Source organism: Manihot esculenta, chromosome 12 (assembly GCF_001659605.2).
Source record: "Manihot esculenta cultivar AM560-2 chromosome 12, M.esculenta_v8, whole genome shotgun sequence".
Taxonomy (NCBI): Eukaryota; Viridiplantae; Streptophyta; class Magnoliopsida; order Malpighiales; family Euphorbiaceae; genus Manihot; species Manihot esculenta.
Genome location: NC_035172.2, coordinates 4878019 through 5000136, shown reverse-complemented (window position 1 = coordinate 5000136; position 122118 = coordinate 4878019). Strand labels below are relative to the sequence as shown.

Below are 122118 nucleotides of genomic sequence, written 5' to 3'. Positions count from 1 at the left end.
ATAATTGTTCATTTTAACAAAATAATAATAATAGTAGTAGTAGTAGTAAAAGTTAACTTCATTTGAATATCCAATGTTTGCTAATTGAAATATTACTCTAACAAAAATATATTTTTTCACTTTCTCAAAATCTTGAGATATTTTCCGTTATTATTGATATTCTGAAATTTAAATAATAAAATTTTATTGGGTATATAAATTTATTTTTAAAGAAATATATTTTTTTATTCTTTTTTATTTATTTATTAATGATCTCTAATGGCATTTTTACTACAGTATCACTTATTTCTATTATTTAAGTCCGTACATATGAATATGTCAAAACTTATTTTCATGTCTAATCATTTAATTTTTCTCAACGTATATGCGGACAGGACCATAAAGTGACGATATTTATTATCCTTTTTCATGTTATATCACCGAACTAAACTTTCTTTTATTGAATCTAAGTTACGGACAATTTAGCGACCGTCAGTTTCTAAAATTTTGGATCTGCTTCACTTTTTCTTGTCTATTTTTTCAAGTTGAATGAGATTTAAATATCAGTTATTTTTATATAAATTAATAAAATATAGTTAATATAATTAAAATAATAAATTTTATATTATTTATATATTCTCAAAACAAATAAAATTAATAAATTTTTTTATAATAGATGTTAAATAGCAATAAATTAAAAAATCCATAGAAAATTATCATATTAAAAAAAAGCAATTTATAATTTAACAAGTTATAATTTAACGGCATTAATTTATAAAAGATATTTTTTATATTTTATTTTTTAAAATAAAGAAATCAAACTTTAAGACTTAAATTTTAATGAATTTTTATTTAAAGATTCATTTGATCTTGCGAGATTGACAATACAAAATCTATCAAAGACAAAAGATAAAAATAACTACTCAACTTAGAAAAATTAAAATTCATCTACTAGAATAGTTAGCCCAATAAATAAAATTCTAATTTTATAAAATAAACTCTAATCCAAAAGGAGAAAGAATTGAGTGTCGCCATCCACAATTCCACCGCTAACATCACTATAGCCAAATATATAATACTAGATAACGTTCTGGTTTATGCAAAAATAAAAAACTAAAACATCAAAAAGAAAACATAGAAGCACAAAAAGAGAAACTTCCCAAAGTGTAGAGATTTCACATCGACAACAAAAGAAGAGTAGAGGAAAAGCACAATAGTCTCAATCTCTTTGTAACCATGGAGGGGGTTGTCAAATTGCCGTTTAGGCGGTGGTTCCAACACTTCCTATGATGAAAGTGCTTCCTAGCAAACGGATAGAGACAAGCCAAGTAGTTGAAGGTAACCCAACTCCTAGTAGGGCAAATCAGTAGAGACCTTTTACCATGCAAAGCATATTTCCAAAACCAAAACTAAAGTCAACATAAACCTATCGATACTTATCCAAGCGAGAGATGGGACGATTATCGCGGAAGTGGGATCAAAACCAAACACTTCCCCTTTCTTAAAGACAGGGAAAATATGACAACTACATGCCACCCTACCAAGAATAAAACAATAAAAAATTCTATTCCTTTGTCAAAAAGAAAAAAAAAAAAAAAAACACGCTAGTCCTCTCCTTTCTTCGTTGATCACCAATTTTCTCTTTTCTTACTCTTGTAATTTATTTTATAAGAAAAAAATTAAATAAATTTTTATAAAATTATATATAATTTTTTGATAATTTAAAAAATTAGAAAATTAAAAGTTACATTCTTTTTATTTTAAATAAAAAATTGAATTAATTAAATTTTTTTTTTTTTAATTTCAAACAATTAATTACACGTTTTCCTTTATTATTTGAATTGAGTGCCCTTTAGATGTGAAATCAATGATATTGGGCACGTAAAACTTCGGGGAGAAAAAGAGAAAGCCACGTAACACAATGAAACAAGAGAGAAGAAAAAGATATTAGTTGAACCACCCAACCCAACCTCCATTCAAGAAAATGAAAGCAGATAACGACGATGTAAGAAGACCTTAGCCACATACTGTCAAAATCTTCCCCAAAATCCTTACCGGTTACTACACCTGTCCTATCTATTACCCTCATGCTCTTTCTCACGCCCCTTGACTTCCATATTTCCATTCCTGCCCTCCTCTTTCTAGATATTCTTTTCTTTAATCAGATGAATATTCCATTAATATTGCAAAACAATGCAGTCCCTCTGTTCCCCTGCCTTGTTTATTACGTTGACCAGGATTAATTTAGATAATTATATTTTTTATCACTTTTAATACAATTATTTATTACATTTATAACTTATAAAGTAATATTTAAAAAAACTTTTTAATTAGAATGAAGAATTTAAAACATAACAAGTTCATATCTCGGGAAGGAAAATAATATTTTATTAAGATTGTTTTCTTATTTTAAAAATACTTTTTTAAAATTATAAATAAAAAGGTGTATGGAGAAACTCCGCCACACAATGAAATGCCCTAAAAAAAATTATAAAAAAACTCCAACCGACTATGGATACAATTATTAAATTTAAATAGAGCATTTTTATTAAAAGATATTTTATTTAGGATAATATTATTCTTTATCATGAAATTATGCATTATCTCAATACTAAAACTAATAGGAAGCTTTGAAATTAAATATTAGTAAAACATTTGGGTGTGTGGAATGGCCTATCTCAGACGTATGCTATACTGTTTTGATTTTTATAATATGTGGATTAATTGGATTATGGAATATATTACCATAGTCTCCTACTCTCTCAATATTAATGGAATTGAGTCATGAATTGGGGCAAGGTGACTCATTATCACCCTATATTTTCCTTATTTGTGTTGAGGGACTATCTCATTGCATTAATCAGTCATCCATTAAAAGTATATCTATTTCACGATGAGAACTAGCAGTCTCTCATTTGCTTTTTGCTGATAACTCAATTATTTTCTCTAAGGCCTTCTTTGAAGATACATAATTGATAAGTAAATTTTCTATCAGTACACTAAAGCTAGTGGACAAACAATTAACCTTAATAAATTTTCTCTGATTTTCAATAAAAATATGCCAACGGATATTCGTATGGGCATCTCTACTATTATTCAAATACTAAATACGAATAGGCAAGATAAATTTATGAAGTTACCTTCAGTTATCTCCCATTAAAAAATGTAGACTTTTGCCTAAATTCGAGATCGCATACAATAAAAATTAGCAAGTTGGAAAGAACAACATTTTTCGAAAAAGGGGAGAGAGGTTTTGCTAAAAGCAGTGGTTATAGTCTTACCAATTTATACAATGAATTGTTTTAACCTACCAAAATTCTTATGCACCGATATTAAATCTATGATGTCTCGATTTTGGAGGGGACAAAATAAAGATGAAAGGAAGCTCCATTGGATCTCATTGGATAAACTATGCCTTCCTAAATATAAAGGAAGTTTGGGTTTTAGATATTTCGAAACTTTTAATATGTCTCTCCTAGCTAAGCAGGGTTAGAGGATTTTAACAAGACCAGACTCTCTTTTATCAAGAGTTATGAAAGGCAAATACTTCCCTACTATATCCTTCTTCAATGCAAATCTTTGAAGTAACCCATCTCGGGGTTGGAGAAGCATCATTTAGGGGAGGGAAGTTATCGAGAAGGGCTTAAGGTGGCATATCAACAATGGGAAATTAGTTCTTTTTAAAGAGAATGCTTGGGTTCCAAAATATTTTTCCAACCGCCCTAGAGTTAAACAATCATATGATAGGACAATTATATGGGTATTACAGCTTCTGAATGAGAATCGAAAATATGGGTATTACATCTGAATGAGAACCGAAAATATTGGGACATCAATGCTTTTCAATGGAACTTTACTAAAGAAGATGTGCAATACGCACGAGCCATTTTAGTCTTATTAGTTGAGCGTGAAAATAAACTCATATGGCATTTTACTCGTTATGGTAATTATGCTGTTAATTCGGAGTACTCTGTAGCAAGGGAATTGCTCACCGACTACCACAATACTCAGATTTTCAAACCTAAAACCTTATTTTAATACAAATATAGATAACTTTTGGAAAAGTGTTTGTAGACTTATACTCCCGAAAAAACTTGCTACTTTTATTTGAAAATTGTTGTATGAGAGACTCTCCATGAAAGAGTTGTTGAATAGAAGATCGGACAACGTCTCCATCAATTACGCTTTTTGTGGTGAGATAGAGATTCATAGTCATTTTTTATTCCATTGTCTAAGAGTGGCTAACATCTGGTTCTTATCCCTCTCGACCTTGGCACCATAATGCTTCAAGGTCGTTCAATAATGAATTTATGGACAAAAATTTCTCATTTTCTTTAAACTCAATAAGATGATTTAATATACTGAATCGGTTTCTTTTTTTTCTTTGAAAAATTTGAAAGTCTCAAAATAAAATGATTTTTGACCATCAGTAAACTAATTTGACTGTTATTCTGGTTTTAGCATCTCAAGACTATGATCAGTTTATTTATGTCCAAGGATACAAAAAAAAAGTAAGCTAATATAATTCAAAGGAAAACTGGGGCAGAAATTCATATGGACACCCTTGCCGATGGTCATGTTGAGCTTACAATCAATCTCCAATTCTCTCGTCTTGGAAAGTTTAGAATGCAGAGAAGTAATTTTTAACAAAAGCCAAGGAATTTAAGAAGTTTGTAATTGAGGGAGATCAAGACTTTACAAAAAGCTGTTAAAAATAGTTAGATTCAAAAAATTATTCAAGACATATCTTAACTCCTTAATACTGATTTTGTTTATCATTTAACTTTTATCAGAAAATTAGAAAATATGGCTGCTTGTAGTTTAACTTCCATAACTTTTGGGAATTCATCATTTATAAATGATTTTATGCAACAACTGTCTTTTATTGTTCTCTTTGAGGCAATTAAAAAAAAAAAAAAAGCTGAGAACCGATATGTTAGCTTTTGAGCATGAGACAAACCAAGGGCACTTTGGTCACCGAAAGCGTAAAAAAAGCGAAGCCGTTTCGCCTTTTGATGTAAAGGGCATCATTTGTAAATTAATCTAAATTCTAGTGGCAATTTAAAACCAGCGGTTTGATCCTCGCAAATCGCATTACACCCAACGGTTCCCCTTCCCCTCTTCTATAAGAACCCACATTCGCAACTCGCACCAACCTCATTTATCCATTTCTGCAATCTCTCTCTCTCTCTCTCTCCCCTAGGGCTAGGGCTTCTCTGCTCTGTCTTAATCTCTCTTGATTTTGCTCCTAAACTCTCTCTCAGAGGCATCAATGGCTCAGCAGGAAGTCCAGAACGGCGGTTCCGCCAAGGCTGACGTGGAGGTAACTTTTACGGCTGTGAAGCCTCAGCTGTTGATTGAAGCACCTAAGGCAAATGATGCCGTTCAGTTCTACAAGGCAGCGTTTGGAGCCGTGGAAGCTGGTCGTATAACTCAGCCTAAGCGCAAGGCTGAACAGGAGCTCCCTCACATTATCTCAGCTCAGCTCCAACTTGCTGGCACAACCATTATTGTCTCTGACCTTGTTGATGACTCTGCACCGTACGGACTCTTTCTTTCTCACGCGTGTGTGTTCACACACTCGCATTATAAGCTTGTTTTTCTAGATCTTGAAGTGTGGTTGGGTTATTGCACTTTAACTTGACATTTTTGCGCTTTGACTTAGAGTTTTTGGTTCGTTATTCACTCGTAACGTTACTTGAATAATGGAGAGGGGTTGCTTTTTTTCTTTCTTTTGAAGTCGTCTTCTTTTTTACTGTGTTTTTTATTTAAACAAGCCTTTTCCTCAATATTGACGGTTCATGACCTAGCTTCGATCATGTTTTCCTCTGTTTTCCTTCGCATGCATGTCACGTTTCTGCCATTTCTTACCAATATTGGAGATTAGAAGCCGAGGCTGATTCTTAGCTTGTAGTTTGCTCGTCGCTATGTTTCACCAAACTATCTTAATCTTGGCCTACTCGTTACTTTGGCGTATTTGATTGAATCCGACTGTTTTGAGTTTCTTTTTTTTGAAATGGACTGTTTTGAGTTTCTTTATAGTTCACAATACCTAGGTTTTTTCTCGTTTTTTTTTCTCCTTTCGCATCTTCTCTTTTTGTTCTTTGGCTTCATTTTCTCTCCCTTATGGGCCATATTCTTTTCCCTTTATTTTGACTACATGTGATCTTGTTAACTAGGCTGGATTTAGTGATCCTTGTGCGATGTCCATTTTATGCTTGTGCTTTTGCTTCAAGATTTTATTTAGCGAGTTTTTGATGCTGTAGCTGCTTGACCGTGGTTTGAGCAGGGTGAAGACTGTGGGGACCGGAATCTCTCTCTGCTTGGAAACTGAGGACATTGAAACTGCTATATCCAAGGCCGTGTCTGCGGGAGCTGTGGCCGAGGGAGAGATTGTCGAGGGAGATGGAGCTTACTATGGTGGTGGTCGCGTGGGCAAGGTGAAGGATCCTTACGGTTTAGTGTGGGTCATTTCCTCCCCGGCCAAGAAGTCGATTACTGATGCGGAAGTTTAGTAGCCGTTCGATCCGATCGCGATCCTGACTTTCTATTAGTTGTAGTTCTTCTTACTGGTCTGTTATATTTAGGTTTAGTCTTGAATGCGACGATGGAGGTCGCGCCTTGCTATTGAATACTCGAGTTCAGGGTGGATGTTTTGGTAATTTTGATAAAAAGCAAGACTTCGTGGAATTAACTGACAGATGGCAGTTATTGACTTTAAAATTAGTATTATTGTTGTTTCTTAAGTGGAAGTATCGTTATGTCAAAAAAAAAAATTGAGAAGTATCGTTTTGTTGTTATTTATTACCTCCTGCCACTAATATTTCTGCAGCTTTCCGATTTCTATTTTGTCGTTTACTCTAATTTAATTTAATACTGTTTATCAACATACCACTAGGTAGCAATATAGACATGGCTGGGGCAGGTGTCAGATTGTGGGAAATGGGATATATAAGGATAGTAATGTCTTTTAAGATGAGTGGATATGGATAATCCTGAGCAGTGGGTTGTTTGTTGTACCTCGTTCCACGACATCATCTGGCTTTATTTTATTTTTCTGGTTAACAATTGTTTATACTTGATGGTTGAATATTTAATTACTATAATCACAACATGGATATTATTTGGAGGCTTCGTAGTATGGGAAGGGTGTTGGGGAGTGTTGCGAGGATGGGATAATAAAGATATTGATAATTTTCAGAGACGCTTGTTTGTACGGGAGCAAGTAGTTTGTGGACGCGCGTACTGTTATATCTTGAAGCGTGGCAATTCGCGTGGTCCCAAGGGCCTGTATGCTGCCAGGATTGGTCTGGCGAAGTGGCTTTTCTTCTGCTGGGGGGGTGGGTTTCTCGTGAGGTTATCGAGGAAAGTTTACTGTTTCTAATTTATGAGATTGAGATGGCATCGACATCAAGTTCGTATTTTTAATTGGAGTCAATATTCATACTAAGATTCATGATTACTTTCCCAAATACGTTTCAAACAACTGAAAACGGTTTCAATTTCCAGCAAACACGAACATACAAATTATGTAAATGCCACTTCAACGAACACTTCCACAGCTGAAGAAGAAGGGCGCTCCATAGAGATCCTATCTTTTCAAGCCCACGTTCTACCAATATACTTTGTACCTGAAGAAAAACATAAAAGGCCCACGATATCAGAGCAGTAGTTATCGAATTCAAACTATTTTACGGGCAGAAAAGTTAATGATAAAAAGGTATTGGTATTAAAAATTTAAATATTTTTGGTGTTTTTGGATTTTAATTTAATTTTTTTTAGAATTTTAAAAATATTTTATAATTTTATTCAAATTTTAATTTGAGATAGGTGAGTGTATCATTTACTTACGTGGTACTACCACGTTTTATATTTTTTTAATATTTTTTAATGGAACTCACAAGACGTAAAATTATTTCGGTGTTCTTTTTTCTCATCTATCTTCTCTTTTTATTCTTTGGTTTTTTTAAAAAAATTAACTTACAAGTCTTCATAGTTAAATAAAAATTTTTCTCAATTTTTGACTTTCAGTTCTTTCAACGGCAATAATCACAGAAGAAACAAGCTAAAAAAGAACCAACTTTGCCACCCAAAAATTTAAAACCCAAACGGAAACTCCACAAGGAGACACGAAACAGTCTATTCATTTTCTGGTTCTATTTTACTCTTTCTGTCTCTCTAATCACTGTCGTAACTGTTATTCTCTCTTCTACCTCTTCCTGACTCTAGATTTTTTTTCTTTTTTTTTTTCCGAATCCTCTAGGCCAGCACTTGAGATTTTTGCAGTGGAAAGCAAAAGTAAAGGTTATGTGACTGAGAATGCACTGATTATTCATGGGTCTCAGTTTTTTTTTTCATTTAGGAAAGTAATTGACTTTTTTGATTCCAAAGAGATTCATGGGATTGTATTTGATTTGCCTGGGAATGAATTCTTTGATAAGTTAGAGGTGTATGAGGAGAGAAGAAATGGGATTTTGGAGAGATTATTAGATGCGAATGGTTCGATTAAAGAGAAGGATTTGTTTTGAGTTTTTAATAACATTGTTGAAACAGGTGAGGTTCTTAGGCTGGCGACTGATGTTAAGATGGCTACAGCCATGAAATTTTTCAAGCAAGTAAATTTTTAAGAGAAAATAGATAGACGAGTAAAAAAGAAAAATACCATGGTAATCTTATATGTCTTGTAGATTTCATGAGAAAGTAATAAAGAAAAATACAAAACATGTCACTTTACCCAACTACACGTTATCACCCATTTCAAATTTAAATTTGAATAAAATTAAAAAATATTTTTAAAATTTGAAAAAGTGTGAAAAAATTTAAATTTTTAATGCTAATATTCCTAATGAAAATGACCACTTGTCCTTTTCATAAAAAATGATAATACTATTTTCTTGTGCACGCATAAACGTATAATTTCTTTTATCTTCCAAAATATATTGAATATGATTGTACGTACAACTATTTAATATTGATCACTGGGGAAAAATTGTTTCTCTTGGATGTTGGACCCAAAATGGCTGGTTACTTGCAGGCTTTAGAAACACTGCAATTGTGGGTAGCCTCTCTATCGTTCAACAAGAGTAAAACCTATTAGCCATTGGGCTTCATTAATCTTAGGCCTAGTGGCCCAATGACGAGTTCATTCTAACCTTGAGTCTTAGATCAACCACATGCTAATCAATATGAAAACCAAATCTTAAACATCACTTCACTATAATTTGCCATTTATATCAATAATATTACTTTACTTTAAAAATGACATGTGATATATTTCATTTTTATATTTTTGTAATTTATTTAAAGTGCATTTTAAATATCAAAATATTATTTTATGCAAAATATAATAATAATACTAGAAATAGATATATAATGATATAAACTACCGTTAAAAAGTTTTTCACTAACGATTGAAAAAAAATTAATTAATAAATTTATCATTTAATAAAATTTAATATTATAAAGTTAAAATATAAAGTATAAAAATATCAAATTATATAATTGAAATATTATAATAAATAATTCATATGACACATGAAATTATGAGTGGAAAATGAATTGTGGGTGTGCGACAAAACAAACCTTAGCAATTAGCAATCGGCTGGAGTGGTGAGATTGCATTTGGCAGGCAAGGCCAATGCAAGATCAGGATCAATTCCAAGAGCAGGCAACACCAGCGAATTTCTATATGAACATAGACAAGTCAAATTGGCCCCAGTAAGCGCCTTACAACATTCTTCCGACGGTGGATCTACCGGATTTGGCTTTGTCACCGACGGCTTGCATGCCAATAAACCATCGTCACTCATGTCACACAAACTCAACGACCTCGTGCCTTCAAAAATGGCAGCAGCCATCACCACCATCGTCACCACCACCCACCTCCCGGCACCTTTCTCCATCATCTCTATATCTGCACTTGTTGATTGTATTTAGTGTTAATAGGTAGTAGTGGTGGCGATGTAGCTGTGTCATATGTTATTATAAATAGAGAGAGGGTGAAGATAAGAACCACATGTTAGGGACCCGTGAAGAGGAATTGGGAGAAGGATTCAGGTTCACGGGGTGCCACTGCCATTGGCCCAGTGCTTTCCAATGGGAATAAATGTTTTTGTCTTGTAGCTCGCCGGGGAAATTAAAATGGCAAAGTTTTCAAATATGCTTTTAAGCTTTTTCATGAAAGTAAATCTTAATAAATCTTATCTTAATAGTTTCGAAAAAAAAAATCTTATCTTAATATTTTTTTAAATAAATGTTTATTATTTTCAATTAAAACAAAAATTAAAATACAAAAAGTTATAATCTTATGTGGCATTCTTTGCTTCTCTAGCTGAGTCTAAGGTTTGCAGATTTTTTAATATAGATGTTAGATCCGTTAGTCTATCAAGAGATTGGTAAATTCGTGTAGATAGTTGATGGTGATAACTCGTACAGACTTATGAACATTGGCCTAAGTGAATTGCGAAAGAGTTTACTATTTCTACACTTTGTTGTTGCTGGTGTGATCTATTACTCTCCAATCCACTGTACTACTGTTCTTTTGTTCTTATTAAACGTCAGCTTTATTTGATTTAAATGAAAATAATTAATTGAATTAAATTAATTTAAAATTTTAATTTAATTTAATTTTTTTAATTTGATTTAATTATAAAAAAATTAATTATTTTGATCTAATTTATTTTTATAAAAATTTTAATAAAATTAAACTGATTAATTACCGATATTACATTGTTATTTTGGTAATATAGAGGTAAGAACCTAACTCATGTTAAAATATTTTGATTAAATCTCATGTTGAAATATTTTAAATTTTAAAACACTAAAATTAAGGTATAAAAAGTAAAAAAATAAATTGATCTAATCGAATTAAATCACATGAAATCAGATCAGTTTGATTAATTTTTTAATTCAATTATATTTAATTTTTTTAAGATTTAAATTTAAATTTTAATTTAATTTAGTTTAATTTTAAATTAAATTCCTTATTAAATCGTATATTATTTGAAATAAAAAGTATGTTCCCTTATAAAATTTATGAATATTTATTTTTTAAATTAATTTTTAAAGTAAATTAAAAGTGATTCAAATTTATTTATGCTCACCCCTAATCCTTATGTCTTTATATTGCTATAGTCGAGCTTTATTGTTCGTTGTTGAGCTTGCTGATCTTCTCTACTTCCTTGCTGATCTTCTCTACTTCCTTGATTTGATTGGATGATGATGCGGCAACAGGCCAGTGGTGTGACCCTAGTTGTGTATAATGGGTGGGCGGCTGGTGCTTAGCTGATTGATCTCCACGCTAAGGTTCTTGTGAGCCTTGGACTTTTCCTTGTTAGATTGGGTAGAGCTGTTAGTGAGGTCCCTTGGCTTTAGACTATAGCTTGCATTTGTATTTTAGATCTCTGAATCCTCCAACTTGTATAAAGCTTTTAATTGTAATGACCACTTGTAAAAAATTAATAATTTTTTTACAGAAAAAAAATAAAATTTATTAATTAATTTTAAAAAATAAGTGTTTTACTATTTAATACTAAAATTTATTAATTTATTTTTTAATTTTATAAAAATATTTATTAATTATTTTTTATATTAATTTTTTTAAAAAATTTTAATAATATTTAATAGTTAGAATTAATAAAAAAATTAATTAATAAATTTTTTAAAATATAAAAAATATTTTAATATATTTTTTAAATTAAAAAATATTTAATAGGCTATCCATACATCTGTATTTACAGAATTTTTTATAGACAAAATTTCTGCATTTACAGAATTTTTTATAGACAAAATTTTTTATTAATGAACCGATCCATTATTATCAAATTTTAAGAAAATATTATTTAATTTCTAATATCTTATAATATAAATATTAACAATCACATAAATAAAAATAAACTATTTTCTCATACAATTAATTTTTAATTTTAAATATAATATTCACTCTTCTCATTATTTTATTAAAATCAATTTAAATATTAAAATGATCAATTTAAATATTAAAATGACGGTTATAAATGTCAACCGCTTCAACCGCTTCACATCACATTAAAAATTTATTTTTAACTACGTAATTAATTTAATTCAGCAACATTAATATTAAAATTATAATATAATAAATACACAAACATTCATTTGCATGTATACAATGATTTTTTTATTGTAAAATTTTTCGAATATGAAAATCTCCTAATAAAAGTAAAGCTATTGAAGAGAGGAATCCAAAATTACGAAGATGATCATGTGGTGAAAAAAAGCTTGGTCGTATCTTTCCACAACACAGGGAACCCTAAGCCCTTATTCTATCTATATATAAAAATAATACTTTTAAAAGATTAAAAAGCAGCACAAGAAATTCATCACTGAACCTTAATAATTGATTAGATATCTGCCATTAAAATACCACCACTATCTCTTCCTTTGCATATTTCCAATTCATCATGACCCCACTTCATTCCCCTCCACCTTTGCCACTTGACCTTCTCTCTCCAATACTTTTTTGACAACTGGACTAGAATTGGTTCCTCAACTCACTAAAGTCTGCTCAATCAGCATGAAATTTCCCTTCCTTTATTCCCTTTCTTCCTTTCCATTTTATTATAAAGTTTTCATCAAAGCTTTTTCAATTTATTTTCAGTAATTTCAGTGTAATTAATTATTCTCATTTAAATTATAGTATATGTTATTTTTTGAAATTAATAGATACCCTATTAGTAAGATTTAAAAAAAAAACAATAACATTCTTGGTACATTTATATAATTTAAAAAAAAATTAATTTTACTCTTAATTTAAATTATAGAATTAAACTATTATTCATATAATTAATACTCTTAAACTATTATTAAAAAGCTAAATAAAATTAAATTTAATGATAATTTAGAGATAAATTTAGATTGAAAAATAAAATTTCATATATTTCGTTCTTGCTCACAGTTAAATTGACCTTTAGGGTATGAATGAATTCCCTTTTGTAAAAATTATTCATATATGAATTCTCTTCCACTTTTGTAAGTAGCAAGTTTTGTGTATGCAATGCAGGGAGCAGACCAGATTCAAATGAAGGATGATCAAGCTGAGCCCTTTCCATTATAAATAGGCCTCAACACTCCTCCAAATTAACCTCACTTCATCACTTTGTCTGCTTAGCTAAGCTCTTCCTTGCCCATCCCCTAATCCCCTGCCTTTCCCTTCCCCTAATCACCTCTCTCCATGGCATCCCTCCAGGTCCTTTCTTTCTCCTGTAACTTATATATCACAACAAGATATTAGACTTTTAGCAGAATAAAATTCGCTACTAAAATATTTATTGGCAAAATTAAATAACGCTAGTTGTTAAAATTTTCATCACAACAGGTTCAATTTGTTGTAGTATACCTATCGCTTTTAAACTCTGATATGTAACTTTGGTGATTGATATTTCAGGCTGATGCACCCGACGTCCAAGAGGTGAGCGAGAAGCAAACAGAAAAATCAACACAGGAGACTCCTGTTCTGGAAGAAAAGCCAGCCACCAGCGAAGAAGCCGAAGTAGTAGTGCATGACGAGGAAGAGGATGAAGAGGAAGAGCAAGCAAAAGCTGCCCGTGAAGAAGAATGGCAGAATGATGTGAAAGATGAAGTAGGATCCCCCTTTGTTGATGTGGCTGAGCCAGCTGCTTCTTTTGATGATGAAGCCGAAGCTGAGGTTGAAGAAGATGACATGATTTGAAGAGATCAGTAGTACTGAAACTTTTCTTCTTAATTAATTATCAGATTAATTAGCTATGGTTGTTATGGTTTTTACTTGTGTGGTTTTTAATTTCTTGCAAAAATAATATGGAATATTAATTATTATAAATTAATTATAGAAGGTTGGCTTTGGCTCTTTGAGGCTAGCTTTATAATATGCCTTATCTTAATTATTTGCTTTTGAATTTGTATGGTTGGCTTATGAAAAGAAAGTCTGGTGCCTTTTGTTACCAGTGGATTTCCTTAATATTTCTTGTTTTATTTCATTTGATTTTTAAATTAGACTAATTTAAATTTAAATATCTATTCTCATAATTCTAAAACATTGTATGTTACACTCATGAACTTGTCTTATTGTGCTCCAATTTTTTTTAAGTTTTTAGGTTTTTTCTAATTATAGTTAATTCTTTTATTTTGATTAATTTTAATCTAATTTTAAAGTTTCGTATTAATTATAGCTGATAATCAAAATTAATAATTGAGACTCATGATATTTTATGTTTTATTGTTGCTGACAAAACATGTAATATTATAATAAAAATTTTAAATCAATTATAATTAAATTTTTAATGTTTATTTTAGTTATAGCGAACTAATTAATTTTTATTTAATTTAATTAAAATAAATATTTATTTTTTATACTTTAATATTTAATGTTTATTTTACTTAATATGATAATAATAAATTTACTCTTTTTCTCCACATATAATTCCTTTTAAATATATTTGTGAAAATTATTGCTAAAATAGATAAAATTTTATTTATTTTTTAAATTAATAACAATAATAATTATTATTTTATTATGGTAGTGGGTGGAGCGGATGAGAGAGAATGAACAATGTGTAGAAATATGTGAGGCGGGGTTTTTAAATGAACCGAGTGGCAATAAAATTTTATTTATTTTTTAAATTAATGACAATAATAATAATTATTTTATTATGATAGTGGGTGGAGCGGATGAGAGAGAATGAACAATGTGTAGAAATATGTGAGGCTGGGTTTTTTAACTGAATCGAGTCGCGTTGAGTTTGAAAAAGTTTAAATTTAATTTTTTTAAATTTGAATTCAATTCAAGTTTTATTTATTTTAAATTTGAATTAAATATTAATAAATTTAAATTTAATTTCATTTAATAAATAAATTCAGACAGATTAAATTTTTATTAAATTTAATTTCGAATACTTAATAAATAGTTTAATTTATTTATATATATAATAAATTTGTAATTTAAAATTAAATAATTTTAATTAAATAAATATATATATAAAATAAATCATAAACCTAGAGATAAGTTTTTAAATTTCAACCATCTAACTATATGTAAATTTTAAAAATATAATTAAATTATATAGATGTAATTAAATTATATAGAGTTCAATTTTAAAAATTTATGTTTGAATTATAAAAATATATATAAGGTTTAAATTATGAAAATATACGCAAGGTTTGAATTTATTTTTCTTCTAACATTAATCTCAGCCTGTTGTTCACGAGATTATTCGCGAATCTGTTTATGAATTCGAAAACGAGCCGATCTCATAAGTCTTAATGAGCTGAATACTATAGAGTTCAATTTTAACTTCACTAAATGAACTTAAAAAATAAGTTCAAATTTGACTCGTTTAGAAATCAAATCGAACTTAATTAAATTTTTATTAAATCGAATCTCCAATAATTCACAAATAATTTGATTTATTTATATATTTTATGATAAAAAACATAAAGGAGAGATAGAAAATTCTCGTTATCTCTTCCCTCTTTTTTAACTCTATCTTTCAGCTCTAATCGTTTTTTCTCTTTTTCCATTTCTACTTTCACTATCATCCGATAATTGAACATATCTATTCAGATCTTGATTATTAATTATATATAAGATCTAAAATAATGATTAATATTATTGTTGTTAATATTTTTATATGATTTTTTAAAGTATTTTTACATAAATATCTTATCTTTAAAAATTAAAGTTTTTATCTATTTTCACACAATTTTTATAAATTGCATAAAAAAATATATAGAGAGAAATATGAAAAATTTTATATTTATCATATTAAGTATATATTAAAATTTTATTAATATTCAGAGTAAAATATTTATTTAACAAATTTATATTATAGCAATTTAGTTGGTTATGATTGAAAAATAAATGCTATAATTAATACACCAAAAAGTTTTGAATGCTATTATTAAATAATAATTTTATATGACATGATCAATAATAATAAATAAAATAATATTATTAATGTCATGCTAAATGATAAGTCAATAATTTTAATTATTAATTTTGACTATAATTTATAATAAATATAAAATTTTAAAATTGAAATAAATCAATAAAAATGAAAAATTAATTATAATTAAAAAAAGTTAAAATATTATTATTTTTTTTTACTATTAGGTCAGGTTTTTTTTTACTATTAGTTAATAAAATATTATTTTATTAACTAAGCCTTCTCATGTAATAAATGTTATTGATTAAAAATACAAAATTTTTACTGATTTGCAATTTAATTTAAACTTTTAAATATTAATATAATTCAACTCAAAATTTTTAGATTTATCTTTAATATTATAAAATTTTTTAAATTATTATTATTATTTTTCATTCCATTGGTTTCAATACAGTACCCAAACGCTAGCTTATATTATTAAAAAGCACTAAAAAAACTGAAATTCATAAAATCAATAGAATAAGTACAGACAATGAGACTTGTTTTTGAAAGTAAAATTATTTATTATATTAATAAAATTTTATCAAATAAAAAAAAATATTATTCTAAATAAAGGGACGATTATACCTGATAAATTAATAGAATAAATATAGATAATGAAATTAAAATTTTTATTTTTGATAGTATTAAAATAATTTTTTATAATAAATATAATTAATTTTATTAAAATTGATATCCGATAATATATTTAAAAGAAACCGATAAATATAAAATTTATTATAATATCTGTTGAAATTAATGATAAATAAGAAAAAGTTAAAATTGTGTTCTTTTATAAATAGGGAAGAAAAGTAAATTTAGTTGAATTGTTAAATTAAATTGTAGAATATTAAAAAGTTTTTAATTTTTTATATCAATAATTTTTATTTATGTATTATATGAATATAATAAAATAAATTACATAAAATACATTTTTTTAATTCAAATTTTAAAATTGAATATAATTGTTATAAAATTTAATATTTTAAATAATTTTATCAATTTTTAAAGTTTAAAGTTAAAAATTTAAATTTGATTTTTATATAAATATGTCATAAATTTAAGGGTATTAAATGAAAAAAATTAAACGTTTACATAATTTTCATTTATATTTAATATTTTAAATTTTAGATAATAAAATTAATTTTTTTCAATTTAACAAGAGAATTAAATTGAATTTAAAAAAGTTATTGATAAATTACAATATACTATTTAAAATTTTATATTATTAATAAAATATATAATTTTTAAATTTAAATTTTATATTAAAATTAAATATATCTTATATTTATTATATGTAATATATAAATATATTACATTTAAGAAATATTTATTACAAAATAATTGATATTATATAAAAATAATATATATTAAATATTTTTTACACTCAATATTATAAAGTATTTGTATATTTTTTATATTTAAAAATTTTATTTTTTATTAATAATATTTTAAATACAATAAAATATATAAAAATTTTATTTTTTTATATTTTAAATTTTTATTGATAATTTATAATGTTATATAAAAGTGGATATATGAAGTAAATAATAGTATTAATAAAAAATGATATTACTGTTATAAAAATATATATTTAACTTTAGAGGCTATATCATATTTTAATATTATTTTTAAAAAATTTAATTTCATACTTTTAGTTATAATTATAATTAAATTAAAAAAATTAATTTTATTATTTAAAATTTAAAATATTAAATATAATTATAAATTATTGTAAATATTTAAAATTTATTTTAATAGCACTTTATAGGTGTTTGTTTCTTTAGCAAGGGCCCAACTGGGATATAAATTCGGAACTTTGGGTCACATCAGAGTCCCATAATAGCATCCAGTTGGACCAGTTCTGCAAAAGGGTTCTGGTAAGCAGGCCTAAAAGCTGGAGAACTGAACTGGGCATATGGGACTCTTTCTGTGGGCTGGTTAAGCCCACCATTCGAATTTAATTGGGCCGAGGTGGCTCGTTTATCGATGAAAAGTGAAAAATAGTGAAATTACTATTTCTGATTTTTATTTGAAAATACAAGGCAATGAAAAAAGTTATATAAGATTTATGGAAACGACAAAATAACAAGAATAAAGAAGAAGCTAACGTTTGGTCATGGCATTATAACAGAAGCTGGGAGTGGGAGAGGGCCCTTCTTCATCTGCCTCTTCTCTTGCTTTTTCTTTCTTTCCCTTCAATTTTTTTAATTACCTCGGCTCTGGTTTTGAGGCTTTTTAGTAACCTGTGACTGTGAGTAAGAGTAACAGAATGGGCTAGAATCTCCATAAAAGAAAAGACAAAAAAAATTCCCTAAAATTAAAAATTTCTTAATACCCATTTAAATAAATTAATTAAACATTTGTTTACTTTCACTGAACATTCATTCAGAAGGACCATCACTACCATAATCATGAATTCAAGGTCCAGGAAAATTATATTTAAATGGCTAAAAAATTAATTTAAAAATGGGAATTTGAGAGCTGGAGAGAACAAAGCCCATGCCTTCATTGCACATGTCATGGCCTTTACCCCCTGCCAAGAAGTACAGAGCTATTAAATTAAGCAATTCTTTTTTAACAGCCTGCTGCCTAGTAGAGGGGCTTGGCCTTGAAGCTGGAGCCAGAGGCTGAGGTGTTGGGGCGTTGACCTGATCTGAATTCACCAGTCATTAGACAATTAATTTTAGTTTTACCTTTTTATTAAAAAAAGAAAACTGTGTAGCCTAAGCCAATGCCTATTGGGTTTAGGTATTGCACAAGCACAAAGCACCAGGCTCCCTCTGGGTACGCGTGTGGGGTTAAAAAGAAAAAAAAAAGAAAAGAAAAGCTAGCTAACCCAATTTCCCTGACGTGTGATTTTAATTTATATAAAATTTATTTAATCTCTGTAATATCAATAAAAACTTAATTTTTTTTGCAATAATAAAGTTAACGAATAGAATACAAATCAGTAATCAGTAGGTTTTTTAAAATTTTAAAAATATATATATTTTTTCTAAATTGAAAAATTATTTAGTGAGATTTTTTCATAAATAGTAATTTTTTTTTAAAAAAATTGTTGCTTGGAGAGAAGAGAACATCATGAAAGAAAAAAGAAACTCAACTACCCATAGATATTAATCATGCATTGGAATATACATCTGATCAGCGACAAACTGGGTAAAGCAAAAACCCTGATACAAGTTAAAGAATAAAAAGGATAGAATATAAAAAGAACCCATAAAATTTAAAAAAGTTTTAATATTTCCTTATGATCCAATACCCTTTGCTTTCTCTTTTATAGGGCCCTTCCCTCTTTGTCTATCTGTCTGTTACTGTGAAACTTCGTTATCTGAGTAGTTTTCTTTTTACCCTTACAAGTTTATTTGCTTTGGATCCATCCCTCCACAAGACCATACCTTTGTTTTCTTTTATATATATTTGGTTTTTGTGCCCACGCTTAGCAGCTCCAACAAAGAAAGACATTGCATTTTAAAAACTCTTTCTTTCTTTCTTTCTTTCAAGTAGTCCACCTGCAAGATTTCTGCCAACTTGACTTCTCTACTCATCATCTTCTGTTTTCAATCTTATGGAAGTGAGCCTCTTTCTTCTTTGTATTCGTTCTTATAGAGAAGCGTGTATGCCATGCCAAAGTTTTGATTTTAAAGCTTGTTAATTTCTGGGTTTTATGTTGTGTAGGATTATTATTATTCTAGGAATCATGTACCAGCCTTTGGAAGCTGGGATTGGAACAATGATCTTCCTTTTACTCAGTGCTTTGAATCTGCTAGACAAGCTGGGTTGCTTCGTTACAGTTACTCTGAGGATCGGGATTTATATGTTGCTGGTGATTTGTATGAAAATGATGTCGTCACTCCGGCCATGATTGTTGTTCCTCGCCGAAGGGTACGTAATTAAGCTTGTCTGAAAATTTTCTTCCTCTTTTGTGTTCTTGAACACTTCTGAATTTCATAGGATATATTGTAATTAGTTCATGTCCATGCACACGATAATTCATGAAAAGTTGCAGCCACCAGGCAGCAGCGTAAAACACAAAACGAAAAAGAAGACAAGAAAAGAAAAAGAAAAAGAAAAAAAAGATTCATGAAAAGAAGTTTTCACAAGTAAAGGAAATGCTTAAAAATTCTTGTAAGTATGGGAAATTGAAAAACAAACAAGAAAAGAGTCTTCTAGGAATACTTTCTGAGTAGCTCATAGCTAGGAGGGGACCAAGGCAAAATTTCCACTTTCACATAGATGGCTCGTGATGATGGATTCATAGAGGGAAAATTTTCCCGAAAAATCCACACTGCTTTCTCTTCAATATAATGAATTATCATCTTGTCTGTTGTTGGCGTTAATGGTGGCGGTGATGATGGAAGCATATGATATATGTTAAATGCATTTATGGATTTGAAAATGGGATGATGATTAAGATTGGAAATCCATAATTGACTATCATTGCAGGGAAAAGTACGTCACCCCCGTGTCAAAGAAGAGAAAAAGCAGCAAAGTTGGGTGGTTGGTGACGTGAAAGAACCACCGAGCCCCACTGCTGCAGCTCCTCCTCCGCCTAATCCTACGGTGACTAGACCAAGAACAACACCTAAGCCTGTTGATGAAGACCTATACAAAATCCCACCAGAGCTCCTTTATGCAAAACCCAAAAAGGCATGCAGCTAAGCTAGTCCCCATTTTTTCATCTCTTTTCTATCTTCCTTTAATTTAATTTAATTATTTATCTAGCTTTATTTTCTTTCATGCTCAATCATATTAATATAGTTAAGGTATCTTTTTGACTTTCCACTAAAGTTTGCTTCTTTATTTGGTGTTCACTGTGCAGAAGAGAGGTCTAGGCTTCTTTTCAAGCTGCTTGCTGCCAAATTGTGTGTTGTGAAGCTTGTAGGAGAAGTAAATACACTTGCGGATGAGAAGAACATACATAATTAAAACTAATTATGTGTTTTTATGCACTTATTGGATTTCCATGATATTATCATTGTAGAGCAATATATAACGGTAACTACTACTGGTGTCTATTTGAAGAATTTTATTTTTAATTGCCCTTTCTTTCGGCTGGACCCATAAGTATATCGAGCAATTCTTGCCTAAATCCAATTCATAATAAATTTAAGACACAAAATTCATCTATTTGTGGTCTATGTGAACTGGGTTTAGACGAGTTTTTCTCAGTGTGACGTGGAGAAATGTATAATCCCTTTTGTAAGAGAAATGAAGAGAAGGGAGAGTAATGAATGAGTAGTATTTGAGCATCTCTTTATGTTCTTGTCTAGAGGTAGTTTCCTTAGTCAAAAGACATCATTGAAAACCACATTTCATATATTTTGGTAGGATTTAATTAATGGACTGACTGATTGAGACACATTGACATTGTAATGTAAGATCACGTGATTCCCTTTATTTTTGTATGCCACTTTTTCTTATTTCAAATTTTGAATTCTTTTTTTATTTTTTTATTTTTTAAAAAAAGAAAAGAAAAGTAATATGTACATTTAAGAAGAAGGTAACCATCTTGGATCCATCTACTTTGATATTCAAATTAATTTAATAACAGTCAGTGTTTCTTTGACATTTTTAAATGGCTTGAATCACTTATTTTTTGATGGTTTCAGAAATTCTATTCTACCCATTTGGATCTGTAAATCTTGTGTCTCACCTCTCATTAAGTCTCGTATATTCTGTTTGGATGAGAGTTAAAAAGTAATTAAATATAACGATAATAAAAAATTTATATTATCATAATTAAAAAGTGATAAACCACTTATACAAAAAAAAAAAAAAATCATCCAAACATATCCTTAGTGATCTCTATCATTACATTCACGCTTATTTTGAAGTGGCTTATAAATCTAGTTTCAATTTCTTATTCAAGCTTTATAGATATTTAGTCTATGTTTATTTATGAAAAATAACTTATATTTTAAAAAAATTATCTTTTATAAGAAATATAATTTTTTAAAAATGATTATTTTTATTTATTTTATTTTTCATAATATATTAAAATATTTTTTTATTAATTTTTTAATTACACTCATTTTAAATATATTAAAATTTATTAAATATTAAAAAATATTTTAAAATATTTTTTGAAAATAAAATAAAATAAAATTATAATAATTAATTTATATGTTACTGTAATTTAAAAAATGAATAATAATTTTAAAGTAATAAAAAATTAAATAAAAATTATGAAAATAAGTATTTATTACTGCAGTAATATATTCAGACAATAAATAGTATTTATTATTGCAGTAATATATTCAGACAATATACTTTTATCAAATATAAAGTTTTTTTTTTTTTAAAAAAAAAAAAGAAAAAGAAAAAGTGCCCGGCTTAAATAAACTTTAATTGGACACCCACTTGTCTGGCACACGAGCAAATCGTGATTCTGTTTCTTTTACTTACGGTCGGATACTCTAATTATTTTTAAATTTAATTTTTTATATAATTCTGAAATTAATTCTTGCATATTTTCCAAAAAGAAAGATTCATTCATATAAATTTATATATTTAAGATAAATAAATTTAAAATATTTATTTTATTTTAATTAAATTAATAAAAAACTCTATCTTTATTCTGCTGAGTCAATCCAATTAAATATATAGTGGAGCTAAAAATGTAAAATTTTATTTTTTAATTTAAATTTATTGTTGAATTATTATTAAAAAATTAATAAATTTAAATAAAACTAAATAAATTAAGAAAAATATAATTTGCATTAATTTTACTTATTTTTTTAATAATAGTTCTATGTTATAAAAAAATTAATATTTTTATAATTAAGGACAAAAGTAAGCTTTTGTGGCACCTTTCTGTTCATATACAAAAAACAGCAGACAAATAAATTTCGGTTTGCTTATTTATAAATTAAAACATAATATGGAAATTTATACATTAATATAAAGCAAAACGACATGTATATTGGAGAATATTCAAACATAATAATAATAATAAAATATTATTATTTAATTTTTATATTATAAAAAAATTTATTAATTTTAAAAAATATATTAAAATATTTCTAATATTTTAAAAAAATTTACTAATTAATTTCTCTAAATATAAATTTTATATTAATATTGAGAATTTTTATGATATAACACAGAATTGAGGGAGATTACTGATTTAAAAAAAAAATTAAATTTAAAAGACGACAAGTGAATTGAAGTAAAACCTTAAAAAGTTTTATACTAATTTAGATAAAAAAATGAAAATTGGAAATAAATAGAAAGATAAAATAAGAGATGTCGGCAGAGAAAAACAAAGCTGAGTAGGAGTGTCTATCAGTTCAGAGATACAAAAAAGAAAAGAAAATGTAAGATAAAAGATAAAACTGGCAAATGCTGCTGCTCCTTTTTCTGCTTCCGCATGCAACTTGGAATATTAAATACTTTTCTTCCTCCATTCCCTCTTTGTTTATTTTTCTCAATTTCACTATTAAATTTCCTCATATTTTCATTAAAATAATAATAATATTAATAATAATCAGAATTCTTCTGAATGATTTAGAAAGGTTATGTTGAGGAGTTCTATGATTCATTTAAAAAAAATTATTAATTAATTTATTAAAATATTTTTAAAATATTAAAAATATGTTAATTTAATCACTTTATTAGTTTTACTTATTAATGGTTTTATTTTAATTTTATAATATTTAAAAATTTATTAATTAATCTTTTAATTTTATAAAAAATATTTATTATTTAATTTATTTATATAGAAAGTATTTTAAATTTTTTTATAATATTAAATAATTAAAATTAATAAAATAATTAATTAATAAATTAATAAATTTTTTAATAAAACTTTTAATATATTTTTAAAATTAAAAAAATAATTAATAATACTAAAAGAATAAATAGTAATTTTTTCTTATTTTAATTTTTAATAAGAAAAATTAATTTTTAATAAGAAAACTACTTGATATATATAAAATTATCTGAAAATGGGTTTGATAATTATTAAATTAAATATTTAAAAAAAATTAATTAAAAAATTGCATGTAATAAATGCATAAATTTATATAAAACTAAATAATTTAATATATAATTTTTCCAATTATGCTGACTTTCATTTGATTTTTATTAGTGATGTGATGGGTGCCAAACTCTTACGGACATGTTAAATTTATAAATAGTTTTCAAAAAGTGTAATTTGGCTCGACTTCAAAATTATGGATTTTAAAAATTAAATTCAAGTGATTTTTTTAATTCTCATATTTAAAAATAGGATACATGAAAAAATCTTTAAATTAAAAAAGAATATTTTACACATCTGAAAATTTGGATGGAAAAAAACAAAATCGTCAATCGTTCTATCCAAAAGCAAGAACTTTAACTTTAAACATAGAAGATGAGACGTTGACGTAGATTAGGTTTAGTAATAAAGAGGTGTAAAAGACAAATTAGGACAAGATTATTGTTTCTTTTTGACAAAACGACAGTAGATCATCATAAATTGCTTGTTTTTCACGATTTACATGGGCTAGTGCGTCTTCCATCTTCTACTGGATCAATTTCTCTCCTTTTTTTTTTTTTTAATTTCAAATTTACTATTTAATTTTTTAATTGAAAAATTTATTAATTATCCTTAATTTTTAAAAATATATTAAAATAATTTCTAATTTTTAAAAACCTATTAATTAATTATTCTATTAATTTTAATTATTAAATGTTTTAATATTTAACTTTTGTAGTACAGGAAAATTTATAAATGGATCTATTAATTTTATAAAAATATTTATTAATTAATTAATTTATATTAAATATATTTAAAATTTTTTTATTATATTTAATTAAAATTAATAAAAAAATTAATTAATAAATTTTCTTATAACAAAGTGATGAAATAATAATTTTCTTTTTAATTAAAAAATCCCATTTCTAGACTCAACATTATCCAAAACGACTTTTTGCATTCGATAAAAGATATATAATAACCTTAGCTAGCTTAATTAGATATTTTTGTCCGATTCTTGCGTTAATTTCTACTTAATTATCTGCCATTTTAGAAATTCCCTTCCATTTTGTTTTTCAATTTTCGTTTTCAATGCCTGCTGAATTGTTGAATAAAGAAGTTTCTGACCCTACGCTGTAAGTTACATTTTAATCACTTTGCTCTATGACTATTATTTTTTTGGCTTCATTATGTACAATAATTTTTAGTAAATTCACCGAAGAAATTTTGAAGTGAATTGTCCATGGTACTGGAGAGCTACGTACACTAAGCATCTCGATCCCTTATTTACCCTCAATTGGTATAGCATAAAGAGGCTCTTCGTCTTTAGCTCGTACAAAGAGAGAAGGGTGAGAATTTGAATCATAATCTCCCATAAATTATATTATATTAAAATTATTTAATATAGATTAATTTATTTAAAGTGACAAGTCAACAAATGGATCCCATCAAAATTCAGCTTTATCCATGTATACATTAAAAACAATTACTAATTTTTCTTTCTATAGTAATTACAACTACTATTAAGTGTATACATGTACGAAGCAAGCTGAATCAAATTTTGAAAAATTTAATTTTAATTTAACAAAATCTTTTTGAGCTTAAGCCAAACTTAAGCTTGACTCGTTTTGAACTTGAGAGAAAATCAATAAATTTAAGTTTAGATCGTTTAGAAAATGAATTAAAACTTAATCAAACCAAGTTTCAAATAGCTCTAGTTCATTTATGGCCCCATTCAATTGTTACTCTAAAATTTATATGTCGGTTTCAGCCTTTCAGGTATGACAATGGCCACTTGGTAATATATTCACAACTTATAGTATGATAATAAATGAGCATTCTAGTGTTGTAGGCTTCACAAAATCTACCATCAAGAAGGTCTGATGACACATTGATTGCAGTCAAATGGTGGAATTCTGTGTGCACATATGATATCCAGTGGCCTATCTTTGTGCCTAAAATATTGTGGGTCTTGTTAACAGGCATAGTAAATAGAAGAATGTGACAAATGAAGTAAAGAGAATGGCTAAGGAGAATGTGACCGAAAGGAACCCAATAGTGGCCTTGAAAAGGACCTGCATATGTTCTCCAACCACCCACGCTGGCTCCTTTAGGAGCCATCTCCACCGATCCACTACAAAACAAAAGTCAGCACAGCCTTTAGTGAAAGAAGAAGATAATTATAAAAAGAGTAAGACTAGCCTAAGCTTTAAGTCCATCAAGATTCCTATGCATGGCAGTTCCCTCTGATGGGAAACCTCATCGCTTGTCTAGGTTTAGTAGGGTTTTCTTTGCCGTTTATAATACTGAATTAGGGAAACAAAAATGCATCTTTCTTTTCTATCTCGAGAAAAGTTTAGATTTCCTCCTCTTATTTATGTGGGTTAGTGAAAGAGAAAGAAGCTGATGGGTGCAAGGCAACCAAGAAGGAGAAAATTCTCCACAAGAGCTACTGTGTAGTGTTATTTGTGATTGTGACAAAACTATGGTGGGTGCAGCTGAATTGTCAAGTTTCACTAATCCTTGTTGGTTTGCGAGTTGTTTTTCTGTCGCATTCCACAAGGGGGATCTTTAATAGAAATGTGAGTCCAAATGCTACAGTTGTTGTGTCTTTGGCCTGCAGATAATACGAGATTGACACTACAAGATAAGACAAATTACATGAATATTTTCTGGTATGCTTAGGCTGGCTATTCTTGGGAAGAATGAATCCAACTCTGGAGATGATTTTATCCCCAACTTCGAAAAATTAGAGGTACCATCTCTGTCGTCTTAAAAAACGACCGAATGTTCACAATCAGGTGGTGGTAAAAATGAAAGAAATATTCCCAAGTGAGCGCTCGTTCTCACATGCTTGAAATATGAAAAGGATACTACGTACCAACATTGTCCATTTATTGAGTTTCTGCATGAAAAAGGACTAGTCGTTCAAGCGCAACCTATACATCTAAAATACAGATTTGAACCTCAATCCCTAAGCCAACAGGTTCACAATACTTTCAGCTGAGTTTGACATGTCTTTGCCTCCGCTTCCAGTTGTACCTATTATTGCCTTACACGAGTAGGAAGAGGGAGAGTAGAAAGCATAGTTTTATCCCTGCTGTGTTTTATAATGTCCAGTGGTTGACAGGACTGTTTACAGCTTGCTTAACAGGGAAACAAATATCAGAGAAAAAATAAACAGGGAAACAAATAGATGGTTATATATCACCAAGTATAAATATATATGTATGTATGTATATGTATATATAGCATCAAAGTTGATAGTATGTCCCTTGCCTCATAGATATAGCTTTGACGTTCGTAACCTGGGAATGCAATTAGGATACCTCTCACAACAGCCAGATTGAAAGATTTACATACATGTGATTCAGCAGTCTCTTCGTGCATTTTTCCGCTATTGGGTTACTCCAAGTAGAAGGAAAGAAAGAAGAGAAAGGTCTTACATAAATGAATGAATTGTTTATGAAACTTGCAGAGCTCTAACTCATGCAGTCAATTCTCTAACTTGGCTCCTCAAACGTTCAGGATTGCAAAAGAAGTCAACAAAAACACACTGTTGAAGTCCAATATGGGCGGTTGGTTGGATGGGGCTATAGGGCTGGAAAATGAGAACTACTGCCCTTCGTGAGTACAACTTAGGTCGTTTGGAGTGTTGGTAATATGGTTTTCGTTATGATTAACCATGTGGATCTCAGTGGGTATTATGGGAATGGAAACTCCGGTGATAGAAAGATCTCTTTCGTTTTCCTTCGTTTCCCACAAACGGCGCCAATTGATGATATGAGATCTAGAGAGAAATAGGATTTCTGCGTGTATGGAAAAACTTAGTCTGAAAGGGTCACGCTTCCCTCTTATTCCTTTTTCCCTTATCTTCTAGTGACGCATAACCGCCACCTGTCGCTATCACGCAGAGCCGTACATACAAGAGTACCTGCCTGTCCATCCTCATCAGGCGGCCATTTAATTTCCCTCCAACGCTCGTGCTGATAGGGCTGGACTTGCTCTCCTACTCCCTTTCACGTCAAATGAGCTAGGCTCCTTTCTAGTGAGCCTGGACGCTCGGCCAGCCCGACCTGCTTTAATCGTGGGTTGGATAGTGTATTGATGGTTCAGCTTGCGTAGTGGGCTCCAATGGATTTTGGCCTGTCTCTTCCTCTAGGGCTCGACCTCAACCAGGATGCCAGAGGTCCAGCAGTCATCAAATGCTATCCATGAAATTTTAGAGAGTCGTTGGAATAAAAGTAATACTCCTCTTCATTGTAAGGCACACTCATTAGTGCCTAAGTACTATAGAGAAGATTGGCTTCAAGGTGGAAACAATAGGTCCGTCGACAAGCACCAAAGGAGGATGAGGAGGTACCTTTGAATAAAGACAAATGCTTGAAAAGACTCTTTTCTAGTAAAGATGATTTTGGAAGAGTGCGAAAGGAGTATGGAACATTTTTTAGTTCATCAGATTATTTCAACCAACCACATGTAATGGCTGCAAGAGTAAATGAAGATCCAATTTCTTGGTGGGCTAGTTACGGTGCATCTACTCCTTTACTCCAATCTCTAGCATACGAGTTGCTATCACAACCAGCATCATCCTCTTGCTGTAAAGGAATTGGAGCACCTATTCATTTATTCAAAGTGTCAGAAGGAATAAATTGACAGCTCAAAGGTCTGAAGATTTAGTATATATCCCTTCTAATCTTAGTTTGCTTTCAAGGAAACAGGAGAACTATACTAAAGGAGCTTCAAAATATTGGGATACAGGTAAATATATTTTCCTATGCAACTTTGTTTTTCAACTTAAATTTTAGCATGTAAATTTACATATAACTAATTAAAAAAATCTAATTGTGTTATTTATAGGTGGAGATAACTTTGCTATGGAAGGGAATGACTTGCTTGATGTTGCTGATTTATCTATTGATGATCCAGCTTTAGAAACAATTATCTTTGATGAAGAAGAAGATTTGGAGATAGAATAGTTATTTAAAAAATAGTGTTGATTTAATTATGTTTTATTTGGTTGTATTTTAAATATTGGTTATCTTTAGACAATGGTTATTTTTTATATATGTTTATTGTGTCTCTTATTTTAGTTTATTATACAAGTGTATCAAGTACCCGGGTCTAAATTCGGATCCATATTCCCATACTTTCTATTTAAGAAGTTCATGAATCCGACACACAAATATGTATCCTTACCTTAACCGACACTCGTCAGTCGCACCCGAGTCTAAGTAACATGGTATATAAATTCTAATCATTGTGAATGAAATAAATACAGTTTTCTAATCAATTAACAATTAATATAAGATGTCACATAATCGTTGCTTTTTATTATCTTCATTCTTTATATCCAAATGCTCTTTTAGTAGTCATTACATTGCTGGTGTACACTGCCCAAAGTTAGGGTTTGGCGAGTTATTTTAATTTAGACTTGTCTGATTAGAAGATGCATTTATTTCCAAAATTTTCGAGGTGGATCTACTGGGAGTCTGTGAGTTGCTCTTATACAATGCAACATTCAAATAAGCACATCTAGTCTATTACAGCAAGAATCCAAGCATTGGTTCAATAAAGAAATTAGCCAATTAAAAAATGGTTACAAGCAAATTAAGCTTACCTCATTCTTTTTACAAAGTTCGAGGGTGATCTCTTCAACTGCAGCAGAGAGTTTTGCCTTTACCTTTTATCAAGCTCCTTCATTAATGGCTACAATCGCAGCATACATATCATAGAGAAAATATGTCAAATTAGAACACAGAAGAATCACAAACAGAAGGCGGTAAAATGAGCATGACAGGGAATACAAAATTAAAGAAAGTACTTTCTCAGATGTGACATCCTAGTGGGAAATTGCAAAGCCCATATCTAGCTGAAAAATTAGGGGTGTAATGGTAAAGCTACTCCATTTGTGACCTAAAGTCCTAAAATCACGAGTTCAAGCTACAGAAACAGCCTCCCTGCAAACCAGAAGTAAGGCTGTGTACATCAATCCTCCCCAGACCCAAGTATTGGATACTTTAATGCATGGGATCACAATGCTATATCTAGCTGAAAAATGTTATCACCAACTATTCCAATCATTTCATGTCAATCCCTAACTCCCTTCGAGAAACCAAACACATGAAGGCAATCTCTCTTCAAAGGCAATCCTTCAAAAACTACTGTAGAATCATAACAAGAATTGTCAAGACTCTTGCAAGGGTAGAAACTGAATTTTTCAAATAAGGCCAGGTTATTATGTTGCTAAAAGGTAAAATAAATTTAGGTTACACTCCATTACGTCTATTGCAGCCAATTTCACTATCTCATAGTCAATTTGGTTGAGAAAGCTTCAAGATTTAGCTCAACATTTTGGAAATCACATGCAAAATCATCAAATAAACTGGAAAACATTACTCCACATCCTAGTTAAAAATTATTATTTAATATGAAATACCAATTAAGGTTTCAAATCAAGATACTATATATATATATATGCACAGCACAAAAAGGAGATTTAAGCAAAGTTGGGTTAGCCTTGGTGGTATAATTGTTCCCAGAAAAACATATTTTAGATACCTAAGCTCCATATGAAAGGGTGGTAAAAGTGGGGCAGATGCCAACTACAGAATTAGAGCAGGATAGGTGCATGAAGCAATTTGACAAGAGTCCTACGTAATGACAAAATACTAGAAAAGTTGAAGGGGAAGGTTTGAGACCACAGTTACACTAGCTGTGATGCATGATTTGCTAGGCAGTGAAGAAACATGTACCCAATTAGCATGGCAGAAATAAGACTGTTAAAATTGATAGTTATTGCTCTTCTAAATTCATCACCGAATCATGAAATTTCTGACAGCATATAAAATTGTCTGTGTTGGAAGATTATCTGTACTCATATTGTAAGGAAACAACAACCAGCAAAAAAGAAAAAAATGCCAAAAAAAAAAAAAAAAAACAGTATTCCTCTTATTTTCTGAATAATATTATATCTGCATTGAAAGAGACTACAGAACTAACATCAGCATAAATAAAAAACAATGCTTCTATTTGAAATTGTTTAGTAATGAGAAGCACTCAATAGAAACAATTTATACTCAGTGACTCAGAATATCTTTATCATCCAGATTTTGGTAACTTCAGATTCTACCAGAACCAATATGGAGATAGAAGTGGCTTCAAAGATCTTAGAGAGGAAGGTTCTGCATCTACATACCATGTACAGTTGCTTAGAAAACCGCTGATTCTGTTATAGACGCTTTTATCGGCAAGACTTATCATTGACAGCAACAAGTAAATTGCAGCTCAAACACTTAATCGTCCTTTCTAGAAAAGACTAGTTTCAGATATCGGCAAGACTTATCATCGACAGCAGCAAGTAGATCGCAGATCAAACACTTAATCGTCCTTTCTAGAAAAGACTAGTTTCAGATAAGAATGAGTTTTATTAGATTAAGAATATGCTGTCATAGTGCTATTTTATTCTGATAGGGATTTTGCTATTTTATTTTAAGTAATCTCTATTTATAGGGATGAATTTCATGAATAAATTGTAATCTCTATTTATAGGGATCAATTTCATGAATAAATTGTAATCTCTATTTATAGGGATCAATTTCATGAATAAATTGTAATCTCTATTTATAGGGATGAATTTCATGAATAAAGCAAGCATATTCTGAGATACAAATCGAGATTAGAGGCTCTCTCTTTAACGAGAGTGGTAACGGGGCTCCCTCCAATGAGTTCCATCAAAGCAATAGGGAAAGGCAGCTGAAGATTCGGCGGTTCATCGACCCGTGGCAAGATCCTTAACCAGAGAGCTCAACAGATTCCTTTATACAAGATGAATCTCCAAGCAAGCATGGATGAAAATCAGAGTAAGCTAAGTAAATGCCATCCTTTGCAAGAAAACACAATGCTAGTACCAACAAAATGGTAAAAAAAGAGAAAAATCAAACAATTTTTTCATTTATGTGTGTGTACATGTGTGTGGAATCCCACTTTCTACATCCATTGGAGTTAGACGTCATGAAGCTTTTATGAAAAACACCAGAACTACATACCAAGACTCTGCCTGACAATATTGCCTCAACTGTTGTCTTTGGCCTTACTTTTTGTTTTCCCTTTCTTTTAGATATTGGCACCTGTAGAGCTCTTGTATACATTGTTAACACCCAGTTTATATTTAACACTACACTGTTGCTAAGAGTGAGAGAAAGAGAGTTGCAACATGTCCTACATGTTACCATAAAAAACAATTATGACAGGCCCCACATCTAGCAGAGATAAATTATGTTTAAGAGACTAAATAAAGACCAATCCTCAAATCTGACAGCAAAGACTCTAATCCTGAGTTGACCATGTTTATCCTATATAGAATTGGAACCAAATCCAACTGATTACCTGTGATGGGATGCCTTCCCAGGTAAGCACTACAACAAGCGGTCCAAACAGAATTAGAAGTCCATCGGTGGTAGAAGTTATATCTTTTCAGATCAAGAGATTTATCTCTATATGAATTTATTAAGTAGTTAGATTAAATTTTTATTTTTTATCTTGTCAGCTAGATAAATGACCATATTCAAATTAAACTCTACTTGTATCTGATTAGTTATAAGCAAGGGGTTATTAATGAATAAAACAAGCAGAAACTATTTACCAAATGAACTCTCTTCTAACAAGCTCTGAGGTACCTGAGTTCCCTCCATTGAGCTTTCAGAATCGCAATAAAGGCAAGGTCACAGTTGAAGGCAGCTCTCCTACTTGTAGACCTGTATGAATAGATCAGAAGTCTAAATTAAAAGAATAATTCAAATCCTACGGTTGAAGGCAGCTCTCCTACTTGTAGACCCGTATGAATAGATCAGAAGTCCAAATTAAAAGAACAATTCAAATCCTATTGCAAATAATAGTAACTAATTTTCAAGATAGAACTGAAGATAAAGCTAAGGATAAAAATAAGTGTAAAATCCTATCTCTATCCTGTTAATCTTGAAACATAACTCTACTGCTGTACTGCTGCTAATCCATCTTCTTACGGTGCAAGTATCTTATCTCTGACATTATACACTATACTTTTAAACAAAAGATAAAACAACAATACCATTCATTCTAAAATATCAAATGGTGAACATGAGAAATATAAACATGAACAGGATATTACTAGTTACTAACATTCCCAGAATGATAATGAGCCAACTCTTGTGCTGTAGATGTATCTATATGAGAAGGGGGAGGGGGAATCAAAATATATAAGTAGCATCTTGCCACAAGCAGTTTCCTCCAGTAGAAAATTTTGTGCATAGAAACAATAAATACAGAAACAACCAACTCAGGGAGAATATTCTAACTGCACAGGTAGAAAGTATCTGTGAATTCTCTGACCAGGAGATTAGATGACAGTATGCAAAGGTCCGAAAGTTGAAATACTTTTCTGCTTGGGGTTGCAGCCACCTAAATTGACTTAAGCCAATTTGGCTTGGCTTCTTCTTGCTATATGCCATCTTTTCTTTTCCTTGTTTATTACTGATGTGGAACATCCAACAAACCTTACCCAAAAATCTCATGCTGAAAGACTATCATCTAATGATGGGAGGTGTCTGTTGACCATAGATATTGTGGCAACTCGAGCTCATCTCCCTTGAACCACAGGTGAAACATGGCCGATGAGCATATTCAATTGAGACTGCAGATGCGTAAGCTCTCTCTGCAACTCTATAGCTTCAGCTTTATATGCCAGAGTTGCATCCCTAAAGATGAACAGAAATCTACCAGCCCAAGAAATAAAATACCAGAATGCAAGAATGAACTTGAATGGTAAAACTATACTTTCATACTTGACGGTAATTTGAGAACCTTAATTACATTATATTAAAACAGGGTACAATCCACAACTATGACATGCTTTGCTTCTCTTACTTTGAAAATCTCTCTCCACCGTAAGCATAAACAAAGTGCATAATGTTGGAAGTAAAAAATGTCACAATGCGAGATCATGCTTAACTATATTTCATATATCCAACAACCAGGATACCTTTCTTACAAACTAAAAATGATCCTCTGTAAGAGTTCTAAACACACAGAATATGCCTAGAAGCCATATGCCTGCCTCCACAAAATCTCAGAATCAGTATCATCACCTCCTACCTAATTTAAAATTTCCTTATGTCAAATCAATAAGTTAACTAGAATTTAACATGAAGTCTAAATCCTCCTCCTGTTGAGTCATGATATATTCACTTAATTTAAATTCTGGATTTGATTTAGAGCAAAGCAGCCTTCCAAATGGAGCTTATGTCGAATAAAAGAACAGTAACACTATAAAGAACTGTCATCTTAGCAGATTCACTTATATTATGTGATTTTGCTTTTTGTGATCCTACCATCACTGCCGTCCCAAATCAAGAATTAAGGCACGAAAAGCGATATAAAGAATATGCATGGGAAATTTACCTCCAATAGCTTCCCTTTCTGCAGAAATTGCCCATACCTGGAGAACGCAATCCGAAAATTACTCGACCCAAAAAAATATTCAATTAACCCCATGCTGAGGATTTAATCTAGCAAACTGAAGGCAAATAAGACACTTTTATTCTCTGCGCATATATTCCTGAGTATATAAATGAAATTTTTAAAAATAAAAATTGTGAAAATTAAAGGGAAGAGAGGAAGAGAGAGAACAGGTTAATAACTGGGAGAGTTCGGAGAGATAGAGGACGATTGAAGGGCGGAGGCTACAGCAGATCCAGTCTAGAATGGAGCATGCGTCCTCATATTAGAAGGGCCATCGGAAGTTGTCAGGGCCCAAATTCTCTGTGCACCTTCGTATCCCAATTCACTCAACAAAGCGCACAATCGAGCTCCATTCATTTCGAAAATTTTCACTCTTCTCGACTATTGTCGATCAATCAGTTGAATAACGCTCTAGAAAATGAACTTCTTCCTTTTCATTATCTTATACCGTTTTCAAATTTCTAGATGGTTATGCCATTGAGATAGTATCATCAATCAGTGAAAGAATATTAATCAGATATGTTGCTAAAAAATTGTTTTTGACCTTAGTTATCAATATATTTGTAATGAACAAATAAAATTATAATGTGAAAGAATTATGATTTTATACGTTTACGATAATTCAAATAAAATAAATAATTTTATATTTTAACAAAAAAAAATTCTTTAAAAAAAACAGTAAAAAAATTAAATAATATTTATTTTTATTTAATATTATTATTTTTTATGTATATGCGATTTATATTAAAAATTGAAAATTCAACAAAACTTCAACATTAAAGTCTAAGAGTAAAGCGTCACTTATTTAAATATTCATTTATATTTTTACAAAATAGTTTGATTCATATGTTTCAATAAAAATCATTTTGTCGCTGCCGGTCGAACCAAATACCCTTTCATTTTGATACTCTCCAGATTTCAGAAAGATGGACATTAAAATCTAAGGGCAAATGAACTTTACTGCTTTACATAATCATTAATTGGTTTCCTCTCTCATCAAGGAAGCATCTTTGGCTATCAAATGGATAGCTACTGAAATTTGTATCGGCAACTCTAAGAGGTGTTTTAATAGATAAGGATAATATTAAACCTTATTCGAGTATTTTGAAATAGTTTTCTGGTATATTTAGATGTGTATAATCCCCTTATTTGTAAGATGTAAACAGACTGTATGTATGTATTTAAACTCATCTGTTATTCATAATAATACACACTTTTCCTATTCTCTTATGGTATCAGAGCTGAAAGCTTAACATCATTTTTTTTTTATCCATTTCTTTTCTATTTGTGTTCCTTTCCTATGTTATGGATCCACCATCTCCTACTGTTGTGAGTTCAACAATCGCTTCAGCTGTGCAGTCCCCTACTGTGTCCTCTGGTTCTCAACTTGTTTCTATTAATGTTGCAGCGCAAGCACCTATCAAACTCACCTCCATGAATTACTAATCCTGGCATACACAATGGTATTCGCTGTTGGTGGGTATGATTTTCTTAAATATGTTTGAGAAACTAAGTGATGTAACCATTGAATCAGATCCAATCTGGTTTCATCAAGACCAATTAATTCGAAATGTTCTACTAGCATCTCTTTCACCGAATATTGTTCCTTTTATAGTTGGTGAGAAATCTGCATCTGATGTCTGGCTTACCCTGGCAAAGACGTATGCAAAACCTTCACAGGCTCGGATTATGAGTCTTAAGGAATCTCTGTTCACCACTAAAAAGGGATCCATGACTATCACTGAGTTTTTACAGAAAGTTAAAGCTATCACCACCACTCTTGCTGCCGCCGGTGTCCAGATTTCCATGAACGAAATCGTCCTTCATGTTCTTCATGAGTTACTCCCGGAGTATAAGGAAGTTGCTGCTGCAATTCGTGCTCGAGATACAGAGGTATCTTTTGATATTTTGCATGATAAACTTACTGATTTTGAAAGTTAGTTGGCTCGCGAATCAGGTTTTGTTGCTGTGCCGACTACGGTTAACTATACTGCCAAATCAGGATATGCTCGACCTCAGTCTCAATCAACTGGGAATTGATCAAATATGTCTGCTACGGTTTCATTGCCTGGTAATTCTGGAGGAGGATCGACTTCGAAAGCAAAAGTCAAATGCCAATTTTGTGATCAACCAGGTCATACCACCAAGCAGTGCTTTAAACTTAAAAAGTTGCTACCCTGGATGTTTAACAATGATGCATCGCAGGCTGCAAACAAAACTCAGGTTAATTGTATGACATAAACTGGGCAGTCTACTGATTCTAAGTGGATCATGAATTCCGGCGCCAATCAACATGTTGTTCAAGACTTATAGAATTTGGCAATCCATTCTGAATATGATGGCAATGACGATGTTCTTCTTGGTGATGGTAGTTCTCTCCTTATAACACATATTGGCTCTGTTCAACTTTTGTCACACTCAAAGCCCTTGCATCTGAATAATGTGTTATGTGTCCCTGCTTTAAATAAGAATTTGATTTATGTTTATCAGTTATGTGCTGCTAGCAATGTTGAAGTTACATTTAATCCATTCTTGCTTAATGTGAAGGATTTGAGCACGGGAGCGCTGCTGGTGGAAGGGAAGCCCGTTAATGGAATTTATGAATGGCCACCTAATCTGTCAGTTCTGCTAAAACCAAGTGTGAATCATACTGTTGCCCACTTACAGTCTCTTTGGCATCGTTGACTTGGCCATCCCTCTACCTCTGTTTTGCAACTTATTTTGAAGCAGTTTCAATTTTCAGTTGTAAATAATAATTTTTTCTGTAATTCCTGTAAGTGCAACAAAATGCACAAACTTCCATTTTCTCAATCCACAATGACCAGTTCAAAACTATTGGAATTAATTTACACTGATGTCTAGGGTCCTTTCCCGATTACTTCTGTTGATAGGTTCTGTTACTACTTGATTTTTGTCGATCACTATACTAAATATATCTGGTTCTTTCCCTTGAAACGAAAGTCGGATGTGTCTTCTATTTTTCCTATTTATAAGAAAATGATTGAGAATTATTTTGACATGAAAATTATTTCAATCTATTCAGACAATTGGGGGGAATTTCATCATTTAAAGAGTTTTTTACAAGATAATGGGATTTTGCATTTTCTCACTCCGCCTTATACCCCTGAACACAATGCAATTGCTGAATGTAGACACCGACATATTGTTGAGACTGGACTCACCTTACTTCATTCAGCTAATTTGCCACTTTTATTTCGGTCCTATGCTTTTCAAACGACAGTCTACTTAATTAATAGGATGCCAACTCCTATTCTTGAAAATAATTCTCCTTTCTAGTGTCTTCATAAGAAAGAACCAAATTATGTAAAATTGAAAGTCTTCGGGTGTTTATGCTACCCTTGGATCAGACCCTTTAATTCCCATAAGCTCTGTTCCTTGTGTTTTCTTAGGATACTCAATCACGCAGAGTGCGTATAAGTGCTACGATCCACTCACTTCGAAACTATATCTCTCTCGTCATGTGGAGTTTGTAGAAACAGCGTTCCCCTTTTGTACTCTTGCTCAAAACCTAGAACGCCCAAATTCTTCTACCATAGATACTTGGTCTCCCATCTATTTTGTTTTACCAATTGCAGGAATTGACAGTCTCAGGGAGCCAGAATCAAAGGTGGCTGCTATGGCTTCCCCTTCTCCGGTTCAGTTGCAACCAATGCCAAATCCGGGAGCCACATCGGAATCCAGATCAGGAACGGATATGGGTATGAGTTTTTCTACTGGTTTAATATCTGATAATACTGATACTGTGGATGTATCTCAGTTGGATTTGGTTCCTCAAGTGCAAAATCAGTCTATTCACCCGGCGATTATCAGGAGTAAAAATAATATTCGAAAGCCTATTCAGAAGTTGTGTTTGGCAATGATTTCTCAATCTCCAACTATGTTATTTGTTCCTAAAACAGTAGCACAGGCACGAAAAAAATCCCAAATGGAGATTGGCTATGGAGGCTGAATATAATGCGTTAATAAAGTAGAAGACTTGGAAGTTGATTTCTCCAGATAAAGCAACAAATGTTGTGAGCTGCAAGTGGCTATTTCGAATCAAGACTGATGCCCAAAGAAATCCGGTGAGAGAAATCCGGTGAGGTACAAAGCCCGTTTAGTAGCCAGAGGGTTCACTCAACGCTCTGGTTTTGATTTTGATCAAACTTTTTCGCTGGTTGCTAAACATCCTACTGTAAGAATAATTCTATCTCTTGTTGTTGTTCATGGGTGGTCTTTGAGACAAATTGACGTTAATAATGCTTTTCTGCATAGTGTGTTGACTGAAGAGGTTTTTATGGAGCAACCCCTGAGTTTGTCGATACTGATGCTCCTCATTATATTTGTCACTTGGAAAAGTCGTTGTATGGACTTAAGCAGGCACTAAGGGCGTGGTACTCTGAATTAACATCATTTCTTATTAGTGTTGGTTTTGAACAGTCGAAATCCGACAGTTGTTTGTTTATGTCGTTCAAGAATGGTCACTGTGTCTACATTCTTGTTTATGTCGACGATATCATCGTCACTGGCAATAACTCTGTTTTGATTGAGCAGCTTATACAGTTACTTGGTGGGAAATTCTCTATCAAAGACTTGGACACTTTGCATTATTTCTTAGGAGTGGAAGTTACAGGAACTGAGTCTGGTCTGTTTTTGTCTCAACAGAATTATGTTAGAGAGCTTTTGGAAAAAGTAAACATGCATGAAGCAAAATCTGCTGCCACTCCACTATCTGTATCTATGGTATTATGTAAACATGATTCAAATGCTTTAGATGATGTCTCCGAATACAGGGCGATCATTGAAAGTTTGCAATACTTGTTGTTAACTAGACTAGATGTTGCTTTTGTTGTCAATAAACTCTTTCAGTATACTTACCGGCCTACGTTCAATCACTGGGCAACAGTGAAGAGGTTACTTCGCTATTTGGTTGGAACAATTGATCATGGTTTGGTCTTGCATAAACAATCCACATTAAGTCTACATGCATTTTCAGATGTGGATTGGGCTGGTGACCGAGATGATCGAACATCAACAAGAGCTCACGTCATTTTTCTGAGGAGAAATCTCATCGCTTGATCGTCGAAGAAACATAAATCCGTTGCTAGATCTTCAACGGAAGCTGAATACAGGTCAATGGCTACAACTACAACTAACTTGATTTGGGTACAAAATCTGCTTCTTGAATTGAAAGTTTGAATTCCGGATAAACATTATCACTTTGTCAGACAGAAAGTTCAAGTTGGCCATCTACGAGTTACCCATGTTTCTTCTAAAGAACAAATTGCTGATTTATTAACCAAGCCATTGCCAATTACAGAGTTTACAAAGTTCAAGAACAAGACTGGTGTCGGAACTCGACCACCATCTTGCGGGGGCATAATAGATAAGGATAATACTAAACCTTCTTCGAGTGTTTTAAAATAGTTTTCTGTTGTATTTAGATGTGTATAACTCCCTTATTTATAAGATATAAACAGACTGTATATATATATTTAAGCCCATCTGTTATTCATAATAATACACACTTTTCCTATTCTTTTACTTTTTCCTATACTCGTTGGTGCAAATATTGCAATAGAAACCAAATATACCTGACTCGCGGTTGTCGAAGCCGGCCAAAAATAACTTTTCTGGTTATCAACAATTTACAACTGCAGATAGTGGTGAAAGGATCGAATCCACAGAGAATTGATTACCTATTTATTTTTCTCAACAAGACCAATAAAATTAACTGAAACAATGAGATAAACAAAAAATGAGATAAAAACTGAAAGTGGGATCAAATGAGATAAACTGAAAGCTGAATAAAAATAAATTGCAGTAAAAGTAAAATGGGGGGTTTTGAGATTGATTGTAGTAACTAATAATGAGCATAATAATAGAAAGCAAATAATTAAGTAAAAAGTAATTAATAATGAGAAAGCTCTAGTTGAAATATTGGATCCACTTTAGTTGTTGGGGTTGATCACAGACACTTTGCTCTTTTGAGTTGACCCAATAAATTAGTTATGGAGATGAAAGACGCTTCTCACCACCATTATCTCTCCTTAGGAATAAATTAATTAGGGAACGTCCTCTAATTAATTAGGGAACGTCCTCTAATTAATTACTAATTAATAAATTGCCAAGGAACGTCCTTGAGCCTTAGGTATCAAAACAATTGTCAATTGCATTAAAAAAGAGAGAGACCAGCTACCCAAACGTATGGAGATAACGCTAGATCATGCAATTTCCTTGGGTTCTATCCCAAGTGTCCTCATGTAAGAATAACCCAAGCAATTACGGACTTAAATTATTCAAATTAACAAATAATTATTTTGCAATAAAAAAATCAACGTAGATTTCAATTACAAAATAATATGAAGATTAAATATGAAATTGCATAAATATTGAATTTTCAAAAATTAAATAATATTTGATCAAGTCTCACAACTCATTAACTAACTAAAATTTTAACCAATATTCAACTAGATGAAAGAATTTAGCCACTCATTGGCTAAATTAAAAATAGAAAATAAATAAAAGGGAAAAGAAATAAAAACCGAAGGATGGAATTCTGCCTTGCGCTTGGAGCGGAAATCTCCGAATGGAGAAATCGGAGGTGCTGTCGTCCCTTGAATTGTTCACTGGAAGTTCTATTTATAAGTGCAGAGGAGCGCACTATTTAGGAAAATTGCTGGCCTGGGAATGGATTGAGTGTGCGAATGTCCACGTGAAGCTGGAGTGGGGGCGCGTGAATGTGCTGTGCATGTTGAAGTGGCGGGGCTTGTTCCGCGTGAAGGGAAGCGGGCCATGGGCAAGAGATGAAGTGCGGTCCACGTGAGAGCATTGCATTGGCGGGTCCATTGTGAGTGCTTTGGTCCATGGTCCATGCGCTGGGGTCCACGTCCATGTGAGGAATTGATGAAGCTTGGTGAAGCGAAGTCCTTTGGTCCACGTATGCAAGGTGGAGTCCATGTGCTTGATTGTGCATGGACAGGTCCACTGGAGGGAATGGTGGGCTTGCGGCCATGTGCTGGTGAATGGGTTGTCCACAATGCGAATGGGAGCGTTGAAGCAGCAGGGCCCATCCGTGGGCTGGAGCTGAGGAAATGCGCTGCCCATGTAATTGTGAATGGGCTTTGATTTGAGCTTGCGGAAATGGGCCGTCCAATTGCTTCAACATTCACACTTCAAAATATTTTCTTCTCATTTAGGCTCTCTTTTACTCCAAATAAGGCAGTTTTAGGGAGTGTTTCTCCAAATTGTCCTTTTACACTATTTTCTGCAAAATAATATTAAAAGCAATAAATTAAGCAGAAATCACGTAAATATTTATCAATAATATTAATATAAAATGGACTAATTTATGCTCTATCAATACCTGTACAGCTCAAGAAGCACCCAATAATTTTATGCCGTTGAAGTTCATTTCTTGCTTTATCTTTTATTTATTTATTTTAAATGTCTCTTGCAGCAATAATTGAAGCGCGGACATTCATACATAGATAATGGAAAACTGATTGAAATTGCTAGGTTGGAGTATCAGAAATTCTGGAAAAGATGCACTTATGATCTTATTGATATAATCAATACATGCCTAGCTACCATCATAGCTAATTACTTAACTAATCAATGTCTCTCTTCTATAATTTATTCCTCTTCAGGCAGTTCCTGTATCTGTATGGTTGAAATCCTGCATGCACACCACAAAGAAGAGCTGAAATTAGAGTTTGAGCAAGAGAAAAATCAGAAATTAAAATTTGTATTAAAAAAAGTCATTTGAAAAATTGAAATCTTACATGAATTTGTAAGCATTTGCCAAATAAAAAATACCTCTACGGTCCAAGGCAGTTGATGGGAAGTTGGACATGGCACAAGTAAGGAATTTTCCTAGCTTTTATAAGGCTAAAACCACCAGCTGCAGCAGCGTCCTTTATACATTTACAAATCTGTTCGCGTATTGCAGGGTTGTTAGCCTCTTTGCACGGCCGTACAGCAGGAGGCAGAGGGCATGGATCAGGCCCCACCACAAAGAACGTGCACGGGTCCAATTCTCTTAAGGCTCTGCTGCATGTGATTCCTTGCACAGTGTTTCCACTGCCTATCACCACCAATAGCACCCATCCAATTGCCCACAAACCCACCGTGATCACCTTGTTGCTCACCATTGTTCTTTAGCCTCGCTCTTTCAACTCTGTGGCTTGCTTCACACAGCTTGGCTGGTTATTTATAGGCTATTTTTAAACTAGTTTTATTAATTTAAATCTCAAATATTTATTTTATATTTTATTTATATATATATATATATATATATTTAAAAAAATACTATTAAGATTTCAATTCTTATCTGGTATGTTTGATTTTTTGTTGAGATATTATAATAAATACAAAAAATTAAATAAATATTTATTTAATGGCCATATAAAAAAATTGAGGTTAAGATGCACTGTAAAATTGAAAGAGAATTAACCTAATTTTTATCTGACAAATAATGATGCTTTAAATAGATCCACCAAATTAAATCTTAATTTGGTAAGTAGTTCTTGTTATGGATAAAATCCTGCAAACCACAAAACAACAGTTGAAATCAGCATGATAAAATGTAACTGTCTCGATATAAATAACTTTCAGATTTATTGAAATCAAATATAACCATCTCGAAATAAATAGTATTAGAAAATATAACCGTTTCGAAATAAATAATTTTTAAATTTATTGAACTTTCAGATTTATTGAAATCATCATCAGAAAATATAACCGTCTCGAAATAAATAACTTTTGGATTTATTGAAATCAGCATGAGGAAATGTAACCGCTTCGATATAAATAACTTTCAGATTTATTATTTATTTAATTTAAAATGATTAATTTAATTTATTTAGTAATTCAAGCCGGTTATTATATTTATAATTAAATTTTTTAGTGCACTCACAAATTTAGTATAGTAATAAGTGCATTTGAATAAATTTGAGAGATTTTAGGTTTTGCTTTCTTAATTCTTAATTTTTAATTCAAAAAATAAATAAATTTTTTAGCAATTTCACAGTTCGAAATTTCACATAATTAAATAAAAGAAGGAAATTAATTAAAGTTAAAATAAAAGAATTGAAAATCTTTATTTGCTGCAGTCCGTAGGGTCGATGGGATCCGGAATTTGGAGATGGCACAAGTCAGGAATTTGCTTCAATTTCTGAAGGTTAATATGAGCAGATGAACCAGCTTGCTGGAAACATAGACAAAGCTGTCTGCGTATTTCCGTGGTGGTAGCCTCCTTGTTCACATTCTGTACGGGGGAACAGCAAAGAGGATTGGGCGATGGAGCAGTGCCTCCGGCGAAGGGAGTGCATGGCGCCAATTCAGTTAAGGCTTCAATGCATGTGATTCCCTGCACAGTGTTTCCACTGCCTATCACAAGCAATAGCACCGATGCTAATGCCCATAAGCCCACAATCGCCTTGTTGCTCGCCATTTCTTTACAAATTTTTAACTTTAACTAATTAACTCCTTCAACTGTGTTGCTTGGTTCATGCAGCATTGCTGGTTATTTATAGGCTACTTTTAAACCAGTTTTAGTAATTAAAAATTATATTTATTTAGTTAATAAAAATTACTAATAGGTTGGAGTATCAGAAATTCTGGAAAAGATGCACTGACGATCTTATTGATATAACCAATACATGCCTAGCTACCATCATAGCTAATTACTTAACTAATCAATGCCTCTCTTCTATAATTTATTCCTCTTCAGGCAGTTCCTGTATCCGTATGGATGAAATCCTGCATGCACAACACAAAGAAGAGCTGAAATTAGAGTTTGAGCTAGGGAAAAATCAGAAATTAAAATTTATATTTAAAAAAAGTCATTTGAAAAATTGAAATCTTACATGAATTTGTAAGAATTTGCCAAATGAAAAATACCTCTACGGTCCAAGGCAGTTGAAGGGAAGTTGGACATGGCACAAGGAAGGAATTTTCCTAGCTTTTGTAAGGCTAATACCACCAGCTGCAGCAGCCTCCCTAATACATTCACAAATCTGTTGGCGTATTCCAGGGTTGTTAGCCTCTTTGTTCACCGTCTGCACGGCCGTACAGCAGGAGGCAGAGGGCAATGGAGCAGGCCCCAGCACGAAGGCCGTGCACGGCTTCAATTCTCTTAAGGCTCTGCTGCATGTGATTCCTTGCACAGTGTTTCCACTGCCTATCACCACCAATAGCACCCATCCAATTGCGCACAAACCCACCGTGATCACCTTGTTGCTCGCCATTGTTCTTTAGCCTCGCTCTTTCAACTCTGTGGCTTGCTTCACACAGCTTGGCTGGTTATTTATAGGCTATTTTTAAACTAGTTTTATTAATTTAAATCTCAAATATTTATTTTATATTACATATATATATATTAAAAAAATATTATTAAGATTTCAATTCTTATCTGGTATTTTTGATTTTTTGTTGAGATATTATAATAAATACAAAAAAGTAAATAAATATTTATTTAATGGCCATATAAAAAAATTGAGGTTAAGATGCACTGTAAAATTGAAAGAGAATTAACCTAATTTTTATCGGACAAATAATGCTGCTTTAAATAAATCCACCAACAACTTTCCATCTTCTAAATCTTTTTTTTTTTTCAGTTTTAAATCTTAATTTGGTGAGTAGTTTTTGCATATTGGCTTTGTTTGGTAATTATATTGTCTTTGTCCCTATTCATAATTATTCTTCCATATGGAGTGTGAATTATAAATCTTTTTCAAAGCACATTATTCCTTTTTTAAAATAGTGCTTAATTAAACAATTTATATATATATATATTAATATTTTCATAAAATTATTAATAATTATATTTTTTAATATTTAAATTAATTTTAGAAATTACATAATTTTAATGGGTTATACAAATTTAAAACTTTTTAATCTTATTCGTATTTGATTTCAATTAAAAAAAATTCCCTTAAGTAATTAACTAAAATAAGAATCTATACTTTCAAAAAAATTTGTAACTTTCATATTTTTAAAAAATTATTATTTTTTTAAAATATAAAAAAATCATAATTCTTTCCTTTGAGAAATTAATTATTTTTTAATAGAACTAAAAGTAAAGATTCAGCTCAATTAATTAAAAATGGCTAAATTTAATATAATTTATAATTATAATTTATCTCTTGTTTAATTAATTTAGTCATTTTAAATTTATTAGATTGATTATTAACTTTTATCTGATCAAATTGAATATGATAAATATGAGTAATATTTAATAGAAAAATTAGTAATTCTTAATTTTCTACAGACAGTACTATTATAATATTTATAGCCTATAATTACGTATAAAATTAAACTTATTAATGTAAAAAAATGTCAAAAAATATATTATTGGCTCTTAAAATTATGTACATAAATAAATTAAATTACAATTAAAAATCAAACCAAATTAAAAAAATTAATTTTGAGATATATTTCTTAAAAAATTGATTAGAGTATAATTATTAAAATTAATAAAATTAAAAATTTTTTTTGTAATTATTCTTTCTAAATTATATTAAAATATTAATTTAAAGCGTTAACTAAGACATTAACTCAAGCTATTAAGATGTAGCTTATATACAGAAGGATAATGTATAAAAAGATATGAGCTCCGCAAGGTTCACGTGAGTTAGTACAGTAACTAATCACATAATAATTAATTATTTTTTAACTGAATAAGTTAGTCTAACTAACTAGCTAGCTAACAAATGTAGCTCAATTTTATTGTACAACTTGATACTTCTCTCAAGTTAAATATATACTTTAGTTATGTTCAATTTGCTAAAGAAATATTTAATTTTTTTTTAGATGTAGAGTCTTAATAAATAAATCTGCTTCCCGTTCTAAAACACACTTCCTTTGGGATGTAATAATTCCTTTCTTGGACCTAGCTATTTCAAGACCTAAGAAATAGTGAAGACCTTCCAAGTCCTTCAACTTGAATATGTGACTGTAAGGAAGCCTTAAATGGATCGATTAACTCTTTATTATTGCTTCCAATAACAATATCATCAATATATATTAACACAACAATAAATCCTTCACTTTTATGCTAAGTAAACAGTGAATAATCACATTTTGATTGAGTAAATCCTTCTTTCAATGAACACTCATTAAATTTGAGATTTCACTGTTTTCAAACTTATTTCAAACCATACAAGAAATTTTGGGTTTACAAATAAGTCTTGACTTATTTCTATACTTTCCCTAAACTCCATATCCCATATAATACATTTTTATATAAATCATGATTAAGGAAGGCATTGTTAATATTCAACTAAGATAAAACCTAATTATTTATTGCTATCAAAACTAAGAAAGTTCTACCTGTGCTATGTTTGGCCACGGGACCAAAAGTCTGCCAAACCCAACTCTTTGGTTGCAACCTTAACCACCAATCTAACCTTATATATATTAACATTCCCATCAGCCTTAAACTTTATTTTATATACCCTTACAACCCAACGATTTGGGTATAGCTCATAAACTTTAAGGTGGTGGATTGTAAGTGGGTATACAAATTTTAAGGTGGTGGATTGTAAGTGGGTATATAAAATAGGACGATTAGAACTAAATGACTAAATAATTATTTTCTTAGGTTTAGAAAGACTACTATTTATAAAATAGTAATTTTTTAAAAAAATATTTATATAATAATAATTTAGTTCAATTTTTTTGTTATTGAATTAAATCGAATAATCAAAAATATTAAAAATAGAAAATATTAAAAACATTTAAACATATTGCACACTTTAAATTGAAAAAAAAACAATTAAATTAAATTAAATCCATTTCATCTGATTGGTCGATTTTAATCGAAAACTATTCAGCGAAATGCACGAGCGGCAGTAGCTAATAATTAATCTTTTGTGGAAGTTCATTTTTTCTTTTCTTTTTTTTTTTAAAAATGCTTATTGCAGCAACTCAAGTGTATTATATATATATTGAAATTGAAATTGGTAGATAGGAAGATCAGAAATTCTGAAAAAGAAATGCAAATATGATTTCACTGATATAACCATACATGCCTAGCTGCCATCATAGCTAATCAATTAATCAACTAACTAATGCTTCTTTATTATAAATTATTCCTCTTTAGACATATGGAAGCCCAGATGCCCCTCTACGCAGTTCTTGTTATAGATGAAACCCTGCACACCACAAAACAACAGTAGTAACGTTTCGATTTAAATAACTTTCAAATTTATTATTTATTTAATTTAAAAGATTAATTTGATTTATTTAATAATTCAAGCTATAAATTCGAAATTTCACATAAAAGAAGGAAATTAATTAAAGTTAAAATAAAAAATAATTTTGAAAATCTTTACTTGCTGCAGTCCGTAGGGTCGATGGGATCCGGAATTTGGAGATGGCACAAGTCAGGAATTTGCTTCAATTTCTGAAGGTTAATATGAGCAGATGAACCAGCTTGCTGGAAACATAGACAAAGCTGTCTGCGTATTTCCGTGGTGGTAGCCTCCTTGTTCACATTCTGTACGGCGGAACAGCAAAGAGGATTGGGCGATGGAGCAGTGCCTCCGGCGAAGGGATTGCATGGCGCCAATTCAGTTAAGGCTTCGATGCATGTGATTCCCTGCACAGTGTTTCCACTGCCTATCACAACCAATAGCACCGATGCTAATGCCCATAAGCCCACCATCGCCTTGCTGCTCGCCATTTCTTCACAAATTTTTAACTTTTAACTAATTAACTCTTTCAACTGTGTTGCTTGGTTCATGCAGCATTGCTGGTTATTTATAGGCTACTTTTAAACCAGTTTTAGTAATTAAAAATTATATTTATTTAGTTAAAAAAATACCAATAGGTTTTAATAAATATAATATTATATGTTTAACAGCCAAATAAAAAATTTAGGTAAATTCATTATAAAATTGAAAAGGGAATTTAGGTAATTTTATCTGACAAATAATGGTGCTTGGGATTTTTTTTTCCAAATATGGGAAGGAAATCTACTTAACTTTGTATCTTCTAAATATTTTTTTTAGTTTTAATTCTTAATTTGGTAACTTTGTTGTTGTTGTCCCATTCATGAGTATCCTTCTATAATGTGTATGAATTATAAATATTATTTAAGGCACATTATTTAATTTTTTTAAAAATATTGTTTAAATTTAATCTTTTATTTTTAAAAAATTATTCATTTATAACCTATAAACAGGGGACTTACATGGTGAGTGGCGGCACCGATTTTAGTAAAAAATATATATATCTCTAATAAAATTAAAATTTTTATATTTCATTTTAACTATGAATTTAAAAAAACAATTTTGCTTACCTAATTTTTTTTTATTATTTATAATTTTGAGATTTTTAAAATTTTTTTTACATATCTAATTCCTTTATTTTATATTTTAAATCATTTTTATTTTATATGTCCATCTAATTTTTTTATAATAATTTATTAGAATCATTAAAGATATGTAATTTTTATTTTTTTTATCTATTTATCTAAAAAGTTAAATATTTGCATGTATTTATATTTTAATTTAATTTTTAATTTTAATTTAATTCATCAAACCTTTATATTTTATATAATTTTAATTCATTTATAAATTTTTAAATTTAATAATTTAGTTGCTATGTCATATATATTATTATCTAAGTCACTGAAAAAATATTCAACTTTTGTATCATTTTATATTTTCATCCAAACGTTTAAATTTTAGATAAATTAATTCAAAGTTTGTGTTTGAATGTAATTTTGATCTATGTTTAAAATTAAAATTAAAAATAAATAATCTAATGGTTAAATATATATAATTTATATTTTCAATCATAATAAATTTTATTTTAGAATATTAATTATAAATATTTTATATTAGACATGTTATTTAATAAAAAATAATAGTATATATAAAATAATTAATAATAATATATCTAGCATAAAATTTTCATAATTAGTAATATAAAATAAAGTCGATTTATTGTTAAATATGTTGAACGCATATTTAACAATTAAATTATTATTATCATTTAATTATAATTAAATATGAGTTAATATTATTTATATATATAAAATTAGTTTATATTTAAAAAAATAAAAATATTATATTTAGTATTCTATCTAAATTTTTATATTTTAATTTTTAAAAATTTACTAAAATTACAACTAAATATATACATTTATTCAATTTATTTAAAATTTAAATATTTAAATTAAAATACAAGTAAACATTTATTTTTTTCGAATCATTGGGTTATTTGTTTATAATTAAAAATAATAACAATAATATATGAAGCATGATAACTAGACAATTAAATTTAAAAGTTTATAAATCGATTAAAATTGTATAGAAATATAAAATTTTAATTAATTAAATTAAAATTAAAAGAATTGAATTAAAATATAAATACACCTTTATATTTTGAATAAATTAAAATTTTTTATTCACAAATTCGCTCCCGCGTATACAAATTCTGATTCCGGCTATAAATGTATAACCTATAATATAGGTCAACTTGGAAACAAAAGAATAATGGATTGCTAAAAGTATACTCTTAATTCTTAAAATTAATTTTATTTAGTTGTTATGGGTCAGGGAGGTTTCCTTTGGATCTGGTTTGGGAATGGGTTAGTTTCAATTGCTGTTCAGTGAGGGGGAGATTTGTCTTCCTTGTTTACTCCTTGATCCGTAGTGATTTCGTTTATGCACTTTGGGAGGTCTATTGGATGTCGATGATGGCAATCCGAGATCGTATAGCTACATTCGTGATTAACGCTACTATTGACTCTGTCACGTTGCCTTTCGCTGTGCGGATCTGTCTTGTCGATGGTTCAAACCTCCTCATGCTGGTTGTCGAGTGGTTGCAGATAGCTTTAGGTGGGATTGTTTCTGTCAGCGGATAATCTGTTTTGGTATCCGTTTGTGCCTTTGCGTGTACTTTGTTTCTATTATTATATTTGTTTGCTTCTAGTTGATTTAATTTTTATGTTTGTTTACTGTGTATCTTTTTCTGATTTCGATGTATGTTGCTTTTGCTGCTATCATCTTCTTCCCCGGATGAGTTTCACGTATTGCTTTGTTCTATTTGGCAAAAATGGTGGTGGTGTTAGTGGTGATCAGACAATTCTCAAGCCGTTCAAAGTATGATTGTTTTCTGGATTGTGGTTTGTGCTTATAGATTCTGTACTGGACTTCTGTTGTTAGGTTGTGGTTTGGATTAGCTTTTTAAGCTTATTTCTCTTTTGCTCACCGAGTTTTTAATGCAGTCAATTTTTTTTTTTAAATTAGTTTAATTCTATTTTTTGTTATTTAAATTAATTTCAGACTTTATACAAATCTTACTTTTTAAAGTTTAAATAAATTATTTTTTTACCTTTTTATATTTAATTTCAATTTACAATAAAATTTTCTCTAAAGTAATTAATTAAAATAAGAAAAATATAATTTCTAAAATAATCGTAACTTTCATATTTTCAAAAATTGTGATTTATATATTTTGATTGATAAAATTATAAATTATTATTAAAAATAGTAACAAAAATATTTATCATTTTCGTAGATAATATAAATTTCATTCATATAATTTAATGGAAAAATAAGTCATTAATAACAACTTTGATATACACGAATTAAATATAACTTTTAAAATGAAAATTTCTGAACAACGAGTACATGCCCGGAAAGAACTTAATATCAGTTAAAAAGCCAAGTAACTTAAAGAATGAATAATTAATCATAACTTTCCTACAAAAAAAATTATAATTGAAATATTAAATTTAAAAAATTTATATTACACCGTGCAAACTTGCGTGGGCATTCCACCTGTCCAAATATGAAATTGGCTATGCGCAATCACATTTCAGAGCACACCAGGACCATACACGTGCGGGACAAGTCCGCAATCTCTAGAAAATCGGAAATCCAACGGTCGTCAAATTGGTTTCAACAACACTCAACAGGCAGTAGAAAAGACTGTACCCGCACTTTCTTCCCGCCCTTATTCAGTTGACAAAGAAGAGAGTAACAGGGAGGGAACTGAACCGACGACTGTCATGTGCGGCAGAGCTCGTTGTACTCTCAGAGCCGATGACATCCCTAGGGCTTGTCATCGCACTGGTGCTCCCGTCCGTTCGGTTAATATGGGCCGGTATTCTATTGATTTTGCTTTCTCGGCGATTTAACGCTTTTTTTTTTTTTACTTATTTTCCTACTCTTGTCGATTATCTCTTTTTTTTTTTTTTGTTAATCTTGAGTCTAATTTCATAGATATCGGCCATCTTATAATGTCTCGCCGGGATCGAACTTGCCGGTTGTTTGTAGAGTAGATGGATCTGATGGCGAGGGTTATGCTCTTCAGTGTATGACGTGGGGATTGATTCCCAGTTTCACTAAGAAAAATGAGAAACCCGATTTCTACAAGATGGTAATTGCATTTATAAGCTGATTTACTGATGTTGGTTTATTGCAAATGTTATTTAGTTTTCATACACGGAAATTGTTACCTCACCCGTAAAATTGCAAGTTATGCGGTGTTAGCAGTTATTGCAAGGAGCTATAATCCCCTAGTGCTTCGCCTAATTTTTAGTTTCCATTTCGATAAATACACGACTCGTGTGTTTATATATATATATATATATAGCAAGAGGTAGTCCATTGTTTAGATGTTATGAATGAGATCATTTAACCAATGACCCCTGAAGGAATTGGGTTGTCTCTTTTGTTTATGGATTTGCTTAGGATAGCTTAATTTTACAAAGCCATTAGTAATCTTTTATACTTTTGAAACCACCAAAATATCCGGAAAAAAGTTAATGTCAACCGTTTATTAGCTTATTCTCTCATTAGATGTTTTTGTTTGTCCTCATTGATAGCCTTGGTAGTCATTCCCCCTTCTTTGGTTGTCTGATGCATTATCACACAGTGATATCGCATATATGGGATATGAGATTTTTTTTCTATTGGACATAAGTCACAGGGTCACATGAATATTATTTGTTGATTTTTCTTCCAGAGCAGTGATGTAGATTTGTATGTTTATGTCTAGTTTTTTATCTAGAGAAAGTGTGATCATCAACCTCTGACAAACTCTGACTCACATGAACAATCTGAAAAATAATTCTAAAGATTTTGACTTGAGGCCTATTCTTCATTTTAATGCCAACTTGAAGTCCTTTTACCATCTTTTCTTGTTTTATATTCTAGCTAGCTATTTGTTATCTTCTGGAATACTTTTGTAGAGGGATCCATGGAACTTTTATTGTCTTTAAGTTGTCACCCAATATTAGCAATTTATAATGCTAATAGTCATGTAGTAAATGGTATGTACTGTTAGCCTGTTTCAGTATTGATTTTAGTACCTTTGCTTTAACCATTAAAAAACTTTTCTACACAGAAATATTTGCTGGGTGCATTCCTTAATAACATTTTGCAAAATGCAGTTCAATGCTCGATCAGAGTCAATAAGTGAAAAGGCTTCTTTTCGACGATTACTTGCTAAAAGCCGGTGTCTTGTAGCAGTAGAAGGGTACGTGTGGTACCATGGTTTATTTATGAAATTACTGCTCTTTTTTTTGTTGCTGACACTTGATTCTCAATTAATTTACTATTAAGTTTTCAGTTTTGAAAAAAATGTATAGATGAATGTTTGTTAACCTCAGAAATGCATTTACCATTCTATGATGTCATATAACAATAGATTTGCAATAACCTCTTGGATTTTTTTTATTTGTATGTTTGCAATAGATTTATAAGCAGGATGGCAGGCATTTGTGAATTCTTCTGGAAATTGCATGGTTCATTCTCAATTTATGTTTGCGAATATCCTAACTCTGCTTTGCCTGGATAAAAATAATGCTCTCTTGTAGTTATGATGTTAGATGATACAAGCCTGATAATGATGTTCTCAAGTAAATGGGTTGGGTCTAACTCACTCCAAAACTAGCCCAAGGCGGGAGTAGCGTCCAATGCCATACAAGGAGCATATTACATTTATCCCAAACCAATTTGGGATTTAACACACCTCAAATACTTAGTACGTGAGATACTTATGGGGCTCAACAGTTGATTGGGAGGCTCTGATACCATCTTAAGAAAATAGGTCGGGCCTAACTCACCTCTAAAAGCTAGCTCTAAGGGAGGAGAAGTATCCAAGGCTGTATAAGGGCACATTGCCCCTATTACGAATCAACATGGGATTTAACAAATATTTTTTTTTTTTTTTGCACTTTGATTCAAGTTCATGCTCAATAGTATTATTGTCCCCTTGTGTATATTTACATAAAAGTTTTCCCTTAGTTTAATGCCATGACTTCAAATTATTCTTCAGGTTCTATGAGTGGAAAAAGGATGGGTCAAAAAAACAGCCTTACTACATTCATTTCAAGGATGGTAGGTCTCTTGTGTTTGCTGCTCTTTATGATTCCTGGCAGAATTCTGAAGGTGATTTCTTCTTTTTCCCATACATCTTTCCGGTTGTATGCATTAGTGAAATTACTGTATTCATATAATTTCCGGTTGTAGATCCCATTACTGTTAATCCTGTTAGTAATTCTCATTTATTGCACCTTTCCAGCATATATTTCATCTTTTTTATAGGTGTTTATGTTTGTATGTTAAGAAATCAGTTGATGCAGTATCTACTTTTGAACAATGTCAGAGTTGCTATTCATTATTGTGCCACAGTTCAAATAGATAATTTGCTTCAGACAGTCATGTTAGTGTATGCCTTGTTACAGGTGAGATACTTTATACCTTCACTATACTGACAACTTCCTCATCTTCAGCTTTACAGTGGTTGCATGGTAAGTAATTAGTTGTATCCACTCATTAGTGTTGTTCTAGTTTAGATATGGTGAGTCACTTATTGATAGAAAAAGAACTTACTTTTCTAAATTTACCCCCAGGTATCTCATTTAATCTTGGGGGAAAAAAACCAAAAAACAGATTATTAATCAATATATGATGATAAAGGCGTGCCATGTCATAGTGAAATTCCTCATATAAGTTAATTCTCTATTCAGAAAAAGGAAAGGAAACAGCATTGTGCTAAACCTTCATTTGGATTTCATGAATATTTGATGATGGATGATGAAATTATTTCCTTCTGTTCAAATACTAGCATGAGAACCTATTAGGTCTGACATTGGATATTTGAAAAGTAATTAGAAATCTTTCAACGTGTAGCTCCATATTTATCTTGGAATGGAGGGAAACAGATTTCTCCTCTTGCACCTTGTGATATTTTAGGCATTTTCAGCTTTTTTGATCCTTGTTGAAGTCGAGCAACTGCATACTACTTGTGTTAATGCAGACAGGATGCCTGTCATTTTGAGCAACAAGGAAGCAATTGACACATGGCTAAATGGTTCTTCCTCCTCTAAGTTTGATGTTGTGCTTAAACCTTATGAGAATTCAGATTTGGTAAGAACTTTCCAGATGTAAGAGTGGTTCATTTGTCTAATTTAGTTGCTTTTTTTGTGTTTCTTGTATCCAGAGTTACAAAAACAAAAGTAAGAAATAATGGGCCAGGCACCTGTTATTTAAGTAGTGGGTTATATTTTAATATAGATTTTAATCTTTTAGGTATGGTACCCAGTGACATCTGCAATGGGCAAGACATCTTTTGATGGACCAGAGTGCATTAAAGAGGTATGGCCGGCCACTCTTTGCATGATCGTTCATCTTATTGTCCATTAGATTGCTTTTTTTTTTTTAACTATGCTCTGAACGAGATTGATGCTAATTGCTTTGATCATCCTTGGCAGATACATTTGAAGACTGAGGACCAAAGCACCATCTCGAAGTTTTTCTCAAAGAAGGAAACTAAAAGAGAACAAGAACCAAACCTGCAGGAAAGTACATGTGATAAAGCTGTCAATGTCAATCTTCAAAAAAGTGTGAAAGACGAACATGGAAGTGGGGACAAGTTGGAAGTTCCTTCCTCAACGCAAAAGCTTGATGATCATATAAAATCCAATGTTCCTATAGTGGTTTGTGAGGATAAGGATGAAACCAAGCGCAAACCAAAGCGGGACTATGAGGAGCATTTAGCTGATTCAAACACAGTTAAAAATGACAAAATGCAGCTGAGTCCTTCAAGGAAGAAGACCAACCTTAAGAGTGGTACTGGTGGTGATAGTGATAAACAGCCAACACTGCTTTCGTACTTTAACAAGAGGTAGTACTCATGTGCACTAATTTTCATAGTCTTAGGCACCTGATTCTTATGCATATAAACGGATATATCTTGGTTTGTAACTTTTCTACCTGAAAGGCCTTGACGTCACTAGATACTTAGAATTATGTTTGCAAGGGACTGCTGCTCATTTTGTGCAGTTTTTTGTTCCGGAGAAATTTCTGGTAAATGTAAGTGGGGAAGCACATGGATCTGTAACTTAGTAGACTTTCGAACTGATCTTTTGTTTAGATGGCAAATTGGAAAAACTTTGTTGATTTGCATTTTGTTCGCTGCTTGGGGGTTATCATGCAGGTGCTGTGTGTAATCTCGACTTTATCTTTTTGCTTTCACACAAAATTTATGTTTCAGTTTCATTGTCAGGTGAGAGTTGCAATTATTCTGCAGATTCAGTCAACAGCGTTTTGGCATGGATCAATTGCAAATTCCGGTGCGTGCATTTGAATGAGGTGGTACAACAATTTAGCTGCATTCTGTAACATGCAGCCAGACTGGATAGCTACCACCAGTAATGGCTCAGAGGTCATTAATTTCTATATCAAGATGAGCACCAAAAGCAATGTAAATGGCATTTCTGATTCTCCACTTAACAAATTCTCGGTGGTCCTTTGATGATAAAAAAAAGAAAAAAAAAAAAAAGGTCTTAGTGGTCTCGCTAAGCCAATCATGTGTGACCATCTTTACAATTGGGTGGGATGGGGCTGGTGTTGCAATTCTCATTTTCTTTCTCTGCCGCTGCCGCTGCCTTTGCCAGACACGTTTAACCATTGCAAGCAGACTTAAGATTTTTAAACTATTTATGATTTATGATTCCGATAAGAGTGTCCTACGTCAGGTATCAACTGTCAACTTCAGTTATGGAATGCAACTCCACAGCGACAATCATTTCCAAGCATAAACCTAATATTCACGTACTACCAGTGCCAGGGCGATCTCACATGCCGTTACCGGTGTTTGTGCCAGAATTTGCTCTTCTGGAGGCTTGCGTCTTGGGCAAACTAAAGGAATGTTTTTTTTGTTCGTCTGAGAAAGGATACAGAGAAGAGCCTTTAAGGATCGATTATCCCATAACCGGTCGAAATCGGTTAATGGTTCCCAAGAATCCCTGTACCAAAAGTAAGCAAAAACCTTTCATGATAAAATAAAAAGTCATAAAAAATCTCAGCAGACAAAAAGGGTGTAAGACCAAGGGAGATGAGACTTCACTCAGAAGCTTACACCTTCTCACTCGGCATATGCAGGAGTAAAAAACCATCTGAATCTTCATAAAATCAATGTGCAGGAGTAAAAAACCATCTGAATCTTCATAACATCAATGTGCATATAAGAGGAAAGGCCACAAAAATAACATAAATAAGAAAACAATCAGATCCAACATAAATCCTCATAAAGAAGTATTGAACTAGAGAAGAAAGATAAAAAAAATAAAAAATAAAAAGTTTTATTCGCAACCCCACAGAGAGGGGAGGGAGCCATCCACACTCTCTTAATAGGAAAGAAGACGGTGGCCGTCCCCTACCCATAAGGGGCAGGAGATGGCTGCACAAGGTGGCAGAACTAGTGGACCTAGCCGCAGAAAACGAAGAAGGAAAATGAGAGTGGTTTCTCTCTCCAAAGAAATTCTATAGAGATTAGGTGTTAATTGCCGTTATCTCCAAAGAAATTCTATAGAGATTAGGTGTTAATTGCCGTTACTGCTTGATTTGATTTTATTTTTTATATGGACTATATTACCGATCGCAAGGAATGTTAGGAAACCAACCGAGCAATACCCTAACCAAGAAAACCCCACTGTATATCTCAAGCCATTTGACCGAACCGGCCGCCACTACAGTCAAAGGAGTGTTCAAGTATCCGGTAGGACGGTCCTTGAGGGCGGCGAAGAATAATGGGCCGACCGAGTGATTCAGGTTGCTTCGTAAAGCTCGAATTGCTGCCAATTGATTGAGATTAGGCAAAAATGGAATTCCTCAGATTGACAGAGTCAATTTCTGAAATGAATTTACAAATAGCCGTGATAGAGAAAATGCTAGAGTTTCGATTGTTGCCAGGGTCCGTGTTGATCCAGTGAGTAGAGCTCGAGACTCAGTGGGAGTGGAAAGGGTGGAATTTGCGAGTGCTCCGAGAGTAGAGAAGCTGAAAACTTAACCCTAGGTCATTTGGCGATGAATATTGGGCTCAGAGAATTTTTGGGGGCAATAAAGGAAAAAGGGATGGATTTTGCAGGTCCTTGAATCGGATAAGAGAATTTGGCGCCGGGTCCGAGAATGGGATGGCCGGAGAGTTGAGAGTTACAGAGGGAAAGAGCTCCGATCTGGCACGACAGCATCAGTGCCATTTTTGCTCCGGCCCGATTAAAGAGCGCTTCTTTTCCTCATTTTCTTTATTAAAAAAAAGGCCACTTTACATATTTTTGAAAAGGCACTTCAGCTTTCTACATTTCTAGGAAATTCACTGCTTAAACTGTATTTTAAAATTATTAAATTAAAATATTTTAAATTTTATAAAATTAAATTCTGTTACATTATTTTTATTAAAGAAATCATTAATCATTTTAATATTATTTAATTTCCATAATTTAAATTATGTATATTATTTAACCTATCTAATTTTAAATATTTATATTTAAATTAAAATTAATTGATTAATAATTTTTTTAAATAATAGAAGTTTGATTTTGTAAAATACAATCATATTTTAATTGGGCGTTTTTAATATACAAACGAATTAATAAGTTTATTAAAAATTAAGAAATCTAATAATAATTCCCTTTTTAAGAGCTTTTTTTTTAGATATTTCAGAAGTCATATTTTTTTTCATTTATTTTTTGCTTTTGCGTTTGAAAAGATAAAAACTAATTTTTTTTCTCTTTAAATTAAAAAAATGAAATAAAAAATATAATTATTTTTCTCTTTTTTATTTTCTTTTCAAATAAGAAAAAGTGAAGATTCAATTTTATTTTTCGCATTATTTTTTTCCATCCACTTTCCTGGGTTAATTTTGTATTTTTTTTTTCAAGTTGGATTATTTATAAGCATCAGTTTCTTAAAAATACGATATTTTAAATTTAAATTGAATTAAATTTTGAAAAAATATTTAGAGAAATGATAAAAGTAATGCTGACATGGATTGCCTAGAATTGGGCTAAAAATCTTAAGGTTTGAAACTGGTGAGTGGTTAGGCCTTATTTTAGGCCCATCAATAGCCCAATTGAGAATTCAAGTCGTGCTGCGCTTTGTTCATCCATGAATTATAATTAATATCAAAATTTCCAAGATTATAACTGCATCCCATTAATTTTGATAAATTTTTCCTCATTTCTTATAGAAAATTCCATTCAAAGAATGAATTTTCCTCAATATTAATTACAACAATTTTAAATTTATATGAAAAAAAAAGTCATTTATACATAAAACATTCGATTATTATTACCTTTAAAATGATTTATACAATACCCATTTGATTTATTTTTGCAAATCAGCAGTTTGCCCTTCAAATTTATAAGGGTTTTATGTCCTTGTTTTACAATTAAGCAGTAAAGAAAAATAATAAAAGGAAAAAAAAACACCCAAGAAATCAACAGAGAGGAAATATCTGAGGACGTAACAACGGCAAAGACCAACAAGAAGTCTCTAAGAATTGACCATTAAGTACAATTTTCATTATAATCTTCTTTAGCATTCGAAGAGGAGCAATCATAACTCTCCATTGAACCACCGACCTTGACCCTAAGCAAAATCCTCGCCGCTTATTTCCTAGCCTTATTATGCTGACTCTCCTCCTCTGTAGCCGCCGCCGTGGACGGCACCACCCCACCAACACCGTGGAATTGGAGAACATAGATACAGCAACAGAACCTCTCTTGAACATCTTGGCAATGGAGAGATGGCTACAATGTGTAAGTTCATCTTTTATATTTATAGTGGATGATAAAGGCCTTTAGAAGCAAGTGTTAATGATTATGGTCATAATGGCAGCAATTATAACAATGGCTGTGGGTTAAGGCCTGAAGCTAATTTTCAATTTAAAATTCCCAATTGAGTAAGGATTTTTAATGTGGGTTTTAACTTTAGGGTTGTGGTAGGCATCATTAGAAGAGATGGGGTTTTGTTCTAAACTTAAAGTGAGATGAAAAGTAGTAGTAGGTGAGGTGTATTGATCACTGTGGAATCCAATTATGCCATTTGGGATATGATTGCTCTTGGGATTCTCAAATTAATTATTTTGTTAAGGTTAAGGTTATTGTGACGTATAAGAATAGACTTTATCATTATGAAATATTTATATTTAAATTGAGTTTTTTTAACTAGTGGAACCTTGCCCTTTTCTTTTTTTGAATTTATTTAAATTTTGGAAACTATATTATAAATTAAAAAAAAAATGGATGGAGCAGATCGAAGGGTAAGTCAATTTACAATGGCCCATCTCATATGCAAAACAGAGATTTATGAAATATTACACAAAACAAGCCCAATAAAATTAGGGTTCAAACTTCAAACTGTCCAAAAACAAACAGGACCATGCAACGTCAAACATCTTTTATCCAACTAAATCGTGTCAAAGGAAGGCTTTGATAATCCTACAATGATGCAAAATTAATAAATTTTGTGTAATATTCCTAAATCTCATTAGTTGTCTAGATGCTCAACAAAATCAGGATTTTCCGAGGAGACAGATAATTATTACATAATAATTATTTGTTAACTATTAATTATTATAAATAATTTATCGTAATTAATGTAAATCCAACTCAGCAATAATAAGTTATTATGATAATGTAAATCCAACTCAGCAACCAGTAAACAAGTCAATGCTTCAAGCATATAGGGTATGATTTCATTGGTCAGAGCCACAACAGAACAAAATTTATTGACTAAGCATAGTTTTGACTGATCAAAGAATGCCAATAAATTTAATAATTCCATTATCTATACCCAACTAATTAAAAATATTCATCTAATTAAAATAATGAACATCTAAATATCAATTTAAAATATGATAACCTCCCAACTTATAATTAAACCTTAAACCATCATTATTGCCTCAATTTTCTCTAAAATTAATGAATACTAATTAATAAATTTTTTAAAATTTCATAAAAATCTTAATATATTATTTAAAATTAAGAAATTAATTAATAAATTTCTCCATAATACATATAAATTAAATAGAAATTTTCTGATTAATTCCATTTAATTGTATTGTATTTTTCTAATTCAATATATGAAAAGTTTTAGACTCAAACCATTAATTTAGGATCCCCATATATATACTTTTCTTTGGTAAGAATTTTAATAAGTCCAATAATAATTGATTTGCTGTATAATTTAAAAAAAAAACTCAAAATTTTTAATATAAAAATAATTAAAAATCAAAACAGAAATTCAGACTAGAGCTTTTTCTTTTCCCCTAAAACATCACCCACAACAACACTGCTTTCATTAAAAAGGCAGTGAAAAGTCAAAAAAAATAAAGAACCAAAGAGCAACAAGTGAAGAAAAGAAAAAGACACAAAACATGTTACTACCACATGTGTCAGAGGGATTTGATTCAGCTGCTATAACAGTAAATAAAAATCTTCAACAATAATAAATGCCCAATTCATCATATACACTCTCCCTCCAATTTGCCTGGCTGCCTGCCAGTTGCTGCCCTCTAATTCTAATACCATACTACAACCCAATTGCCCATAATCCAAAAATCACCTAAAACACTTGTCCATTTCCCCAAACCAACACAAAATCAACAGAAAGATTTCAATGAATTTGGTCTTTTTTTTCTTAGTTCTCTGTGCTGCCATTATTGCCGTTGCTGCTGCTGTTGTATTTCTTGGATGAGCCTTTGCACATGCCTACTGGGTATTTAATGGCATTCACTTCTACTTTTCTCAGAGCAGCTTTGCCTAAGTCAATTCCACAGATATCAGAGAGCCTGACAAGATACAGCAGAACATCTGAGAGCTCTTCTCCAAGGTGCACTTTCTCTTCTTCTTCCCAATCTGGTAGTCCCTTTGGTACCTCTCCTTTCCATTGAAATATCTCTGATAGTTCTCCTACTTCACCCACCTGGGTATCAATCAATAACACTATTGTTTTAGCTCATTTCATCTTGTACATATCAAGTTTTGTTTTAACCCCATGAACAGGAAAGCAAATAAAATAAGAGTAAATAAAAATTAAACACTGTTTTGGTTGGTTTCTTGCTTTTTGCTTTGTGGTTATGTGACAAAAGCCCAAAAAGCAACAAAGAAAGGTCGGTAAAAAGTGGGTTTTCTTTGATTGCTGTGACATTACAAACAAAAAGGATGATCTATTGCTGAAGTCTGGCCAAACAGGAGTTTTAAAACCCTAACTTGAGATTGAAGAAAGCAATTGAAGCCAAAAAAAAAAAAAAAGGTCTACTTCAAGGATGTTAGCAAGAAAATGTTGTGAAAACTGAGAAATTAATAAATTTTCGAATAAATCCAACTGGTTTCAGATGTATTCATTTGGTCAAATAATGAAAAACTCCAATAGAAAATGAAAGAAAACCACAGCAATAATAGAATAATTTCATTATTATGGTCTTCCTCCTCCATCACCTTCTTCTTTCTTATGATTCAGAGATGAAAGAAAAGGTTTCAGCAGAAATCAGCCAAGGGACCACCCACAAAGCGAATAAAATAGGAACCCATAAATTAACCTCAAGAAAATCAAGAGAAGATGATATTTAAAGGGGAAAAAAGAAAATACCAGAGCCAAAAGCAGATTTCTGGGGCTGTGAAATCGATCCCAGTCTCTTTCCTTGGCAAACTCAGCCATTTTCTGCCTCAGAAGATTAAGTGAGACACTTTCTTCATCAGACACACCAGTCATCCTGCGTTTTCTTGGAAAAAGAACGAAAAAGATATAGAAATCGATCAAAGATTATGCTAAGAAAATAAAAAACAAAACAAAAGAGCCGAGGCAGAGGCCAGAGGATTTGAGTTTAGAAGATGGCTGTGTATTTATTTATATAAAAATCCTAAAATTTAAAGAGCAGAGTGAGAGAGAAAGAGGGAGCGACCAAAAGACAACGGAATGCTTTGGAAGAGAAATGGTCTGTCCTATTCAATTTATATTATATAATTGATTTATTATTTAAAATTATAATTAATCTTGTGTTATTTTTTTATTTAAATTTATACTCTTTTTCATCTTATAAAAATAAATTATCTTTTTTCCCATTTAAAAAAAATTTTATTTTCTAATTATTTTCATTATAAATTATTTCTTTTATATTATTTAATTTCTCTAATTAAGATTAAATTTGCTTAAAATTTCATTTGATGAACGATTTAAATGTTTCATTTTATAAAAAACAAATACAATTAATTGGATTTTGAAAAGTAACACTGCATAATTAATTTTAACAAAGTATATGAGAATTTTGTAATAATATATTTGTTAATGTTAATGATAAAAATAAAACTTATTAACTCAAATAATTTAATAATATAAATTTATTTAAATTTTAATAAAATAATAAATAATAACAGATTAGAAAAGATTAAATAAAAATTTTACTATTATTATTATACTACCATATTAATGTGAAAGGCAGGATACTATATTATTTTAATAATTTAATATATATAATAATTTTTTATTTTTTATTTATATAATATTAAGAAATTTTATCAAAATTATGATGATTTTGATTTAGATCCCATACTTATAATTTGCATATGTGAATTTCATTTTTCGGAAAAAAAAATAAATTAAAAGAATAATTTGCATATGTGAATTTCATTTAATTTATTTATATTATCAATAAAAATAAAAAGCAAAAGAATAATGAAATTTTTTATAGTGATTTTAAGTTTTTAAATTATTTATAATAATATTTAATTATTTAAATAATTTATAATTTTATTTTTTAAAATTTAATTTTTTATAGAAAATGATAATTTTATTCTCTAAATTAATTAGTTAGTTAAGAAAATTTAAATAAATGATGAGAGATATTTTTTTAAATAATTATCATTCTAAATAATGACAGATAATTATGTTTTTAAATGATAATTATTTTTTTAAAATTTAATAATAAATAGTTATTATTTATAAAAATGAAATTTTGTAGATTAAATTTGAAAATTTTTATAATAAATTGAATTTAACTTAATTATTAAAATTATAGTTTAAATTAAGTAACTCCTTATAAAAAAAATTTACAAAATTATTATTTTTTTAATAGAAAATTAAAAATTAAAATAATAAAACCTAAAATCTCTCACATTTTATGCCCTTATTATTAGACTAAACCTATTAGTGTAATTATAAAATTATTTTTATTTATTCAATTTTAATTTTTTATTAAATTTTAAGTTTGTCAATATTGAAATAAATTAATAGAGATAAATTTTCAAATTTTTTAAATTATTTAAAAAATTTCAAAGATTAAAAGTTTCCAAAACTTAAAAGATTTATAGCTAAGATGATCCAGTTAATATAAATTCTTTAATAATTTTTTTAAATATTTTATTTTTTATTATTATTTTAAAAAATTATTGTACTCATAAATAAATATTATTTATTATTTAATATTTAATATTTTAATAGTATTGTAATGTTTAATATTTTTTTGGTATTCCTTCTTTCGCTTTATTTGTAAATTTATGATAAAAATTAATAAATATTTTTTAAAATAAATTTAAATATTATCTAATAAATTAAATTAAATTTATTAATATTTTATCTTTATGGGGTTTTTCAAAATAATTAATAATAATTTATTATAATAATAAAATAGTAAGTTGTAGCATTTATCAAATTAATATATTACATAAAAATTAAAAAAAATTCAATAAATATTTGATGCAAAAGTAAATAATATTTAAAAAATATCTATAATATTAAATGTGAGATAAATTTCTCAATTTTAAATTTAATAATAATAAATTATAATTTTAATAATATTAAATTATTAGATAACATTTTAATTTAAAAATAAAATAAAATTTCTACATAAATAACCTCTCAATTAATTTTAATAATTTTTAATAAAATTTATAAATATTAAGATAATAATCCACTTTGTATTAAAAATAAAATATAATATCATCTGATTTATTAAATATAACAATAAAATATTAAATAATTTTAATAATAAATTTATTTGATTTTTTGAAAAATAACACCAAAATATTAGAAAATTAAAATATAACAAGGTTTAAATTTTAAATTTTTATTATTATTATATTTGAATTCTTTCAATATTTTTATTATAATTTAAATTTCTAATATATATATTTATAAATAAAAAAGACATTAATTGAAATTAGTTAATATAAATATTTAAATAATATTTCAAATAAATTATTATAAATTTAAAAAAATAAAAAATTATATAATTTATTAATTTGTATAAATAAATATTAAAGGATAAATATTATAGGCCAAAAATGATAATTCGAAATTTGACGCATTTTTTATTATTTATATATATACGGAAAGTGACAAATTTAATAGAATTTGTCTATTACTTTTATAGCCATACCATTACGGTAAGCTACTAGCTATTGCCAGCTGGCTAAACTCATTACTCAATGTACCTCTCTTGAGGACATGTGTACCTTTATTTTAAAAGTATTTATATCCTAAAATAGATATTTCGTATAAAATAATCTACATAAGATAATAAATGAATTAAATATGTAAATAAATTTTATAGAATAATGACAATTAAATAAGATAATAATTTTATTTTTTAAAATTTTGAATTATTTTAATTAATACTATAATCAATTCAAAGTTAATAATAATTTTGGCAAAAAACAAAAGAAATAAAGATCACATTTTCCCAATTGTGAATCAAACTTAGCTGTCAAAAATATTTTTCATGTAATTTCTCATAACCTGCCAATAGGCTTTATCAATATATGCAATTTATGATCTCTCCTCTTTCTTGTCAATATCAATAGTAGTCGGCACCACCAAAAAAACTTTACTTGGAAATGTCTCGATCTTTTAACACGTGCAAATTATGAATCACGTGGGTATGATTTGCTCTTCATATGATCATTGTGCCACAGTGAGTTTTGATTATTGACCATGTAAAATTTTTTAAAATTTATTCATAAATTATTATTAAAAAATTAAATAAAATATCAGTTATTAGAATATAGTATAATTTTGTTCATTTAAAAAATAATTAGAAAATGGAATTTTTATTATAAAAGTATAAATTAATTTTAAATTGTTTTCAAATTTTATTTAACTTAAAATAAATCATGGATAAATAAAAAATCAGACAGAATATTTTAACAAATCATAAATATGTGAGATATTATAAATATTGGGATTTGGAGGGACACGAGGGGAATATTTTTATTTGTGAAGTCTATAATGACAATAACTACCTCGGAATATTTATTTGTAACGTTGAGTCCATATTCTATATAAAAAAAAAAATTATGATTTCTTTTCCATTCATCAATTTGGATAAGAGGCTGAGAAAATAAAAATAATCTAATAATCATTTGTTGAGGTTGCATCATTAATTATTCTTAATTTTGATTTTTGAATTTTCAAATATTAAATTTAAAATTTATAAAATAAAAGTATCTTAATTTATTTTACTAAAACATCAAATTTTAAATTTAATAAAATTGAGTTTTGATTTGATTAGAATCTAGTTATGTTTATTAATTTAAATCTCCTAAGATGTCTAATCTAAACTTAAATCTATTAATGAATTTTATAAAAAATTAATTTAATTAATTTTTTTTATAAAATTTTTATTTAAAATAAAATAATTCAAAACTTTTTAATTTAAAATTTTTTCTCTCATATATTTACAAGAATTCATTTAATTTTTTTTTTATAAAATCATTTATGTCAAGGAGAGAAATAAAATAGAATTTATATATTTTTTAATTATTAAATTTTGAGAATATAAATTAATATTTTAAATTATATTTTATTTAATTATTAAATTAAAATTTATAAAATAAATATATTTGGATGATTTTTTTTATAATAATAATAATCTGATTTAAAACAAATTTTGTAATTCAAAATAAATTTTAATAAAATTCAAAATGGATTCAGTATTACATATATTAAATAGGTTCGGGTTTAAGTTCAAGTCAAGTAATTTTCGTAAGTATTATGTCCCATTCGTCCGCCTCCATATACTCCAACTTAGGGGCGGAAGGAAGGTACGGTAAGGCGCACGTGCTGTACCGGCGATCGAAAAATATTTTGAAGGGGATAAAAGTGCCGCAGCGGCGTAGCCGGTGTCCTACCGGGAAGCTCCTGACTCCGCCACTGCCCCAACTTTATTTTTATATATAATATTATATTTTTTTTAAAATTATTTTATATTATTCCTCCAAAATATAAGCTTTAATTAGTTCCTTAAATGTTTCTAGAAATATTTAATAGTTTAATAAAGTTTTTTTTTTCTTATTAATCTCTCAAAATTTTATTAGCTTATCTAAATTATATACATAGAAAATCTTAAATAAGAGTTGTAATTTTTTTATTTTCATTAATTGGTTCTTTAAATTTTTTATTAATCTTTAATATTTCATAATTTATAAGTAAAATTAGAACATTAAAATCCTTTCATTTTCATGAAAAGTATAACATTTAATGAAAATTAATTATTTAAGCATTACATTTACAATCTAAAATTAAATTAATACGTGTTATTTTCAAATTAAATATTAAATAGTATAATAATAAAAATTTACTATTTAATTTTTGGTATTGCTGTTATTAACAACTCAACTATTATATTTTCAGATATCTATTAAAACGTGTTTTTATTTTTTTTCGTGAACGAAATAGTCTTTTCGTTAAAAAGATGAGAAATGAAAGATAAAATTTTTAAAACTCAATTTTACCCTCAAATAAAATATCTTAATTAGTCATTGAGTATTACCATTATTAATAAGTCAGTCTCTATATTTTTAGAAATATATTAAAACGTATTTATCATATTCTCCTTCTCCTTCTCAAAGAAGAAAAAGAAAAATCAAAGAAAAAGAGGAAGAATCGAAGAAGGAGAAAGAGAAGCAGAAGGAAAAGGAGGAGGAGGAGAAAAGGAAGTACCATTTGGTTTTTTTCGCTATATTTTTAACTGCAAAAATAGATAAAATGACTATTTTGTTGATAAATAAAAAATATAAAAACGTTTTAATAAATTTTTAAAAATATATCGACTAATTTATTAATAATAACAATACTCAAATATAAAATTACAAACCTTCCTATAGTAATTTATGTCAATCTAAAATTAGAAAAAAAAATTCTATTTCACTTTTACACTTATTCTTATTCTCATTCTCATCTTATCTATTTTGTAGGGGAAAAAGAAAAAAGAGATTTCTCACATCGTTGGTGGAAAATCATTGAAGAGTAAGATCGAGTGTTTTATATTAATTCTAAAATAAATAACAAAATCCTTTAAAAAAAAAAAAAAAGAAAGAAAAGAAAAGCAATAAGATGTAGGTAATATGCGCCAGCTCTCCACTCACATAGAAGTGTGAAGGAAAATGATATAGCTTATCTATTATATCTAAGATTGGATGAAAGATTTTATTGGAATATTTTAATTAGATGCCTACAAATCTAATAGGACGATATCTCAATCTAAGTAGGAGTCATGATATCATCTTTATTTAATTTTTAAACCCTAATTCTCAATGTCAAGAGCCTACTACAATCATCAAATTATGCACAACCCATAAAAAATTAAAATCCTAGTTAATTCTCTCTATTTGTTTATAGCCCTTGTTTCACGGGTAGCCCAAATATTCTAAAGCAAGACTATATCATAGAAATTAATTAATAGGATAAGGATTCACATAGCTATTGCAAAAATTTGAAAGTACTTAGGCAGTTAGGCTAAATTTTTAGTATCGGTTCTCATTTAAATTTATTGATATTAAAATTCTTTTGAATTTAATATGCAGTTGGAGCTAATTGTAAAAAATAAAAAAATAAAAAAAATTCTAGGCTATGTGTAGGTTAAAAGTGTTGGGTCGCAATCAAATTTAAAGAATGATGGACCGAAAGTGAGGGTTTTCTCATTAAACGACATGTGATGATGTGTGAGTTGTGAGAATCGTAAAAATTTTCAAAGATCCTCCATAAATTTTGGCTGGGAAAGAAATTATTTACTTTTTTATAAAAAATTAATTAGAAATTCAAATTCAAATTTAGGACATTGAATCTTGGTGGTCAATGTGGAAAAAAAGGTCCTTTAGTTTAGACAAGCCGATGATTCCTGAAAATTCATGTTTATTTACCCTTGTGTTTTCTGTTTCATCACGAGAAAAGAACACAAGTTTTTATGAATTTTAATTTAGATTTATAAAATACTTCAAAATTTTGATTATTATAAAATATTTAAATAATTAAATAGAAAATATTAATAATTTTTTTAGCCTTTTTAAAATATTCATTTGGGCTTATGTGTTTCTGATGATTCATTGAGACATCAGAGCCTGATAATTCATTTGGGCCAGCCCAATGATCCGTCATTGCTCTCTCACATTTTTCTTTTCACAGGAACGAAATCAAGGAATTGGTCTTTATTGTTTTCTTATTTTAAATAATTTTTTTAGCCTAATAGACAAAGTAGATCATAGTTTACAAAATAATTTTTTTAAATTGAAAATTAAAATTTAATATATTTAGTTCTGGTTTTATTTATCGAATCCTTTTATCCTCTTATATGCTTGTGAATAAGAATTTTGAAGAGAATCGTTGTTGGGTAAGAGATGACTTCTCTTGTAAACCATCCGTTGGTATTTGATTTCGTTTTTGCTTGTCTTCATGATATTTGTCTTTCTCTCTCAGAAATTTGGCATCAATTCCTTTTCACTTGAGGTATAGATTCTTGCTTTGGTATTTTAGCCTTTTACTCTTTCTCTTGGAGTTTCACATCTGGATGTTAATCTCCTTTTAGGATCAAACCTTTATACATTTTTCTCAATTTCTTAAAATATAGCTTCAACACATTTTTTAGATATAAATTATGTGGTATTCTAATAATAAGTGTATCTAAATAAATCTGAAAGATCTGAGTTCTACTCTCCAAATTTTCAATCTCTATTTCAAAAAATTTTTTTTAATTTAAATAATTTAACTTATTAATCATATCAATACTATTTAATTTTACAATATTTGAGATTCTTTAGAAAAAATAAAAAATTCAACACTTAATTTATTAAACTCATTTTTTTTAGATTTAAAATTTTAAAATTTATTTTTTATTTATTTAAATAGTCTAACATAAAATAAACACAACTATAATTTCTTAATAAAAAATGTTTATATAAAATAAAATAATAAATAAATAATTTATTTTATAAATATTTTAAAAAGAAAAAAAAATACTTGAAGTTAAAATTGTGAAGATTAAAATTAAATTTTTTGGATTGAAAAAAATATGAAAATAAGGGGATTAATTTAAAAATGGTATTTGAAGTTCTAATTTTCTCTGAAAATTACTATTAAGTTTTTGAATTTAAAAAAAAAAATTACTAGTTCATATTTATATTAAAATCGTTAGAGTAAAATATATAAAATTAAATTATTTAGTAATTTATAAAAAAATTATTAATCAATGTATTTTATCTTTAATTATAAAAATTAAATAACATGAACACTAAAATTTAAGTATACTGAATAATATGTATAGTTAAAATTATAAAATTAAATAATATAAATATTTAAAATAGGTTTATAGATTTTTTAATAAAATGATTAAAGAATTTGATTTTATAAAATAAAAAAATATTTTAATTATATAAAATTTAAATAGGGATAAAATAATGATTTTTTTAAAAAAAAGTTTAAAATTTAATAATAATTTTTCTTAAAAAAAATTATCTAAGTACTCTAACTAATTTAAAAATTTTCAAGGGATCATAGCCGCTAGCCTAAGTGTACGTCTGTCTAATTTTTCAATGCTTATTTTTCATTAAAAGTCCTACAACAACATAGAATTGAAAGATAACTCTACTCTCTTTTATTATTCTTCAATAAAATTTATGTTTTCTAATAAAAAAGAAAATTTTAAATAAAAAATTTATTCAATAAAATTAAATTAATGATCTCATCTGCATTGAAAAACCAATATTCCAGGATGAAATAAATATAAAAGAAATTAATTTAATATTTAATATATATAATAATTAAAATAAAATTTTGTAATATAATTATTTTTTATTATATATAAATAAATATTATAATTAGTTTAATTATTGTTTATAATATTTTTAATTTATATATTATACATTATAATTTTAAATAATTTATTAACATAAAAATTTTAATTTTAAAAATTATAATTAATAAATTATAAAAAATAATATAATTTAAATAAAAAATAAAATCAAAACGGCTACTAACTTATTAAAATAATTTTAAAATTAAAACCTATCCAAAATACTATCCATTAATTCAATTTAGTATCTTTTACATTTTAAAAATTTATCAAACTCTTAATTGAATTATTTAACTGTTAAATTAAATATGCTTGAAAAAAAAATGTTAAATTACATTTTTTAAAGGGAGATTTAATTTAATTTATGGATATTGTCATTATTAATAAATCAATTCTTATATTTTCAAAAATTTATTAAAATATATTTATTTTTTTCTCTATTAATAAAATAGTCATTCCGTTTATTTTTACATTAAAAATATAAAAAAAATTAAATTATCTCATTCTATTCCTTTTCTTTCTTATTTTTCATTGATTCTTTTTTTTTTCTTTGGTTTTTCTTCTTATTATTATTTTAATTCTTTTTCGATTTTTCTTTTCATTCTTCTGACTTAAAGAGGAGAAGGAAATGAGATTTTTCTTTTTCTTTTTTATCTCTCATCATCATTTTTTTTTTCTTGTTAAGAAGGAGGAGGAATGATTATTCCGTTGACAGAAAAAAATGATAAGAACATTTTAATAGATATGATAAAATATAAAATTATTTTAATAGATTTTTAAAAATATAGAGATTGACTTGTTAATAATAATAATATCCAAAAATTAAATAAAAAATTTTATTTAAGGATAAAATTAAATTTTAAAAATTTTCTAATTCATCTTTTATTTATTTTTAACGAAAAAGATGACATATGAATTATGTCAAAGAATTATTTCGTTGACATTCAGAAAAATTAAGAATGTTTTAATAAATTTATAAAATTATTAAGAATGTTTTGTTAATAAAATGGTGTGGAAAGGTGTCTTCACATGAAAAACAAAACTGCTGCAATGCGTAGTAAATTCATTCAAGTTTCTAATGTCGGTGACACTTTTTTTTTTCACAGCCGTTAAAAGAAAAGGATAGTGGGACCTCGATTTATGGCCCTAAATCAGCTCCTCAGAATATATACATACACACATATCTTATTCGAATTCTGCTGATTAATTCTAATTCAAATTCAAATTCACACCAACACAGCTATTAAGAGAGGAAAAACACTATTCTCTCGGCTTTTGACCCACACGCATAGATTATTTGATATAAAAAATTATTCAGCTGATTTGAATTCACATCCAATAAGATCATTGAAAGAGATTTTATCTCAAATTTTTTAAATACTTTTAAGTTAAAAATTCAACTTTAAAAATTATTATCTAAAAAGGAAAATGGTTGGATCCAATCTAATAGTACTTTTCAACTTTCACACCGCCTGAGTGAAAATTAATAAATGAGTCCAAAATTCAAACAAGTAGCCCATGTGGTCATTTGTTAGGCTTATGCCTTAATTATGGACCACCTGCAAAATCTTGCTCTTCCTGCCTCTCTTCTTTCACTCGTACCTTCCCGAGGAACCCTTTAAGCTTATCATTTGTACTTTACTATTCTCCTATCAATCAATCATTCTTTTCTTGCTTGCATTTTTTATTGTTAATTAATCTACATCAAAAGGGTTAAGATTATGCAACTAATTTTAGTCCTGAAAATTCCTAGTATAAGGGCGAATGATATGTTAATTTCTTTCTAGTTCTTTGGAATTGTGATGTGCAAATAAATCAAGCATTGACAATCCATTTATCAGTTAGAGAAAACAAGAATTTTAAACTAAAAAGAATAACGTTCAAGAAATATTGAAGTCTATTGAAATTAATAAATCTTAACAGGTAATATTGAAACACTTTCAAAGTTGAAATTTCTTAAATTTAAACTTTAGTAATGTATTTATCATTGAACATTCGCTTAAATTCTTACGTTGAATATTTTCATGAAATATAACCATCACATATGATTATTATGATTATGAAATATAACTTTCACACACATAATTCTAAATTCTCTCATATATTTAAAGTAATTCTTCCAAGGAAAAATTCAGGATTCAGAGTGAATGTCTCACCAAAGGTCTTACTAAACTTAAAATTTTAGAACGTATGATCCCAAGGAGTGTGTGTGTCTGTGACTGTGTCAATAAGAAAGAGAGACAGAGAGAGTTATGAACAATTACATGGGTACTCATTCAAAACAGTATCAATCTTTTCTAGCCTGTCATTTTCATTTTGATCACCAACAATATAAACAGTGGAAAAGGAACACAGATCCCTGAAACAAAAAAGCTTAGTTGATTGGTAACTATGTGATAATAAAATTAATTGCCATTATGAAACTCCATATCCAAGAAAAATACATTTTTACCAAAGAGAATTAATATCCTCCCTTACAAATGGTGACCTGGCTGGAATTCATTCTTCCATCTCTTCCAAATCTCGAGACACTCCTTTCAGTACTCCCTCTTCTGTAACTAGCACGAAGGGATTCATCAATAGAAGATGAAGACTTAGAAATTGCATTCCTCATAAACTTCTATGCAGCTGTAGAAAGGGGCAAACATCGCAGCCAACAATCACACAATTTAAAAGAAAATCAACACACAAATTTAACATTGATTTATCAATTTATCTATGTCCAACTATTAGAAGTTTCTTATTTCTTTTATAAATGATAATATTACATATTTATATATTCAGATAAAATAAAAAAAAATACAAAATAATTTTAAAAAAATTCATATCGAGATTTTGTCCCCATATCTCCGCACTTAACTAAGTGTGTATGGTGTAGGGTTTATAATATATTGTTAAAGCTCTCTGTCTTAACACACTTAGACTTGGACTTGGACTTTCACTGCCCCCTCTTACTGGAGAAGGTAATGGCGGTTTTTGAAATAATTTTGACCTCTCCCTCAACTTTCGTACAGCCTCCCTCGACAATGAGTGGGCTTTCATGTCTCTTGCAGGTGGATTTGAGATTTTGAAATGTGGTCCATTGCTACTGGCACCAATATCAACTGGTGTGTCTTCAGGCTCCAACCTCAATGGTGTCCCCTCTATCTCAACCCATGTGATAAATGGTGATTCATCGACTCCTGTAGCTGGTGAAGGTGTCTTAACTAAACTATATCCATTTTCTGCCTTCTTCCCTTATTCCACATCAAACCTGTTTGGTGTCTTCCACATATTCTCCAAATCATACTTCTTTGCTTTATCCTCATCTCTGTTCAAGAGAGGAAGAGGGGTTTACTTCCATAGTTCCATCATCATTTGGCCTTGAATCCAACATTTTTCCATGAAAATTGGTGTTTGATCTATTAATCTCTTTCGTTAAACCCTTCAATCTATCAGCCTGTTCCTCTTCAGTCAAAGGAGCCTCACCCCTGTCTGAGGGGTAATACATCAACAAATTGTTGGCCGTGTAGTTCCACCCTTTCAATGTGCTCGGTGGTTGATCAGATGCCCCATAACCGCCATCTGTATTCCTATTCCTCTTTGCATCTCCATTCAATTTAACATCCAGCTTCTCATCTTCTAACAAGTACCCGTATCTCTCCTTTCTCTTCCTATTCACTTTCTCCAATATTTTTGAAAAACTATCATTATCCTCACTCGTATACCTCCTAAAGAAATCATCTAAACTCAAAGAATCATAAGCAACAGCTTCATGTTCACCAGAAGAGTCCCTATTTACAGCACTAGGAGTTCTGTTATCAAATTCATCAAAGGGAGTGAAATTACGGATAAAAGGAGAACCTGGAGTCTGCATTCGGCTTCTGGTTTGAGTACTCCCATCAGCATTGGAATTATTTACTCTTTTGACGCGTCGCTCAATGATCTTCAACTGTGCATCTCCTATTTGGATAGGATCGCAAGTTTTTACCGCTTCAAGCCAATCAAGCCGATCGCGTAGTTTTGCTATGTCGGGGAAGAAGTCGCGTTCGATGATTTTCTACATAGGTGTCCTCATCAAGAACAGTAGGGCGCTTCCAAGGGTTTGCAGGTGTACTGATTGATGATTCATTGGAGATTTGGAGAGCATTTTGAGGATTTGGAGATAGGGATAATAGGTGGCGGGGTAAGTGACCGGGAGACAAGAGCATGGTGAATCAGGACGGGGGGTTAGGCTTTTGGATTGTGGATTAAGGGTTCCGCCGCCTGCTGTGGTGGTGATTGTGGTGGTTTTGAAGATGAATGAGAGGTAGATGTAAATAGGTGTATGAAAGATTTTATAATTAAATGGTTTTCGTAATTGCAGAGTTGCAGTTACATTCGTTATCCTAATGCGCGTTGGATTATGATTATTCCCGCCAAATTTTTATTCATATCCAACGGCAGTGATGAATTCCAATCAAAATCAGGATCAATTACCATAAATTCTGAAGTTTGCCTTTTTCTTTTATAAATATAAAGAATTTGCAAAAATTATTGATATTATGGAAAAAGTCAATTGAGTCCTTCAACTTTATATTTTTTTAAAAATATGCTCAAGTAACTTTCTTTTTAATTTAATAAAATTATTAATTTTGAATTTAAGTTTAAATATATTCTTCCAATTCAAAAAAAAGTTTAAATATATTCTTACTTAACAAAATAGTATATTTTTTAAATATTAAAAAATTATTCATTATTAAAAAAATTATTAGTTAATAAATTATTTAAACTTAAAGGTAAAATTTAAAAGTCTTATTTGGCTGAAATATCAAATTGATTTTATTTATTTAGACATTTTATAATCTTTATTAACTCAATTATGCCATGATTCATTTGCGAATTAAAAATTTCACAAAAATTTAATTTAATTGATTTATTTTTTTATAATTATATTATTTAAGATAAAAAATTTAATTTTTTAATTTAAAAAATATTTATTAAATATAAAAATAAAATATGCATGATTTTGTGAAATTTTTTTAAAAATTATTAATATGAAATGAAAGAAATTATATTTTTTATAAAAAAAATAAATCAAAAGAAAAGTTTAAATAAAAAGTTTATTCAATAAAATTGAAAAAATCCCATCTGCAGTACAAGACCATTATTGCAGGATGAGGAGGGTATGAAAAAGATGAGCAATTAGAATGAGAATGTAGTAAAGGTGGAAATCCAAACGTAGATGATTGTATACCTACTAAAAAACATGCATCTACAACACGTGTGGGCACACGTGTTTTCTCAAGAAAAACCCAAATGCATTCAAGTTTCTAACGTTGATGCCACCTGATTTTTTTTTCAAAAAAATTTTTAAAATTTTTTTTTTAATTAATTCAATTTTATTGTGAGAAAAATTTATTAAATTAGGTAAAATACTATCTTCTAAATTTTAAAAGCATAAAATTATTAGTTAAAAAATAAAAGATTTATATCATTCATGCAGCTTTCAGTACATATTAATAATACTGTTCAGGTTTGGCACTACGCGAGTGAAACTGAATAAATGAGTTCAAACTTGAAACAAGTTGCACATGTGGTCACTTGTTAGGCTTATGCCTTAATTATGGGACCACCAAATTTGCAGAATCTTGCTCTTTCTGCCTCTCTTCTTTCACTCACTTTTCCAAGGAACCCTACCCTTTAAGCTTATCACTAGTACTTGTAGTATTCTCCTATCAATCAATCATTCTCATCTTGCTTGCTGTTGCTAAGCTACATCAAAAGGGTTGAGATGATTTTGTGAGCATTCACTTAATTTTCTTTTATTGAATATGTTCATGGCATACATAAGAAACAAACAGTAGAATGAGAAGAACAAGAGCAACTTTTTTTCTCAAGAAATTGCATGATAATCTTGGCACTCAACGAGTTCTTTACATAGTAATGCATATTTTCCTTGACACAAAAACCACAGTAATTCTAATTCTAAAGAGAATTAACCCACTCATCTTTGATGTGCCCATTTTTTCATCACCTATGACAAACACATTTGTAATGGTATGCACTATGTATAGGATCATTTCCTTCCACTGGAACTTGCTCAGCTCTACACTTGTATTTGCATCCTCTGCATTCATTGTAAGTGCAAGTAGGAGCTGTGGATCCTATCATCAATCTCCTTGCATTCCTTGAACTCTGTGCTTCACTGCCAATCTGCAGGCTCCAAAACCACAACTTTTCATTATCAAAATCTTCTAAAATTTAGAAGAATTTTAAGTATCCCTTCTCTTCTTATTGGTAAACAGAAATGAACTAACCAAAAAATTATTCATTGTCCCTTACCTTCAAATGTGATACTCCTGTTGAGAGAGATGTTCTTGGATTATTAGGAAGCTTTTCTTGATGAGTTATGGATCCTGCAATTGGAGAATGATAATTGAGGATGAGATTCTTGGCAAACAAACACAAGAGAGAAAGTAGATCTATGGTATGAAAGGATACATAGAGTGCAAGAAAGAAGAAGTGAGCTTGAACATATCAATATATAGAATTAGCTGAGACATTTTCTGAAATAGATAAAGTACAGAGAGAGAGAGTTTATAACCTTGAGTAACAAATGCTGTAAGGATAAGGCAGAAGAGTAGGAAGAGTAAGTTGCACAGTTTAATGTATGCCATGGTTTCTCTTTGTATTGGAGTAGACTTTGAAGGATAAATGTAAAAGAAATTGAGAAAGAGCTAGAAATGAAAGAGATTAGAGAGTTGTGGTCAAATAATGACCATAAGATAAACTGGCAAAACTCATAAAAGGCTAAAACCATTGTATCAATGGAGGATTACCAAAATACCCATAAAAGATTTTTCATTTTCATGAGAACTTGAAGGGCTAAAGTGGGAATTTAGAGGGAAGAGAATCAGTTTGATCTTGGGTTTGAAAGTTGAGAACATGATTTTGTATTCACCCACACCACATTAATATGCCTGAAATGATTGTATGTGGAAGCATCTTTACATCTCTTCAGCTCTCTTCTAGTCTAAAGGCATAGAACTCAAGTTTGATTACTACTTCAATTATGTTATTTTTTAATATACTTAATATATTTAAAATAATAAACTTTATATTATTTTTTAATATACTCTTCACTTATATTACTTTATTACTAAATTATTTTTAAATTAATAAATTTTATTTTTTAATATATAAAAATAATATATTAAAAAATTAATAAATAAATTAACCATTCAAAAAGAAAGCAAATAACCCTATATCTATGGGATGGGAATTTATTATTATTTTTAAAGAGAATTATTTTTGAAAATTTTTTAAATTTATCTCTATTTTAAAATTATTTAATTAAAATATTTATTTATTTTATAAAATTAAACTTTTTAGTTATTTTTTAAAAAATTTTAATCAAATTATTTTAATTTTATTTAAAAAATTAAATAGTATAAATATTTAAAATTATATAAATTAAATAATAAATATAATTAAATTATAAAAATTAAATCCATTTCAAAAAAAAAATTAAATAATATAAATAATTTAAAATAATTATTAATTATTATTATCACTAGGGTTGAGCCCATTTGATCGAACGTAAACCTCATCTGGGTTTGAGTACAGTTTGAACTCCCGCGAATAACCAGACTTGAAGAATACCAAAACTTGCCGCCTGCATCTTTCCTCTCCCTTTCTTCCTCTCTGAATTTCTTGTATTTTTGTTTGTCAATTCTCTGAAATAATCCCTTTCCTTCACTCCCTTCCTCAAGAATGACTTCCAAAGCAAAGCATCCTTCTTCTTCTTCTTCTATATCATCACCTCCACGTCCCTTCTTCATCATTCATTCAGTTCCCAATTCAGCAATCTTCAAATTTTCTCCCCATTTCTTGTCTCAATTCTGTCTTCTCTTTCTGTTTCTGCCACAAAATGGAATCCCAAGATCCTATTTTGGCATCTCAGAAGTCCAAAATTCCCTCCGAAGAACCCGAAACAAACCCTCAAGAAACAGTACCCATCACTCCTCTGATTCCGCCATTCAAGTACTCAAACCGGGTGGTCCTGAAAAGTATTGTAGAACGAAGTGATGCAGGGGCTGGATTAGTGGGTGAGACTATGGTGATTGGTGGGTGGGTGAAGTCTTCCAAGGAGGTGAAGAAAGACCCTCCGGGCCAGTTGCTGTCAGAGGATAATGATGGGGCTGTTGTGTTTCAAGGGCATAAAGATGGCAGCTGCATCGACATTTTTCAAACTCGAGTACCCCTTTTCAGGTCTATAGCGAATGCTTTTGGTGGCAGTCGCAATCACCCAGCTCGGTCAAAGTTGCAGCCTGCGACCTCTAAACCACCTGCAATCTCTAGGCCTCCTCCTCCTCTTTCAATTGTTTACTTGCTTATTAACGATGGTTCTTGTGTTGCCAGTCTCCAGGTATGCAAAATTTTTATAGCTGCAGACTCTGTTTTCGTTATGAATCCTTATGGTTAATGCTCTTTGTTAAGTGATTTACAGTTTACGATAGAGTTCTCTGATGCCTTCCCAATTCGACCACTGCCCATTGGAACTTGTATATTAGCGGAAGGAGTCTTAAATCAGTTACCAGATCAGCAGGGAAAAAATAGTATTGAGTTTAAAGTAAAGAAATTCCTTCATATAGGAACAGTGGAAGACGATAAGTATATATTATCAAGGAAGAGATTGCCACTGGAGACCTTAAGAGACTATTCTCATTTTAGGCCTCGGACAACTACGGTGAGTTATACATGTCTTGTTTCTTGATGCTCCATTTCTTGTTGTTATGCATTGCCATTTGGGAAAGAAATTTTGAGAAATGATTTGTGATAATGCTCATTATGAAGACAAGTTTCATGGAAATTGAATGAACATGATCCTTTTCAAGTTGATTTGCCTGTGTTTTAGTTAAACCACATGAGAGCATATATATGCAATTTTAATCCTTTGGATTTCCTGGAAAGCAAAAGATGATCATCCTATTAGGTTGTTTCCTTGATGTGTTTTTCACATTATGCAGGTGGCATCTGTTATGCGAATCCGTAGCGCCTTGGCTTTTGCAACTCACACGTTCTTCCAAAATAATGGGTTTCTTAGTGTGGAAGCGCCCATTATAACAACCACAGATGAAGGATTTGGTGCAAAGTTCCGGGTCACTACACTTGCTGACAAAGAAGTTAAAAAGGAGGAGCCAAAAATCACTGATGATACTGAAGGTGTTAGTCTTGAAGACGTCAAGGCTGCCATAAAGGAGAAGAATAATCTAATTCAACAGCTCCAGAGAAGTGACAGCAACAGCGAGGCATTGCTTGCTGCAGAGCAGGATTTGCTCAAGACAAATCAATTGGCATCACATTTAGAAGAGAAACAAAAGCTTAGATTGGAAACTTTGATGAAAGCTGCTAAAGCTGATAAGCCTGAAGATTTCTTCTCTCAACATACTTATTTAACAGTTTCTGGTCTCCTTCATTTGGAGAGCTATGCATGTAGTCTTGGAAATGTCTATTCATTTGGACCCAGGTTTCGAGCAGATAGAAGCGGAACTGAAAAACAGGTGGCAGAAATGTGGATGGTTGAGACTGAAATGGCTTTTTCAGAACTAGAGGTATGATAATCATTGGTTGTTTCCTTCTGGTATTATGAGCTGAAAGTCATTAATGCTGGTTCAGTGAGTTTGGTTCAGTCAGAAACATGATTGATAATTGTTATTTATATAAAAATTTGTTCATCACAAGGTATAATATAGGATAGCTTGTCTATAGTCGATCTTTTCTCAATTCTCATTTCAACTTACATGGAATGATGCCAGCTGATTGATAACTTCTCTCACCTTATATAAGTATGATCCTCTGCAATGTTTCATATGGACTTGTAGCACTCTTTGGAGATCTATGAATAGAAATGCCTGAAATAGATATGCTTTTTTTTTTATTAAATAAAAATTTCTTTGTGTTGTTGGTTTCCTAGGATGCCATGAACTGTGCAGAAGACTATTTCAAGTTCCTCTGCAAATGGGTCTTGGAGAATTGTTCAGCAGACATGAAGTTTGTTTCAAGACGCATTGACAAAACCAGAACCAATCTTCTTGAAGCAATGATATCATCTTTTTATGAAAGGATTACCTATATGGAAGCAGTAAATGTTTTGAAAAAGGTAGTTACCTGTTCTTTTACATTACTTTTTGAATTGTTAACATACAGCAAGTTAACTTCATTATGGTCTTCTACATTTTGACAACTAGATTGCTGATAGAAAATTTGAAACTCAACCAGAATGGGGCACTGAATTAACATCTCAGCATCTAAGGTATTTATACTATGTTTCTAATTTTATGCATATACATGTTTCCATACGGGTGGGAATGAGGCCTTTTAAATGTGGCTACTTTTTGTTTGTTCATTGACAGTTATTTGGTTGATGAAATCTATAAGAAGCCTATAATGGTGTACAACTTCCCAAAAGATTTGAGGCCATTTTACGTGCGATTGAATGATGATGGAAAAACAGTTGCAACATTTGATCTGGTTATACCCAGGGTAAGATCAAAATTTCTCTAAAGATGTGCATGATCCTTAGAAAGGAAATTTCTGTTTTGTTTACGCTTTCGCACTCCTTCCAAATCCTTGTGTAAAACTGGAGGACTTGTTTTCAGGGTGGAAAATTCATCACAGGTAGCCAAAAGGAGGAACGCTTTGATTTGCTAAATGAAAGGTAATAACTACATAGTTCTACTGATTTCTACTCGATATCATGTTTAGTAGTTAGTTACTTTACTAGCCATTCATAAAGAAAGAAAGAAAGAAAGAAAAAAGAGAGAGGGATTATGGTTGTCATGATCAAATTTTCATTTTGTCTTTTGCTCACTAAGATGGTCTGATCTCTTCTAAACTTCATTTATGGCTAACATAATGGCAATTCATCCTTGAGACTACAAGCATTTGCATAATCTCTTAGCAAAAACAGAACTAATTCGTAAATTTTGTTACTGAACTGTGCATGCAGGATAAGCGAACTAGGCTTGCCCAAAGAGCAGTATGAATGGTACTTAGATCTTCGACGATATGGAACAGTGAAGCACTCTGGTTTTACTGTTGGGTTTGACATTATGGTTCTCTTTGCTACTGGAATTCCTGATGTCAGAGATGCAATTCCATTCCCCAGAAGCAGCGGCAAACTTAACAACTAAACAGGATACAAGAAAGAATCAAACCTCCAACAAATGAATATCATTCACAAAAAGGCAAAAATCACATGTAATAAAATCACTGTATAAACTAGATTGTGCAATCATGAAAGACACAATAGAAATGGAAATTATTATTTGATTCAACGGCTGAAATTTTCATTCAATCCTAGTTTTTGGTTAAATTCTTCAGGGTCAATTACATTCTCAATGTTGAAGTAAGAAAAAAAAAAGCAAATGAAGTGTAAATTCTCCTTGTTATCCTCAAAGAGCAATAGTCATAACAAAGCTTGCATCAACTTTGTTGGGACAGAGTTACTTGATTTCCTCTGTCGCGTTCTTGAGAACCAGATTTTGCAATCGGCGTAAAAGGGAAACGTTTCCATCGTTCAAGGAAAACTTTTCCTTCGTGGGTGACCGATAAATTATTCTTTTAACGACAGTGAAACTTTTCCCTTAATTCATTTGAAGGGGTTTAGTATGATTCATTTTATAAAAAAAAAAATTATATATAAATTTATCTTTTTAAAAATAAAAATTTTATAAATTAAAAAAAATCAATTCATCCCTTTTAAATAAAAAAATTAATTAAAAAAATTAAATTAAATTCTTGTAAAAGGTTTAATTTCAAATAAAGAGCTTAAGATCTTTCCTTTATGGATAAAAAAACATAAAATCCATCAAAACTCATTGGTAAAAGGCAGAGAAAATAATACCCATCACCCACATCCGAAAGTTTCTTTGGCAGCTGAAAAGTGCATCCGAAAGAAAGGACCTTAAATCTCTTGAGTTGATCCAAAATCATATTCTTTTATTCATAATAAATATTAATTCAAAACTATTTATTCATAATAAATATTAATTCAAAACTAGTGAGTAGTCAAACTTTTAAAATTAAAATTTTTTTAAAAAATATTTTTAAAAAAAATTTATAAACCATTAAAAATGGCTGAAATTGTAAATTTTTTAAAAAATTTTAAATTTATTAAGTATTAAGTATTTTAATAAATGAAAATTGAAAAATAAAAATATTAAAAATTAGCTCAATTGATAATTTGAATAAAATTTAATGGAGGTCTAAGTATTTTTTTAAATTTTGAATAAAAATTAATAAAAATTTAAATATTTTTTTAAATAAAAAATAAAATATCGAAACGGTAAAATTTTAAAAGATAAAAAAATGAGTAAAATTCTAATGGCTTGATATTTTTAATTTAAAAAGCAATAATAAATACATTTCCATACTTTTTAAGGGTAAAAATAAATAAATTTAAGCAAATTAATTATAAGAGTTAAACTATAATTTATTTACTTGAAAAAGATAATAAACATATTTTGACGCTTTTAACCATAAAAGATTAAAATATAGATAAATTAATTATAAAATAATTTAAATATTTAATTTTAAAAATATAAAAAAATTAATTTATTAATTATATTATAATTTAAAAATTAAAATATAATTTGCCTAAAAAATAATAAACAAACCAATTCATCGTGAGCTTTTGCTATGAAGCTATATTTTTTTATTAGAAATTACAAGGAGTCAGAACGAAATCTTTTTCTTTTTTTGAAAAAATAAATTTGAATTATTTGGTTCTCTTTATTTGTTTTTATTACAGAAACCTAGATAAAGGATGTGTTATAAAATCAAATCTTAAAAATTTTGTGTACTCTAATCTTACAAATTATTTTAAATAGTAACCATTTGAAACCATAACCGTTTCTAAATTAGAATTATTTTAACCTGGAACTATTTTAAATTAATTTTTATTTTAAATTAAATTAATTTAATTTTTATAAATATTAAATTTTTAATTTTTAATTTTGACCGATTGGAATTCCCAAGTCATACTCCAGTTCTCCTCTAAAGTTGTTGTACATCGTTGGCATTTTATTAATTATTTATTTTTACTGTTAAAATATATTATAATACTAATTCATATTTGTATTATGGGAAACGCATAGTATAAGTGGATTAAGGGTGCGTTTGGTTTATAAATTATTCAAATCAGCATATAATGAGTTAATATAACTTATTTTTTAAAAATAATTTAATATTTTTTAGTCATTTTGATTATCACTTGATTGAAAAAATTGTTACAAATATCAATTTGATTACGATTTAATTTTTTTTTTTAAGTTAAATTTAAAGAAGACTTTTAAAGAAGAACAACACTCACTATCATTCATCAACAGTATATTATAAAGATAAGGCTGACTTGCACATGCCATATTCTATGCATAAACTTTTACAACTAAATTCCCACTTACTGATGTGGAATTGGTTGAATCAAGAGGAAAGAAAAACGGGTAGAGCTCATATCGAACATAACAATTACTATAAAGAGCTCTGCAGCCTTTCCTATTGTTGCAGAAATTTGGGAAATTACCAACTGCAATAGCTAAACACTGAGCACAATCTATCACAGCAAGGTCCCTCGTGCATTGCACTAAACCATAAACTGTAACAAAAGGTGATAAACTGATCTCACCTTTGCCAAGCCCTTTATTCTTTGGCACAACAGCTTGTGATCTTATCTTATCTATCAAAGATCCAAGCTTTTTGTTAAAATCTTCAGGGTCAGTTACATTCTCAACGTTGAAGTAAAATATAGCATAAGAAGTGTCAAGTTTTCCGATAAAATTCTCGCCGTTATACCTCAAAAAGCAATAATCATACCAAATTCTTGCATCAACTTGGTCTGGACAGCGTTGGCGGATTTCCTTTGCTGCATCCTGGAGGCAACCGGAGCAGTCATCGGAGCTAACATCACCTCTGCATTGTGCTAGGCCATACACTTTATCTTGGCCGTTGCCGGTGGAGGTAGCAATATAACCAGGAGAGGGGGCTCCGGCAACTAGTTCAGACAACAAGTGATCAATATTTTTTGATATCTTGCTGCTAATTTTGGTGCCTTTATTGCATAAATCCCCTAGAGGATCAGCAGCATTGGAAGTGTATAGAAATAGAATGAGAAGGAGAGCTCTGAATAGAAGCAATGTCATGGCTTGCTTGGTAAATCACTACATGTGGAGCTGACCATTAGTGGAGCTTCCTCTTATTGATAAGCCTGATTAGTGGGGATGCCATGGCAGGCATTATTGACTTATTGGACCACTAAAAGTCAATATATAGCAAGTGGAGGAAAAAGACACACTTCATCTTTCTAGAAACTTTATATTTTATTTATCAAGTTTGATTCTAGTCAGAGTTAATGGTAAATATTTATAGTATGATATAAATTACAGATACATGAAATCTCCATCTACTTATAAAGATAAGAAAAAGATAATTGAATTCTTTGTCTCTCTTTGGTCAATCCTCTGATTCTTCAAAAATTTCCCTATGATTTTGTTAGGAGCATAAAAAAAATTTAAAAAAAAAAAATTCAAATGTAAATTTCAATTTTAAAATTTATGCCTTATTCGTTTATGGTGCCGAAAATGTCGTTGGAAGGATGGAGCAGTATTTCTAGGAAGGTCTAGAGTCTCCATTAACGGCTCTCATCTGGGTTTGCCACCAATGGCGATTCCTCCAATGGCATCGTGGCCAATGAGCTGGACGCCTTCAAGAAAATTTCTGATAGGTCTTGATAATCTCTGAATGTTAGCCTTAAATCTGGCCCATACATGTGTACTGACAAGTATAATCTCACAATTCCAGTCTGTATTCCTCAACTGTATAGTACAGTAAATACAAAGGAAATACGATGGAGACTACCTTAGACCAGTCATATCAAATTACATATTTTAGGAAGGACGATGTCTGAAATATGGCTTCTATCTCTTTTAATCGATTCAGAATTAAATAGGTAATTGTCTACCATAAATAATTAGTACGGATAAAATTAAATAATAATTTTTATTTTTTTGGAGAAGGAGAAAAAAATTAAATTGGTATCTACCGCTCCCAAATGATGACTATGATAATAATAAGCTAATCAAGATCTGCACAAGTATTACGCTCAATAAAAATGGCATAGTTTGTTCTCAGAGGGAAGGGAGAGAGAATTAAAAGGTGAGAAATTTTATTGCGGGATATTTTTAAAAATAAAATACGTAAATATGTGGCAAGTTGACTATTGGTTAATTGATCCATATCAACGTTACTTTTAACACGTCAGATGATCTTCGTGTTTTAAAAGATGAAGTAAGAAATGGGACAGTTTAAAAGAATTAGAGTATTATAAGATTTTTTGGTTAAGTTGAAGGCCGAATAGAAGGATAGTTTAAAAGAATTGATGGACGAGAATTGAAAAAAAAAATTATTTATTTTATTTTTAATTTAAAAAATATATTAAAATATTTATTTATTTTAATTTTTCACGTTGTACTTATTTTATCTTTTTTATTTTCTTTCTCTTAATTTTTCAGCCATCCAAACAACCCTTAAAGAGAATCACAATTTTATTTCCATTATATAATTGAAAAATCTGGAAAAAGATAATAAAAGCATGACCTTCCATTTCAGAGTCAAAAAGGCCAGGGCCCTAGCGAGAACCTCCACCGCCAATCGCGCAGTCTGTCTGTGAAACCTTTCCTCCTCTCTAAAGTTAAAACCCTACTCCACATTCACACGCATATCCCAAGAGCCAAAAAGATTCAATTCAAACTCCATTATCTATATATGAAATAACCCACACAACAATCCAAGTTACATCTGCAATGGGTCAACAACACGGAGAAGAATCTGGGGGTGAAGAGTACCTGTTCAAGATAGTTCTTATAGGCGACTCTGCAGTGGGGAAATCGAATTTGCTGTCAAGGTTTGCGAGAAATGAGTTTGATAGCAATTCTAAGGCAACAATTGGGGTAGAGTTTCAGACCCAAGTGGTGGAAATTGATGGCAAAGAAATCAAGGCACAGATCTGGGACACTGCTGGCCAAGAGAGATTTAGAGCTGTTACCTCTGCTTATTATAGAGGTGCTGTTGGTGTGCTAATTGTCTATGATATCACTAGGAGGACAAGTTTTGATAGTGTCAAAAGGTGGCTGGATGAACTCACCAGTAAGTTTAGTTTCTTTCTTTGATTTTCTGTTTGGTCGTTAGAAAGCAAGAGAAACTTTGATATGTGGCTTTGATGGTCTAGGTAGTTTGGTAATTGCTTGCTAATTTTGGGTTTTTTTTTAAATGTTGTTTTTGGTTGTGGAATTGATAACTTTTAATTTGTTTTCTTGTTTTTGGTATAATTGGCCTACATTTCTATTCACTGTCTTGATTGAGATATTGGGAAATTGAAAACAGAGCCAGTAGTCTCTCTTCTTGATGTGTAGCCATTTTTTAAATAAATTCATTGTTTTTATTATTCAAAGGAGGTTTGGTGACCCGCATCAAACCTCCCTTCACCCATCCAAACACACTGTAATTGGACTATTCTGATGTTAGTTGTTGAGCTTATTTATATCATGATTTTGTTTTCTAAAATCATTGGTTTGGAACTTATTGTGAATAATCTTGCAGCTCATTGTGATACTACAGTGGCAAGAATGCTTGTAGGGAACAAATGTGATCTGGAGAACATTAGAGACGTGAGTGTAGAGGAGGGCAAAGACCTTGCAGAAGAAGAAAGTCTGTTTTTCATGGAAACATCAGCTCTTGATTCAACTAATGTTCAAACAGCTTTCGAGGTGGTTATCCGTGAGATTTATAACAATCTGAGCAAGAAGATTCTGAATTCTGATTCTTACAAGGCTGAGTTGAATCTGAACCGAGTCAGTCTGGTTAAGGACGGAGAGAGTTCAAAGAAAAATAGTCTCTCTTGCTGTTCTGCATGAACTTACGATTTTTCCTTTTATAATTATAATTTGTTATTATTGTTAGTCACCTCACCTGTTCCATTTCAATTAAATACGATAAGCCATATATTTGCCTTTTTCAAAGTTTTTTTTTTAATTATTATTATTATTATTATTAATTTAGACACATCTATAAAGTTCAATTTCAAAAGAGGTTAACACAGTAATGATGAGGGAAAATTCATTAATTTGTAAGGGGTATTTTATATCATAATTTTATAATTTAAGTTATAATACCTTAAATAAAATTTATTTATTTTATTATTATCATTAATTAATACCTGACTTCTTGACTTTTTAGTCTTTAATATAAGAAGTTAATAATAATAAAGAAAATTATTATACAATTTTTCAATGTTAAATTGTTGACATTAATATGCATAAACAAATATATACCTTTTTGTTTCTCTTTTTCATGTCATGTGAAATGTATAGGAAAAAAATGGATGAATGTGCACATAAGTAACATCTTCTTTATTACTATTAACTTCTTATATTAAAATTATTATAAAATGCATAAACAAAAAGGTATATAATCGATTAAAATTATTATAAAAAATATTAATTATAATAAAAGTATAAAATAATTAAAAAATTAATAGAACTAATTTGTATAAAATGTTATCAAATTAAAATTTTATTCAATTCAAATAATTATAAAAAATTAATAAATATAAATAATTAAAGTATAATAAAAAGTAAAATTCCATTAGAAAAAATAAAATTCTAATTCTAATACTCTAAATCAAATGTTTCAAATGTTAAACAATCAAATTATTAAACTTAAATTATTATAATTTATTATATTAACACTTATAATAATTATAATTTTTTCATTTTTCATAAAAATATAACTTTTATTGTTTATTCTATATCAAACCCATAAGCAGTTTCTATTATTTATTTTTCTTCACGGAGCCCACTCTCATTTTCAAATATCTCGGATTTTAAATTTTTTATTATTATTATTTTCTTAATTCCTAATGTGAGATATATTGTTGTACAATTCTCAATAGTCAATTCAATTTTATTTGCTAGATTGAAGTTGAACATGAATTATTTAGATATTTTGGAGAAATCATCCTATTTTTTTCTCAAATATATTTATATTATAATTCTTGTGAAGCAATTTGCATAAAATAATAGTTGCTTGACGTGATTGATATATTAGATTTTATAATTAAAAAATTAATATATTTAAAAATTATTATCATAACGCATATGATTCTACTCCGATCGGCCACCACTATCGGTATTGCCTTTCACCACCATTAAAGTTTAGTAAATTTTATTTTCATAAGAATATACCTTTTTAGATGAAGTTTAATAAATTTTATTTTCATAAGAATATAACTTTTTGAAAAAAATTTATTATTGAATATTAATGATATGTGAAAATCAATATTAAAATTTTTAATTTTTTTATTTTAATTATGTTTATTACTATTTTAAATTTAAAATTTTAGAGAAAATTTTTTTATTTGAATTTATATAAAAAGAAATTATTTTATAAAATAATATCATATAATAATAATAATATAAGAAATTTTAATATCCACACGGACAAATGATTAATTTTAATATGATGCTGGACCTCATATTAAAACCAACACAACCATTAAATTAAATAGTTGTGTTGAAATTTGCATAAAATCAACTAAAGCATATAAAATAAAAGCATAGATTTATAAGTAAATATTTAAATTAAGATCAACCTTACAATATGTGCTGCTGTCCACTCTCCTTAGCTTGAAAAATAAGCTCAACCGCATAAGCGAGTTTAATGAATGCATTCCTCTTGATTTGAAGGTAAGACAGTTTCTTGATGATGTTACATTGTTTGTCTTTAAGTACATAGGAAGCTGAAGCAAGCAGAACTCTCAAGGATCGTAATGATTTTACAGGAATGCAATAGAATAAATAAATAAATGGCAAACCTGCTGCTATCAATGGATCTAAGCTCCGAGAAAACACAATTTACAGCTGCTATGAAACTTCCATTTTGAAAAGATGTACATTTTGTTGAGATGATGGGAACATATAAATCCTCAGGGCTTCCGTAAAGCAGATGCAGCACCCATTACAATAGCCAAGGCAAGGCCAACACCAGCCCCAAGGGAAGCACCCACAGCAGCAGCTGTTAAGGAAGATGACTTGGCTTGAGCTTCTCGTCTCGCGTCTATTGCCGTTGCACGTTCCCGTGTCAGTTCTGCTAAAAGTCTATCTCTGGCTAGTTCCTTGAGTCAAAGACAACACATGAAAGATTTGTTATTTCTACAAGAGCAAATCAAGCTGATCAAATCTATCATATCATTCATTGCATCGACCTGCATAAATTCCCAAATGATTTTTCGTTTTTCTAGCAAATCCCTAAAATCAAGCTATTTCACAAATCCAAATATTGCCATTCGAACTTCAAGTCAACCGCACATCAGATGGAGAGGATTACAGTTCAGCTCACTGATTAAAAGTCCATGTTGTCCACCACTAAAAGCATGCAACTTTGATGTAGAATAAAGAGAAACAATTCTCCAAACTTTTTTAGGCTTATTGGACAAAAAGCACTTGAGAATTCTTATTATAGCCAATTCTTTAAACCCGGTACAATAAAGCCGAATGTCTTCAAGTTATTGCAATCATAGCCAAAGGGCTAAATTTTTTTTTTTTTTTTAAAAAAAGGACAAATTACAATGTACTTGAATTCTGATGAAACCGATATCTCAAGTCTTTATATTTTCAAAATAAAAAAATCCTCAAAATTATAAAATCACAAAATTATTATTCAAACAATTTTTCAATCACATTAAAAATTATGAAAACACTTTTTTGAGCTTTACAAGCTCCATCCAAACGGATTGGAATGTTCCAACTCTTTGGTATTCTATATATTAAGAAATACTAATACTGCAAATAAAAATTAAATTCCATACAGCTAATAGATTATAAGATTTAAACTAAAAGATTTCTAGAAATATATGCTTTGATGATTAGTCATTCCTTTAGCTTATGAACTATTGAAAGATTGCCATTAAATAGAAATATCGTAGAATATAGCATTGTTCAGATAATATATACAATTATAGCATTACACTATATATAATAAATATAATATATTTATTTTTTAAAAATAAAATTTAAACAAAGGAACTATTTTATTAATAAAACACTACCTCAGGAATTTACTTATCTCATTTTGAAAATATAATTAATGGCATTTTGATCATTGTTGTTAAAATTATCAGTAATTTGAGTGAAAAATTGGATGTAGCAATCAATTAATATATATAATTAATATAAGGCGCAAAATTATTTGATTTTGAAAATGCATAGACTAGGTTGTAGGTTTTGTCAATGCTTAGAGTCTACATTGTAATCTTTATCAAACTTTGCAATTTCAATTTAGTCATTTTGTTACAATTGCAATCAATGCCAGATTTAATTTGTAAGATAAATCACACGAGCTTAGCTTTCTAACAAATAGAAATCGTCCTAGTATAGAAATTCAATGAAAATTTTTATGACAACCAAGTATAACTACGTCTTTTCATTTGAGTTGTATAACCGAAGTTGGGACATAACACCTTCTTACTTAACCCACACGTTAAAACTTTGACCAAAAGCTTATCCAAATTTTAGAACAGCGACTTTATTCAAATGCAAACAAAAGCTGACTGATGTTTACACTACACAGCGCATAGAAATCGACAATAGTATATCTTCAGAAAAAAAATGGATTAAGCATTTTTACCTGTAAAGAGGCCTCTTCATGACTGCGCAGCACTCGGTGGACAAGCTGACAAAGTGAGTTCACACCCTCAACTGGAAAAACGGTGTCTCTTCTTTGAAATGGCCTCCTAACAAGATTAAATGGAGCAAAAATAAGATTTTGAGCACCCATCCTTCCACCAGAATCCCTCTCAGCAGCAGCCAGTGATAAAGACGCGCTGGCAGCAGCAGTGTGGATAACGTAAGGGCAGGAATTCACAACTTCCATGGTGCTTAGAGATGATTGATATGCGTGCAAAACAGCATCAATTGCTGTTTTTTGCTGGTGTGCACTGACAGAAAATTTGTTTGTTACAGCAAGAACCCATGGAATACCAAGAGCTTTAGCCTCATCTAAAACAAGTGAAAGTACTGGCTGTTGAGATGATGCATTTTGGTTACTGCTTCGAGGAATCTTATGTGACAAGTTATGTACAAGAATAATCAAATCTGTTTTCCTACTGAGCTCACGAATTCCCATCCATAGTTCATCCCTGAAACGAGAGACCTCCTTATTCAGCTCCTGTAATATAGGCATACGAAGAAAAGGGAAAAACCTTAGGACTTTGCTTAATTAATTAAAAAAGTTCCTGAAAGTTAATCATTACAAAAACACATTTGCTTGATGCAAAATTTCTCAATTTAAACACTTTCTCACTGAAGCAATTAACATCATTGTTTACACCCCAGCCAAGATGTGTAGTTATGATTTGATTTAATGGTGTTTGGTGGTTTGATGGGCAGAATGATATGGTTGTGGGTGTTTATGCCAAACGACTAATGAAGGTTGATTCTGGTTGTCAGTCAGCTTTACTGGAGCGGACAACATAATTTGGTGGTGTTTGGAAAATATGGTGAACAGAAAATATACAATGGAATCAGCTATTCAAAAAAAATTCCAAAATTACTAACCATCTTTAACTAGGGAAAAAAAAAAGACTAAACAGTAATTTACTGTAGCCAAGTTAAATATCCTCCCAACAAATTCCTTATTGTCTATCCCACTCATGGTTTCAAATAATGACACTTGTGTAATATTACAGCCATCATTTATAGGTTTTTAAGGCGCCTGTTACTGTTATCCCCTTATTTATGAGCAAAAAAAAAAAAATAGCATCTATAATGGGTGTTATGGAAGTTTTAGAATAATGGCCATTATTACCATTCTGTAATGACAATGTTCGTTACTCACATGGTCTTATTCTTTTTTTTTTGGGTCTACATGGGGTAGCAACTCATTTTATTGTTCTTCCCTAGTTTCGGATTTTCTTTTTTGTCCTTCACCCTCTCAATTTTCTATCTTTATATTGAAGGTTATTTGAAACAAAGGATAGCATATTCATATCTTGCGAAGTGTAAATAAGTAGTTTTTGTTTCGGTGGCAGAGAGGTCAGTTTCTTACATTCTACATGGGACCTATTTGGTTTAACCAGAGGATACAATTGATACCTGTTGTTGATAGCTAGCAGCTAATAACATTCAGTTCATATTAAAAAACTAAACAACCAAATTGAATAGTGTAAAGAACCAAACTGAACTGATTTAAGAACCCAACCAAATTGAATTGAATTGGAAAAATCAGTTTGGTTCAACAGTTCCGATTTCACAAACTGACTCAATATTACAGAAACTTTTCCATTTGACCCCAACAACATAGAACCCATAATCAAAATAAACTTCAACATATTATTGTAGCACAAACAAAATGAAATGAATTATCCATTCAACTAATCAATTTCTCCCAAGTAATTTTGACAATTCGATAAAAAAAAGTAATTTTGACAATCAAACAAAAATAAAATTTTAAGAAACAATTTAAAACTATCTAGTTAAAAATATCAAACAAATTTCCCCAAGCAAGAATCAATAGTGACCGAGAAGGTGACCCTATGAGAATCGATTATCAAAATCTGTGAGTGGCTAAGTGATGAGATTGATATTGATTTTGGACAGACAATGACCAAGAATCGAGAGTGAAGAGTTGCATGTTCTCTGACTTTCTAAAATTGAGAGTTGAAGAACAAGGCATTAGATGATTTGAACAGACGAGGCAGACGGATGGAGGACTGATGTTGGACGGGTGCAACAGTGTCAAGGATTTCTATGGAGGTTGGTGCGATGGTGCAAGAGAGAACGGAGTAGGGGCCATGGAAATTTGTAAGAGGTGAGAGGCTTGGAGGGACAAAGGTGATCTAATATCTGAGAAGGGAAGCATCGCCACATGTTGGGGTTTCTCTAGAATGAATGTGAGATTTCAGAGAAATGAAGACGATGAAGGGCTTAGGGAGTGCAGCAAGGAGACTGAAGGGTACACTGACAATATAAAACCTCCATAGGACAGAAAAAAATATGAGGTCTTGAAATCAATTATGCATAACATCGAGAATGATCATATTTCTAAAGAAACTAATATAAATTCATCATATACTAATTGGTGCATTTATTGAAAGAAAATAAAATGGTACACTGACAATATAAAACCATAAGTATAAGAAAGGTCAATTACTCAATTAATAAAAATACAATTATATATCTTCATAAATATAAATATCTATTTAATAACATATTATTAGTTTTATGTAAATTATATTTATTTATATATGTTTATAATCATATAAATAGTACTTTAACTTGATAAACATTATAAAAATATTTAAAAAATACATTTTGAAATACTTAATATATATAAATAATTGATTGGATAAATATAACATTCTAATTACTATTTATAAAAAAGCCAAAATATATTAAATTAAAATTTTATATCATAAAAAGTTTTGTGTTCAATGACACAAAAGCACTATCAACACTTTTTTATCATAAACAGACGATAAGTTTGACATCCCTACAGAAAATTGTAATGAAATAAAATAATTAAGATCAATATAGTATAATGTAATAATAATTCAAATCTCTGTATGTATTTTTACTTGTTGGCATTGATAGTCAGGTGTGATAGAGGCAGTGGCAAGAGAAGGAAGGGTTCATGATAGTAGTGACAGCAAGGATTGTATTGATCAAGGGCTGTAGTGGTGGTGGAAGTAAAAGTAAATGAAATAATCATGAATACAAAAGTTTTTGTATGTAATGGGCATTAATTAGCTAAATAGTGATAAATAAACGACATGATGTTGCATATGAAATGAAAAACAATAAATAACCAAACGAAATAGTTAGACTTGTATAAAATTTTATTACATTGAAGGCATAGGTACTTCTACCGTACAAAACGAAAGTATTACCTGCAAATTTACTCCAGCTGAATCAACATAGCATACACCACCAGAAATGCCTTCTTGAATATCAGCCTCTACGCACATATTCTCAAAATTGGCAATGGTGCTTAGTCTGCCTTGACCCATAATTGCCCTGAAAAGAGAAGTTTTACCAGCACCCTACGTGTACAAAAATTTTGGTAAGATGCACAAAAGGATGGAGAGAGAGAGAGAGAGAGAGAGATCAGAGCAATTTTGAATTAGAATTGATAATAAAATTACCTCAAGGCCAAGTAACCGCACCCTACGAGTTCTGACATGGACCTCCTTAGAGACAGTGGCAAAATCACTTGTACAAAAAATGCAAAAATCACTCAAACCTTCAGGGCGGAGCAATTTCTCTTCATGCCCTAAACTATGCTCTCTATTGAGATTATCAGCATCTGAATCAATAGAAGGAAAGATAGGCATCAAGGGATCTGCCACTATAGGATGTTTTGGTGGTCTTCTCAGAGGAGCTCCAACTAAGACCCTCATTTTTTGTAGTTCAGGCTGTACTTCATGGCTTGAAGAGTAGCTGGGTGCAGGAGGAAATGACTCCACTGTAGTTGCACACCTGGATGCAACAAGCATAATATAGAATTAAATCACATATGTAACCTTTTAATTAAACCAGGTAGTTAAATTAAGTATCTATATATCAAATATTTTAATTGGTACAAGTGCAGATTAGGGAGGATGATATAGCTAAGCTCACTCATGCAGCCCACAGGCCAAACAAGCCCCACGATGAATAAAAAGAAATTCTGGATATAACACAAACCCATATCCAAACAAGTAAACAGCTTCTAATTCTGAAAAAAGGCAACATAGAATGCATTATAATAATGAATGAATGATGAAGAGATATTTCTTTATATGTAATTGCATTCACTAAATGGGCATGATATAAAGAGTAGTGAAGTGAAATCACTGCACAGGTGGAAATGTTTAGGCCAGGATCCTCAGGCTCAATATTTGAAAAGGTGATGTAATAAAAGCTTACAGATTATTTAAAAGGATTTAGAGAAAATCATACGGTTGAGCATTAGAGAAAATGCATAGATGAGCATGCATAAACAGAGAATAAAACAAAATCCAGAGAGAACAAGTTCAAGTACACAAAAGAATCCAGCCAAAAGTGATGACAACATGATAGTGGTTCCATATAGGGGTGACAATGACAGTTATCAACTCTCTAAATCAAACAAAATTATGCAAGCAGTTTGCAGTTAGGTTGCAATCGAGTTTATCTAAGTAGATGAACCTCAAAATTGCATCACTACTTGGTCACCATTTTAGATACTAAAAGAATTGAAATTCTTTTTTGCATCAAAAGAAAATAGAAAAAGGTAATTAAGGAGAATACCAGTTACCATTGACTTGAGCATTGACCAAGTTACAAAGGTGCAAGCCAAAACCAATAATATCAACTTTTAAGGGTTCTGCATTCTTCCCACCAGGAGCACCATTCCACCCAAGAGGAACAATCGAAGTGGCTGTGCGAATAACTGGCAATTCTACAATTTGAGCAAGCTCTACAGTGCCAGCAACTGCAAGCCCAAGCCACTGTTGCAAATGCAGAAACTGAGGCAGTTGTTCCATTCCTGGGAAAGATGAAGCACCATCACCCATGCACATATCGTAGATTCTGCATATAAAAAGGACAATGAACATTTCATGCCAGCTAATACAAATACAGAGAATTGCATATGCAACATTAATTTATAAAATGAAAAAAAGTAAAAGAGAGAGAGAGAGAGAACATTAGATCGCAGTTTTTTTGAAATCCAACTCAGTCCCTTAAAAACAATCAAATCACCCAGACGCCGCTTTAGTCTTGTTTTTGGATCTTCCAAATAGAGTCGCCCGAAATTTTTACTATGAAGGAGAAGATTACAAGTGTCTATTTATCAATATACTAGCATTTTCCTTTTACATGTAAGAATAGGGAAAAAAGCTCACTCTATATCTATACCCGCTATGAAACACCCCTTGGCATGAATTGCCTGAAGACTTTAGTTTGCAATACTTTCTATGAAATATGAACTACAAACTCAAAATTCCTTGGGAAAAAATGATTGTTAGCACATCCATGAGCATTCATTATTTCGTTGTGATTTATGAGGAATATACCAAAATATTAGACTTTTCAAAATGATGAACGACAGTAAGGACCACATCAGCAGCCACTTGGAGTAATAACCTTAATACACTATTTTAATAGCATATGAAACAATTTCTAAACAGATTTATGTTCGTTTATTCTTTCATAGCATTGTTCTCACAGTCCAGCTAGCCCTGCAATTTTAGGGGCAAAATCTAGGTCACCTTCAAGGAGGAACTAATGGGGAGGCTTAAAACACCAATATTCAGAACATGGATATGAAGTATGAACAACTTGTACCTAAGGTGAATATCCAAATATTCTACTAGAACCAAGACATTGACAACAAAAGAACCCTCTTTAGCTGAGATATATTATTTGCTTCCATCTTCAAAAATAATCAAAATTGAACCGTATCCAACAACAACAGGAAATCTGTAGGTGCCATCATTTCTTTGATATCACTGCAAGTCCAAGCTGATGCATGAAAGTCCAGTCGCTAAATTTTTTAGTATCTTCAAGGGATAGTACCCAGAAGAGCGAAAATTTCAAGTTTTCAGGTAATGTCATTAAAAGACACTGCAAAAGTCTGAGTATTTATAATTACAGTTGTTTATGCAATTTAAAATTACTTGTACATGTTTCATTTACACAGGTTATATTTTATTTCACTGCTGCAATCCTGGCTGTCCCATTCAAGCTAAAATTGAAGTTAGTAAAATAAGAAATAAAACCTAGATTGAAAAACTTGCAAATCAAATTATTAGAAGCAAGGCAATAGCAGACAGTGAAAGCTGCAAAACAAGCTTAACAAGCCCAAAGGTGAACTTCTATAGACAACAATACGCTACCTCTGAAATCGAGATCGATAAGATCTCATTGAATGTGATTGAAATCGTTCCCTTAGTTCGGCAATCACAGATCTGACCTGAAAATGTCTTTGCCAGAAGAAAGCAAACAAAATGAGGGATCCCAGAATTAATTGCCTCCAGCCAATACTAATGAAGAGGCAGAGCTATAGGTAATCTTGCAATTTGTGCAAGACACACTGCTAAATTTCCCATCACAAAGAAAAAAGAAAGAATCAAACCAAACTGAAAACTGAGTTAGCAAAGGAAAACCTCACCGATATTAATTTTGAGTACTCTGCACCAGATAGTAATTCCACTGAAGAATTTCCCAATAGATGCAGCTGTTGCAAATTAAAAAACTCATTAGTGTATCATAATCAGCTTTTGAAAACATATCAGTTTCAGTAATGCAATGGAAAACAATGTAAATTGATGCAGCTGACTTTATTTTTGGGTTGCGGGTACGAGGGCGGAGACAACTAAATGAGGGACTCCAACTCCAAGCTTTTTTGTTTTATTATTTCATCTCTGGTGCTTGTTTACATTTTGGATAAAACAGACAGCAAGAGTAAATAAAATATGTGTTCCTGTTCTACCTGGCCAAATGGGACATACGAAGGTAAATAGGGTACCCTACGCCAATTTCTTTTATCTCCACCTTTATCATTTCCCTTTTCGCCTAATTTTCCATCCATTGCTTCCTCTGACAGCACGTTATTAGTTTCAGTTAATGGTTTAAGAGAGATGCCATCAGAACCCTCTTGGATTTCAAGAGACTGAGGTGCAGCAACCACATCCTCAATTGGAGATGTTACATCAGAATTAGGGGTCTCAGATGTCCCCATGGGACCAAATTGTTTGCTTGTGTATTTATTGAACTGCCTTCTAAAACCCTCTAAAGGAACAAGCCTAGAAAGTCTCCAAAAGGAAGTCTGCACAGGGCCTAAACCCAGAACCAATCGCTCCCTCTCATTCTCCTTTGGCTTTTGTGCCCCTGATTTTTCTATCCATTTCTCATCTTTTACCACTGATTGACTGGTACTTTCAACCTCATTATTCATTGACAAAGGTTGAGCATTATAGTGATGAAAATAAGCAGGAGAAAGGATACGGGGCACCAAGTCTTCAGGAATGCAGTAGCTCTTAAAATAATGCTGCCATCCTTTTTCATGGACATAGCTGAAAAGAAAAGAGGAACAAGAAAGATAACAATAAAATTAAGTGGGCTCAGTGTTCCAGAAAAGAGAAAACCATAGAGCAACGGATTATCTGCACTTTCAATAGTTTATTTGTGAAATGGAGATTAATTAAGACATACTCTCTTAAAGCAGCATTCCCAACTGGTGGTTGGGAAAATGTGATACATTTGACCTGAATCTTTGCATCTTCTTTTAATGAAGAGGATGCAGCAATAACCCTCAGGATGGCAAGAGTAGCTAATGCTGCCACCTAAAAGGATTGGAAAAAAGGAGAAAATGAAATGCAATAATTAATAGCAGTGCATTCAATAGTGTAAGAGAGCATGCAACTTACTGCCCCACCAAGTGAATGTCCACACAATACAAGTTTTCGTTTCTTCTTCTGAGCAAGCCTGTACAACTCTAAAGCAGGTATCCCTTTAGCACGAGCCAAGAAACCCTAAGGTGATGATTTAAAAATTAACAAGGCAGGTAAAAGGGAACATGAATGGAGGAACTATCAATTGTGAAGTGCAATATAAATGTAACAGTCAAAAGATCAATTAACATTTACAAGAACACTGTATTCAAATGCACTGCAAAAATGACAACCAGCTGTCTTACTCGATGAGCAGCAGGCTTAGGCTGATCTTTCAGATGCTTAGGCTTTGACTCAAGTGGATTCTGTTGACCTTCTCCATTTCCCCTTTGACTTTCACCTTGCACTGATTCAATAGCTTCCATCTGGGCAGCATCCTCCATGGCATCCTCATGAAATATAGCGCCTTGTAGTATATTTACATCGGTCACAACATCCCTGACAACAAAATTAAATGGAAAGGGGAGGGGAGATTTTACATGTTTAAAGCTCATAAATACTCCAGAAAGTACACAATGAAATATCCAATGAGATGTCCATAATACTTACTTGTACTGTTTTGTCCCAATAAAAGAAGCAAATAATGTGTCACCTGCTTCTGCCAATAGGTACCTTCAGCAATAAAAGGAACAAATAAACTACAATATGACCACAAATAAAAGTTACATCAGGAGATTCAGAAAAAAAAAAGTCCTAGATAAAATGTAACAAATAATTGTGCTCCTAGATTCCGTCCTCTTCAAGCTTCTGCCTAATACCAAGGACAATATAGAAGTTAATACATAGGTTCAAAGGCCACACCTAGTTATGTACATCATAAATTGGACAAGCAACCTGCTTAGAATATAACATATCAAGCAAAAGTTCAGGTTCAAAGGCCACACCTAGTTATGTACATCATAAATTGGACAAGCAACCTGCTTAGAATATAACATATTAAGCAAAAGTTCTTCATCATAAATTAACCATTAGTAGTCCATATTCTAAACGTCTGTTGCAGAAAGATATCAAACAATTGGAACTTGTAAAACAAGGAAACAGCCTGCTTGAAACCATGCCTTCTAACAATGAATAGCGCCAAGAAAAATGGTAAGTATTTCCACGTACAAATTAACTAAGCATAAGAGAACCTGTGAGGAACATGGTCTGAAGAGGGCTGCACACGCTCCAGAGAAACAACTTGTCCCCCAAAGTCAGCCTTAAATTTGTTCACAGCCCGAACCATCTCAGTAGCAGGTCTCTGCCTTGTTATGAAGCAAAAATATTGTAAGTAAATGAAACATTTTTCATTTCTATAAGCAGAATGGTGATCATGTTGAAAAGTAATCAGGTCTTGCTTATATAGTGTTCAATTGCAACCTGAAGTTTGTACAGGGGACTGTTAGGGCTGTTCCATATCAACGGACATGAGATAAGTACATCAAATCTAACACATTTTTTAGAGAACATATGGAGATTCATGGACAAGCATTGAATTTGTGCAAACATTGAATCTTCGTTTGACATGCCTCAGAGATTGTCACTGGTCAAGTCTTCATTTGACAGGTCTAGAATACAGATAATCACTCCTCATTTATCTATGATAATTTGTTTATGTAATTTTGTAGAAAGTTTATACAGTCCTAGATTACATCAGTGACACTGACACTGACAGCTGCTTTGGTGTGTTTTATTAATAGTCTTTTTCCATCATAGATAAATTTAAGGGAAAAAATAGGAAGTAAACAACTTGGGAAGGGGGGGGGGGAACTAATAGCCTGATGCATATTTTGAAGACTGGACTGTATTCCCCTTTCAACTCAAATAACCTGGCCAACAACACTTCAACCACAAAGATTACAATTTACAACGGCCTCTATACTTGGTCGCTGTGCCACCTATCAACACCATAACCAATGCTCCTCACTCCATAACCAAATTAAACCAGTCATCCAGCTCACACTAAACCAAACAGCGATTAAAAAGTCAATACTTCAATCATTATCAGTTATGAAATTTCACAATATCGCATTTCTGAAGTTTCCTATCTTGTTTCATTGCTTGTAAGTTAGAGCAAAGTGCATTAGCTTCATTTACAGCACTTTACTTCGAAGATTACAATTTACAATTTACAACAACCTTCTATACTGAGTTGCATTGCTACTCATGAACAACAAAATCCAGTGCTCCTTGCTTCATAACCAAATTAAATCAAAACGATATTCACCTTATACCAAACAAATATATATTAAAATGCAACAATTAATTGTGAAACTTCACAATGTCGAACTTCTAAAATTCCCTTATTTTTATTGCTCAGAGGCTATGTTAGCTTCATTTCCTAGCTTTACAAAAATGCAACAAAAAGAATTGGGAATTGAAGCTTTATCCTTATTAAGAACCTGAAATTACAGTAAAGCTCAAGACATTTGAAGCAAGTATTTCAAATTCCAAATAACGCAAATTCCATTTCCCTCAATGCATCCTTTCCTTTTCCATACTGTACAACTAAATGATCAGTTTTACCTTATAGACACACTCGGAGAGGACCATGCAACAGAGAATGTCCTGCAAATCCGAGACTGAATCAGCCTTGACGGCGAGACAGAGATCGTGAAGCTGCTTCCTCCGGCGCTCATATTCTTGTTGAATTTTCTTCCTATGTTCTCTGTCGCTGTGAATCCAGGGCGGCCACCTCATTCTCCACTGCAGCGGGGCCCAAGATACCTTGAGGATCTTAGCTCTCTGATCCCTGATCCATGATTCTACTCGACTCTGTATCGATTCCATTGCTGGTGGAGATCTTGGGAGTTTGTTTAAACCCTATAATTTGAATTGGATTTGCAATTCCGCAGAGAACGCGCCAAGGCGAGAGAAGAGAAGGAATAAAAATGTGTGTGAGAGAGAGAATAGTTTCGTATCCGGGTTAAGTAATTTTGGAGTGTGGAAGGGAATCTGTGCCTGGTTCGAGAAAGCATATGCTTTTATATAAAGGCTGAGGAATTTGGGTATTTATTTCTGAATATAAAATAAAATAATAATAATAATAGACAAACTAAGACGTGGGCTTTATGACAGTAATTTTTTTCTTCTTTTAAATTTTAGCCAACGGTTAGTTTCACCCGTCGCTTCCATACAAAAAGAAAAAACGGTTAGCAGTTAAATGTACTCGGTTTCTAGAGTTCTTGAACCTTCGTTTCTCAAAAAATTTAAATAAAATTTTAGAAAAACAGCTGAGATTTCAATTTCTTCTACAATAAATTTTTTTTTAAATTTAAAATAATTAAAATTTTTTATTTCAAATAAAAAATTTAATTAAATTAAATTTTTCCAAATTCTATAATTTTAAATAGATAGTAAATAAAAACCATATAGAATTAATAAGCATCTTATTGAATTGAATTTTTTTTGTTTAATTTTAATTAATTAAATTAATTTTTTGTGAATTCTTTACTTCTAAATAGATAGTAAATAAGAACCATATAGAATTGATAAACATCTAATTCAATTGAGCTTCTTTCTTAGTTTGACTCTAATTATTTATATTTATATATAAACGTGTGAAAAGAAAGAAAAATATCATAAATTTACTTAAATAGTTTTATAAATTTATTGATGAGATTATTTTAATTTTATTAATGAGATTAAAATAATATTCGAAAGAGATTGTTTTAATTTTAAAAATTATTATAATTTTAATATTATTTAAATATTTAAAAATTAAAATAATTAAAATAATTATTATATCATGTTACTTAAATAGTGTTTTAGTTTTATAATTGTTTTAATAGATAATTATAGTTAAAATTTTATGTGAATTATAATTATTGTATCATGAAAAAAAATTCCTTTTAATTAAATGGGTTTTATAAAAAAGTATTAAAATATTTATAATAATATTAATACAAAGTAATGTATTTAATTTGTTAAGAAAAATAAAATTTTATAATACATTATATTTATAATAAAATAAAAATTATTTAATAAAATATTAATTTAATTAAATTATTATCTATAATAAATCATATAGATTTTTATTATGTTTTAGTTTACATATAATTTATACTATATATCTGACAGGGATAGTAAATAATTAAAAATTATTATATTTATATTTATTATTTATTATCTTTATTTTGATAAATTAAAAATAATAAATAATTTTATTAGTATTTTAAATTTTAAATTTAAAATTAATGGTGAAATATAAAAAAACTTATCGATTGTAATATTATAATTTGTAAATTAGATTAGATTAATCTCATAATAAGATCAGAATGAATAGATAAATTCTTCAAAGTAAATAGATTATAACACTTTCTAGAAGAATAAATTTAGAAAAATAATAATTATTATCGAAAATATTTTTAAAAAATAATAAAAAAATTATATATATCATCACATAAAATTAAAAAAATACTTCATTCTTATATATTTCACACATTAATTGTAATATTATATTTATATTGAATTTTTTTTCTAAAGGTTGAGATGAAAATATGATTATTTTTTCAATTTTGGTTTATATTTTTATAAATTTAATTGTTATAAATTAATTTATATATGTATAAATAATAAATTAATTAAAAATTGATTGAGTTAATTATATATTTAAATTTTTTATATATAATATCATAATCTTAATATTTTACTATACAATTAAATTATAAAATATATATTATTATCTTTATAATAAAAATATAACATAAAAGTAGTTTTATAATATAATTTTATATTATATTTAAAAATGATGAAACGAGTATAAAAATATACAAGAGATATTAAATAAATACTAATTTATTAAAAATTAAATTGAAATTATATCAAAATTAAATTTAAAAATTGACTTTATATAATTTTTTATAATTTTTAAATATATTATATATTTAATAGAATGATTTACGTTTATATATGTCATCAAACTCTAACAAACAAAGTCCAACCGTAAAAGCATCCAGAAGTCCAAGTTCAATTAACCCAAGAACCCAAACTATCTGAAAAGGGCACTGCACCACCATCACCATCCCTAATTGGAAACACATCCGAAGTAGGAATAATCGAAAAAATGACAAAGTACCGTGTATGTCTTAGAAGACTCCACAATGCAGAACAATATGTAATGGAGTCTTAAATATTACACATTATTTTGCTCAAATTAATATTAAAAGTATACATTGATGTAAAAAAAAAAAAAAAGCAAGACCTTATAGGTTTCAAAAATATATTTTATTTTAGAAAATTATAAATTAAAAAAAAAGGATGCAGTAATCTCTCAAATTCAAATACTGTTCTTAATCATTCAATCTATAAATATAGAAGTTATTAGTAATAAATTTCAAATTTTAAAAATATGATTGTTAATATTATTTTGGTAGGTTAAAAAAAATGATTATTAGTTAATTTTAAAACTATAAACTATATCCATTTCAAAAAAAAACTACAAAATATATCAGTATAATATTAAGTATATTGAAAGTTAATTTATACTATACTATTTCTCCCACATCGTGAAAAAAATGAGGATAGGGTTATAGGGAAGGAAGACTTCCTCGCAATCCTATCACATTCTAAAAGGCTTAAGCGGACATGTTAGTTGTGAGCTGGACCCTAATGCCATTGGTTGAATTGAAAAATTTTAGGAGGGAAGTGAGGTTAGGCCTGGCCAGAATTCGGTTCGAATCGTAAATTGGACTGTGATTAATCGTTTTTTATTTCTAAATTAATGCCAGTTATAGACCCTCATTTTTTAATCCTTTTCGATTTTAATTTTTTTTTAAATGAATCATTTAATAAAATTTAGTCACTTAAAATTGAACAAGTTTATTATTGAATAATTAAATATTATCGAATAAAGTTTATGTTCATTTTTTCTTTTATTTGTAAATAAATATTGTATTATTTTTATTTGAAAATTCATTTATTTTATGGAAAGGTAGATGATTTATTCTTTTTAAAAAAGAAAATTATTTTTATATTTTAAAAATTTTATTAACATATATATATATATAAATTTATTAATATATTTTATTTTTTAAAATTAAAATTAAATAATAAAAAATAAATTATTTTCTGTAAACAAAATTTTTATATTATGGAAATGTACATTTAGTACTATTTCCTTACTTATTCAATTATCAATTAAATAATATTAAATATTTTTATTTATTTTTTATTTAATCTTTTTAAATTTTTAAATAAAAAAAGATTGACTTTCTTTCTTCTGAGCGGCTATTCCGCCTTTTGCAGTCTTCATAGGCTCAGGATATCACGGGGTGGCCCGCAAATCTCCCACTTTTTTTTGGCGGACGACAGCTTGATTTTCTTCAGAGCAAATGTTCAAGAGGCGTTGGAGTTCAAGCTATTCTTTGCATCTATGAGAATGCATCTGAACAATTGATTAACTTTCAAAAATTATCTATTTCTTTCAGCAAGTATACTCCTGTGCCTCTTCGAGATTCTATCTGTTTAGTGCTTCAGAATGAGGAGAAGCCGGATTTGGGTAATTATTTGGGACTCCCTTCTCATGTTGGTAGTAACAAGAGGGAAGTGTTCAGTTTTGTTAAAGATCATTTGTGGAAGCGACTGAATTCATGGAAGCATCGTGTGCTGTCCCAAGCAGGTAAGGAGGTCCTCTTGAAAACAGACCTCCAAGCTTTGCCAAACTATGTTATGAGTTTGTTTTTACAGCCTCAGACTTTATGTATTGAATTGCAGCGAATGATAATCAAGTATTGGTGGAGTAAGGGTGCTGATCAAAATCGCGGTATTCATTGACTGGGTTGGCATAGAATGGCGAAGCACAGACTGGACGGCGGGTTAGGTTTTAAATCGCTCCATGAGTTAAGTTAGCCATGCTTGGTAAGCAGGGTTGGAACATTATTACCAGGCCTCATTCTTTAGTGGCCAGTGTTCTTAAGGCTCGTTATTTTTCGACATCTTTTATTGAAGCATCTTTGGACCACAATCTTAGCTTTTTGTGGCGTAGTATATGGGCGATTCGGAGTCTGATTAAAGCTGGTGCTTATTGGAGAATTGGGAATGGTAGGTCAGTTTCTATTTGGACTCACCCTTGGTTGAAAAAGGAGCCCGACTCATTGATTTCTACACCCCCTCCTCCGAACTGTACTCTCTCTGTTGTTGCAGATCTTATGATCGGCCATAGATGGAATGAGAGTTTAATAGCTCAGTTGTTCAATGATAGAGGCATGAGTTGTATTTTGAACATCCCTCCAAGTCTTTCTTCGCGTCCAGATGTGTGGTGCTAGAAGTTTGCATCCAAGGGTCTCTATTCTGTCAAGAGTGCTTATAGATTTCTGGTTGTTGGGTTTCGACATAGGGAAGGTAGTGAGATATGGAGTTGTTTTTGGAAGACGAATGTGCTTCCTAAAGTACTTAATTTCTGCTGGCGTGCTTTAGTTAATGTTGTTCCTTGCCTCTCTTTGCTTTAATCCAGGAGAGTTCCGGTTGATTCGATGTGTCTGTTGTGTCATGAAGCTCCTGAGACTGTCTTGCATATTCTTATTCAGTGTTCTTTTGCCAGCAGTTGTTGGTTGAGTTCGCCTTTGGGTTGGCCTGCATTCTCCGCTAAGAGTGGTTCTCTTTTTTGTGGAGAACGCTTCCCTTATTCTAATGATATGTTGAACTTTGTGGCATAACAGAAATAATGTTGTTTGGAAAGCTCAGGGTCGGACTGCGGGTAGTGTGTTCTTCATGGCACTCAATTTATCGCAGCAATGGAGGAGGGCCTATTCTGATTCTACCAGCTGCACCAATGTTGTTTCGACTTTGACTGTCTGATCTCCTCCATCGCAAGGTTGGATTATGGTTAATATTGACGCCTCTTTAAACTCGCAACGAAATTCGCTAGATTTCGGCTGTGTAGTCTGAGATGCTAATGGTAGATTTATGACGGCTAAAGCAGGATGTTTTTGCAGTCGGATGAAGATTAAGTGTGCTGAGACAGTGGCTTTTCGAGAGGCGTTGAGCTGGATTAAAGAGTGCGGATGGGATCGAGTTCTTTTCGAATCGGATGTTCAGGTTCTTGTTGTGTCCATTAACAATGCTTCATTAGATGATTTATCACCTTTTATTTTTTTAGTTCAAAATTGTAAATTGCTTCTATTCAGTTATGAGGAAACAAGATGTGGTTTTATTCTCAAGTCTGCGAATGATGTCGATCATATTCTACCAATATCGGCTCATTCTGAGTCAGATCAAGTAGTTTGGATTCATGTCCCTCCTTCTCATATAATTTTTTTGATTGCTTTGAGTTAATAATATTTCTCTCTCTTTAAAAAAAAAATCATAATCGCCTTAGAATCAGAGTGTAATGTAAAAAAAATAAATTTTTTTCATTAAAATAATGTTAGTTATGGTTCAATTCATAAATCTAATTAAAATTGTCGGTTTCAAAATGAAACGGAAACCGAACTCGACCTGTTAAAGATGAATGAGGTCCCGTACTCACAGATTTAGTCCGATGGTAAGTGTATCTGAGTAAATTAGAGAGGTTTCAGGTTCTACTCCCCAATTTCCAATTTTCAGTTAAAATAAAGATGAATGAGATAGTCATCATGAGATGTAAAGAATCAATTTGATTAGATTTTGAATCTCAGTCCTTTAATTTTTTGGTACTGTGTCCCAAACAAGGTGATGAGGTACTCTGTTTTGGAGGAGTTTTGACTCAATGTTCTTTGCAATTGAGTGAATCATAGCATCAATTAATCGAATTAGTCTAATTGAACCGGTTTTTATAATTCAAATGTGTGAATCATAGCATCTGAAAAGGGCAGGAAAATTTATTTAAAAAAAAAATGTATTAATCTTTTATAAAATCTTTTACTGCGACTGTGAGAGTAAAAAAGAATAATAAAAATCGTTCCATTTTATTCTGAGATTCGTCCCACATCGAAAATTCAACAAGGAGGAGCTAAGGTTGATTCCCCTAGAAAAGGCAAAACCATTGCACAGTCTCATCACATTCCAAACGCTTAAAGCCAACGTGTTTTATCGCTCCTTTAACTTTTTCCATTCCTAGCCTTTTAAGAATCGAAAACCTACGCCCAAAAGAAAAATCTGGCGTCTTCAAACAATATGGAAGAGGCAGCGACGGAGGAGCTTTCAGCCAATGCCCTTTGCAGTTCGAAAGTGGAAGCATTTTCACAAGCAGTAGCAGCTGGAAGCGCTTCCACTTTCAATTGCAAAGGAAATTGGGTAGCCAATAAATCTCTATCCTCATTATTTACTTCCAATGCTTCTGTTGTTTGTCTATCAAAGGTATGTGTGTTTCTGGATAACATACTTGGATTTTTTTTTCTTGATGGTAATTCTGACTCTTTTTTTTTGTATAATAACAGTTATTTCAAAAGCCACTGGACTGAGACTTTGATATGTTTTTGGGAGTGCTTGTTAGTTCATTAATAAGTAATTAAAAAATTAATATAGCACAATTTTCTTAATAGAAAAATAATATATTAAACTGGAAACTTTTATTTAAGGATTTTCTGACGAAAGAGAGTTTGTTTTTAAATTTATATCACTGTTCCTCAATGCAAGAATGAACCGTATTACCAGATCTTGTATATCAAAAATTATTATACCGGTGAACAAAAGGAGGAATCACCGGTGAACTTCAGTGAGAAACTCGTTAATAGCTATCGAAAGAAAAATTTTCACCGACCGGCCTCATTCCTAAAGGAAAAAAGAAAAAATAGTAAGAGAAAGATGAAAAAGGGGGAGAATTCTCATTTTGCTTTCATATAAATTGAGGTATATAAATAAATTGTAATTTTTGTTTGAAATCTGCAAAGCCTTTTTTTTTTTCAAGTACAAGAACGTCCACCAGATCCTCTCTTAGAGGGTTTCAAAAGCCAGTATTGAGTATGTAAACCTTCAAAAGAATCCAATAAAGTTCCCATCCCAACCCCACCTACCCGGAAATCGATGCAGCAAAATCAAGGCCCACATTTCTAAACAGTAAGAAAACATAAGGAGCTTTCATTATCTATCGCGGTGGTAATTATATTTACTTTCAGCTTTTTATGACTCGTTTATCTCATTTGCATGTTAAACATATTTTTGCGGATTAAAAATGTATAAAATTTTATCTGAATTTTATCTTTATTTTATATTACTGATTAAAAATATAATAAAGATTTGAGTATAATCTTTATTAAAATATTAAAAATTTCTAGGATTGAATGAAAACTTTAAAATCAATTCAAAAGATAAAACTCAAACGATGATAGCGGGAGTCGATTCAAAAGCTGATTTAAAGTCTTTTAACAAAATCATTTTCTGACTTATGATAATACACGAATAATAATGATAATAAAAAGCATGACTTTTACAAGTGGATTTATATAAATAAATAAATAAAGACAAGACATATAATTTTAAACTTTAGTGGTAAACCTTCAAATGAGATGCAAGGAATCTTTTGTTGTGAAACTTAAACTCCACATGGGAGACAAGAAGTTGCAGGACTCACGTGGAATTAATATTTTAGACAGGAGCATAAATTTTTAGTCAAATTTAGCGTTGGAGACATCCATTAAAAAATAAAATACTTTCCACTATTATTATTATTAGTATTATTATTTTAAATTGTAATCTCTCTCTCCTTCTATATTTAAAAGAAATTAAGTTTGTGTTTAATTAATTAGAAAAAAATTTTAATTGTTTATATTCTATCCATTATAAACTCAAAATTCTTGAAATAAAATATTTTTAAATATATTTATATATATATATTTAAATATATTTTATGTAGATCCATTATGATTTTAAACTATGAATCCATATAAATTTATTTTGCTACATACGTTCTAATTTTAATAGTCTTTAAGTTCATATCCATTAGTATGAGAGAATCAGCTCTTTTTATTCTTAGGTTTTGTTTGGAGTAAATTAACTCAAAAATTGCATTGTGAAATTCGTCCCACATCGAAAGTTAATAAGGAGAGGATTGACTTGAATAGGAAAGACTCCTTCGCGTTAACATATATCAATCTAAATGGCTTCGAGCCAAAGTATGGGTCTCTCTAATTGAATCAAAAAAATTAGGAGTGAGGTTAGATCTGTGGTTTTGGTTATTGACAACCGAAGAAGTGGACTTAATTTCAGTTCTATTTGATTCTAGTTCCTAGTAACTCAATTGATCTCACTCCATAAATTTTTTGGTTCTTGTATTTTTCAGAATAGAAACCTCCTACTCAAAACAAAGATGAACGAGGCAGTCGTGGAGGAAGCTTTCATCCAATGCCCTTTGCAGTTCGAAAGTGGAAGCATTTTCACAAGTAATTGATTGGAGTTGGAAGCGCTTCCACTTTCAATTGCAAAGGGAATTGGGTAGCACAAAACTCTCCAATTCTTTCTGTTGTTTCTCTATCAAAGGTATGTATCTTTCTGGATAATATAATTGGATTTGTTCATGGTATTAAGATGAAACTGTAAAGTGATTCTGTATTCTGCTCCAGAGGATGCATGGAATTATACAAGTAGTTTTCCTATTCTAAATTGACTTTGATTATGGTTTCAAGGACAAAGTAGATGCAGCTCTATTTGAGATAACGAAAGATCTATAAATAAATTTTCTGCAGAAACAGTGATTCAGTGACTGCCATTAAATTTCCATATTTAATTTAATGGAGCTTTCATTATATTAATGGAATAAATTTTCTGCAGAAACAGTGATTCAGTGACTGCCATGACAATCATGGTGGTCATTTTTTTTTGGAGCTCTTTATATATGACTTAGTCTTATTCCTTTATCATCATCTCTTTCCTATGTTTTTACCTTTTCCTTTGGTATTAAATACATGTCTGCCAAACACTGCTTAGAGTGTTATAATGAATTCGTGGTATCAGTTTGCTCACAGAGATGTTCAGTGTCCACTGCATATTACTTTAAACCTTAAATATTTAATCTTATCTATTATGTTCATAAAAAAGTTCCTGATTTTTTAATCAGAGCTATCATTTCGTATCTGTTCCAATTCTTTTATATATATATATATATACACAAGGAAAATAGAAAATTATTTTGGCTTATGGAATCTTCACATCTAATTGAGATATAAATCTAAATTAAAAACTCTGAATCATGAGCAATATTCAGTTATGAGTATCACGTGACATGAAGGAGCAATATTCAGTTATGAGTATCACGTGACATGAAGGACGTGTTATGGAGTATCATGTGACAAGAAACAGAACCCAAACAACTCTCTGTAACTCGTTTTGCTTCAGCTTGCCACTGAAGTATAAAGAGGACGAAGCATTTTTTAACCAGCTGAGACGACACTGAAGTTTATTTAATCTATTATAAATATAAAGCGTAAATGACTTATTTTAAGTAATATAAACAAATTTATAGGAGAATTGAAGAACTAGACAATCGTATAAAAATGTCCATTGTTTTTTTTTTTTAAAATAACTTATTTTTTATTATTTAATTTAAAAAATAAAACATATTAATAAATGTGTTAGTAAAGTTGGATAGTATAGAAAATGATTCTTATTTTGAAAAAAAAGTAAGTAATTTTTTTAATAAAAAAAATTTTCTATTAACTAATTATTTTAAATACCCTAAACTATTTTTTCTATAAAACAAACGAAGCTTAAAATACTATTATTAATTGAATAACTGTACATGTGTATGTTTTTTTGAGGCATAATGATATATAGATTAATATAATTATACTAATGACTGAAATATATATATATATATATTAATTTTAGATTTTTTTTCCATTCAAAAGTTTATCTGCAATTGTTAAACAATTAGTAAAAATAATTCATGTTGATTTTTTTTTAAAAAAAAATTATATCTTAAATGAATAAAATATTTGATTTATTTTTAGATAGGGATATAAATGAATCATATCAATTATTTGAAATTTGATTAGATAAAAATCTGATTGAATTCGACTCGATTATTTAATCACGTTAATTTATTAATATTCTATTCAAATTTAAAATAAATACGGTTTGAATTCGATTCAAATTTAAAAAAAAAATTAATAAATTAAATTTAAATTTTTTAAAATTAAACTCCACTTAATACTCATTTATATTTTAATTTTAAATGCATTTAATAATTGATAATTATATATGTATAAAATTATTAAATTTATACATATATAATTATTTTTATTTGAATGTGTATCTTTATCATTTTATAAGCATTATAAATAATATAGTTATTGTATATATTTTGCAGTTATTTACTTTTATAATTATTAAATAATTTACTTATTTACTAAACTAATTTGGAGATAAACTTTTTTTAAAATAAAATAAATATTAAAAAATATATAATCTAAATAAAAATAAAATTATATCCACTATTAATTGACTAGAAAAAGGTCTAGGTTATATAAAATATATATTACTATCAGTTGTTTTTTCACTCAAATCATTAAACAATAAGTTATTTTCATTTTAATTAGCAATCAATTGCACCAATAAAAAAACTAAAAATTCATAATTTTTGCTTTTGGAGATAAAAAGATTTGAATCTAAAATCTCTTAGATTTATTCAAATACACTTACCACCAAATTACACTGATGTAAGTATAAAAAATTCATAACTTTTTTCTCGTATAATTAGTTACATTTTTATAACTAAGTTTCAATTTTTTATATTATCTTTTTACTTATAATAAAAATCCTGAAACTATAAAATAAAATATCAAAACTAAAAGGAGTTAAATTTTCAATGAGATTAAAGTTTTGTAATACTTTTTTATTTATCAAAACAACGATATAAATAAATAATTATCAATAAAAAATTATACATGCTGAAAAATTAATTATATATTTCAAATTATAAATTACTAACCATAATAAATTATTGGAAATCAATAAATTAAAGTAAAATAAAATAAAAATTTATTAATTTTAAAATTTTTATTATATAAGAATTTAAACGCTAAATACCCTTTTAACCTACAATCATATACGGTTGTTGAAGTATAAAATTTTCTTAAACATATATATACTTTAATATTAGAATTTAACAAAATTCACGATTTTACTTTTATATATAGTAAATAATTTAATTTTTCAAATTTTATTTTATTAACAAAAATATTTATTTTGTTAAATTTCTATTACTTTATTATAAATTAAAAAAATTACTACACGCTAGAAAAATATAAAATTTAAAATGACTAATTTAAAATAATTTGATAGAGAAGTTTAATAGAATTTATATTTTATTAATAGAACAAAATTTCATGCACTAAATTATTTTTTTATTGAAAAAGTAAATATTAAGTAGATTAAAGAATATATTAAAAAAATATTACTATTGTGATTACTATTTTTAATGCCATATCAGATTTTTTTAGGATAATTTATAATATAATGTATGAGATTCAGTAAAATTTATAATAATTTATTCTTTATTATTTTAATAATAATGTATTAATCCTTAAGGTTTTATTACATAAATAAAATAATTATTTTTTATTAATAAAATAAAAATCAGAAATTAAATTATTTACTACTAAATAAGTATGAGATTAAATTGTATATTTTGTTAAATTAATTTGTAATAATTTAATTTTTTTAATTTGAATCTGACTTATACAATTGTTAGTAAAATTAATGGAATGGTTATTTTATTAATAAAATAAAAAATAAAAAATAAATTATTTATTACTAAATAAGTATGAGATTAAATTGTATATTTTATTTTTTTAATATAAATTTTATTAATCATATTTCAGAAAAATTTAATATAAAAGATACAAACTATACATTCAATCTACTATTAAGTGAAATAACTTGTCAATATTAACATTTAAAATATTTCTTAAAAACTCAAGAATATAAAAATCAATAAATATGACTAGTATAAGAAATGATCTCTCTGGCTAACACATGGACAGTCATATTAATATGTCAGCTAATCCAAGATAAGGTCTAATTTGACCTTTTCATAAAAAGAGTTCTACAATCATAAATAAATTGGCCAAATTGTGAAAAATCATCATGTTGGAACTGAATAATTTATACGTTTTTGAATCAAACTCAATACCCATTAAACCAGTACTATAAATAGTAAGTTGTATAAAAAATTCACTAAGAGTAAGAGTTTCGATCATCTTGAATTGAAGGCTACATCACAAGTATTTAGAAATTACAGTCATAAATGAGCCAGATACATCACGTAAAATAGCACCCTAACTAATAGTGTCAGAATGACTAAACACCTATATATAAACATTACAATTTTATTTGTCCAACACTAAATGCTTGTCATAAATTAAGAGAGATAAAATGAGAGATGTCATGAAGATTACCCATCAAATGCTAAATATTTTACCATAATGATAGAAAGTCCCTAGTCGACCGAATAAGTTATACACAACTTATCTATAATGAAACATTATATAAATTAAAATAAATTATAAATATTTGAAATATAATAAAAAAATTTCAATATTTTTAAATACTCAACTGTTACAAGACAATGTAACAAGACATGTAAAGCATCCTTCTCAATACTACAAAACTTACAATTAATGAAAATATTTAAATCTTTTAGAATTAGAATTAAGAATACTCAAAACAACCCTCTACATAAAATTTTTAACTTTTAATTGGACCTGCAAAATTTTTTTTTAGAATTTCAAAATAATAAATTAATCAAATTTTATATCGATATTAATCAATAAATAATAACAAAATATAACTGTGTATAATCCATAAATTGTATATTTTATTAAATCACAAAAATTATACTATAAATTATATTTTCTTTATTAGGAAAAAGCCCATCGTTCAAGCGGGACATTTTCAATGCGAAAGGAGACCAAGTCCGCAGTTGAGTCAAGCATCAGGACTTGCCGACATTAGTAAGGGGCCGATGACGCAGTTATGATGTCACATAAATTTATTATTTTGCAAAAAATAAAGAATTGTTAATTAATTAGTTGGAATTATAATTGGTCATTATTTAGTCAGCCTAACATCAACGTGACATGGCCCATTGTTATTATTATTACATCTGAAAATTGGAATAAATAAGAGAGAAAAGGTCCCATTAATTAATATGTCTGTGTTTCATGAAAATGACGTTTCTCTTTGAGACCCTTCTTTTTTATAATTTTAAGTTTATTGTTTGGAAGTTAATATAAATAAAAAATTTAAAAATGTATTGCTTCTTAAAAAATATTTCAAACTTCTACATGGGAGCATGGCTAATAGGGAAAGTATTATCTCTTAAATCATCATTAGTGAAGAAAAAGAAAACGTACATGGGAGCATGGCTAATAGCTACGTGTGTTTGGAGGTCATAATCAAGGCCATCTCTTTTATGTTGCGTTTCAAATACTCTCTTACACGTGGTCACTTCAGTCCTAATAAAATCTTACCAACTTTTCAATTTCACCCCTTATCAAACTCTACTTATTATATTATATGTACAAATAATATTTTTAAATATTAATAATATCAAATTATCGTGAATGTAACTAAAATTGATGAATTTATTTTTTAATTTGTGTAATTATTTAATTTTGAACAGTAATTAGATTAGTTAATTATAATCCCACGAAGAGGAACTATTGAGAAATTAAAATATAAGGATGTCAATGTCATTAGCTATGAGAAAAAAGGTATTATTTTGGAACCCTAATTTCTCCCCCCTAATGATTTATGCTTTTGTTAATGAGAAGACAAGGCAACCAATGCCTTAATGAAATTTGGGGATGTGGTTATTTGAAATTTGGAATTCAAAATCAAACCAAACTATGGATTAGATAAGAAATAGAAATGATGAAATAATGAAGAAAGAAGACTAAAGCATGTGCATGCCTGCCTGTCATGTGGACATCAAAAGCTAAGTCAAATTGAACTCTCAATTAAAATAAGCTTTTGGTGAATTGTGGTTAAGCAAAGTGTCTTGAATTATTGACAGATAGGTAGTCTAGGATTCCAAGAAAGGCTTTAGGCTTTTTTAATCAGATTATGACACTTGAGCCCCTCAAATTCTCCCAGCAACTTTTGGGGAATTCCCATTAGCTTCTTGACAATTTTTGCATCAAAAATTAAAAATAATTGTTAAGATAACCCACCAGATCACAAAAGAGGATTTGATTATTATTCATATCAACAGTAAGGACAATCTCATGATGGGAGTCTTTGTCATGAGACTGTATAGCTTCTAATGGTCATGAAGACACTATCCTTACATCAAACACAGTGTTTCTCCTGAAACTACCTTCAAATTTATTTATCATGACAATCTCAATTGATGATTTAAAGAAAGTTTTGCCCATATAACATTAGTTTTCCAATTTGGAAAATAACTTAACCAGAATTTTTCACATTTCCCATGTTTGTGTCAAACAAACCCAAAAACATTAGTACCAAGATTGTAATAAAGGAAGGAAGAGCAAAGGAATCATGACAAATCAAAAAGAAGAAAAATCATGAATAATTTCCATCTCTGAAATCTGTTCAGTAAACATAGAATAGGAGCAGTAAAAAAAGTAGAACTGGAACACAAATCTCTACCAGTTGAAAGCAAACCATTTTACAAGATATCAAGTATATGAGAGGAATAGAATCATATGTTGTGAAATGCATGTTACAATATCTATCTACTTGAAAACCAAAACCGAGATCAATTGTTGAATGGCTGTTCTCTGCCTTGTCCATTGAATCCATCATAGTGCTTGGTGGATTTCTTAGACCTTCTCAAGACTGCTATCCAAGTAATTATTTCCAGCAACATAGCAATCCCACCTAAAACTGCAATCACAATTATGTAAATCGATTTCCACTTCTGTTGAGGGTGCAAGATGTCTACACCTTTGAACACATTCAGAATGCTGAGGACGAGTATGGCATATCCAACACCGTGATGATAGATATTCCAGTAGAATCGGTATTTGTGGTCCTTTTTGGGTCTCAAGAACAAAGCAAAAATCTGAAAGTATCAATCAAATAGTATCCATCAGAATAAATCAATTCAAAATCAAGTTACCAGGTCTCACTCATAGGTACCACTTCCAGCCAAAGAGGAGGATAGATAGAGTGAAAAATCAAAAATAAAAAATTTCCTACCAGAAAAGGAAAGAAAGGAAAAAGAAAAAAACGGGTTGTTATCCCTTATCCGAATGATTTATGAAACTGTAGATGCAAGATGTTTATTTCAGTGCTTCAGCTTTAAACAGAAATATATAGTTAATTCTGATCCACTTCACCTTCAAAAACTCTCATCAGGATTGAGTAAGTGGGGAAATTTAAAAAAATGGCTACATAAAAACATCATGACTTTCAAAATGAATAAAGCTAAATTCTGATCACCTCCCAAGAAACTGGTCCTTTATCCACATTATCTTTGTCATAATGATCAATAGAAGCATGAATGAAAAAGAATTTACCTGTAGAGTTGCTAAAGAGAAAAGTGTAATCCCAATATTGCGATGAGCAGTCCACTGAACGCCCTTTGATTCACTTCCAAGCTTCAAGCCAGTAGCCCACCCTGCAACCCCAATAGCATAGGCAGAAACCTGGCAAGAAACATGGAGATAAAACCACGCTGGATCTGCAGCCTGGAAAGGTCTCAGGTAACGCGCCATTATAACTCCAATTGGAAACAGAACTCCCCAGCTCACTGCATTCAGCACCCCATGAATCTGCCAGAAAAATGATCAAATTATCATAATTTACCAAAATCCCACAAAAGAAAATAATAGTAATAAAGGAAAGTATGTTCTGAAACATTCAATCGATCCAATTCCAGTGGCGAAAAACAGAGAGAGAGAGAGAGAGAGAGAGAAAGAGATGATAACCAACTCACATTTCTCTTTTTAGTCTTGGAGTCCACTCCGCCGGTAGCCACACTCTGTCCACCCTTCAAATCCAAGGTTCCCTTGGCGTTCAAATTTGCAGCACTCATATCATGCGGCGTCAGTACTCCTTTAGAATCGACGCTGGAACCCACCTGCCACACCTGATTTAGCATCCCCTTCGCCGCCAAGTTTGCCGGAACCTTAATTTTCGCAAAGATTCTCATGACGCCGTTATTCTCCTCCGCCCTTTCGTCCCAAACGTCAAAAGCCAATTTCGACTGCACCACTGAATCAAGCGTGTAAGAGCTGATATTATACGTCTTAACTGTCATGGAACCTTTGGAATCCTTGTAGCCAACAAGTGCCTGAGACCCAGCCATTCCGGTGCCTGTCGGGTTTACAGCCCACGAAACCCATCCGTTCGACGCGGCAGGGGAGGCAAGGTAGGCGATGGAAAGAGTAGCATTAGCGGAATCGTAAGTGAAATGGAGATAGGAAGTGAGTGTAGGGAGGTCTACACAGTGAACATACAAATCATTGCCGGTGAATTTCTGAGAGGAGCAGGTCTGCGCCTGCGCAAGCGACGGTGAGAAAAGAGAAACCCATATGCAAAAACCAAAAATCAAAGAAGGGAAGAAAAGGGAAGCCATTGTTGAGAGGTTTCAGTTATTGACAGCTGAAAAAAAAACTGAAGAAATCTTTAGAGGAATTTATAGAAAGACACTTAAAGACACGAGGCCTCAAAATGGGAAGAAGAAGAAGCCGAGGTTCATGGGCCTTCATGGATTTATCGTGGGACTTATAAATAATTCTTCAAGGAGAGTTTATTTATTTAATAGCCAGTTAATTAATGACACGTTTTGAGGATACCACGTGGAATATTTTTGTGTATTCAGAGTTGTTCTGTTAAAATTGCGGAGAACACGGCCACGTCGGGTTTTGCACGGTTTCTTTAATCTGAAATTAATCCAAAATTTGTATTTCAATTAATTAAAAAATGTTATTATTTTTAGATTTAATTTCAATATTAAAAAAAATTAAAAACGATGAATTAATTCTTGCAATAATTTTTCTATAAAATGAGAGTCTTAACAAATTCAACTGCAGGAAACCGAAGCAAAGAAAATCGAAAATAAATGGAAACATAAACTATTTGAAGATTTCTCAAATTGCAAGAGAACTACCAAGCAAGATAAATAATCCAGCAAGCAAAGAAACATCCCAATTTCCAAATCCAGAAAAGCTTCCAGATTTATCAGAAGCAGGAGCAGGAGCAGAAGCAGGAGCAGGAGCAGGAGCAGGAGCAGAACTAGCAGCCGCAAATTTCAATAACCCTTTAGAATTTTCGTTATCCGCCGCCGTATCATGCTTGTCTGGAATGCTACCCGTTACAGATGAGCCCACCTGCCAAACCTGGTTCAGACTTTCTGCCTTCTCCGGCACCTTCACCGTCGCAAATATCACCATATTATCGCCGTCAGACTCCGCACTTATGTCCCACGCATCAAACGATAGCTTGGATACCTGAGGCGGTGTATAGCCGCTAATGTTGTAAGTGTTGACGATCACAGAGCCGCTGGATTTGTATGCTATAAAAGCCTGTGAACCCACCATGCCAGTGGACGTCGGGTTGATCGCCCATGCAATCCAGCCGTCCGGTTTGGCCGGAGAAGCGATGAAAGCAATGGAAAGAGATGAATTTGAAGAATTGTAGTTGAAGTGTAGGTAGGAATTCAGGACAGGAAGATCAGTGCAATTTGCAAAGAGTTTGTTGCTTCTGAATTTTTGCGAGGTGCATTTCTGGGATTCTGAGGGAGAGAATTGCAGAGTTGCACAGAACAAGAAAATCAAGAACTGAGTAACGAAGCTAACGTCCATTGTCGTTAAAAAGATATTTTCTTTGTTTGTTTCTTTATTTCTCTAAGCTATTGAATTGCAGAAAGTAGTCAGGAAATTTAAAGAGAGTGAAACATTGAGGAAAACGGCCATCGGCATAAATTGCCAAAACAGAATCGATATTTCCGATTAAAGGACGGCAATGAAAGTGTAGTATATTTCAATCTTTGTCCATTAGTAACCAACCTCACATGATTCTGATTTGATTTGATTGTATTTACTTGGAAAAATGATTTGGCATAGTTTAGGGGAAATGTGTGGAACCAAACGTTTCCAATTTTGAACAAAGGTAGCATCCAATATCAGATTTGGATTTGAATTGTTTTTCGGAGCTTACTATGATAGGAACTACTACATGGTTGTCTTGTCAAGCCTGAGAGTTAGTGTAATGAAGGAAAATATTGAACTGAATTTAACATCATGGTTTGGTAGTTGTTGCTTTCTTCAAAACCTTTACCTTTTTTTCACTGAAAATTAATTATATGAAAAAAAAGAATGTATTTGTAATCATTTAGTTGCCTTGTCAAACAAATAAAATATAGTAATAAATTTATCTATAAAAACCTTAATGATGTTAACAAGACTGAAAAGTTATAAGATGAAATTCCTTTCTGTAAATTAAGAAGTTATTTATTTTTTTATGAAATTTAGTTTAATTCTATTTTATAAAATTATTTAGAATTTAATTAAATTTTAAATAGAATTCATTTATAATGAATTTTATTATTTAGTATGACACACGACTTAAAATGTAGAATTCAATGGAACTTTAGGTTTTTTATTTTTTTATTTTTTAAATTAAGTAATATTAAAAAAATTACTCTATCCAAAATTTATATTTAATAAATAAAATATAAATTCCTTAAAAATATATTAATCAATTTTCATAATTTAAAGATTTGTTACTGAAAATAGAAAATAAATTTAGATATTATTAAATATTTAAATTAATTTAAAAATTCAGTTCAATTTTTTTATTTAAATCGGTTCGATTTAATTTTTAATTTTAAAAATTTCAGTTATTTCAATTCGGTTTGGTTTTGATTAGAAAAAAATTAAAAAAATTGAATCAAACCGATTAGTGATAATAATATATTATTTTCAATAATATAGAGAGATTATATCATATTAAAATTAAAATTAAAATATTCCACTTAAATTTTAAAATATTAAAAATAAAGTGTAAAAAATAAAAAAAATTATTAAAAATTGAAATCGATCAAATCAAACCAAATCAGATCGGTTCAATTCGATTCAATTTCTAATCAAAATCCGTTAGATTTAATTTTTAAAAATACTCAAAATTTAATTTTTAATTTATTTAATTCGATTTAATTTTAGATCAAACCGACCAAATTTTCACTCGAATCTAAGAGTTCTCAACCTTTTTAAGAATTTTAAAAGTAAAAAGTTAAAATTTTAAGGTAAAGAAAATAAAATTTAAAATAAACCATAATATGTTATTTTCAAAAAAAAATAAAATGATAATAATAAGGAGAAGAAAAAGCACATGGAGAAAGAGATGTTCAAATTAGAAATTAAAATGCTCTTTTTGTGGAAAGATAAAATTTCATTGATTGAAAAAGATCTCAAGGCTCAATACAAATATAAGACTTGAAAAGCTAAAAATGAAAAATACATAACCAGGCTCAAAAAAGCTATAATAGGTCCAAAGCTTGCAACATAAATAGCCCACGGCTCAAAACATTCTAACCTTAACAAATAACTAGGGTCAGCAGTATTCGGTTTAAACCGAAAAAATTAATCGAATCGAATTGATTTAAAATTTTAGTTTGGTTTTTTATATATTTCGGTTCGGTTCAATTTTTAATTTCAAAAATTTTGGTTATTTTGGTTCGGTTCGATTTTAATCAGAAAAGAACAGAAAAAATCGAATCGAACCGATTAGTGATAATAATATATTTTTTCAATAATAATATAGAGAAATTAAATCATATTAAAATTAAAATATTTTAATTAAATTTTAAAATACTAAAAATAAAGTGTAAAAAATAAAAAAATTATTAAAATTCGAAACCGATCAAACCGAACCGAATCGAACCGAATCAGACCGGTTCGGTTCGATTCGGTTCGATTCGGTTTCTAACCAAAATCGGTTCGGTTCGATTTTCATAAACACTAAAATTTTGATTTTCGGTTTATTCGATTCGATTCGATTTTGAACCGAACCGACCGAATGCG

General features: G+C 30.0%; 17 protein-coding genes, 2 long non-coding RNA genes and 1 pseudogene across 22 annotated transcripts; 6 read left to right on the top strand and 14 right to left on the bottom strand.

Annotated features, from left to right (window-relative positions):
* The first annotated feature begins 5133 nt into the window (after nt 1–5133).
* On the top strand, nt 5134–6779 carry LOC110628505 (uncharacterized protein At5g48480). Its single transcript, XM_021775197.2, has 2 exons — nt 5134–5520; nt 6269–6779. The coding sequence occupies exons 1-2, from the start codon at nt 5252–5254 to the stop codon at nt 6492–6494; spliced, it is 495 nt and encodes a 164-aa protein (XP_021630889.1). The 5' UTR covers nt 5134–5251; the 3' UTR covers nt 6495–6779.
* A 640-nt stretch (nt 6780–7419) lies between these two features.
* LOC110628506 lies at nt 7420–10096 on the bottom strand. The gene is made up of 2 exons (XR_002490072.2): nt 9562–10096; nt 7420–7610 (listed from the first exon to the last, which is right to left on the bottom strand). It is a non-coding gene; the product is annotated as an uncharacterized LOC110628506 (long non-coding RNA).
* Nucleotides 10097–13012: 2916 nt separating this feature from the next.
* On the top strand, nt 13013–13951 carry LOC110627507 (ribosomal biogenesis protein LAS1L). The gene is made up of 2 exons (XM_021773854.2): nt 13013–13201; nt 13400–13951. The coding sequence occupies exons 1-2, from the start codon at nt 13187–13189 to the stop codon at nt 13682–13684; spliced, it is 300 nt and encodes a 99-aa protein (XP_021629546.1). The 5' UTR covers nt 13013–13186; the 3' UTR covers nt 13685–13951.
* A 5263-nt stretch (nt 13952–19214) lies between these two features.
* Nucleotides 19215–21177, top strand: LOC110627841. Its single transcript, XM_021774213.2, has 4 exons — nt 19215–19491; nt 19596–19802; nt 20364–20567; nt 20740–21177. The coding sequence occupies exons 1-4, from the start codon at nt 19486–19488 to the stop codon at nt 20791–20793; spliced, it is 471 nt and encodes a 156-aa protein (XP_021629905.1). The 5' UTR covers nt 19215–19485; the 3' UTR covers nt 20794–21177.
* Nucleotides 21178–42009: 20832 nt separating this feature from the next.
* Nucleotides 42010–42527, bottom strand: LOC110628422. Its single transcript, XM_021775070.1, has 2 exons — nt 42199–42527; nt 42010–42052 (listed from the first exon to the last, which is right to left on the bottom strand). The coding sequence occupies exons 1-2, from the start codon at nt 42525–42527 to the stop codon at nt 42010–42012; spliced, it is 372 nt and encodes a 123-aa protein (XP_021630762.1).
* A 947-nt stretch (nt 42528–43474) lies between these two features.
* On the bottom strand, nt 43475–43828 carry LOC110628420 (non-specific lipid-transfer protein 2). Its single transcript, XM_021775069.1, has one exon. The coding sequence runs from the start codon at nt 43826–43828 to the stop codon at nt 43475–43477; it is 354 nt and encodes a 117-aa protein (XP_021630761.1).
* Nucleotides 43829–44093: 265 nt separating this feature from the next.
* LOC110628419 (non-specific lipid-transfer protein) lies at nt 44094–44624 on the bottom strand. The gene is made up of 2 exons (XM_021775068.1): nt 44284–44624; nt 44094–44136 (listed from the first exon to the last, which is right to left on the bottom strand). The coding sequence occupies exons 1-2, from the start codon at nt 44622–44624 to the stop codon at nt 44094–44096; spliced, it is 384 nt and encodes a 127-aa protein (XP_021630760.1).
* A 3083-nt stretch (nt 44625–47707) lies between these two features.
* On the bottom strand, nt 47708–48061 carry LOC122721370 (non-specific lipid-transfer protein 2-like). The gene has a single exon (XM_043948959.1). The coding sequence runs from the start codon at nt 48059–48061 to the stop codon at nt 47708–47710; it is 354 nt and encodes a 117-aa protein (XP_043804894.1).
* A 3234-nt stretch (nt 48062–51295) lies between these two features.
* On the top strand, nt 51296–55804 carry LOC110628417 (abasic site processing protein YoqW). Of its 2 annotated transcripts, XM_043949153.1 has the most exons (8): nt 51298–51495; nt 51615–51771; nt 52787–52872; nt 53674–53786; nt 54083–54148; nt 54658–54767; nt 54930–54995; nt 55112–55804. In XM_043949153.1, exons 1-8 carry the CDS (start codon nt 51401–51403, stop codon nt 55526–55528), a joined length of 1110 nt encoding a protein of 369 aa, XP_043805088.1. In that variant the 5' UTR covers nt 51298–51400; the 3' UTR covers nt 55529–55804. The 2 variants fall into 2 exon arrangements, with proteins under 2 accessions (XP_043805089.1, XP_043805088.1); XM_043949154.1 differs by lacking the exon at nt 54083–54148 and having other exon boundaries at nt 51296–51495.
* A 284-nt stretch (nt 55805–56088) lies between these two features.
* LOC122721405 lies at nt 56089–57272 on the bottom strand. Its single transcript, XR_006348084.1, has 2 exons — nt 56761–57272; nt 56089–56647 (listed from the first exon to the last, which is right to left on the bottom strand). It is a non-coding gene; the product is annotated as an uncharacterized LOC122721405 (long non-coding RNA).
* A 1730-nt stretch (nt 57273–59002) lies between these two features.
* LOC122721320 lies at nt 59003–59554 on the bottom strand. The gene has a single exon (XM_043948549.1). The coding sequence runs from the start codon at nt 59410–59412 to the stop codon at nt 59119–59121; it is 294 nt and encodes a 97-aa protein (XP_043804484.1). The 5' UTR covers nt 59413–59554; the 3' UTR covers nt 59003–59118.
* Nucleotides 59555–61034: 1480 nt separating this feature from the next.
* On the bottom strand, nt 61035–62607 carry LOC110627918 (dCTP pyrophosphatase 1). Its single transcript, XM_021774316.2, has 2 exons — nt 62274–62607; nt 61035–61607 (listed from the first exon to the last, which is right to left on the bottom strand). The coding sequence occupies exons 1-2, from the start codon at nt 62394–62396 to the stop codon at nt 61323–61325; spliced, it is 408 nt and encodes a 135-aa protein (XP_021630008.2). The 5' UTR covers nt 62397–62607; the 3' UTR covers nt 61035–61322.
* A 10269-nt stretch (nt 62608–72876) lies between these two features.
* LOC110627955 lies at nt 72877–75065 on the bottom strand (annotated as a pseudogene).
* A 1505-nt stretch (nt 75066–76570) lies between these two features.
* LOC110628722 (EPIDERMAL PATTERNING FACTOR-like protein 9) lies at nt 76571–77487 on the bottom strand. The gene is made up of 3 exons (XM_021775517.2): nt 77309–77487; nt 77047–77120; nt 76571–76917 (listed from the first exon to the last, which is right to left on the bottom strand). The coding sequence occupies exons 1-3, from the start codon at nt 77379–77381 to the stop codon at nt 76735–76737; spliced, it is 330 nt and encodes a 109-aa protein (XP_021631209.1). The 5' UTR covers nt 77382–77487; the 3' UTR covers nt 76571–76734.
* An 810-nt stretch (nt 77488–78297) lies between these two features.
* On the top strand, nt 78298–82043 carry LOC110628237 (asparagine--tRNA ligase, cytoplasmic 2). Its single transcript, XM_021774801.2, has 8 exons — nt 78298–79132; nt 79214–79453; nt 79734–80318; nt 80681–80866; nt 80955–81019; nt 81120–81249; nt 81366–81424; nt 81716–82043. The coding sequence occupies exons 1-8, from the start codon at nt 78635–78637 to the stop codon at nt 81897–81899; spliced, it is 1947 nt and encodes a 648-aa protein (XP_021630493.2). The 5' UTR covers nt 78298–78634; the 3' UTR covers nt 81900–82043.
* A 2013-nt stretch (nt 82044–84056) lies between these two features.
* On the bottom strand, nt 84057–84955 carry LOC110628238 (cysteine-rich repeat secretory protein 55). The gene has a single exon (XM_021774802.2). The coding sequence runs from the start codon at nt 84903–84905 to the stop codon at nt 84135–84137; it is 771 nt and encodes a 256-aa protein (XP_021630494.2). The 5' UTR covers nt 84906–84955; the 3' UTR covers nt 84057–84134.
* Nucleotides 84956–86361: 1406 nt separating this feature from the next.
* On the top strand, nt 86362–87779 carry LOC110628239 (ras-related protein RABA5e). Its single transcript, XM_021774803.1, has 2 exons — nt 86362–86907; nt 87361–87779. Exons 1-2 carry the CDS (start codon nt 86565–86567, stop codon nt 87672–87674), a joined length of 657 nt encoding a protein of 218 aa, XP_021630495.1. The 5' UTR covers nt 86362–86564; the 3' UTR covers nt 87675–87779.
* A 1583-nt stretch (nt 87780–89362) lies between these two features.
* On the bottom strand, nt 89363–102182 carry LOC110627971. Of its 3 annotated transcripts, XM_021774395.2 has the most exons (14): nt 101735–102182; nt 100360–100469; nt 99779–99841; nt 99475–99667; nt 99206–99310; nt 98991–99121; nt 98269–98851; nt 97948–98013; nt 97673–97749; nt 96084–96365; nt 94958–95291; nt 94703–94855; nt 91444–91983; nt 89363–89932 (listed from the first exon to the last, which is right to left on the bottom strand). In XM_021774395.2, the coding sequence occupies exons 1-14, from the start codon at nt 101996–101998 to the stop codon at nt 89744–89746; spliced, it is 3090 nt and encodes a 1029-aa protein (XP_021630087.2). In that variant the 5' UTR covers nt 101999–102182; the 3' UTR covers nt 89363–89743. The 3 variants fall into 3 exon arrangements, with proteins under 3 accessions (XP_021630087.2, XP_043804656.1, XP_043804657.1); XM_043948721.1 differs by lacking the exon at nt 100360–100469 and having other exon boundaries at nt 101735–101989; XM_043948722.1 differs by lacking the exon at nt 101735–102182 and having other exon boundaries at nt 100337–100453.
* A 14454-nt stretch (nt 102183–116636) lies between these two features.
* On the bottom strand, nt 116637–118796 carry LOC110628040 (cytochrome b561 and DOMON domain-containing protein At3g25290). Its single transcript, XM_021774484.2, has 3 exons — nt 118029–118796; nt 117610–117864; nt 116637–117152 (listed from the first exon to the last, which is right to left on the bottom strand). Exons 1-3 carry the CDS (start codon nt 118668–118670, stop codon nt 116847–116849), a joined length of 1203 nt encoding a protein of 400 aa, XP_021630176.1. The 5' UTR covers nt 118671–118796; the 3' UTR covers nt 116637–116846.
* Nucleotides 118797–119070: 274 nt separating this feature from the next.
* LOC110628416 (auxin-induced in root cultures protein 12) lies at nt 119071–119953 on the bottom strand. The gene has a single exon (XM_021775065.2). The coding sequence runs from the start codon at nt 119896–119898 to the stop codon at nt 119185–119187; it is 714 nt and encodes a 237-aa protein (XP_021630757.2). The 5' UTR covers nt 119899–119953; the 3' UTR covers nt 119071–119184.
* Between the last annotated feature and the right edge of the window lie 2165 nt (nt 119954–122118).

Bases quoted from the DNA above. Each gene is read 5' to 3' on its own strand.
- LOC110628505 (XM_021775197.2), top strand. From the start codon at position 5,252: ATGGCTCAGCAGGAAGTCCAGAACGGCGGTTCCGCCAAGGCTGACGTG. The intron at 5,521-6,268 runs GTACGGACTCTT...TGGTTTGAGCAG, and splicing joins CTTGTTGATGACTCTGCACC to GGTGAAGACTGTGGGGACCG.
- LOC110627841 (XM_021774213.2), top strand. The intron at 19,803-20,363 runs GTACGTAATTAA...CTATCATTGCAG, and splicing joins TTGTTGTTCCTCGCCGAAGG to GGAAAAGTACGTCACCCCCG. The intron at 20,568-20,739 runs GCATGCAGCTAA...TTCACTGTGCAG, and splicing joins TTTATGCAAAACCCAAAAAG to AAGAGAGGTCTAGGCTTCTT.
- LOC110628422 (XM_021775070.1), bottom strand. From the start codon at position 42,527: ATGGTGAGCAACAAGGTGATCACGGTGGGTTTGTGGGCAATTGGATGG. The intron at 42,053-42,198 runs GTAGAGGTATTT...GTGTGCATGCAG, and splicing joins CCCATCAACTGCCTTGGACC to GATTTCAACCATACAGATAC.
- LOC110628420 (XM_021775069.1), bottom strand. From the start codon at position 43,828: ATGGCGAGCAACAAGGCGATTGTGGGCTTATGGGCATTAGCATCGGTG.
- LOC110628419 (XM_021775068.1), bottom strand. From the start codon at position 44,624: ATGGCGAGCAACAAGGTGATCACGGTGGGTTTGTGCGCAATTGGATGG. The intron at 44,137-44,283 runs GTAGAGGTATTT...TTGTGCATGCAG, and splicing joins CCCTTCAACTGCCTTGGACC to GATTTCATCCATACGGATAC.
- LOC122721370 (XM_043948959.1), bottom strand. From the start codon at position 48,061: ATGGCGAGCAGCAAGGCGATGGTGGGCTTATGGGCATTAGCATCGGTG.
- LOC110628417 (XM_043949153.1), top strand. From the start codon at position 51,401: ATGTGCGGCAGAGCTCGTTGTACTCTCAGAGCCGATGACATCCCTAGG. The intron at 52,873-53,673 runs GTACGTGTGGTA...ATTATTCTTCAG, and splicing joins TGTCTTGTAGCAGTAGAAGG to GTTCTATGAGTGGAAAAAGG. The intron at 54,768-54,929 runs GTAAGAACTTTC...TTAATCTTTTAG, and splicing joins CTTATGAGAATTCAGATTTG to GTATGGTACCCAGTGACATC.
- LOC122721320 (XM_043948549.1), bottom strand. From the start codon at position 59,412: ATGTTCAAGAGAGGTTCTGTTGCTGTATCTATGTTCTCCAATTCCACG.
- LOC110627918 (XM_021774316.2), bottom strand. From the start codon at position 62,396: ATGACTGGTGTGTCTGATGAAGAAAGTGTCTCACTTAATCTTCTGAGG. The intron at 61,608-62,273 runs GTATTTTCTTTT...ATTGATACCCAG, and splicing joins GAAATCTGCTTTTGGCTCTG to GTGGGTGAAGTAGGAGAACT.
- LOC110628722 (XM_021775517.2), bottom strand. From the start codon at position 77,381: ATGGCATACATTAAACTGTGCAACTTACTCTTCCTACTCTTCTGCCTT. The intron at 77,121-77,308 runs GTTATAAACTCT...CTCCAATTGCAG, and splicing joins TACAGCATTTGTTACTCAAG to GATCCATAACTCATCAAGAA. The intron at 76,918-77,046 runs GTAAGGGACAAT...TGGAGCCTGCAG, and splicing joins CAGGAGTATCACATTTGAAG to ATTGGCAGTGAAGCACAGAG.
- LOC110628237 (XM_021774801.2), top strand. From the start codon at position 78,635: ATGGAATCCCAAGATCCTATTTTGGCATCTCAGAAGTCCAAAATTCCC. The intron at 79,133-79,213 runs GTATGCAAAATT...AGTGATTTACAG, and splicing joins CTTGTGTTGCCAGTCTCCAG to TTTACGATAGAGTTCTCTGA. The intron at 81,250-81,365 runs GTAAGATCAAAA...ACTTGTTTTCAG, and splicing joins TTGATCTGGTTATACCCAGG to GGTGGAAAATTCATCACAGG.
- LOC110628238 (XM_021774802.2), bottom strand. From the start codon at position 84,905: ATGACATTGCTTCTATTCAGAGCTCTCCTTCTCATTCTATTTCTATAC.
- LOC110628239 (XM_021774803.1), top strand. From the start codon at position 86,565: ATGGGTCAACAACACGGAGAAGAATCTGGGGGTGAAGAGTACCTGTTC. The intron at 86,908-87,360 runs GTAAGTTTAGTT...ATAATCTTGCAG, and splicing joins GTGGCTGGATGAACTCACCA to CTCATTGTGATACTACAGTG.
- LOC110627971 (XM_021774395.2), bottom strand. From the start codon at position 101,998: ATGGAATCGATACAGAGTCGAGTAGAATCATGGATCAGGGATCAGAGA. The intron at 99,842-100,359 runs GTTCTCTTATGC...TTATTGCTGAAG, and splicing joins TCAGACCATGTTCCTCACAG to GTACCTATTGGCAGAAGCAG. The intron at 91,984-94,702 runs GTAATACTTTCG...CCTATATTACAG, and splicing joins CAGCTGGAGTAAATTTGCAG to GAGCTGAATAAGGAGGTCTC.
- LOC110628040 (XM_021774484.2), bottom strand. From the start codon at position 118,670: ATGGCTTCCCTTTTCTTCCCTTCTTTGATTTTTGGTTTTTGCATATGG. The intron at 117,865-118,028 runs GTGAGTTGGTTA...TTTTTCTGGCAG, and splicing joins CCAAGACTAAAAAGAGAAAT to ATTCATGGGGTGCTGAATGC. The intron at 117,153-117,609 runs GTAAATTCTTTT...TGATACTTTCAG, and splicing joins TCTCTTTAGCAACTCTACAG to ATTTTTGCTTTGTTCTTGAG.
- LOC110628416 (XM_021775065.2), bottom strand. From the start codon at position 119,898: ATGGACGTTAGCTTCGTTACTCAGTTCTTGATTTTCTTGTTCTGTGCA.